Here is a 128,372-nt window from a genome sequence, read left to right as displayed (position 1 = left end):
AACTACATTTATGATTCAGACACAATCTAAAAATAAAATGATTAAAATACGTTTCCTTCATCATGGAAATAAAACTCACATTATTGCTGAGTATCTGGGACTTTTTGTCCCATCAACAAATGTGTTTCTATCATTGACTGTATACATGTATGTAGTGTGTACATGTGCATATTCCACCAAAATCTCTATTCAACAAAATAACACACATACACAAAGCAATACAAAGTAATACAACTACAATGAAAGTCCTAATAACAATGACTATAATAATATGTGAATAATAATTATTATTTTCACATAATTATAACATTAATAATAATACAATTCCTAATAAAATTCCATTGCATTTTCTTTTACAAAGTAATGGAAAAAATGTAAACATAGGCCTAATATATATATATATATATATATATATATATATATATATATATATATATATATATATATATATATATATATATATATATATATATATATATATATATATATAATGCCACACATAATTGAATGAGGTAATAGACTGTTTTTGGCAATTCTCATACACAAACTACATCGGTCTTAGAGATTATCATGTTGCCCTCAATCAAGTTGTTTTTTTCTTCGTCCCATGTTGTATGCCAGCAGGGCATGTCACGTCCTGAAAACAATTTTTTTTGCCTTCTCCCCACCCTTCTCCCGCTAGATAAGGACACCAGGTTTGTGGTTTAAATGAAATTTAGGAAACCTGTTAGAAAATCTATTCTAACTTGGTCAAACAAACGCATGTAAACACACTCATTGACAAAAGATTGGGTGCACAAATAATTAACTTTACCCATAAATACTTCAGTCTGTCACTCTGTGTCCATCCTGTCTGCATGGCGGTCTCCTTCGATTGCGCCTCTCATCTCTAATGTCACCTTCAGGCACCGATTGAACTGGACTTTTATTGCTCAATAAGTCTCACCTGAAGGCATTCTCTTCCTTTAAGCAGAACGTCCCGAAGGATAAAAACGGTTGCATGGTGACAGCTGTTTGTTTGACCTGCTCCCTCACTGTGCACCAGAGCAAGGTTTAAACTCAGCTAAATCAAAGATGACATCTTTGTGCCAAAATGGCTTTGCAAACTTCACAACACAACTTTATATCATATTAGCTGCGTTTAATTTCTGATGTTCAGAGGATTCATCCCTTTTATTCTATACAATACAGACCCACCTTTTTAATTTCCCTTTTAGTTGATTTTAACTGCTAATTTATTCCATTTGTTTTAGTATAGGCTATTTTATGTATTGATTTTCATTTTATGCATCTTATTGTCAATTTTATGTTTTTATATACATCTTATGTCTTTAATTCCGCGGTCGACCCATCATCGTAAGATTGCAGGTTCGATTCCCGCCTTGCACGCCCATGTGTCGAAATGTCCTTGGGCAAGACACTGAACCCCACCTTGCCTCTGGTGGAAGGTTGGCGCCAGTGTTCGGCAGCGGAGCCGCCATCAGTGTGTGAATGTGTGTGTGAATGTGTGTGTGCATGGGTGAATGGGACTGTGACTGTAAAGTGCTTTGGGCCTTCGTAAGAAGGTAGAAAGCGCTATATAAGTATACGCCATTTACCATTTACCATTTAATTTTAGTATCTTGTCATGATTTTAGCCCCAGTATTTCTTGTGGGGATTTTTTCCTCCAGGGCTTGCAGGCTTGGTCGGTGGTTGTTGCTGCAGTTGTCGCCCTTGCTGGGACAGCTGGAGTTTAACTTTGCAGCCTCACGGCTGTGAAGTGGGCCCCGTTGTTGTCCCAGTCTGGGTTGGCACTGTGGCGATGCTCCCATGGCCAAGCGGCTCCTGGTATGAAGAGATTCCCAAATACTGTTTCCTCACAGCAGAGCCAAGCCTTACTTGTTTGTTTATTTCTTTATTTATTTTTTGTTTTTTTATTTTTACAGTTACATTGTCATTATTTATTGTACGTGGGGGCCATGGGTCATATGTTTTAACAGAGAGGAGAAGGAAGGGTGAAGGGTGGGTTGGGTTTTTACTGTAATATTGAGTGTTTTCTGTTTTTAATGTTAAAGCGCTTCGAGCTGCGCAAATGCATGAGAAGCATCATTTCATAAATAAAGTTTGATTGGATTTGATTTACAAACTTGAGTATTAGGATTTGGTAATGCAGTGTGGATAACAGTGAGGTAAAGGAGGAACAGACAAAGATAGATGCACATTTAGAGTCATGGCTTGGTTTCTTATTGACCTCCCCGTCCACAGAGCGTACACTTTGTCCCTGAGGTCACAGGATTTATTACCTGTTTTCCATCAACACTGAGGTCACAGTCTCGGGGCAGCTGGGTCAGCAATGTGGGCTTCGTCCTAGCTCAGAGAAAGGTTTTCACTAATAATAAACTTTCTTCATTGATCCAAATGCACCCTTTAGGTTTCCACTTTCTGATTTTGAGTGTGAAACATCTCCAAAAAAAATCTATATTCTTAATAAGGTGTTTGGCCGAAGGACTACAACCTCTGCACCATAAAATCTGTTTAACAGGAAGATAGTTTGCCATATTAAAACCCTGAAGATTTCAAAGGAGCATCCGAACACACAAAGTTGTGTGCATATGTGTGTGTGTGTGTGTCTCCTTGGGCCCTTTCAGTAACAGCAGCTTGACTCCATTCAGCTTGACTTGTGATTAAACCTTCTCATGGCTGCAGCTTTCACACCTCTGTGCTCTGTGTGAGGTGATTAAAGAGCTTTCAATTTGCAGTCCAGTCCCGCTGCTCTTCTCCCTTCATTGATCTCTTTCGGGCCCTAAAAGCGAGAACCCATTCTCATGCAGAAAAGACAGGATGCCCCCATGGATGTCTCCATGTCAGCACACATTAACAGTCTTTTCCCCAACCCAAGTAGCTGCCTTGTGCTTGTAGAGTTTAATCGTGATCGTGTGACAGCTTGATTGTGTCTATCTCTAACAAAAAAAAAAAATGCATATAGAAATTTTGTATAAACTGACATCATTTTCTAGATCTGTAAACAATCTGCATTCGGCACAAATTTCAAAGTCATAAAAACTGAATATTTAAGGCAAATTTGTTGCCTAAAGCGATAGAGGCCGTTTAAAAATGTATCGAAAAAGCTGTACATTTTTTCTAATGCAGTTGAAATGCAAACATAACTCAAACACACACAGCACTGAAACACAAAAAGGCCACAAAAATGTTTATAACATTGACAGTAAAAGGTGTCAAAACATTCCCCTCTATGCACAAAAGGGTAACAAGTGGTTTAATACCAAACAGCAAAGGTCGACTTTGGTGATGCTCAGATATCAGATCGGATGGAGCAGCAGATGTCTTTTTATTGCAAGTCATTACTGCTGTCTTAGTTATTAGCATATAAATGGTTTTTGCCTGCAGAGACCTGAAAGTTGTTGTACGTGTAATTGAACCTGATGTCTTCTCTGTGATGGACGTCTTCCAGGACACACACACGCACCCATGCACGCACAGGCCAAAAAGCTGAACACATGGAGCACAAAAGCCACACATGTTCATCACTGAAGAGAACGCAAGTCTTCTGCCCCTCTATTTGATCAAATGTGAGTCAAATACTTTCTAACCTTAACACCACAACTTCAGTTTGACTGTAACTTTGATTTTTATGCAATGAACCGACAGTTTTTACACCAAAAATCACAAACTGTCACTTATTTTTTCTTATCTCCTGAGGATGTAGTCAAACCAATGTAAATACTCCTCACATACACATCAGTGCTTTAAGTTTCTTTTTTTTTAAACATCAAATTGTTATTTTTCCTCTTTAACTTGTAAAATAAATGCCTACACAGAGATAACAAGATAAGATAAGCACCACATTTAGATGAAAATTAACTGGAATTCATCTGTTATCATAAATGTGATGAAATAGTGTCAAAGATGAACAAATTAACCAACTAATTTATGTCCTCAAACCGTTTCAGACACAAATACATAATAATTTGATTATAAAAAACTGCATCCAGTGATCAATTCATACTGATTTGCAGAAATGAATGTAGTTTTCAATCTGAATGTGGCATCCAAGTCTGAAAGAAATTAAAGAGATATTTCATTTAGCTGCTGAGAGAAATTATTTTGCTTGAAGTGAGAGAAGTCTTTAAAAAAAAAGCATCTGGCTGGGAATTCTGTGAACACATTTGATCAGATGCCACTTAATATTTTACAACAAACCCTCATGAGTTTTGTAGATCAGGGAAAGTTTGAAAAGAACAGAATGCCAGGGTAAACATGACTTGTTTGACAAGACAATCTCCACAGACATGACAAAGAAGGCCAAATTCTCTCGGTTTTTGTAGTTTATTTTTGTTAAAAAACCAATAGGATTGTCTCCTGAACTATGACTAGTCCATGTATCTAAATTTAACCTAAAAAACGAGTTTTATAAATACAAAATTGTTTTTATCTGTTACATATGTGTGTTTATTCACATTTAATTGAGGTTTTGTGGTTGCCAAGCAGTTGCTTAATCAGTTTTTGCTGTTACCATGGTAACTCCAAGCTTTTGTCTGGTATGCCTCTGTGCAGTTATGCTGCTAAAGTTCCCAGCAGTGTGTTTGGGCAACAACTGATAATACATTAAAAAAAAGTTGTCAATTGTTTTGTGTTAATTTTAAAAACATGAAATCTCAAATATTTGTAGCTTAGGAGGAAAAAAAGTCAACGTTCTTCACCGGGCCCCTCTAAACCCTCACCGACAGCTTTCTTCCTGAGATGAAGACGATCCAGCAGCATGTGAGCTTTCACTCAAAGCTTTGAGGGTAATCCTGCTGGCCTTCACTGCATCAACACACACAAGACGTTTGTCACACGAAACCTTCATTTTAATGTTTGCCTTGATAGGTTCAGATGCAATTTTTGCATTACCGCGTCAACACAGATGGATGAGGCATCGCACCAAGGCTGTCACTGTGAGTCAGGAGGGACGCTTAAATTATCACTTCCAAGGCTGCGCTCTACATCAAAGAGGCACACACATACAGGCAGGATTCACACAATTATCCTTGATGCAAAAAAATTAAATAATTCCCCAAAGTGTACTAGGTCTATGGACAAATAATTAAATGCTATCAAAATTTACTCAGAAGGAAATAATGCATCTCTATTAAGGTATTTCGTTGCTTGGCAGGCTGATTTGCAAGGCCGGCTGGGAAAACTATGACCTGTATTCATGCAAATTAGATACTGGCATGGTTGCACGTAGTACACAGTGGGGAGCGCTGCCCTCGCTCAGTCATTCTCCTGCTCTAAATCTGGCCAGTACTCATCCCCACAAACCCAGTGCATCAGCCTGGAGATGGCATCTCCACAGCCTCGTTAAGCTGAGTCTGATTTCCAGACAAAAAGTTTTTTTTCTACCCCCTCAGGCATTCACTTGTCTGTATTTTTGTTGACTTGTCTTTCATCTCACTGGCTCTGAAGAACAGCAGTCAGTTCACAGATGTACCAAAATACTTTTAGACTGTGAAAGAAAAAGGGGAAAAGACGCTGTTTTGCAGGAATAGATCTTCTAAAAAAGCTCAAACAAAGATGATTTGGCTGATGGAGGATAACGTCTGATCATTGCAATCCATCACTCCAACATTGCCTTATTGTGGATGAAGAGATGAAAAAGAGATGAGAAAGCATGCAGTGTACAGTAAACGTTGATGAGGGGAGTCAGAAATTGGAAATGCAGGAGTGGCGAGGCAGACAGCAAGTAAAGAGTGATGTGTAGGCCACCGTTTCCCTCTCTGTTATTGATCTGAGGCTGTGCACGCAGGCAGCCTTGCATCTTAACATTCTTCTTCCTTTACTTTTATTAACAAAGTCTTGAGATGCATGAATCCCAAACACATCCTATGACTGCAGACTGTGAAGGCTGCAGGAAAACCGAAGCAAGCGCTGTTGTGTCATTTCTTTGCTGTCTTGTTGCATTTACACTTAAGTCAGATGTGCTGAAGTCAGAAAAAGACCAGATGGTAGACAGGAAAAGAATTGTGCTGTCAATTCTTATAAAGAACAAAATCTTTTGCATTTGTTCTGCTGCCTTATGTTGTTCTCCTGAAACAACTGGAAAAATAAAACAAACTTAGATGCATTTCTGAAAATGATGTAGGTCTTGATATTTACAGACACAGAAAGCAACAAGTTTCCTCCTATGTGGGAACACTGAAAAGGTTTCTGTGGTCCAATGACCTAAAGAGCACAAAGGCTGTGGAAACATCACAATCTTTATCTCGACCTATATCAAAGCTCAATATTTAAAGATTTGATTCACAGCAGAAATGAGCTATGTGCCCAATGATTTTTCTTCTTTCTGTTTTCATCTGTTTAATTTGTTGCTTTTCAACCCTGAAGCAGAGGATCAACAGATGGATGCAGTGATAAAGCAGGCGTTAAGTGTCCAGCTCAAAGGCACTTCTACTCAATGACTTCATCCTAGAGAAAGAAAAAACTCAAAGGGTACAGGTAGACTCATGTTTCAGCAAATATTGTTGGTCTCTGTGCTACAGGAATGAAGTTTTGACCGAACACTGAATCTGAAGCACACTTTGGATTCTCATGGTTCCTTTATCCACAGGAGTTATGACAAAGTAATAAACCTGCTCTTTTACCTTGAATCTGTGATGTTCACTTTTGATGATTTATGCTCAACCATGTAGATGTTTGATTTGACCACCTGGTTAGTAAATTATTTTCCAAATACAAAGAAAAAAAGTTTTTGATTACCCTGCAGTGACTTTTACCAAATTAAATGCACAAACTACGTTTCTGTAGAAACTATTAAAACATTTGACAAAATAGCTAATGACAGTGACACTTGTTTTTTTTTTTTTTTAATTTTGCTCTTAATTTCGGTCAGCTCTTTTAATTTCAAGAAAAACTGGCATTGAAAAAGATAAACACAACAAGAAACTCCTGTTATTCATTTTTAACACTTTTACCAGCAAATCCATTACTGATGGGCCATTTCATTGACAGTAGGGTTAAAATGTTTTTATGCACTCCAGAAAATTTCAAAAACTCTTCAATTTAAAAAAAAAACGTTATTTAATATATTTTGTCATGTTCATAGACACTGAAACATAATATATCTCACCGGCCTCACTAAACAAAAGCCGACCGTTCAGCCCTTTAAAACCTTTAGTCAGGATTGGCTACGATGGAAACCCCGCCCACTTCGAACGTGACTACAGCCAATCACGGCGCGCCGTCGGCCGTGGAGGAACGGCACAGCAGCGGCAGCGGTGGAGCTGGTGGGACGGCCCAGCCATGCTGAGCTGCTTGGCTTGTGGTCTTTACAACACTCTTGTTTGTGTGAGGGAGCCGTCGCCGGTGCTTTTCAGACGCCTGGCGCAATTCTGAGACGCTCTTTTACCGGAAACGAGGGAAAAGAAGGAGATAAGTTGTCCACGAAAGGCTGCGACAATGGTTTTCAGCAAAACGCCCGTTTGGCTCCTTTATTTACGGCTAAAGCCTCTTTGATTCGAACGATTAGCTTAGAAGCTAACTGGGAATGTTTTCCGAAACTAGCTAGTTTATGAGCGTAAAAGGGGGGCTGTTACAGACAGAAACTAAATACTAATGCTGTGTTCAGTTACCAGCTATAATATAAGCTTGTCTTTTCTTTTGATGCGGGAAACCAAAGCTAATGTTGGGTGCGATCCCGTGACCGGTTCGTCATTATTTGTTAGGGACAATAGTTCAGTGTCCAGGCAACAAGTCCGGGATACTCTGCTGCTGTAATTCATGCTATCATATGTATCGACGTTAGTTTTAATCAGAAGCAGTGTTATTGTTGGTCGTGTTGAATGTGTTCGGAAAGTGGCATTGTTCTTCTCTGAAAAAGTAGTGTCTGAATCGAGATGCCCAGATTGCGGCGCTCTGTTGTGTAGAAACGAGTTACCCGGTGGCACGGCTGGCGAGGGGACGCGGTGGATGAATATTAAAAAATCGCCCACATGCGTTGGATCAGTTCCCGGACTTGTGAACGGCATCTGAAGCAGAAGGAGGGAGACGCGCAACCCTTGCAGCTCGGGGGAAGATGGCGGAGCGTTCTCGCCGGAGGTGGTGAGACCCAAACTTCGGGGCTGCTTGGATTCATCGCCAGACGCCTGGTCTCTAACCGTTGGACACATGCAGGCCAAAAAACGCTACTTAATCCTGTTGTCCGCGGGTGCCAGTCTCATTCTGCTGTTCTGCTTTGGGGGGATCCAAGTCCCGCTGTCCAGGCGGGGTCCCGGCCGGCGTGATGACCACAGCCTCACCGGTTATCACCCTGGCGCACCGTGGCGCCGTCTCCAGGGGTACCTGAAGGTTTTCAGTACCTGGGAAAAGGACCATGACTTCCACGAAGACATATCTCCGAGACAGAAAAGGGACTCCAACTCGGGGCTTTTCACTGGAAGACGCTGCAGAATGGAGTCCTGCTTTAACTTCTCTTTGTGTGAGAGGAATGGATTTAAAGTTTACGTTTACCCCCAGCAGAAGGGAGAGAAGCTTTCTGAGAGTTACCAGAATATCTTGTCCTCAATTGAGGGGTCCAGGTTCCATACCCCAGACCCGGCAAAGGCCTGCCTATTTGTCCTGAGCTTGGACACTCTGGATCGGGACCAGCTTTCGCCTCAATATGTTCACAACTTAAAAGCAAAGATCCAGAGCCTTCCTCTGTGGAATGAAGGCAGAAACCACATCATTTTCAATTTATACTCCGGCACCTGGCCAGATTACACGGAAGATCTGGGCTTCGACATTGGCTTTGCCATGTTGGCCAAAGCCAGCATCAGCACAGAGAACTTTAGGCCCAACTTTGATGTGTCTGTTCCCCTTTTTTCTAAAGACCACCCCAGGACAGGGGGGGAAAGGGGTTTCCTGAAACACAACACAATCCCCCCTTATAGGAAGTACATGCTTGTTTTTAAAGGCAAGCGCTATCTGACTGGAATAGGCTCAGACACTAGGAATGCTTTATATCATGTACATAACTCAGAGGACGTGGTTCTTCTCACCACCTGCAAGCATGGGAAAGACTGGCAGAAGCACAAGGATGTGCGCTGTGATAAGGACAACGTAGAGTATGACAAGTAAGTCCATTCTCACTCTGGTCTGTTTCATTGTTTAGTTTTACTTCTTCAGTTGCTTTGTTTTTCTGTCTTAAAACCACTCTGTCTCCTAGCTGATTGATTAGCATTTCTTTTAATATAAATTAAACTTTAAGGCAAAAACAACCATTTTTGGGGGTTGTTGGAACAAAAAGCGGATTAAACAATAGTTTAGGTTGTGTGTTATTAGCTTGAAGTGAACTCTAGCCACATGACTGAACCAAGTCGTGCCTTGTGAGCAGGTGGAATGAGCAACCTGGCGTCTGTCTTCTGGCTCGGTCCGGTGGGATCCTACCCCCAGACTATGGCGTGTTATTTCTGATGACTGTATGGTGCTGGGTCTTAGACTGGCACTCTGTGGAGAGGATTAGTAAGGACAAAGCACTGGTGCCAGTAAGGGGAAGCCACTTTGGCTCCTGTTTGCACAGTCATTTCCCAGCTGCGTCAGCCAGGAATGTAGTGGCCCCAGTGGGTGTCCCGTCTGACCCCCTCTGCTGATTGGGTGCTGTGTCAGCATCTTCTTTTAATTCAACACAATTTGATTAAAGGGTCTATATCATGCATAATCAATTTTTATGAGCTGTTAAGTGTATTACAAGGTTAATTCCTCAGAAAAAAACACCTCAAAGCGGTATTTTCCTCCATTCATGCATCTCTGAGTATTCCTCTAAAAACCTGCACTCTGAGCACCAGCCCCTCCCAATCCTCAAAAACTAGCGGGTTCGGGTTCTCTCATTGTGACATAGAAAGAGTCTGTGCTGCCAGGACCCCCTCCCCCGCCCACTTTCTCCACGGAGCTAGCAGTGATCGGCATAAACACTTACATTTTCTATCCACATCCATCTTTGCAAAAGTTCAGGCGTTGTTTGTGTTTGTGGGTGAAACGCAGACACGCTGCTGAGGCCGGCACCCACAAGGAGTGAAAGGCGGTACCTCAGAGATCGAATCGTCTTACTTCCAGGAAGCAAAAAGGGCTGCGAAAAGAACTAATATTTCATTTAAAAACCATCATAAATATATAGAGGACAGACCAAAAGTTTGGACACACTTTCTCATTCAAATGAATGTATATCTATGTATATATGTGTGTGTGGATATAGTTTACCCTGAAAGGCTTACGAAAAGCATGATCTAGACTCTTTAAGTTAGGCCTGCACAATATACCGCAAATTTATCGTTGTCGCAATATCCAGCTCTGCAATATGCATATCGCAAAAGACAGTGAAAATCGCAATAAATCGTAAACCTTAAATGTGTTAATACAACCTTAAGGCAGCTTGAAGCATTTAACGAATCAAATAAATCCCTTTATGCATTTGACCAATCGGATGGACGCCTTCACCTTGTTGACCAATTGGATGGAGGCCTATTATGTTAGATGTTTGTCTCCTATGTCAATGAGGGTCATTTGGAGTATAATTTTTAAACTGTTGCAATGAAATGGGAATGATGTTTTGTTTATTTTATTTGTTTGTATACCGCAAATTATACCGTTGACGCAATATTAATCTTAAATATCGCATATCGCGAGCTTTCCTCATATCGTGCAGCCCTACTTTAAATGCTTATTTTCTTTGGTCAAAATTTCAACCTAAAACAGTTTTCACACAACTAATGATATACAGTAAACTTAACAATGGTGGAAGGTGGATTCTTGCATATTTTAATGAAATAACCCCCCCCCCCCAAAAAAAAAAGACATTACTTTAAAATGAAATTAAGTGTGGGTTTGATGAACTGTAGATTTATGTTGCTTCTATACCTATCCCAGAAAAATAAGATTGACGTGTGTTTGATGCACCCTCCCTTTTGTAAGCTAGTTAAGTTTTATTTACAGGACTTCTTGAGTTTTAATGTTCCTCACAGTATGACTACATTTAAGACGATGTAAGTGTTGCTCGTTAGGCTCATTTACTCTCTAAGAAAATGACATTCTCCCATTACTCTTCTGACAGAAACTCTAAATCCTGTCAGCTATACTTTGTCATATCACTGCTTCCTGCCAGCCTGCCTAAGAAAATGACTACACAGGGGGAATGGTGGCAGTGGCACCATCGCCCAAATAAAATGTTAATCTTTCTGTCAATAAGTGGCACTAGTGAAGAACTGAGCTTTATCTGGTGCTTTCCAGCTTAGCTGTATTGCACAGTAACGGCAAGCTCAGTGCTTCTCAGTTCCTGTAAGCTACACTCCTGTCAGTGTGCAGGTTGGTTTTTCCTCCCAGACCAAAGAACATTTTTACTAGAAATCGATTATTTGGTGTCAGCATTTTATCATCTGCTCATCGGGAAGCTACTTTATAAATATTCTACTTTAAGGACTTTAGAGTCGAAAAGCATGCTCACAGATTCATAGAAATTCAAAGTAAAAAAAAAAATTCTATCATGTTTTTTATTTTCACTTAAAGGTTTGATAAATACAAACCTTTAAGTGTTATACAAAAAAAAATTCATTTTGTTTCTTTACTAAATAGTTAGGGTATTGCCTAACCAGCCTTCACGGAAATAGAAAGTTCTATTCTGTCTGCTATTTCTTCAATATATCATTATTTGTGTCTTATAATATTGTGTGCCTGTGGTACTTTTTATTGTGCTTCTTCGAATACAACAGCTACCGCAGTGCAGTGTGCAAACTTTTTCTTCTCATTTTTAGTCATTTGGTTTGAGGATCAGCCTCATTGATTTCATATTTATATATTTACTTGTAAATATGCTTCTTTGTGTGGCTTTGTGTGCGGAGGTTGGCTATTACTTTTATCTGCATCCATAAGCCACACATGACACTAAACCACACTATTTGTTTTTAATATGGAAATGCTAAGTCTTAAGATTATTGTGTTGAAATGTTGGTAATATAAACAACTTCATTTGGTAACTAGCAGCTGATCAGAAGCCTTTTCTTTTTTTTTTTAATGAAGCGGCACATTATCTAAAACTTGATATGTTTTGCCCTGTTTTTAAATGAATTATGAAGCTTTTTAAAATTCACGACTTTGTCATGTTGAGCATTGGAAAACATCAACATAGCTGTGAGAAAATGTGCCCCAAAGTGATGGAATGAATGGCAGCTTGGCTTTGTGTGAATGACTACAGACAAGAAAGTCAAAAGCCTCACTGGAAAGTGTGACTAAATGATATTGTATTAGGTATTTATGATAAGCGAGCTTTGTTTTGTAAGTCAGCCTTTCTATTAGCAGGCTCCATGTTTTACCAGAACTTGTGGGTAATTGAACTTTTTTCTTCTTTGAACATGTTGAGAACGATTGGTAAAGATATGTGCAACCAGAAAGTCAAAAACATAGACTATTTCATGTTTTTTTTTAATTCAATAAAGAATTTCTTATTCATGTTTGCTGCTTTTTGGTTTAAAGCTTAACATTTTTTCTTTAGTTTTGTAGCTTCATTCACACAGTCTGTGCATCTGTGACTTTATCTGCTCTGTTGTCTTTGTGAAATTGCACCATTGCGGAACGGCTTAACATTTTGTTTGACCTCCGTCACACTTAGCAGTGTCCCATGAAGTAGTAACAGCAAAGTCAGCATTGTGTAAATTGATGCAGAGTCGATTTAGATCAGCTGACTTTCTGTGTTTTGATAAATACCAGCGATATGCCAATTCCTTTAAACCTTTATGAATCACTTAAACTGAAATAATTTTTGAAAAAGTACTTTCAAGAAAAGCTCCCCAGGTTCGGACACCATTAAAGCTCCAAGTGCCCCAACAATTGGAGGGGTGGGGAGAACCCAGAAGGCTATGGGAAGAATTCGGATTCTTCTTTTGGGGGTTGGGGAGCAGTGAGTGAATTCGGAAATATTGCAGACATTTGCATTTTGGCGATGAAGGGAGACCATAACAAGTCTGAAAGGAGTAAGCACAACCACTTTGAGTCCTGTCGTGCGTAGTAACAGTGCCCAGATGAAGAATTGTCTTTATGTATCCGAGGAAAGTGAACAACATTAGGATCATTCATCTGACTATTTACATCCCATCTGGAATTTCTACTCCCCCCCCCCCCCCTTTTTTGTTTTTTTTTACAATTTAATTCAAATTTTGTGTATGCTCAAGCAATTATTACTGTAAAAATCTCCTGCTTGCACTGCACGTCGGAGGTTCTGCTCTCTAAAGATGATGAACATCGGTCTTCCCTTAACTTAAGTATGTGAGAAAAAAATGTCTTGTTACCAAAAATATAGTGATGCTGTTTGGCTTGTAACCAGCCTTGGCTGATTAATCTGAGTCTTTACTTAATTTCTTTTATATATTTTTTTTTTTTTTTGCGTGATCTAAAAATGTTTAGCTTCTGATTTAATTCTTCAAGTGGGAAGGCTTTATCTGGACAGTTGTAATTTGATAGCCAGACTGTAGTTTTTTCCAGCTCCAAAACTTTAAGCAGAAGGGAATGCAATCCTGGCACAGAAAAGTAAGTTTGAATATCAACTGTTCAGCATACCGTTGTTCTTACAGGATGTTGGTTCACGGAAGTAAAGACTGAATACTACCCAGATCTTCATGTTTGGTTTTGTAAAGTATTAACCATAAAGGCTTGTGTGTGTTGGGTTACACTGTCCCATTGCACAGCCCTTTAGGTCAGACTGTGCAGTCTAGCTGGATGGAAGTCATTGTTTCTATAGGCCTTTGTGCTATAAATCCCTCTTATCTTCTCCCACTCACAACAAGGAAGTTATGACTGACTCAAAGCAGCTTCACACAATGACTGCTATGGAAAGACTGGCATTTTTTTTTTGGATTTATGAAGAATCAACATACCAAATATTTATTTGGTATAACTACATTTTTCATGTGTTTAAAATATCTAAAGCTTATATTTGTGGACTTTATTCGGTCAATGTTTTTTAATTTGCGTTTATAATCCAAAAATGATTTTGAAGCTCAGTGACCAGTGTTATAGATTTTTGAATACCTAGGATCTTTAGTGATGAGTTCTTGTTCATTCTCTTGATGAGGCAACCCTTTAATTTAACAGTAAATCTATTAAGCCTCACTGGCATTGTAAATTGTTAAATATTTTTTTTAGATTCTGAAATGCTAAATAGATGTGAGAAATCTTTTGAATTATGCAAGACGTACTGTTAAATGTCAACTTTTGCTTTCTTTTCGGTATAGTGGTTGCAGTAAACACAGTCTGCCCCTGTGCTGCTGTTAACAAACCTCTGGTTCCTATTATTTTGTTTCTGTCTTCTTCACGTTGTCCTCTTTTACATCAGTTCTGGGCCACTGTTTATCCTGGCAATGCAGCCAAAATATAGAAGAAAAGATTCAGCTGGAGGTAGGTCAGATGCAATTTTAACTTCAAACTTAAAGCTCTCTCACAGCTTGTTTCCAATTAAGAGACCTTGCCAAGCAAGAGAGCACGATCAGGATAAAGTGAGAGACGAGGGCAGAGTCACAGAAGAGTGGAAAACCAACTGAGAGGAAGTTAGCAGTAGAAATGGCAACACAAAGACAGAAAGTGGAGGAAGCATTAGGATGGAAACGACGGAGGTAGAGAATCAGAAAAGAGGAAAACGCATGCCAAATATCTAACAATTAGAGGTGAGTGCAATCGCTGGTTGGTTGCTGACGTGAGTCTGCCAGGTGTATTTATAGACTAGCAGAGTTTTTAATCCCCCGTATTGGCCAAAGCTCCAGGCGGAGGGCTGCTAGCCAACCTGATGCAGGCTTTACGGAGCTTTGGGGAAAATGATAATCGTTTTAGGAGGATGGTCGATCTGAGTTTCTGCACATCAGCCACTTTTGGATCTTTTCTCAATTTTATCTGCTGTGTTAACACACTTGATTTTTCTTATGCGTACAGTGAGTTTCCTACAGAATTGAACAAGTGGTTCAATTTCGCACTAAAGATGTGTCAATAAAATATGTGACATTGTTTTCAACCACTATGTATCCCAATATATTTCACCCAGACTGCACTTACTTGCATTTTGATAAAGAAAAATTAAGGTCCTATTTGTGTAATTCAGGGTACACACTGCACCATAAATTGTCTGCTTATTGAAGTATTGTTGGAGAAAGCGATGTTCTTTACAAGTATGTTTCCTTAGCTTAGGTTGTTGATTGGTTTTGTTGATTTTCTTTAAGGCCCTTTTTTGCTCTGTCAGCCTTATTAGTGCTTTGCACATCTCTAAAACAAAGAGAATGCACTTCTTTTGTGCAATGAAATTGATACTTGCAGATCTTATTTCCTTAACTATACGGTTTCTTAAATCCTTGTATTGTCTTTTAAGTCAATGTTTCTGTCATGAATCCACCAAACACTCCTGCAGTAACTTTATGCATGACTTCTGCTTTTTTTATCAAATGGAGGAAAATGGACTGTTGTTTGACCACTGCAGTATCACAATAGGCATTTCTTATGTAGAAAGCAAAAATATAAGCATAGAATGATGCTTAAAAAAACCCAACCATCATTTACAATGATGTGGAAATTTTTTCTATACTTTTAATACCAGGCATTTTTCTCTTTTATAAATTGAATACAACAATTTGTGCATTGCTCAGTCTCACCTGAACTGTCATGCTGACAAAATTAGCACATTTATGGATGAGCTGAAAACATTGTTCTTGGCTCAAACGCGAATGAACTCTGGTTTGACCCATTTGCTTAAATCTAAATAAACCAGTGAATTCATTTACACCGTAAACCAAAGAGTAGAAGTAAATCAATGAATGAATAACATCAGCATTGAATGATATGAGTAAAAAAACAGCCTACAGTGCTATTTTGAAGAAGTGAAGATCATGGTCATTGGGAAAACAGCCTTGTGTGTAATGGTAAAGAGGGGAAGTCATTTATCAATATGTGGTTGTGGATTTGGACAAAGAGCAGGGGTATTGCTTGATACCCCCTTCCCCCAACATCCAAGCTCTGGTCCTGACAATGACGTATGTCTTGTCCTTGGCGGCCATGTTCAGGTGATCTATTGGACTTGGAATGCTGAGAGTGTGAAAAGGGGAAAGGGATATCCGCCTGTCAGGCCAGCGGTGATCCACCGAGGTAACAGTATGACAGAAAGACTTCTGCCATAACTAATTAGGCTGTGAGAATGAAGGTGTTTCAAAGGGAAATCAAGTTGTGATTAAAGATGGCCTATGGCCCTAATGATAAAAGGTTAATGAGGAGATTTACTAAAGCTGCTGTTGTGTCAATAAAAACTAGATTTGGGAGAATGCAGTCTCACTCAAATCTAGTCTGTGCTTTGCTGATGTGAATAATGTAATTAGTGGACTGTGTCAAAATGATTCAGATGCCAACCTGTAAAGAGCTGCTCAAGAAGAGCTATAAAAAGAACACAGCCTTTGAATATTTAATATTTAATGGTGCTCTTATCCAAAAGCTTGTGAAGTTGTGTCCAGATTTTGGGATGTGTGTGCGACTTGATGGAAGTGTGTCATCATTAAGTAAGCCAGTATTTACATGAGCCATCACACACTTTTTGCGTCAACCAAGAAGGGCAGCTACCTGCTGAGTATGACAGATGTTTTTTTTTCTATCCATTATCCCTCATGCACAATGACACATGTTGAAAATCCTGGATGCAGAATTATTGATCTCTCTAAAAACCAATGCTGTTATGTGTTGGGGTGGGGGGTGTTAACTGATCAGTGTTTTTCGTTTGTAAAGGCATGTAGCTGCGTGCCCCATACAAGTTTGCCCATTATTTGCCCCCATGCAGCCCATATCCAGCTGCAAGGGCAGTTGTGACTGTGCTAGTACTCTTAGCTTTGGGCTCTACATTGATAGATAAAATGCTTTATATCAGAGGACTAGACTTTTACAATAGAAACACTTAACCGTTTTTGTAACTGTATGTTTTTCCATTATTTTTTTTTTAGGATTTACATTCAGTCTTTGCAAATTAGTTTTCTGTGTTTGTTCTCACTTTTTACTAATTATTTCTGTATGGAGTATTTCTGCATCTATGCACCACTGCCCTCGTCCTGCCTTTTGGATTAGAAACAGTGTCACAAATGAATTTCTAGTAACATATTAGTTTAGGAAACCTATTTACTGGTTACGTATTGCGTTTTTCCCTGTCCATTTGAATAGTGTTTCAGTGCAAAAGAGCCCTTATCCCTGCAGTTGAGTCTAAACTTTGTATTTTAATATTTTATATTGTTTAGCAATATCATTGCGTGAGCAAAATGTCACAATTTCTGCAAGTACATGCAGTTTTCCCTTTGCTCTCAGGAAATCTGCTGTATTTTACGCTTTAGCCTGCATCTTCACCGCAGCTGCCAGCCTTTAATCTTTCCCTCTTTGTCACCGTGTCAGTGAGGCTTTCCTCTCGTCTGGTCTTGTAATTGTGTGGTAATCATCTATTCTCTCTTGAGAGTTAAAATGCTGTGTTGACACATTTCATTTTTTGAGGCTTGACTTGGCTAGACACTAATTTCTACTTTGAACACCACAATGAAGCCACTTTTATTGCTTCATAAATGTTCATTTAAGGTTGCAGATTTGAAAGGCTACACTTGCCTATCTATGTGTTGCTGTTCAAGTTCAAGTGGAAAAGCTGTAGCCCAACTGCACACAAATGTATAACTACTTTGTTCAACAGCTGGAGATCAAGCCAAAATAAATTGTATCATTGACTCATTCCTTAAAAATAATTTTTAGTGATTAGTGAAAACAGTTATGACCTTTATATTTGTAAAATTCTAGTTAAATGACAAAATAAAAAATACTACATGACTATATAAAAGTATTTGTTACCATATGAATTTTTGTAAACATTTGATTTATATAATAAAAAAGTGAGACTTTAAAAAAAGATCACTCTTAAGGACACAATAATCATAAAAAACAAAAATTATTCCTCTTATGTAAGAGTTCATCTGAAACGGTCCTAATCGGATCAAATCTACTTTAGAGAAGCAAATGTGTGCACAGATTAGAATTTAGTTTTCCAGCCTATTAATTGGAGTGTACAAAAGTTTATTTTTCTGTGTAGTTCTTTTTGATTTATTAAATTAAATTTGATTTGCTGTATCTAATTTAGGAAAGGCAAAGTTTAGCTGGGTGATTTTAGACTCGTGTCGGGTTGCTGTCTAGATGACTTTTGTTAAAAACAAGTGTGTTATACACATGTAAACTTGAATATCTTTTCATTGACCCTTGGAAAAAACATCAAATGTTTCCCACATGACCTGTTAGTTGTTGTATTTCCTCTGACATGGTTTTTAAATCACTCCCACACACAAACACAAAGCCCTTCAGAAGTGACTCTGTGCAGGCATATCCCATCCTCGGCAGCCAGGCTTTATCTAAATTCTCCAGCATGATGGATATCACAGCAGATCCGAAGCAGGCTGCAAGTCCATTTGATGATGCATTGATAGCAGATTTTCCGCTGATACTCTTCTGAACTAAGATAGGCTTATCCGGTTCCCTTCTCTCCCTCTCTGCTTTTGTAATAGTAGCTTTAGCATTAAAGAGTCACTACTCTTTGATGGGCACCAGCCTGTACCACCTCAATGTTTTTTGTTTTACCACCAACCTAATGTCATTTATCCGTGTTTCCTCTCCACAAACGACCTTTTTTGATAGCTTGTTTTTTTTTTGTCTCTTTACATCTTTTTTTTGTCTTCAAATTCCACCTATTTATCACTCTGCAGTTCACCATTTTCATCTTTACCTACTGCCTCATGGCATTGCCTAGCTTTCAGTCACTATTAATGGTATACTTTTGTATTTTCCTGTTGACAGTTCAAGCTTCAGGAAAAACTTCTGACCTTGACTTGTCTCTCTTCTGTAGAAATGATTATCACAGTAGTAAAGTGTTTGCTTCTGGGCATGTCATGTAGGGGCTATTTGATCTTTTTTCCTTCAGGCTGATCTGTGTTTTTTTTCTTTTAAATTAATCTCAAGCTCTATGTTTGATTCTAATGGCAAACACTTCAGAGAATTGTGAGATCGTTGAATTATTGGGGAATCTTTTGTGCTCATTGTAGTCGCTTGAATCCCTCTAATGAAGTAGTCTGACTCAAGATGTTTGGTGGCTTGTTAGATATTTTGAATGTTGTACTATCCTGCATATAAGGAGCACATGATTTTGTTTATGTGTGAAGTTTAGGTGCAGCTGAAAGACAGACAAAAGAAAAACATTATTTTTGACGTTGCCCCGATTAAAAACATACGGGTGAAGACTGAAGATGCACAAAAGTGGAAAAATAGCAGTCTGAAACTTGGTAATCAGGTGAATTAACCTGAGGTCATGGAATGTGGGGAAGTTGTACCCCCCCCCCCCCCCCCCCCCCCGTGTGTTTGTAAATGTTTTATAAAGCTGTCGTTGAACTTATTAACAAGAGAAGATGAATGCGCCAAAGACCCCTTCAGGGTATGGTTAAAGTTTTTTTTCTTTTTCAACTAAAACATTTTTTTAAGTCACTGTAAAGCACACCGTAATAACCTTTTTTATCAGAGTATAGTACTTTAGACTTATAATTTTAGTGACGTCTTTAAAATTCTCAAGTACCTTTACAAATAGGTTTATTTTGATGTCTTCACCCTCATTTTACATTTAATGTTATTTTATCCTGAAGTCTTTTGCTGTGTTCCATTTCCTTTGTCCAAGTGTTGTTTCCTCTAACCTGCCATAAGGGTTGTTGGCCTGTGCTAATGCTTCAACAGCCTTTCTCATTTAACGTGGCTGCAGGGGGAAAAAGTCATGATTAACTATGCCATTACTCCCAAGTACTGCAGGGAAGCTCATTCATAATAGGCTCAGTCATTAATCTGTAATGTCCCACCTTTAGGCCACTAGGAGGTCTATTTTCAGCATCATAACATTAAGTAAGTTATTGTGACAATCTTTGCAAATATGCTGGCTTCTAAAATAGGTTATGAACTTACATTTATTGATGGTTAGGTTTACAGTGTGTGCTGAAAAAGGAGAACCCTCATTGATCTAACTTTTCCTTTTTGTTATTTGACGAATGATTCTGCTTATAATCTGTTTTGTCAACGGACATCGTATTCCAGTTCTTTGGGATCTTTCATTGTCTTTAATAATTTCTGAAAAGCCAAACATTTTGATGCTTCTGTATATTTTTCTGTATTTCTTTAACCATAAAATGTGGCAAGCAGAGGAGCTGGCCTGACTTGGGTGCATCCTAACAAACCTGGAATTAAGACTTGTATACATACATCTTTAGCCTGGAAAACCAACATCTGAAGTTTTCAAACTACTGAGGTTTATTTTTCCTTTCATGGCGAAATCCTTATGACTTGAGCTCGTAGTAACCCATTAGTTTGAAACAATGGAAAAACTCAGAAAAATGGACAAAACCTTAGTTTGACATGTGAAGTAAAGGGAGATTTACTTTATTAAAATGGTTTTATGATTAGTTTTTAAACTTTCAACACAAAGCTCCTCTTGGTAAATTCTACTTTTTGGAAAGGTTTTGGGAGTAATCCTACTTTATGTATCTTTGACAGTGATTCACAGCTGTTCCACTGCAATATGTTTTTGTAATCTTTTACAGTATCATCAGCATAAATAAACAAGTTTTGTGAGATTCCAAACTTGACCCAGTTTAGTTTTACATCTGAAGAAACCAGAGGCTTGAGTGGAAGTTGTAGATTTTGTAGCCTCCTAAGCATGCATATACATGTGACGATTTCTGTGGTTTTTTTTTTAACCGATTTCTTTTTTTTTCCACTTATAAAACAAACAAACGCTAGCTTATTGTAAAATAGTTTGCTAAAGTCAAACTGTGGAAGAAGTGTAGTCAAAGGTTTTTATTTTGCAGTGGTTTTCACTATTCAGATGGTCCATTCGTCTAGTCTACATAGTATGTAGATGAGGTCAGGGCTGTCCAGTCTCAGTTGTGCAAGTGTGTGGTCTCTTGCAAAGATAATTGAAGACAAACACTTTGCCTGTTTTCCTGAGTCCTTTTCAGTCTTTGACAAAGTGAGCTTCACATTTTCTTTTTACACTATTCATTCTTGTTGCTAGGAGACTAGTTGATCTTTTTTTTTTTATCTGGCTCACTTTGTATTTCTCTGTCATACTGGGCTGCTTTAACCAAAATTGACATTTGATGATAATTAATAAACAAGTGGGTTTATGTAAACTTGGCTAAAGAGTTTTTTTTATTTATTTGCTTTTTTAGATGGATACATGTGTTTTCCCATTGCAACAGTGCATTTTTGAAAATGTGAAATATGTAATTTTATTATTTGGTAGATACAATGGGAATGTTTACATTGTAACTGGACTTTTATGTTTTTGGTCATAGTTCCAGATTTAAACTGAATAAACCATAAATACTTCTTTTGCTTGTGTCACTCTGCTCCCGATTTTTGAAAATAACCCACCCTAAAGGTACTGAGCTTAAAACTGAAATGCCATTGTGACTCTGTAATTCAGCACAGTATATTTGTGAGGTTATTTTGTTTTTAAATTGGGGATTTTTCACACACCCAACAATGTTTCTTTAAGGACAATTAAAACTGTCAAGAGATCCATTTCCCAGAAAACCAATCAAAAGGTTCATACAATCTGGAGACTAATAACCCAAAACAATATATCAATTTGTAAAAGTGAATAAAACTATGTGCCTCTATTATGAAAAAGAAAATTTGTCAACAAATTCCAAAAAAGCACGATAATTTGTTAGATTCTGATCGTATTTATCTTTGGTACATCTGATTTGATTTTTGATGCTTCTTACAATTGGGCATTTTCTGTATTTCTTTAACCATAAAATGTGGTAAGCAGAGGAGCCCCGACTTGGGTGCATCTTAACAAACCTGGAAGCAATCTAAGAAGGCAATAGTTGGGACTGTTGTGTGCAGTTGACATTGATGAAAAAAAAAAACAGGCATAACGCTTGGACAAAATGAAAGAATGTTGGCTTTGCTTCGGTTAAAAGCAAGTACATAAAAATGAAAGAACTGCCTGTTGAAAATAAGGTGGCAATTTCTAACCATCATTCCCCGCACGGTTGGGAAATGTCAACAGCATGGTCGTCCTGACTGCACAGCTGGCTGAATTTGAATCCTTGGTGGATGTGACTGCTCACCACAGGCATTCTGTCTGGCTAAAGCATTTCACACAGCTCTGCAAAAGATTCCATCTTTTGTGATCTGACTTTTTGAAATTGTACAGTTATGGTGAATTAAAAAGGCACCATAGAAATACTTTCTTCTTTTTTTTTTTGACATTGCCACTCACACTGAATAGTTTAGTGCGGGGGTGCAGCCTCCCACCAGCAGCCATCTGGAGGAGAAGGGAAGAACTGAGGTATGCGAGGCGAGGAACATCTGGTCCTCTTTGAGTTTGTGATGGCATGGAGTATGATTGATTCTGAGTTTTGAACTCAGCCTGGTCTCACAGTTTGAGTTAAACCCGTGTTTTTCTAGTTTTCCAAGATGCTAGTCACACAGTTCAGGCTTGATTATTATTGGTTCTGCTTAATGGTGGATTGTGTCAAGTCTCCCATGGACTTACAGTGATAAATTAATTCACGGTATTCGAATGGGTACGCAGTTCCAAATGAGCACTTGTGATGTCGCTCTATGTAAAAACTACACGTTTAAGCATACAACAGAGCCTTTTAGATTATCATCATGTAATTCATTTTCCCCCCAAATTTTATTCAATTTGTAATAATTTTGTTTTCCTAACAAACTTGTGCATATTTGTAAAAATATTGCTTGAAAAATTAAGTTACTAAATGAAATATTTATTTCTAATTCATGTGAATTTTTAGTTACAAGTTACAGTAGTTACAGAAGTTACAGAATTTTTAGTACAAGTTTTAGTTACAGTAGTGAGTTTTCTCACTACATGTGGTTCATCTACAGTAGATGTTCCAGTCTCCATTGAGAGCTAATAAGAGGATTACTTTACTTTGAAAGGTTTTCCCTTCTACTGATCTGAGGGTATTGTTTGGTGTTGTTACTCAATGCAGAAAAAAACAATTTTTGAATCAATTTAGACGCATCAAATGATTTTAGATTATGAACTTTCTGAACTATAATAGTAAATCCTTGCTGATATAGGTTTTTACTTGCAAGTTAATTCGTTTACAGATTTTCTGTCTTTAGTCATTTTATTTTATTTTTTTTACAAATTCAACTTCTAGGCACTTGGTTTGTGTGCACAAGTTAGCCGTTTGCCTTTAAAGCGGTACTTCTTTTCTCTGCTGGTGTGCTGCAACCTAGCTCACGTGGCACACATTTGCATGTAAATTTGCTTTGATATGGAAAACACTGAAAACAAATACTTCCTTTCCTGATTAATGAAATCCAACCAAATGCTCAACAATGTTGAGCAAACATGAGCCTGGGTTCTCTCATCCTCCTGCTTTCATAAGAGTGAAAGAATTCCAAGCAGCTTCACTAATCAAGCAAGTGTTGACTGAGGAGAGTTATGGATTGAGGAAGAGCAAGACATGATGGGTTGTGGATGTGTGTGTGGATGTGTGTGTGTGGATGTGTGTGTGTGTGTGTGTGGGGGGGCTACTACATGCACTTAAGAAATACAGTTCAAAATAAAAACAGCTTGACTTTCACGTTTCTGTTCACTAATTTACTTTGTTTGTTTTTTTTAACCTCCAACATTAAAATAAACCACCAACAGTTAGGTCAGAATGCTTACAGATTGGCTTTCATTCCTTTTCTGTTCCCTTGTGTCGTTCTGCAGGTATGACTACAGAGAGATGCTGTATAACTCCACATTCTGTCTTGTACCTCGAGGTCGACGGCTGGGTTCCTTTCGCTTTTTAGAGGCTTTGCAGGTCAGTCATCCATACTGTCAATTGTCACATAAATAAAAAAAAAAAGATAAAATGCAGCTAGGAAGCTTTAAAAAAAATTTGTGTTTTTTTTTAAAAAAAATCTCTCTTTTTTGACAATTCACTTTTGTCTTTTGTCCACCTAAGTCCTCCGTTTGTGATCTTCTGGTTGTATTTCCTCATTTTTATGAGTTTTTTTAAGAATCTCTGTTTTTGGGGTTCTGACCAAGCATGTTTATACTTCAGGCTGTTTTATTTATATCAGCCTTGCTAACCGTGCCTCAGTCAGTGCTCTGGGTTAAAAATAATCACAGGAAATTGTCTAATAGGTTAATTAGAACAGCAATAATTACTTTACGTTTCAGAGAAGGGAATTGACATTGTGTCTCCAACTGAATGAAACTGTAAAGAAACCTGCTCCTCCAGGGATTTAGGAGCAAGGTGAGACGTCAAACTGAAAGCAAGTTCAATACGTCGAGTTAGGTGTTCATCTGAACACGAGTCGTTTTGTTGAGGCTGGGATGCACAGGGCTGGACTGACATTTAGAGGAATAAACTTATTTGAGTTAAGAAAGATGGTGACACGTATGTGGAAACGGAAAACAAACACATTCGTGTGCATCTTCCTTTTTGAACTAAACAAGTTTTAGCATATTTTTCTGCTCCTTTTAAACGTTTTTACTGAATTTAAAAATTAGAAAAATGTATTCTACAAACATCTATAAAATGTAGAAAACTCAATCTTGGTGCCTTGCATTTTTGTTGCCTCTTAGTTAAATGCTGAGTAATGAGAGCGTTGCTCCACTAGATTTCTGAGTGGATTGCTCTTTAAGACAAGATAAGCAGGTAAAGCATGGCGGCCTTTGAGCAGATTGCTACCTTTGCTAATGACACCAAGGAGATTAGAGGAGCACGGCAGCTCTATTTCAGTGGAATTGGTGCCTGGTCGTATGCATGTGTAGCGACCAATCAGTGACCAGGATCCTGCTTAGCCGATTAGAAAGCTGGCCGCACTGGCATGAGGCCACTAGTGCGGCAATGAAAGGACACAAACACAAACTGATGATGGATTTGTATTCATACAGAAAAACATACTCCATGCAGTGCCATGTTCTTCAGCTGCAACCAACAATCTCTATTAGCAGTACATTAAAAATGACAATAAAATGTATTTTGCTGGATAAACACATTCAGGTTCTTAAAGTGTCTAAAAAGTGTTTGCATTAGACAATTATTGAGACGTCTTTTTCAAAGAGCAGCTTTTGATTAAGTTAATTTTGTCAAAGTTAACTGTTCAACCATTTATTTATTTATTCTAACTATTTTGTGTTTTTTTTTTCATTGAAGAAGTAGAAGTTGGAATAAATGAATACTCGTTTGTAGTTTTTTCCTAAGTGGGTTAAAGTGAAGTCTAAATCTGTAAAGATTGGGAAATTAGCAAACAGAACGGTATCTTCTTTATACCAGACTCTCTAAAGCTTTATTTACGATTAGTTTGCATTTTTCAATACTGTGAATAGCTACTTTCATGTGTTTTTAGACAGAAGCTGAATTCATTCATTTCTACATGTTGTTGCGTTTGCAGGCAGCATGTGTGCCGGTGATGCTAAGTAATGGCTGGGAGCTTCCCTTCTCAGAAATTATCAACTGGAATACAGCAGCTGTGATTGGGGATGAACGGCTGCTATTACAGGTACATATTTTATATTCATCTGTGCCAGTTAAGTTGGCACAGATCATTGAAGCAGGTTTTGTATTTGTGGTAGCAGTTATCTTCTAATCCAGAATCCAAGCTTGCATCTCAACATGTAGTAAAAAGCATGTTTTTATTGGTTTATTCAAATATGAATTGCTTTAGATTGCTATATTCTTGAATGTCTGTGTGTATGAAAGCGTTGTAACTCAGTAAAATAACTGATTGCCAAGTTACAATTGTTCTTTCTTTTTTTTTAGCAAGAGAAATTATCTAACATGTCTTATCTCTGCCTCAGATTCCCTCAACTGTGCGTTCCATCCACCAGGATAAGATTCTGTCTCTGAGACAGCAGACACAGTTCCTGTGGGAAGCTTACTTCAACTCTTTGGAGAAGATCGTACTAACCACTCTGGAGGTACGCACATAAGTACAGCTGTTTGGGTTTAAAGAAGGCATACTCTGAAAGCAGCCACGTTTTGCTTTAGTAGACAGTTTCTTCTGTTTGTGAATGGATTATTTATTTCATTAAAGTACAAAAAAAAAATCTAAGGTCAAAAAACGTCATATTTACAAATTAATAACCCAGTTCCCAGAACAACATAGAATCACACAGCCTCCCTTTCTACATAACTAAAATCTCAGCCCATAACCTCAGATCTAGAGGAGTTCATTCTTCCACAGAAATTGACCTTATTTCCTATACTTCCATCTTCACTACCAAATTGCTTACAAAACGACCATATCAGCACTTTGTCCAATGATTTCAACCCATTAGACTGAAGAATGGCTGGCTTTCTAATGGCTTGAAAATGTTTTCTTAAGGTGGAAGTTCTTGTTACTAAATAGTGTTACTGATGGAGTTTTGGTGCACCTTTACTTGTTGCAATGACAATAAACCCAGTTTAGTCATTCATGACGAAGGACCAAATCCGACTTCCACCAACTAGTGGACCAAAGAGTTGAAGTTCAAAGTGATTGACTTCCTTAAAAAAACACATCAGGAGGATTTAGGAGGGATTTAAACATGTTAGTCTTACCCTAATGATTATGAAATGATCAAATGTCGGTTTCAGTTTATAAAATCAATGGTTTTTCAGTTAGTTTGCTACATAGTACTTTTTTTAAAAAGTGTTGTGATTCCAAAACCTCTTGGATTTCAGTTATACAAGGTTTATTTAAATAGATTCTTGTATTCAGTCGTTATAAATCTTTCAAATTATACATACATTCTTACGGTTTAAAAGTGTCATTTTCTTCCAGTGTTTCTTGGTTTTGTATTGAGATGAAAAATAAGTTTAGGATCTGTGATTACAGGCATTAAACGTATAAAAACGGTGGTGTAAACCAGAAGGAGGAGGAAGTGAGATGTTTACAATGTTTTGTGGTTGCATCTTGCTGCGGCTTGCCTCTTAGTGTTGCCAGTAGTGTATTCCCTAGTCTATCAGTTTTCTTCTTGGTGAGTAACAAGCTATTATGCTGCTCATAGGGCTAGAATTACAAACCAGCGAAAATGAGAAGAGAAAGGAATGAAAATTGATAAGAGGAACAACACTGGACAGGATGTGGAATGTAGACTCGTAAAGATACGCTTTTACTTCTCTTTAATACTTCTCTTTTCTAGGTCAATTTGTCAACCGCAATTTAAACCATTAGCTGCCATCTGAAGATCATTTTGCAAAGGTGTTGTGCCTGCTGTTGTGAATCAGGGCCATTAAAAGGCAGATGTGGAACGTCTGCGTCAGCAGGGTTTGGTTGCAGCTCCAAGGAGCTGTTTACACCGTCAGGATATTAACCCTGTTTCTGGAATTGGCTAGATGAAAATAATACAACAGAAGGTCAACCATGTACTGGATTCAAGTTGTCAGTTAGCTAGAATCTAATAAATCTTAAAGTCAATAAAGATTCTAAATCAAAGTATTTTTCCATTTATCTAGAAAAGTTCTGTTAAAGTCCCACTCCGATCATCTGTTGATCTATTTTAAAAGTGTTCCCAGTGGTCTTTTGAATATGGTTAAGGCATATTTAGCCAAAATCAGAAAACCCTGTCGAATCTGCAGAGCAACAGTGGTTCAATAGAAAATCACCTCTGAGTTGTGGGCAGGTCTGTTGGCACTAAGCAACCCCACCCCTTTCCCCTCCCCATTGCAGAGCAGGTAGCTAAAGTATTTTCAGCGTATTTTACTACGTCACAGATGAACTCCTTTTCAAACTGCATTTTTTTGGTCTGCTCCTGTTTCACAGCAATTTGAATAAAGAAATACTTAGATGTTAAATATAAGCTTAATTTTCTTTACATACAGTGCAGACCAAAAGTTTGGACACGCCTTCACATTCATTTGAATGAGGTGTGTCCAAACATTTGGTCTGTACTGAATGTACTCTATCATCTGAAAAATGCCACAAGAACATGTTAAAAACACAATTGTCTTAGGAGTTGGTCTTTAAAGTACATAAATCGTCCAATCTTGACGCTTTAAAATACTTATCAACTACTTACTAATAATTCTACCTTGTGTGGGTGAAAAGGTAATAATAAACAAATTCTGGTCTGACTTTAGCCGAGTGTGCCGTGGTCTGCAGCAGCAAGATCTGTTCTAGGGCCTAATTATAACTCTCACGGGTTGAGTCTCCTTAGAGCTTTGGAGTGAGAGTGGATTCTGTGGGTGTGCATGGTGTGTCATAAAGCTAAACAAATACATTTAAGAATTTCAGTAAAGGTCATACAACAAATGAAATGGTTGTTTATTTTCTCTCATATGGGCCAGAAGAGCATACGATTGTGGTTTAAACCTTAAAGGAACTGATTGGACTTTACAGCGTCCTAAGCTTGTTATACAAACAATGTTTTGATGGAGATTTTTTTATTTGATAATAAAAACCTCTTTGTCTATAAAAGAAAGATTAAAAAAAAGATGGCAGAGCTAAAAATAAAATGTCCTTCTTCACAGACTGCAGGATAAAGTAGAGTGGAATAATTGGATGATGGGAAGGATCGTCTGTCGAGATTTGGCAGTCCAACAAAAAACAGTCAAATAGAATCATCGTCATCAAGATTTGATTTAGAAAGCCTTTCAAAACAAAAAGAAATCCTAACCAAAGGGATGTACATGTAAGGAAATAATAGAATCAACTTTGGAATAAAAAATAGATTTAAAAAAATATATAGGTTCCAACAAAATTGATAAAAAGCAACAAATATAAATGAGTTTTTGAATACATAAAAAAAAAAAAGGCCTTGGACCAAACATTATCAAATGTGTTTGGTACCACATGAATTCTTGAAGTATTGCCTTGTAACTGACAGATTGATTGACGTCTGCTCCTCCCGCTTCACTAATGTAGATCATCCAGGACCGGGTTCTGCTGCACGCCTCAAGAAGTAGCCTCATGTGGAACAGCCTTCCTGGAGGACTTTTCACTTTGCCTCAATACTCTACTAATTTAGGAGACTTCCCCTTTTACTATGCTAAGCTGGGTTAGTAAGCAATGCATGCACACAGTCACACAATGCAAGACAAGCACCAATTAAAACTGCCATGTTGTAGTTATGCTTGTTTAAATGACCAAGGATTATAGGATTTCAAGAGCACTTATTCCTTCACAAGTCTAATTAGACTTGATCAGCCATGTTTGACATCATGAAAACATTCTGAATTAAACAACCCAAACCAAAGGAGCTTTAAAAAAAGGATTCCAGATTAAATATGGTCATTGTTCACCACTGTTAAGTAATGCGTGTTAAGTCCCCAAGTACCAGAGTCGGTACCGTGATGGATGTAAACAACAGCAATAAAGCATTTTGTCAGCGCTTTTTTTTTTCTTCTTCCTCCTAACAGGTACCAAGCCATACCCCAAGTTCACAGCAATCATTCACATGGTCACCCCACTGGTCTCTCAATCCCAGCCAGTGATGAAGCTGCTTGTAGCTGTGGCCAAATCCCAGTACTGTGCTCAGGTCATTAAAAATGTTACGCTGATGTGTGTGCATGCACAGAGATGGTTGTTCAAACCAGCAAGTCATCATTTCTCATGAAAACATGTTAAAAATATTAAAGAAAGAAAAAGAAATGTTTTTTTAGCTTTCACATTAAGTCATTGTGTGTTTGATGGTAATATTATTACAGATAAAACCTTTTTAGGTTAAAATTGATTTCTACATGCTTTATTTTTTTATAAATCATATTAAAATTGGATAGTAATTTGAAAAATACATGAACTTTTTTTTGTATTGATGATAAAAATTTAAGATAAGGTTCTTCCATGTGTTTGCATTGTGCAGGTGATAGTTCTGTGGAACTCTGACAAACCTCTTCCAGCCAAGCACCGCTGGCCTGTCACCTCTGCGCCCATTTCTGTCATTGAGGGAGAAAGCAAGGTAAACTTGAAAACAAAAAGGAGAGAGAGAGAAAAACAACTCTTTCAGATACTGTTTTAGTGGCCTTATTTTAGGAAATTTGACCAGAAGAATTTGCGCTATGCTTGTCGATTGGGAATTGTGCAATACACACCAATTAGCTGTTTATCTGTTTATTGGTGCTTTAAAGGAAAAGATTTGATAAAAACAGGATGTTGTTGCCGTGAAAATTAAAGTAATAGATTTTTAAATTGGCTTACTTTTTTCAAGAAATTTGTTTTTACTGTTTTGTTGGTTTTTATTTTGCCAAGGAATGCAGTGCTGCCTTACACTTGCACCCTATTCTCCTCCAGTATTTAACTTTACCAGATCCCAAGCACTGTTAACGTGTTTTATTTGGCTTTTGAAAAAGAAAGTCACCTATTAAAGAAACCGTTGCCTTTAGGTACATTATACATAAACCTAGAAAATGCCCTCAAGAACCTTTTCTTTAGTTTTGTTTTGGCTGAAATGTGCTGCAAAGTTGAGGGTACAGAGACGATGAGGAAGTGAAACACTCATTTTGTTAAGGATGCCATATTCTATTAACACTTCCTTTTCTATGCTTCTAATACAAACTAACTTGCAGACTTTTACAGCTGTGCACCAGACTAGTATGTTTCACTTGTACAATCACACAGTGTATATTCACCGAAAGATACAGAACTAAATATAAGGGATACTTACTTTCATTCAGCACCTTTTTACAATGCACTTATTTGGAAAATCTCCTCAGGTGATAAACAGCCGCTTTTTACCCTACAACACGATCCCCACTGATGCTGTGCTCAGTCTGGATGAAGACACAGTGCTGTCCACCACAGAGGTCAGTCTTGTTTTTATGTCCTCGTATCTGCTTTGTGTATTTAAAAAAAAAAAAAAAAACCTGTTTCCTGTTATAAACTGTTCTCATCTCCTGGACTCATTTCTTGTTTTCTCTGGGTTTTTTTTTCCCATCTGTATTATGTCCACCCAGGTCGACTTTGCTTTCACAGTGTGGCAGAGTTTCCCCGACCGCATTGTTGGTTACCCAGCGCGCAGCCACTTCTGGGACAGTAACAAGGAGCGGTGGGGCTACACCTCCAAGTGGACCAATGACTACTCCATGGTGCTAACTGGGGCCGCCATCTATCACAAGTACTGAGACTGCTGTCTGTTTTAATTGAACACAAATGGTCTCCCTGCACCGCCCTATCAACACTCCCCCTATGCTATCTCGCCTTTCCCTTAGGTATTACCACTACTTGTACACAACCTACCTTCCAGCCAGTCTGAGGACAATGGTGGACCAGATGTCAAACTGCGAGGACATTCTCATGAATTTTCTTGTCTCATCTGTGACTAAACTTCCACCCGTTAAAGTCACCCAAAAGAAACAATACAAGGAGACCATGATGGGACAGGTGAGGCAGAATAATGCAGAATAATGAGCAGTTTGTTGTTTCTTTTTTGTCTCTTGTTTGAACAAGGCACAGAAGAAGTAAGATTTATGAAATGTTCATAGATTTTTACCTTAAGCTTCATCTGTTGTTGAAGTTTATTGATTTTATTGATTGATTTTAGACACACTATTTCCACATAATTCCTCAATATAAAAACTACAATTGTCTTATTTCTTTTCCTGTCATTTGGTCAACAAATTTGTTTTTATTTGGTCACGTGAATGTTTTTCTGACACATTTTCCTTGATGGTAAAATCCCACAATGAGGATTGAGCAACTCTAGAGTCCTGTCAATTGGCCTCGAAATCTCACTGTACTCGATTGTGCATTGTTCATTTTTTTTTTTTTTTTTAAATCTCTTGTTTTGTGTGTCACCCCCACACCCCAACCCCAGAGCTCCCGAGCATCTCGATGGGCTGACCCGGACCATTTTGCCCAGCGCCAGACGTGCATGAACAAGTTTGCGAACTGGTTCGGCACCATGCCGCTGATACATTCTCAGATGAGGATGGACCCCGTTTTGTTTAAAGACCAGGTTTCCATTCTACGGAAGAAATACAGAGACATTGAGAGGCTATAACCTTTCCAAAGACCCCCCTCTCCGTGGACACTACCATGAAGGGCCAGAGGGGGTGGACACCTTAGGAAACCAGATGACATGCTGATCATTGAAGGCTGGAAGTCTATTAAATCTTGAGGAGGAGAGGGGTAAAGAAACTAGAACAAATATGGAGGAGACTTTATTTGTTTGTGTTCTTGGTTGTTTTTGTTTGTATCCTGTTCTCATCTCCATATTTGTATAGAGGGACTGCCGTAAATGGGACTCATGGCTCTCATACAAATAACTGGACCTTCTCCTGACCTTGTGGGTCTGTGGACTTAAACTCCAGACTGGTGGAGCCGGAAATCATAGCTTGCTGCTTTAGGATGTCAACAGAACAGAATCCAACTTCGACCTGCTGAAACTTGCGTGTGTTCTGCGCTGTACTCTATGCACAGGTTTCTGAATGTTTTCTAGCTGATGGTATATACTATTGATAATTGTGAAGAGGATAACACTATTTTGAATTGTTTTGTTATTTTTGTATGCAGTGAATGAAGGGCCGGTACAGCTCTACATGTAATGTCTTAACTAGACCCAAATGAAAGCTGGATTAGGAGATGAAGTCCTTGCGACATCCACAGTGCCTCACCATTTATCCAAAAGCATCGGGGTGTGGAAATCTTAAAAAAGAAAAACTGGCACAGATTGCCACATTGCTGTTTTTTTATTTTATTTTTGTTACTCATCTGTGATTTTCAGTGCAGCACGTTACATTCTCCCAGTCGAAAGATAAATATACTGTGGTATAAAAGCATATATATATATTATGTGCCATTCTGAACATTTTTTCTAGTAACATCATCACAAAGTCACATTTCTTTTTTTTTATTAGCATTGTGAGAGCAGATGTTTAAGACTGCTGTTTAGAAAATATTCCATATTCTGTTTTGAATAAAACCAGGACAGTTGTTTCTTTCATTTCATTTCAATTGATCTAAATAACCATACATTCACTACTTGAAATCAGCCCTTGCATTAGGTAATTAAAATCTCCAATGAGTTCTAAACAACTCTACTTAAAATAGAAATTACTGTTATTTTATTTGATACATTATTAATCAAAAAAATCCAAATTCCTTTGCTGACAATTAGGCCGATATTTCAGAATAAAAGTTGCAGAAGTGCTTATTTTGTATTTTTCATCCAAGTTGAACTTTTTTTGGTCTTTGGAAGAACATGGGAGTAAAAAATGGAGACGAAGATGCACAGAGGAGGAGGGCTGGTGTCTTAGTTGTGTTAAAGTGTTTGCAGCTTGAAAGCAAATACACACTTTTGCTAAGTAAACATGGTGCTTTAAGAGTCCAATTTTAAACATGACCTTTGTGCAATATTTAAGAGTACATTTTTCTTTTCCTTCATTACATGTATGTTACGGTGGGGCATTGGATATATTCTTTATGAATGTGCCTTCTAAGGAATTACAGTTCACAATTTTTCTTTTTTTTTTTCCAGTTTGAAGCAAATATGACCCTTTCTTTGGTTTAATTTAAAGCATTTTTGTGTGGTTGTCTTCCTTTTAGAGCATATAACACAAATGTGTATAACACTTGGATGCTCCTGAGATTTGCCATCACACCTCTTAATTATTGACATTCCGGCTTTCCCTATGTGGAGATGTTTGCCGTCTTGTGACAGTCATTGTATTGTACTGCTTTGCTACACATGCTAGACCCCAGGAGCTCTGTATGTCACAGTTAAAATAGTACATGTAGTTCTTTCTCCCACAGAATATTTATCAAGATGAGATCAAGACTGGGATTCATCAGTTTCCTTCGCACTGCTGGAACTGCTGACATGCTTTGAATTACGACAGTGGAAAAATCGTCAAAGAAAGTCACAATTTTGTAAATGAGTTTTTATAAAAACTAATTTTTTCAAAAACACAAAATAAAAGTTTTGATAAGAAATTTTCCACAGTTTGTCTGTTTTTTAAACCCTTTTTTCATAGATGAGGGGGGTGAGTGAGGTGGTTAAACCTATTAAAAAACTCAATTTTATCTGCAGGACAAAATGACAAGAATAAAGATGCTGAAATCATCAATGTTACCAACCATGACTAGTTTGGTGGAAAATGCACAAGGTTGTCATAGTAGTGTGATGAAAGATGTGACTTTTTGATAAGCCATGACTTCAAATGTTGCATTACGGCTGCAGTTTCACTTCACCCAGGAGCTTATCTTTGGCCAACAGTCTTGTTTGATTTAATGGTGGTCATTAGCTCAACTTCTCTTAATCCAATGGATGAGATAAATATTAGTTGGCATGCAAACGGGTCTGCTGTTGGATCAACTGCGATTTAAGGACGAGCTTGAGAAACGTCCCTCTCTCCCTATCACCTTTCCATCAGATATCGGAGCAGCAGGCTCATTCAAATGACCGGTGATAAACTCACGCTCGTGAAAAAGATCTTTGATTCCTCTTTTTTTTTTTTTTCATCCCACAACTCCAAAATTGCTTTCCTGTGACGTGATGCCTTGATAGTGGCAAACATCTGAGTTAAGCAGTTAAACATTTTCATTTCACAACAAATGCGTTGTCCAACTCATCTGCAGTTATGAAGAGGAAATACTTTGAACTGGTTTTTGGAGAAGTAGTATTAAGTCAAGTGCATTTTCCATCCCCTTTGAGAAACTGGAGGAGGTGAAAACCTGCAGATATGTAGGTGATCACAAGCAAAAATACTCAAAATTTACAAAAAAATGACAGAGGTGACTGTACTAAAGGACATTTAGATGCTTTAGTGGTCATAGCAAGAGGATCAGGATCTCTATGATCTAGATCTTGGGTCTGAGGTGGAGAACACTTCCTTTATTTGCAGTAATCTGCTGAAGCAGTGGCAGAATCTGACATAGGAATTTAGGGACCAAGCAAATTGTAAAGAACTCTTAAGCTAAAGAGGGAACAATCAACAATGCATGAAACTATCAGCACAATAAATGGCGCATACTTATATAGAGCCTTTCTTCCTACAAGGACAAAGCGCTTTACAGTCACAGACCCATTCACCCAGTCACACACACATTCACACACACATTCACTCACTCACACATTCACACACTGGTGGCGGCTCCCCTGCCAAACACAGGCACCCGCCAATAGATACAATAGATACTTGAATGTACATTTTCTGCAAAATAATGATTAAACAGTGCTGATTCTACTGTTAATGGCTTTCTAAATTCCAGTGCTGTAACCCTTGTGCTATCCTAGGTACTTTAACATCGGGAGTTGGGTCATCTAGACCCCACAAGACAGTGATTTGACATGACATGATTTGTGATCTTCACTGGTGTCCATGGATTACATGAAATCTTTCCACCTTTATCCACCTTTGTCATGGTAGGAATAACATGTCAATGTAAGGGTGGGGTCATCTAAGATAGCACAAGGGTTAAAGAGATTTTAAGGAATTAATTTTCATGTTTACTGTGATATTTGAAGGAAATTGCAGCTTGAAACTGACAGAATTAAATTAATGTTTTCCTTTTTCTTTAATCATGCAGACCAGTTCATTATAGTAGCTGCCCATCTGAATAAAGTTATCTTGGTTAACAGATGGGAGCACAAAGCTGTATCTCTGTGGCTCTGCATCGCTGTGTTATAATGTACCACGCTCACTATTTGCACAGAGCTCTGGAAATCTTTATGATTACAACTTGGACAAATCTGACCAAAAAAGGACTGATGACTGATTCTGAATAAGCACGTTTAAGTCAAAATTCAACATTTTAAAATCATTTGGCTTATGGATCAAGAATATTTTATTTTCAAAAATGTTCCAATGTTGAAAAATGAATTCAAGTTGGACTACAAGACGTCTTTTCTGAATATGCATTGATGTTGTCACTGAATGTATCTTTTCAGAATTTACTCGATTCTTTCCAATGTTTTTTAAAACATAAAAAAAAAAACAGATTGATATCAGTTTACACAGTGACAAAAAGCGCTTCTGCTGAATTATGAACAAGCTCCATTGGCAGCAGTTTTACTCCAACAGATGCCCGGGAGACAAATCTGCTTCGCTGCAAACCCATTTTGCAATTTGACTGTAGATGAGTCGTCTGTCAAGCCTATATTTCTCATCCCTGTTTCTGTTATGCTGTCAGAAAATTCGTTTTAGAGACTGCATGCATGTCCAGTGGATTGCATTATCAGCAAATGTCCTAAAATTTTTATATTAAAAAGGTATGGGGATCTGTGTAGTCTAACAACATGTTTTTTTGACTATCTGAGATTCACCACTCAAACAGTCAAAAGAGAGTAATGTGAATGTAATTTATGTCATAGCTGTTTCTAAATGTGTTGCCTGAAAAGAACAAGTTTTGCGTTTAGGGGACTTGCAATTGAGAAACAAGTTAAATATGCCATAGAGAAATGGAAAAAATGCTAAACATGTTTTGTTCTTTAAATAAATATCAGGCTTTCACTTTTAAATGGCTTTTATTGATTGCCTATTTCTTAGAGTTTCAGGAAAGTGATACACAGCACGTTAAACAAAAATTTCGTGCAGCATTTTGTGGTTTTATTGTCCATATTTTCCTCTATATTTTTCATTTTAAGTGAATTTGCGGATAAAGATTTGAGTTAACAACGCCCCCTTTAGCCCATTAGAGGGCATAGCAGGTTGTCGGCCTCTCTGCTTCCTTGCTAGACTCCTCCTCCGCCATTTTTGACTGTAAACATCCTGCCGATTTTAAAAGGACAGCGCTGAGCGGGAGGAAGGCGGCTGGCGCCATCTTGACTGTTTTAATGAGTACAACAGGGGAGAATTTGCTGGGAGAAATAACCTAACCTTTGGGATTTTACTCTAAAGAACACGTTTTCCGTACGTATTTCTGCAGCAAGAATATTTTCGCGTATCTCGGTGTGTTTGAATAAATGAAAGACTCATGCATTTTGGGGTATTATCGATGCGGCCTTTCCTGTATAGGCAAGCGTTAGCCATCAACTAACTACGTTAGTCGAAGAAAAGTAAGAACGGAAATCGGTTGGCGCCTTATTTCTTTTACTGACATTTTTTTTCTGTGTTTATTAGTTTACGTGTGAATATATTTGAAAGACAGTTTTGCCCAGTTTTTCATCGCATTTCCCTGTAATTTTATTGTTCTTTCTCAAGTTAGCCGTTAGCTAATTTGTTTTAACCGTCTTGATGGCGCCGACTATCTACTGGCGTTGCGTACTACTCGGCGCTCTCGAAGATTCGTGTTTTTGTGCCAATTCCATGTTGCACATGTCACATTTTTTTATCCTCTTAACGAAGTGAAACGATAAAGTCTTCCTAGTCGACCTTTGGTTAATGTACTATTTTCTTGTTAGACATGTGGTTCTGCGACGTTTGCTTCAGGGTGGAACTTCAAAGACGGCGCTTATTTTGAAACCGTTCGAATTTACTCAGGTTTCTGGCGTATTTAGAGTGTTGTACCAGGCCAAGTCTATAAACTGTAAAACTAAGTTTTGTGGCTTTTTTCTGGCTTTAACCGTGCCAGGTAATTTTTTTAAACCGAATTTTGCTGAGTGTGATAAAATATCTCAAATATTCCAAACGCAATACTATTCGTGGTGGTTTAGCGTTCGTTCTCCGATGATGGAAATTAATTTTAACGCTTGTTATATTTTGTAGTGTTAGTGTCTATTTTGGTAGTTTGTCTGTACTTTTTCCCTTTCTCGAGTCCAGTCTTTGTTCTCTTTGAACAGTGTCTGGGTTATCATAAACTGGTTTTGTGTATTTTCAGGTGAACCATACCACAGTCTGAGTGTGTGGGCCAGGTGAACAGGGGCAATGTTTTACGCCCACTTTGTCCTCAGCAAACGTGGGCCGCTGGCCAAAATCTGGCTGGCGGCCCATTGGGACAAAAAGTTGACCAAGGCCCATGTGTTTGAGTGCAACTTGGAGAGCAGCGTGGAGAGCATCATCTCACCGAAGGTAACAAAACTGAATTTCAACAATTTAAATTTAGAACAGTCTGTGGCATCAAGTACATGTGGTGCATTCTGTAAGCAAGATGTGTTTGCTCAACCACACTCAAAATATGCTATTAGAATTGCTCTTGGTGCAAATCACAAAATAAAGAAAGCCAACTCGAATACGTTTTTGATTGATCTTATCATTTTAGTAATTCTTTCATTACTGCAAAGACCAAACTTTAACTAAAGTCCGAGTTAAAGCAATCCAGTTGGCCTGTGCCGACAGCGCCACAGGGAGTTGATTGCTCACTGTTCCTGGCTCCGCTCCCTTGTCAGTGCCTAGTACAACTAACATACAGCAGGGGGGCCAACGTTTTCCTTTTCTCTTGGCCGATAGATCCGTCACGGCTTGTGCTTACACAGCACCACTATCCCGTTTTTGAGTCCAGGGGCCAGTGCTGTGGCACCCCTTTCTGAGGCGGGGTTGGCATTCGGTGCCAAGTGATGGCACCAGATTAATCGCATCCATCCTAAATAAGCCTTGCCTTCGGGTTGGATGGATTCTGGCCCAGCAGAACTGGTGTGCTGTGAAAATGCCCAAAACGTTAGCAGAAATATTGTTCTTTTTTTTTTTTTTTTTTTTTTGATTTGATTTGAAATGGTTTATTTCACGCAATTAAGTAGAAATAATACACAACAGCAATATAAACATCAGTTATACATTCATACAGTAACTAATCAAACTTAGGATAATTAGACATATTAATAAATATTGCTTGAAAGGGAGTGGAAGGAAGCAAACTTATATAATCCCACCCCGTTATACTGTAACCATTTTATTACATGATTTATCAATATCTTCTATGTTCTTCTAGCTGCCCTACTAATGGTGATGAAATGGTGCGCAAAGCAGCAGTATTTCTGTCATACAAAAACGTCTATTGCTATGATTATGGCTCGAAAACAACTCAAACACAGTTGGAAATGGGAAGATTTTATTCTAATATTTTTTAATGTACCCAAAACTGTAAGCTGTCGTGGCAATTTAGGAACCAAGGGCTGAAAGTTAAATTTTTTCAAATAGCTTCTGTTTGAATTTTTCAGGTGCTGTTGTTCAAAACACTTAGAAAAATCTAATGCTCACTAATCAACAGTTTACCTGCAGATTGAAAAATCCATTGCTATGTGGTGTGACTGCATTGATTTGTAAGTATATTTTTAAAATAAATCCATGACTACATGTCTTTGACTTTCTTTCCTTTCCCCTAAAGGTGAAAATGGCCTTGCGTACATCGGGTCACCTGCTCCTTGGGGTGGTCAGGATCTACCATAGGAAGGCAAAATACCTGCTCGCTGACTGCAATGAAGCTTTTATCAAGATTAAAATGGCTTTCAGACCAGGTAAAGGCAAACTTGATCAAAATGTTAAAGTTATGCTATTTGATTTTTTTTTTTTTTATGTAGATACCTTCTGCACGTTGAGCTTAATATTGCTATATACTTTCAGGTGTGGTGGATCTACCTGAGGAAAACAGAGAGGCTGCATACAATGCAATCACTTTACCTGAGGAGTTCCATGATTTTGACCAGCCCCTTCCTGACCTGGAGTAGGTTTACTAGATTAGAAATCACCGTTAGACCACGTCCTGTTTGTAAATATGTTCATATTAGTTAGATGTTGTGGAAACCCATTTCCTATCCATAACTAGGCTTCATGTTGGTTGAAATTAGACACATTTTCCGTATAGTTCAGTCTTTTCTATCTATCATTTTAAAGCTGTATTGTGTACAACTTTTAATGAACCCAATTGTCTCATAATATAAACAGTGTTGTTGAGTTTTGGTTAAATTTTACACTTTATATTTTCAAACAGTGACATCGATGTTGCTCAGCAGTTCACTTTGAACCAAAGCAGAGTAGAAGAAATCACCATGAGAGAAGATGTTGGGAACCTCAGCCTCCTGCAGGACACCGATTTTGGTAGGTCATATTAATATTCTGATGTGCAGATATAAATCCTGCCTTTTCGGTTTAAGAAATGTCACGCTGCAATTATGAGATTTGTTGTCTTTTTATATTTTATTATATCTAATTAATTGTGGTTCTTCTTAGGCGACTTTGGCATGGATGACCGAGAGATGATGCGCGATGCCAGTACATTTGAGGAGGACATCATCCACGGTCCCACAGCATCAAACCTTTTGCTTGAGGCTGAGCCTGGTCCAGCTAATCTCCCTGACAAATCCAACCATATGGATTATGATGACTTTGGGGATGGTTGCATGGGGAACTCAGATGGAGGAATGCTGGGTGAGTGGTCTTTTATGTTCATTTTTATGTCACTCATCTATTTTGGTCTACTAGGAGTCCGTGGGATATTTGTAGTGAGAAAAAAATATATATATCTTTCAGTTGACAAGCTACTGAGCTCAGAAGATGGAGGCGGCATCTTTGATGATCCCCCTGCTATCACAGAGAGTGTTGTGATGCCTCCAGATCCTGACAATGATGATGACGACTTTGATAACCTCCAGTCACGTAAGGCCTAAAAGCTTTGCTTGTGAAAAAGTTTTCATTGTGGCTTAAGTGGAAATGTATTTTTACACCAATAAATATTTTGTGTTTTATTCTTAAGCGAATCCAGACAGTCCAGACTCTGGTCCAGCAGAACCACTGCCAGCAATGGCCGACCAAACAGAGCAAACTACTCTGGTTCACAATGAAGAGGAGGCCTTTGCCCTTGAGCCTATTGACATCACAGGTATGTTTCATCCACTTGGCGGACAAATTGATCTAAAAAGTGTTCTTATTTAGTTGTAATGTGGTTTTGTTGGTCGCAGCTGTAGGAAGTTGGTTTTCCCTTTTAGAAAACACAACCTTTAATAAAGTTGAATGCACAACCATTTATCATAAAACATTTCAGTGTTAGTGTTCAAGCAGATACAAAGCAAATGTATATAAACTGCAAGGCACAAATGACAAAAAGCTTCATGTACATGTTCCTTATACATAGTTTAAGTGAACTTCTCACTAACGATAGAGGTTGTTAAAGGGGACTCTCTTTTTTTTCTTCCTTCCATTATATGTTATACTTTGCTGCTGACGTTTGTCAATTGTTTGCATTTCAAACAGGAAGTCAAACATTATTTTCCCCCTTAATAATCCAACCTGTTAGTTAACATTAACCCCCTTGGCTTGTGTTAAACATTGACATTAAATTTCATCTTTATAATCAGGCTTTATTAATTAAAAGAACACAACTCTCAAAACTTTAAACTATTGATCAACAATGTTGATAGATAATTATGGAGATAATTATGGAGAATGGTTTATTTCTTATTGAAGAAAATGTGAAGTGTGCTGTACCTTCACATTATATTTCGCTGCAACAGTTTAATTTAAATAAGAGTCAACATAACTTAAATTATACTCAAAATGACCCTCGTCTACATAGGAGGTGAACATCTAACATAAAAGGAGTCCATCCGATTGGTCAAATGCATAATGGGATTTATTTTTTATTTTTATATTATACTTTAAGCTGCTACAAGATTGTTTTACCACATTTAAAGGTACCCATTGATCTAAATTTTCACTGTCTTCTGCAATATGCGTATTGCACAGCTTGATATCACATAGCGATAAATTTTACAATTTATTGTGCAGGCTTAACATTACATCAACCCTACTATTGTAATTACTATTAATTTGTTGAAAAAACAAACAGTCAATAATTGTTGGATTTGTTGTTTTTGAAAAGAAAACACGGAATCTTATAATTAATCTTAGAATATATTGTTTGCTAGATTATTTGTTGTAACCACTCTCCTTTGTGATAAATTGCTTACTGTTAGAAAACTATTTCCTTTTTTAATTGGTGCCACATTTTTAGAGAACTGAGTTTCTGTAATGAGCAGCAGAGTTGATTACGTTTCCTGATTAAGGTTCCTGGTAAAATTTGCTCAATTTCTCTGCAATCTCAAAGACTTGATCCTGCTGTTGCAGTTGACTTGTTTTGAGCTTCTAGAAACTCCAGATGATGCCAGTCAGGAAGAGTCAATTGTTTTTCATTCCCATTGAACACTTGTGGGATCAGTTTGGGCTCGCCGTTTGTGGCAGAGGGACCAACACAACCATGTCTGCTGACTTGCAGCAAATGCTGGTTGAATGATGGGATGTTATTCCTTCACTGTTTTTTTTTTTTTTTAATATCCTCTTAGGTCATCCTTGTATATTTGTAGTCATAATTATCCTTCATGCTTGTCTAGATCTCAGTGTTAGAAATATCGTGAGGAACAGTGGTTCTTTTAGTTACACAATATTTGATGGGAACAAATCATTTTAATTGTAATTTTTGATTGGTTTTCATTTGATTTGTGTTACGTGTGTGTGTAGTTAAAGAGACCAAGGCAAAGCGTAAAAGGAAGCTGATTGTGGACAGCGTGAAAGAGTTGGACAGTAAGACCATCAGAGCCCAGCTGTCTGACTACTCTGACATTGTGACCACCCTGGACCTTGCACCTCCCACTAAGAAGCTCATGATGTGGAAAGAAACTGGAGGAGTGGAAAAGCTCTTCTCTCTTCCTGCTCAACCACTCTGGAATGCCAGGCTGCTCAAGGTATCAAGACTATCTCAACTATTAATATAATTTAAATCTGTGACGGATTCAACTGTCTGCATACAAACACTATCAACCAACGAGCCAGGTTACATGCCCACACAAATCGGACACTTGGGGAGTAATCCTGTTCATTGTGTTTTGAGTTCAAAGGTTTAGTAAAATGTAGTTATTTAACAATAATATTTCAAACTTTGTGTCTTTCAAAATTTCTGAGTTATTGGTAAACGTATCAACAGCTGTAGGATTAATCGTTCTAACTCGTCAGCATTATAACTTTGATAGTTTCTAGAAAATGTCAGCTATTTGGGGAGAAATCTACGTTACTTGTTAATCTGATGTTTCATTTTCTGAAAACTCTTGTTATTGAAAAAGAGATGCAATTGCTTAAACAATTTGATTCCTTAAAACAATTCAGATTATGGTCACATCCTTGGTGTGTAAGTCAACAGGCTCCATGTTATTGATTTTAAGAAGTCTCAATGCTCAGACTTTGTTTAATGTACTGGTATGGTTTAGATTTGAAATGACATTTTTATGGTTGCTTGTTTAGGTCTGTGTTTATTTTTTTAAAAAGGTCTCAGAGATTTATTCTTTTGGCCTCTTTGTATTGGCCATTTTTTATGCTCACTCCAACTTAAACCTTTTTCTTTTTGCCAGATGTTTACACGCTGCCTCACACCTCTGGTGCCAGACGAACTCAGAAAGAGGAGAAAAGGGGGTGAAGCAGACAGCCTGGATGAGTTCCTTAAAGAGCTGGAAAACCCTGAAGTTCCTAGAGAGGAGGTCATGACTCAACACAGAGATGTCATTGGTAAGTTACCTGCAGCTTATGTGGGAGTTTCAGAGTTAATTCATTTTGGATCAGGAGTGAAAACATTTATAAATTGACGTTATTGTTAATAGTTAATGTTGTCAAAGATGTAATCAATCAATAATGCTTCAATCACCCTCATTTTCTCTTAATTCAACAATTTTCACTGTCTGTCTCTCAGACCAGACCATCATGGAGGAGCCCAGCATGCTGTCAGCTTCTGCCATGGAGAGCAGCAGGGCAACACTCAGTGAAACTGTCATGCCCCCTCCATCCACCCCCCGTGCTGTCAAACACAAGAACATTGACAAAGAAGCTGCTCTTCCTGTGAGTAGCTGCAGCTCAAGACATTTATTTATTTGGCCAAAACGGCAATATTGAAGCTGGATGAGTTTGAACAGTTTTGTTATAACAATTTATAAGCATTGTCGAATTATCTGTTGGTTTTCTTTAGTCTATTCATTTGTCGACAACTAATCAATTATGAATATGTTAATGAGAAATTAAATATAATATATGGTTGTGCTGAACCTAACCTATTCCATGTTTTGATAGATGACTCCTTTAGAGCAGCAGCAAGTGGCCGACCGCTCAGACTTGTCACAGAGGCTAGACATGGCTCAGGTTGATCTCCCGCCTGAGGAGAGCAGCGTCAACCTCACCCAACTTGTCCCTGAGCTTGACCTTCTTGGCAGCAAAGGCAAAGACAAGAAAGATGAGAGCGATGAAGAGGAGGTGAGAAAAGAAAGGACAGCCTCTTAAGATGAACACTGGCCCATTTATCAGAATTCTGTCACAAAACTCTTGATTGAGCAACAGTTCAGATCTTTTTTATTAATTAGTTTATTTACTTTTATCTCTTGCCAAAAAAAGTTATATTTCTAAGAATCACATCTGTTGTGTGAGACCCGACCACCAGTTGATGCTGGCCTGTTTATTTCTCAGGAGGAAGAGGGTCAGGGTGGTGACCAGGACCAGGAAGAGAAGAGATGGAACAAAAGAACCCAGCAGATGCTGCATGGTTTACAGGTAAAAGCATTTGTATCATACTTATTTTATATTCTTGTTTGTTTTATCACCCTATTCAGTAAAATGTTTTATGAATTTAACACCCCCATTTTTTTCTTCTAGCGTGTTATGGCTAAAACAGGTGCAGACTCAGTTAGCCTGCTTGACCTGTGCCGAAATAACAACAGGAAGCAGGCGGCTGCCAAGTTTTACAGTTTCTTGGTTCTTAAGAAGCAGCAAGCCATTGAGGTCACTCAGTCTCAGCCCTACAGCGACATCATCGCCACCGCTGGACCAAGATTCAATCTTATTTAGACATTGGAAAACGCATACACTCTGCTTGCAACAAACATCCTTTTTTTATTATAATTGACTCAACTGTACCCGTTTTGTTTTTCCCATTGCCCCTTTTTTATTTTTAAAAAGATTTTACTGTACCTCAGATGGAATCATGCAGTATTGCTTTATATTGTGTGATGAAGAATGTTTGGCAAGTGTATTTATAAAAAAACACAAAAACCTTTTTCAGTCACCAATTTGTACACTTCACTTTTTAACTTAAATCTGTTGATTGCTCATTCCATGCATTTTTATTGTACCCCCTCTTTCAATTAAAAGATGTAACTTTTTAGATAAATACCTGCATTGTCACAATGAGGTCTATATTGACTGCAAATATCCCAAAAAGGTACTTATTACTCAGAAATGTAACCTTACCTATTTTTTTTCCCATGTTGCACTTGGTGGTTAACAATCAAAAAGCAAATTCTTCAATAAATCATAGAATCTTGCCTGGCATTAAAGACATGTTTCAGATGTATAATTCTCAAAAGTAATTGATTTCAAGTTTTATGTAAAAATGTTTTTTTGTTTTTGTTTTCGTATCTTTATACATTTATGCTTAGATGCCTTTTTTTTTTTGCATTATGTAACAGTTATATGTACTTGTTAAGGTCACTATCACACCTTTTTAGTCTTTGGGTAACTTCTAGTTGTGATACATCTGTAAAGATTTGAAATAAAGTGTTTTAAGTACATGCTTATGACATTCATTTAAACTACTTCAGGTTGTAAATATATATATATATATATATATATATATATATACACACACACACACACACACACACACTCTTACAATCAAATCGAAAAGTACGTGTCGTAAGTTTAAAGTCTTTGAGAAAAAGTCTCCGGTTCGTTTGTTTCGGCGGCTCAACAAACGGAACCTTTCTTTGCTGTATTTGTACGGACTGTTAATGTGTTGCATTCTTACCGGAAAGGTCCGTCTCTGAATGTTCCCCTCCCTTTCGGCGTGAGCGGCTCATGGCTTCCCGTAAAGAACTCAGCTCGGTATCAAGTTCTGGAATGGCTTCCACCGGCGGCACGCTGGACTCTCCAGTCAAGCAGGTCCAGATCGAGGGATTGGTACGTTTTAGGAGAGTTTTTAATTGTGCTTTGAAAATTAAAGATGGAGCGCAATTTAAAGCCTTAACGGAACACCGAGTTTTCGGAGAAAATACCTTACTTTGTTGTTTTCATTTCTTTTTTCGACGAATATTTATTAGTGTTTTTCACGATAGATTGTTATACACATTACTGAATTTCCAAGATTACTTTTAAACAGCTTTAAAACGGACTTAATCAAACGGGTAGCCACAGCAAAGGCTAGCCGTACTAACTAACTATGAGCTACACGAGCGTTAACTTAATAAATTGCATTCATTCAGGGATGCTCTCTGTATTATTATCACTACCCCCTCACCAAAAAAAAAAAATATACGCCACACAGAGCTGTAATGTTTTTCTCCAGAAAGAGAAATTGCTTTGTTTTGTGATTTATTTATTTTCTTTGTTTGATAAATGTTAAATAATTTAAGCGGCAACAGCAGGCCCAAGAGAGGACACACATGTCATCATCATCATGTGATGTTTGTTTTCACATTTTATTGTAAACACGGCTACATATGGCGTAAATAACTATGAGCACATTGAGTTAACTATACACTATACACCGTGAGTGCAGCACACATAATGTAAAAGCTGTTTTAAAAAAAAAAATATTTAAGTTAATTTTTTACATAACAGCCTCTGACAGATACTGAAAAACCATCTCTTTGCATAGGTTTCCAGGTAAATGGGGAATAACCACATCTTATAACTAGTTTAAGATTTAAAGTACAGTACACTTAAAAAAAAACATGCTTACCGTTTTAGCTCCTGCCTCTGTTGCTCATTCAGTATTGATCATGGTTTTTACTTTACTTTGAATGATGATGTGCTACCAGTGATTATCCTCAAACAGGTTTCTTAATATTTATTTGCCCTCATTGTAGTACCCCTGTCCAAACAGCAGAGGACAAAATTGCTTCATTTGCTCCACATTTTCCCCCAATGACCCAAAATGCACTGGTTAAAGAACTATTAATTAATGAACTTTATTTTATTTTATTCATTTATTTAGGGAGTGTCAAAGGAGCGTGACTTTTAGGTTGAGAGCTGTTTTCCTGCTTTTTATCTGTCCGTGTTATTAAAACTGCTCTAGGGTCTCTGGCATTAATTTAAATTTAAAATATTTCACTTTAAAGTCTAGTGTTAGGACCACAGAGATTTCCCTCATTCCTTTCCTAGTCTTATCAACCAAAGAAATGCTGCACTTGAATCTGTTTGGATGTGTGACCTGATATTTATTGAGGTGCTTGACAGAGACAGACAGAGAGGTGTTTGTTTCAGGTAGAGTTATGAAACACATTTTCCCTAAATGCACTTGGATGTAACAGTTGCTGCTTTGTTGCATCATGGAGTGTTTGTGAGGTTGCCCGTAGACAGAATTAGTGCTGCTGTGTAGCAGCTTCATTGTAATATTATTATTATATAAATTTGCTGTCGGGTTGGTTTCACTCGTTTGTGTCGCAACACAAGTGGAATTCAATAAATAATAGTTGAAAATCTACCAGTTTAAGGCCCAGAAAAACACATATCTACACCTCCTCCTGACATTACAGAGTTGATCCGTCTCCTCAGTCACCTCTCATCAATTCATGCATGAGAGAGGTGATTTGGCAGGTGATGGAATGAAGGAAGCAGTAAATAATAAAGACACGCAAGTTGTTGCCTTCTGTTGAGAAAAGTTACAAGACTCTGTGGTAATTCACTGCAATTTTTACAAACTGTAATCAAGTGTGCTTAGATTTGCACAAGGAACAGCGAATGCTGGGAACTTGTGGTTGCCAGGAATATTTAAATAAATAAAATGGTGCCTTGGTGTTTTAAGTTGATCACACCAGTTTTATCAATAAAAAATCATTTGGCATACTTTTTTCTTGCCTTTCTTTGGTTCCTTAAAAAGTTATTTTTGTTAAGGCATGTGGCTTCCATTAAAAAATCACATTTGCCTCAAACAGCAAAAATAAAAAGTCGATCTGTAGCTGACTTTGGTATTGGATAATCCACAAGTTAACATTTTAACTCTCTATTTTCCATTCCAAAAAAGAGGAAAAAATTATCTTTTGAAACAATATTGCATTTAACAGCTTCACTTTCATTGGGAAGCGTATCTAAGCATCACAGGAACCTTAAAATGAATGACTGTAATATTTCTTCCTTCTTGACAGTTTTTTCAGGATAAAGATTGTTGCACTACTCCCAAGGTTTCACAATAGCTCAAAGCTTCAAACTGCCCACTATTAAGAAAGCATTCATTTCTGTAAACTAGATAAAAATGGTAGGAACTCAGAAATAGGGTAAATTTAAATTTTGATGGTATTTATGGAGTGTTTCTTCCTTGTTGAGGCATTAAAACATATTTCCTCGGATTCATTGGGGCAGAGGCAGCTCATCAGATTTCTGTTTCGTGCTTTGTTTTTACTTTTCAGTGATAATCCTGAGTTGCCGGCAGATTTAAAGATTTCTTTTCCCAATTTTGTCGTACTGTTTCATGCTTGTGATTTGTCCAAAAATGGCTACAATTTCATCAAGTCCATGAAGAAAAGTTGGCAAACTAAATATAAAGAACCCTTGCTGTGCTTTCTATCTATGGCTTAACTCACCAAAGGGGACTTATGCCACACAATGTTTCTATTGTCAGGTAGTTTACAGCCAAGCATAGACTATTTCTGCACTCGAATGGTGAGAAAAGAAAACTCATTAAAGGATTGTCTCTTTGCTGTACTCTCTCATAACTTGAGCCCTGTTGTGTCGGGAATATCAGCCCCTTTGTGTGACTGGAAGAAGATTTATGAAAAGAATTAAAGGCAGCCAACGGGGGATTTGGACCGCAATTGATCTAGCACAATTCAATTTTAAGCTCGTTGATTTATGATACGCTTTTTCACATATCAATCTGGAGTCTCTCCACATGAGGTGAGCTTGCTAGGCTAGCCGCTGGTGAGCTAAATCAATAAATTTGGATTTGGGGGCGTGAGTAGTGGGAGGTAAAAGATAACACTGGAGAAAGTTGGACTTAAATATGAGTGCATGCATGTCAGGACAAAATAAAAGCTTTCTAGGCTTGATTTTATAATGCCTCATGACATTTACTGACCACCAGGAAGGTGGACGCACAAAGGTACAGTAGACTCCAGCATGTCTTCCTTTTGTTTTTAGTACGCCTCGTCTTTTTCACTCCTTGTGCAGATTAAAAAATTTGTATGAAACATTCGACAGTCCTACATTTTTTATTTTTAAACAATTGCCACCTTCACCGTCGAGTCATTTGTCAAGACGGTTTATCTGTAGTGTAAACAGGGAGTCATTGATAAATATAACATGAACTCATTAGGCTATGCTGGAGGTTATCAGGAGTGGCATCATGATACAAAGAAAATAAGGATGATCATGTTTTATTTCAGGTTTATACTTCAAGAGGAATGATGGGACAAAAAATACAACAAAGATCTGAAAGGGAGTGAGAAATTGTGAAAGCCGCACATTTAAAAAAGTAACCGACTAAAGCCAGATCCTTTCACCTGGTAATCGCCGTGCTCTTTTGAATGTTTTTCTTTTTTTAAAAGATTTTTTTTATTAATTTCTCCATTTTGATATATATGGAGCATCAAGCATATGTAGCAGCATTTTTTTCATCTGCTCCTGATTTCAAGCTAATTATTCTTAATATATGTCCTCCATCTTAAAAAAAAAAAACATCCCACAAAAACCTGTTTAAAAACACCAAAAGCACAATTTCCATTGGAGTGGGTCTTTAAATCGTTTGGGATTTAACAATCAAACAACGTGTTAGCTCCTCTTGTTTCGAAATTCTGAGATGAAATATAATTACATAAACCAAAATGAGCCCCTGTGTGATTGTCAGTAAACAATGCCTTGAAGGTGAAAAACTCTTTCAGGTCAAAGAGTAAGCAGTATTTTCCTTTCTGTTTTTGGGTCAGTGAGGCCGATGTTGAGGTCTGTCAGTGTCACATCTTTCTCTCATGTGATTTTCTTTTGTCTCTTGTCACTGTTTCCTCTTCACACCCTCACAGATGCTCCTCATACTCCCCTTTCCCAGCATTTCTTCGGGTTTCCTTTTCGCTTTGGCTCCGTTCACCTCCTTGCCCAGCAGCACTCCGCATCCCCACTGAATTCTTACTCGTGCGTGCTTTCACTCTTTCTCCCCCCACTTTCCACCTGTCTTTGCCCCTAAAGACCTATCGCTCAGCTCAGGCCCCTTTGGTAAGAAAAAGGCAGACGGGTGGGGAAATACATTTGTTTGTCTTCCCTCTCTACCCCATATTGTCTCTTATTTGCCTGCCCCAAGCTCCTTACTTGTTGCATGACGATTTGAGCACCGACGTGAAATAAATCACTTCTCTTGTCGTGTAGTATGGGTATGCATGTGCTCATGGGCAGCGAAGCGCAGACTGCTTCATAGTGGCGTTGGGCGTTTTGATTCTTTATTTTTTTGTGAGCGTGGTTGCAGGACCGCCACCCAGCTGCTGTGTAGATGTGTGTGTGTGTGTGTGTGTGTATTATTAATGCCTCTGGCTATGATCTGCCCACACCGTTATCAGCGTGATTTATGCTCTCCCTGTCTCCACTATGCTTTTCAGTTTTTTTACTTCTTCCACTTGTTCTTTTTCATTTAGACACTCAAAATTGCTCTGTACTTTCATATGCGCCATTATTAATATCAATTTTTAAAAATTTGGAGACATGAGTCTCTATTTTTTAAACTTGTCTTTTTGGTACTATTTTTATCTCTCTGTGAAATCAGATGCAAACCCTGACACATAAAGAGTCTATAGATGAGACAGTCAGGCGTGGGACAGCAGAAACGAGTTCAAATGCTCCCCCCTCCCACTGCGTAAGTGTAGCATTTTCCCAAAAAGACTGTCTCTTCGTGCTGAAGTGTAAATTGGTGAATGGTGCTGAATACTAACCGGCCTTTTTGTACGCACTCGAAAGGAGCGATAATGGAGCTTGCAGGTGGTGCTTCCCACTCCACCACTCAGTCACAGTCTGATTGCCTCAGTAACGTGGCCCAGAATTCCTTCCTGATATAACGAGTCTTTTTGGCAGCTTTGTGCTTGAATTAGGGGTTTAGGGCCCTTGTACAGAGTGATGGATGAGGAATTATTTTACTGCTTTTATTATGTGTATGTAAAGTATAATTGAGGCGAGAATTAATTAGCTGTGATCAAGTTTTCTATGAGGCACATTTTTTTTCAGCCCTTTTGCTCATCAGATGAAACATTTTGACAGCGTCCTGCCACCAGCTGCAGCTCTGACCACATAGTCCCACCACCAGAAAATAGTCAATACTTAACCAGGAACTTCTCCCGATTGCTCTTACTACCAAGATTGACGTTTGTAGACGTGTGACTAGTTAAAGCGTCCAGTCATGAGTAGATTTTACAAAGGCATCAAGGATTGGTGGAGTTGCTTTCTTTTAAAGGATTTTAAAGCTTTAAAGTTCTACTTCTTTTTAGCTATGGAAGCGATTCTGTAGCATAATTAAAAATAAAAGTCAAAACCAGAAATGCTTTTTCATTTACAAAATGAAGCTGCATTTTTTTTGACTCAAAATTAAAATGAAAAAGCAATCCTTGAAAAAGCTTTTTCATTTCTACTTAAAAAACGCTTATTCTGTGTCATAATTAAAATGAAAATGCAAAGAGAGGATTGCATTTTTCATTTTAACATCCACCCTGAGAACATTGTCGGATTATTCAATTCGAATAAGCAGGAGGCCGGGCGATGCCGTCAGTGCTAGCTCCGTATGTCCGGCTACTAAATAAAAAACAACCTGGAAATCACATGGCACAATTTTTTTACATTTATTTGTTTGCTACTTCTGCATATTTGAACACCTAGAATCCTGACCCTCAAAGAGCGATTTCCTCCATCCTCTGAAAGAAGCCACAAGAACACGTTGAAAACACTATTCATTGGATTGGGTCTTTAAATAATTCAGTAGATTTTTTTCAATTTATCTATAACTGCACAATAGATATTCTGGATAACCATTTACAAGCATTTAGGAGTGTTTTTTTTCTTCTTCTTCAGGCCCTGCAGATGTATTATTACTGTAATGTTTTTAGAGTTTCTGCACTCCCTATTCATGGTCAATATTTTCCTTTTTTATTTAACAAGCACGTTGATGCTGTTTCAAAGCCCAAAGTGGAGATTAGCAATGATTTTTTTGAACAGAATCCATCCTCACATTCAGTGCTAAAATGGGATTTATACAAAAACAGTATGTGTGATTGATTGCATAGTTATATACTTCGATTATTTTGATGGATTAAACATGTGTAGCCTCTTGCATTTTGTATAACCATGGTGTACTGTACAATATTGCATTTAAAAAGTCAACAACACAAACAGTTATAAAAAGCTATTTTAGCCATCTATCTTTGGTAATATTAATGCATACTAGTCTTCCATCAATCTACAAGATTGTAAAATGTTGCTCAGCAAATGTATGGAGTTTGTAAGGTTTATCTTTTAGTTGTTTTTTTGCTTTTCTGCCATTCTATCTGTAATTCTGCTTTTCCTGTATTAATTTAGCATCAGATGCCAGCAATGTTCATCATTTTTGTTCTCTAGCATCCAGAATCAATATTCAGCTCATTGATTTTAGTTTTAAGGTGTGTAAGATGTGAATTACAACCTTTTTTTAAATTGATTTTTTCCCCCTTCTTATCAAAAAACTATTAAATGGATCTGAATTTTAAATGCATAACGACTGAATACCTGTTTATTATGAGGCACCATAATTCACATTCATATTGACAGAATTCTATAAAAAATATTTTATAGGCAGCAAAAAAATTAAATGTACTCTAATGGATTAAAAAGCATCTCTGTAGTAACCTTTGCCCAGAATTATAATAAAAAGATTAGATGCAGAGATCCAGCTGAGCCTCCTGACATAACCATAGCTAAGATTAAATAGAGCCAAAATAAATGCACAATAAACACACAAACTTGAGAAAATAAAAGCCCTCATGAGGAGCAGTAATTGGAACGGAGGGTACAGCTTCTTCTCCCCCTCCGCTTCTTTTGCCGTTGCAGTAATTTATTGCTATGATGCTCCTCTTTTCTGCTTTCACAGGTGGTGATGAAAATAATTAAGCACTACCAGGAAGAGGGCCAGGGCAGCGAAGTGGTTCAGGGCGTCCTGCTGGGTCTGGTGGTAGACGACCGGCTGGAGATCACCAACTGCTTCCCCTTCCCCCAGCACACTGAAGACGATGCAGACTTCGACGAAGGTAACCAATCCCTTCAAGTCTCAAACGGAAAATCAACTTACCTAGAAAATACGACATCACAGCACAAAACGGTTGACTGAGCTCTGGGAAATAGTTACTAAAAGGAAGATATTTCAGATATATCTTTACTGAGATATGGATGCTGTCATTACTACTTGTCACTTAGATTATACAGCATGTCATCATAACATGGAAATATTGATAATTAGGTTTGTAATTAGCTCCGGTTTCTTGAGTCGATACTGCAGATGGTGCTGGAAAATAAACATGAAATCTTTTAGAGAAAAATGAAGTGCTATAATTTTATACTATCGTGTTGAGGGACAGCTGAGATAAATGTATCTTCTGTCTCATTTAACACTTTAGGAGATGGCCGAAAAGAAGTAACACAAAATGCAAATGAATAGATGATTCTATCAAATGTCTTCTAAACCCTTAGAGCCCGACGCTGTGACCTTTATGGCTCCATCAGTCAATAAAAGTGACATTTTTCAGTCATTCCCTCACAGATCACTGTGAGTGTTGCACAGCTCCAGGCAGACATGCTTGTGAAAGCAGGATAGAATGGGTGATGCAAGTGCGCGTTTCTTTTTAAGATATGCTGAGATTCAATAGTAAGTTAGACTCTAAGATACGGAATATGAACAATCAAATTCAATGTTTTACATATTTTCCTCACCGGGGTTGCATCATAGCAAAAAGGGGTGATTGTTTAAACTGTAGACATATACACACAACAGCTCAAAGTGGAAAGATAATCTGATATATGTATATGTGTGTGCGTATATATATATATATATATATATATATATATATATATATATATATATATATATATATATATATATATATATATATATAATTCATTTTCTGCTGGTGACGTCGCACTCACAGTTCACTTACATAGTCAAGGAGTTCAACTCAAAAAATGGTTAAAAGGATAAAAAAAAAGGATAAAAGTGAAGTGAGAGTTTTGTCGAGACCTCCTGAAAGACCGCATGAAGCATAAAGAAAGACGCAACCCCCCCTTATAATGAATATGTTTGTGCTCACACACTCAGTTGCCATGGATACACATTTTTAAATACAGTTTGGTGTGAAGCCTGACTTTGTTGGGGGCTTACTTCAGTCTCTGCTCATATATCTTGATGCAGCATGGTTGTTGGTTTTTCTTCTCTGCGGCTGTGGTTAGCATTTGAGGCAGGAAGGCTTCCACAAATGACATTAGAGCGCAGCAGCTGTTGGGAAGAACGGCAGGCTGCTCTGCATGTTTCTGTGTTGTTCTTTACAATAACGTTTGGATGCCAGATGCAAACATGAAACTCTTGGCCAGATGTTCTAACGAGAAAACATTACAGACCAAAACAAAAAAGCCCCGATCGTCCTGCTGACTGGGTCAGGAGTACTTTAGGAGTTCCACCTACCGCGTTGCCTTAATGTGAGTTTTTCAGTTCCAGCCGTTTTCAAGTAGTAAATAGTTTCAAATGGTGGAGGTTCACAAATTCTTCTTCTTTGACTCTTTGCTGTGTGGAAAAAGAAATTATACAGTTAAATGGTTGTTTGGCAGAGGTTTTTACGGAGGATGTCCTTCCAGACACCACCCTGTATTTGCCTCCTTGCACATTTTGACGGAGGAATATGGGAGAAAGATGACAGATGCAGCAAGGAAAGGTGGACACAACACCACGGTTTTAACAGGCTTCCCATGCTAATGAGCAACTGTCAAAACGTCATCAGAAAGAAGGCGGCGACGGTAGCTAAAGGTCATTAGTGTCTTATTGTCGAGTGTTGTTGCTGACTTTTGCTGGGCCTGAGTTGTTCACCTGTCTTTGTGTTTTGCTAACTAGTCCCTTGCTGTGAACTCGGACATATTTACAAAATAGCATAGAATTCCTCCGGACGGGGATTTTGATACCACTCCAGACTGTCAGGGTTTTCTGTCAGGACTCAAAACTAGAAACGTTCATTTGTGTTGTTTTTTGTGTTGACTGATGGGAGGCGATACACAATGAGTGTGCAACCCCCCCCCCCCCCCCCCCCCCCCCCACACACACACACACACACACACTTCCCTGTGCCCTCCAAAAGATGCTAATGCTACACTCAAAGGCGTGGAAAGACAATTACCGGGAGAATTAATCTGTTGACGAAACATGACATGGAAAATGGATTTTCTGTCTGCACATTTGGTCTTTTTGTTTCTGTACTCGAGTCGGAGTTGTCCACCCACGCACGCACACTCACACAGCGCTGACCTGCCAGGCCACTCAACTCCCTCTGCCACCTCTGATGTGTAGTAACTAATTGTCGGGGTCTCGCCTGCTTCTGCTAATGCTAAAGTGGGCTGACTTGGCCTGCTGTAGACCTCAATTAGAAAACAAAGCGGGTTCAGACTTTTATGAAGTCCCACAGAAGTGTTTATTGCCAAAGTTTCAATTACAACTCTGAGGATTGCATTACAGTTCGAAAACAGTTTGAAAGTGGCTTAGAAATCTTGCCTTAATTTAATAACAAAATATGATAATAGAAACGAATAAAATAATTTGGCAGCAGCAGTTCTTCTAATGACGTAGTTTTGGGTTATAGGAAAAAACGAACAAAGTTCGATTGAGAAGTTCACTAGAAAGCTGTACACAGTGCATGAGAATGTAGCTCCAAATGTCTAGATGTCCTTTAAAAGCCACATTACTGAGCCCCAGCCTGAGCATTGAGATGTAATGGCTGAACTTTCCTGTCTTTGCTAGGCGCTGCCGCTGAGGAAAGCTCCTGTTCTTTCTCTGACCTTCCGGTCCCACAGCTCCCCAGCTCCTTTGTTTTTGGGCTTCATATTGATTTCAGAGTTAACTTCGCTTATTAACAACCTCATAACGATGTTTCAAAGGATAAACACAGCATAACTGTGTGTTTTGTTCTTGCATTTGTGTATGCTTGATCAACAAACAGATTTAATTAGAGATTCTCAGACAGTAATACACAAAGAAAGCCCAAACCGGGATTATGCAATCGGTGATTAGCTTATCTGTAGCAGCAGATATGACTGTAGTGTCGCAACAAGTAAATGATTGCATTTCTTTTTGGACAAAACCTCTTATTATATCTGATTTGATTAAAGTCCCACTCTGATCAGCTTTTGATCTATCTTCAAAGAGTTCCCAGTGGTCGTAATATAAGAATTTTGCAGGTTTTAGCCGAAATAAAAAAAAAAAGCCTGTGTTGTTATCTAGGACATAGTTTCTGCAGAGTGGCAGTAGTTCATAAAAAATTCCCCTCTAGTTCACCTCTAGTTGTGGGTGGGACTGCGCAGAGCAAGCCCACCCCCACTTCCCATCACCCACCTGTTTACACTCTCTCCTGCCAGCTTACAGCCCCTCAAAACCCTAACTTAGCATTAGCGGTGCAACAAAAATGGCGAGGAATATTGGAGCTATCCAGCCGTACAGTTGTGACCTGAATGTCGGCTCAGACAGAAAAACAAAGATGTACATAAACCCTGTCGTCCACAAGTGGATGCATCTGGGTATTTTCTACGTAACAAATACAATTGTTTTCCAATTGCATTTTTTTGTTTGTTTCTGAATTAAAACAATTTTAATAAACAAATATTCCTCCATAAAAAAAAAAGCCACAACATGATGTTAAAAACTAAATTTTCATGGGTCTTTTATAGAGATTTTACTTTTAAGTTTAAATCACTATACTCACCGGTACGTGAAATCTGATATGTAGCAGAAAAACAAATTTGGCTTTGAATTAAAATGATAAAAACATGAGTAAATATTGAAATTACATGGTGAATCTGTGAATTCAATTTAAATCAATTCAGTCTTATGGCAGTGACCTTTTATATGCTTTTAGTTTGGGGTCTGCCTACATCTTTGCAGACTGTCGCTCAGCGATCCAAAAAGATTAGGTGGTTCCTTGGTGTTTGAACTCATAAAGAAATGATAAGCACAGCCTCATTGTCTGTGTGGGATGTTAAGGTAGTAATATTTTGTCACAAATGTACTCCTCATTAATCTAAACAATATCACTCTTTATGAAAATCTCTGCCATACAAAGTCAACGGTAGCAGCAGTCATTCAGTTTTAGCCACTGCCGAAGCCTCTTCTCCTATCACATTGACTAAGCTCATAATAAAACATTAAAGTTACAAGGGAGGTGATGGCGGCGTCCAAAAAAAATCATAGTGCCTCCATAGTTTTTTCTTGCTTTGTCTGTGCTCTGCATGAATCTGCATTAGCTCGATAAACAATGTGAAAGTTGTCTTCTGCGGGCCGTTTTCCACACACGTGTTTCTGCTGGGAGTGCATGTGCGATGCTGCGTCTTCATCAACAGGTGCCAGTGTGGAGCTGCGCTTGACTAACAGTCTGTGGCAGCAACTGTGACCAAATGATGGAGAAAGAGAGTAATTGAGTGCACACGGCAAAATCAGAAAGAAGAAGAAAGAACCTTGGCTGAACCCCCCCCTCTCCAACAACCCTCTTATCTCCTGTGCCCTTGCACACACTGTCCTTTTATCATTGACTTAATGTATGGTGAGATGTGTAGAACTACAGACAGTGATTCTCAAGACATTTGTGCAATAGAGGCACATGAGTAGCATGTTAATAATGTATGCTAGCTTTCTGCCTTTGTTGTGATATCAGGCTTAATGCGGAACAAAGAAGTAGTATCCTGCCACAGAGAGATTATTAGGGATGGATGCTTACGCAAAATCTACAAAAAGCCTCGTAAGGTAGGCTACAAGGCTCCATGTGCCGATGTGATTATCCTCTCCACTGATGTATGATTTATATAGCTTTTCCTTTTTGTCTCTTGAGTGATTCATAAAGCTGTGCAACAGTTACAAGTTAAATGCATCTTTTTTGTGCAACCAAGTTCCTTGTAGCCTTCAGCTTCCTGTTTCAGCGCATCAATCCTTTTGGCTCTTTTTTTTTTTATGGTTGTCCCAAACCTCCACCTTCTGTCAACACGTAGTGGCAATTTATTGAAATGTCTCTAAAGCTCAAGTGTTGAGAGTGTGCGTGGGTGTTTATGTTCTCTCGTGTCAAATTGTGCGTTGCGCCGTGCACCTGTCTCGTAAATAGATTTAGAGAGATTTTTGTTCGACCCAGTTTTACTGAAATGTGAACAAGCCGGAGAGGTTATTTGTGACACGTGGAACCTGACGGTCAGAATGGAAAACTTTCTTATCGCAATTAACAACAACTGTTCGATCAAATCACAGTGATTATACGGGGGGCCGATACATTTCCACTTTAAAGCTTTCGTGGGATGCAATTAGCCAGCTATCCATAGCGTGCTGTCTGTCCACTAGCAATTTTCCTGCTTGGCTTTTCATAATAACAACTGAGCTGTGAGTTGCAGGCGCTTCACTCAGAAGCAAGTGGGAAAATTGTAGTGTCTGAACATGGACACAGTTAGGATGGACTTAAGTTCTGACAAAGGGCAAATAACCCACGTTTCTTCCTTTTTCCCCCTCACCTTATAAAACACTCAAAGCCGATGTTCTCACATTTTAAGCATCTGGCGTTATGCATTAACTACGGTAAACCAAAATGTGATCTTCCTCCCTTCATCTTCTAAAAAAAAAAACACCTCTCTGTCTTGTTTTCTTCATAGTTTTTAAGCAGATGCTGCAGCTGTCCACCTTTCCATAAAATTATTCTGCAATTTCTGATTTCTCAGCTGCTCCAAAATGCACCATTTAGCCTCTTTCGTCTGCCTCCCTTGCTTCATACTTTCTGTCTGGTGCAGAGGTGCTGCAAAGCCCTTGTCCAGCTTTTCCTTATCCTTCTTTGTGGGCATGATGACAAAGGGAGCTGTAAGGTTGGTGAGGCAAACGAGATTTTATGGCGTTTGTTTCACCAATTACACAAGTTCAGTAATTAGAAATATATTTGTCTTTCTGGCTTGACAACACGTGGTTGTTTTTCCCGTTACCAAAAGAAAACATTGGGCTTGGCGTGTCGGTAGCAAACAGACTTACTTATGACTTCTGTCCTAACGAGACACATCATTAAAAGGAGCCTGGAAGGGTTCTCGTCTTGCATAAATGACCTGGACTCATTACCGGGATTAATTGTTTGATTGATGCACCTTTTTGCCATTTTTGTTTTTGTCTCTCCTGCTCTTTTTAAAATGCAAATTAAACCAATTAGCAATGTAACTTTATAGTGGATTTAACATCAGAGAGCAAAGAGAAAGGAAAATGTCTCCCCTCTTCAGTTTGTTCTGAGGAAAGTTTTAAAATAAATGAAATGATTGAAACTAAATTTACAAAAAAAAATCGAAATAAATTTAATTGGAAAGATTGTTTTAAATAGGAATTAGTATAATTGTACTGCAACAAACGAAAACATTTAGATGATTAGTCTTACCTGATCACATAGTTTTGCATATTTAAAATCCCTTTAACGTAACTTTTCATCTTATTTAATGACCCACTCCATACATCTTTTGATCTTTTTTCAAAGTGTTCCCAGTAATCTTTTAATTATGAATATGCTGTTTCTAGCTAAAATAAAAAATAAAACATTGTTTGTATTCTTGGACATAACTACTGTAGGGCCACAGTAGTTCGGTTTAGAAATTGCTGCCGAATTTTGGGTAGGACTGTTGGTAAGGAGCAACCCCGCCCCCTTACCCTTTCTGTTGCTGGGAGCTTTTGGCCTTGCCAGTGTATTTTTGATGTAACGATTTGAATAAAGAAATACAATTTTAAGCTTACTTTTCTTTATATATGTCCTCTATCATGAGAAAAATTCCACAAAAACTTAAAAACACCAAAACACGATTGATCAGTGTCTTTAATGTTAAAACATTTTTATGATTTTGTGTGCAGCCTTATAGAGGTTTTTACAAAATCTAATATTTATCTTTATCTATCTAAATCTTTATGAATAATTTTAGTTCAATTTGTAGTGCTCTTGTTTAAAATGACATTCTTTTTTTGGATTTACTGGGAAAGATACATTTGACATAAAGTCATTTTTTGCTCTCAGACTCATGAATGGCATCACATAAATCACGTTTGTTTGCTTTAGCTGAGAAAATGTCATTTTTCTATCCTCTTGCAGCATTTTCACTGCATTTGTTTCCATTAAAACACAGATTGTTGCATCACAGAGAAAGTTGCACACATGAAAGAGCAGCTGATAAGATCTTCCCGAACTAAGCTAATGCAAATAAGAGTTTTAAATCAGATAAAATAAGGAGGGTTTGCAGGTCTGGAGCAAAATCTGAATCCTGCAGGCTTTGTTACCTTGCAGCACTGCAGCAATGCGAAGGGTCTGGGTGCAGATAATGACGCCGTGCACTGGCAACAAGTTTAAAGCAGATACTCTTCCACACTGGGAAATCTTATTGGCAATTGTTTACAGATAATGATGCTTTTTGTTTTGGTGTCTTTTTTTAAACCAAAAAAAAAAAACAGTTAGCTATTGTGGTAAATACGCCCCCGTTTTGGGGGGTTAGAATCACCTGTTAAATTGACATTCGTCACCACGATTATCTACACCCGCAAATGAAAAGAAAAAAGCTTAATCTTGAACTGCCACATAGGTAAATTGGTAAAAGAAAATACAAATGAAACGAATTATGGGCAATTATTTCAATATTTCTCTTCACTCCGTTTTTGTTCTTTAACTGACGTTTGGGGGCAGACACGTTCATGGTGGGTTAATTGAAGTCATGAGGATTAAAACCACCTCTGTCATGATCCTTCCACTTTTCTGTTAAACTACTTTTCAGTATGCACTGAGGCATATTTCCATGTGTGTTTTCATGCATTGTCTAAAAGTTAGTCTCACCCTATGCTTATAAGGTCTACCTTGGGGGTTAGCCTTTCAATAGATCGCTCTACCTGCTTTAAATGGGAAATTGATTGCCTCTGGGGCTTTTTTTTTCTTCTTTTCCTGATCATGGCTATTTAGAAAACCACTTGGCAGCCCACCTTTAACAGAAATGCATACATAGTAAGGATACACCTTTATATTTTAGCTTAGAAGCATCCTTTCCAGCTTTTCTCAGAGCTGTATGAAATGTTTTCCGCTCATTTCTCTTCTTTATTGCCACGTGCATTTGATTATGCATGTGGCAGGAGGTCATTACTTCCATCTGCTGCTCAACCAGGTGGGTTATGTGAACTACAGGTAGGTTGATGGGGAGAGAAATGATGCAAATATGGTGGGGGGGAAAATACATTGAATTAAAAAAAAAGTTAGGATTTATGGAAGAAGAATGTTTAGGGTGGAGATTGGGTTGTTTTGAAAAAGTAACATGAAATGAAAGAAAGATTGTCAAATTCTATAAGGCTTTCAGATTCATGGGTAATAGATGGACTGAAAGCACGAATAATTGTAAATGTAGAGCAGCAGTCACAAGAATGAATCGTGCATATGAATTACAGTCATAAAAATAGAGAAGAAAAAAAACAAATGATTTTCCACTGATGAATAAGTAGCTAAACACAAGTAGAAGACCAGAAGATTAATAGTTCCTTTAATTACCCTGTTCTTGATAAACCAGCTGCTCTTTTTAGTATCACTGACTAAAACATTTTCTGCTCGTGCATATTTTCAGACGTTACTTAACATTGTCAAGGGAAAAGATTAAGAGGCTCTAACAGAAGCCCCCCCCAAAAAACTGAAATACATTCTTCTGTGCTTCTCTGTGGGTGTGTGTTAATCACAGGTGGACCTGCGTCTGCTTATGTGAATGCAAACCTCCTCTGCACAGGTGTGGCCACATGGGGCCCAGTGAAGACAAATGAAGTGGGTGTTGCTGCAATTAATTGCTCATGCATAGATTACCAACATCTATAAATATATGAACTGAAATGCTGAATCTGTGGGGAACTGAGGGAAAATAAATAACATTTTCAGGATGAAGTGTAGGGTTAAATATGAATTATTAAAAAGAAGCAAGGCCATTCTTCAAATGATGTATTCCTTTTTTTTTTGTTTTGCCAATCTTTGCATTTTATTGATGGTATATTGAGGCTTTTTTGTAATAAAAGTACTTTAACTTGTAATAAAAATGATTGAAAGCAATACATTTGAAACATTCTAAATGTACTGAAGATGTTTTTTAGTACTTGTTACAGCCCACGTGGAGTAATCTTGTTCAGAACTGCCTGGATGTTGCTTAGGAAATGTTTCAAGTAGTTGCTATTAATGCATTTAGCTACAGATTGGAGGTTTTTTTTGTACACCATTTTTTGGCCATCTAAATCTATAGCAAGGGTTTTTATAAATTTAAGCCCAATAAAGCCTAAAAGTACCAACTAAAATTCAGTTGAATAGGAGTAAAAGCAACATTTTTAAACTTCTTATAACCTAAAATGCACATTACAGCAACGTCTTACCTATTTATCTTAACTACCGGTAAGTTAAATAGTTTAATAGTTATCAAACTTATAAGGAAAGTAATTCATAGTTTTATTTCCTCTATTTGATTGGTACAGAGGTGATATGAGTTCTGCTCCAACACTATTCCCACCATAAAAACAGATCTCTGTGACAAGCAACACTATCAAACCTGCATATGGTGAACTTACCAGCATGTTATGCACGCCATGCATCTGCCTCTCTATGCTCTCAGTCTCTCAGGTGCATCACCGGGTGTTTGTGCGTCTGTTTTTGTCGTGGCTCCTGTGTGTGTCTGTTTATTGCACGTACCTGCACTTGTAAGAGAGGCATCTCTCTCCGCAGGGCTTGCTTAACTAAGATTAATTGCACCTAATCCAGTGTGCCAGGTGGAACACGGACCGTGCTGGGTGTACTCAGGCAAACACAGAAGCTCGCTTGCAAAGAGGTGCACACATCCCATTATAGCATAGGTTTCTGTAAATTAGCCTCACACCTCTGCTGACGCTCAAACCAGAACTGGATAGCACCATTTAGTTTTTAGACAAGTTGAGCATTTATCACCCCTTCCTTCCTCTGACAGGTGAACACGTGCAGGGGCAAAATACTGTGACAGAGGAATGGGCGAGCTCCACCCTAATATCAGCAGCAGTTACCCCCCAAAGATTGTAGAAAACATGTTACTTTTCTTTGCAGAGGAAGAGAGAAATTGAACCTTTTTTTGGGCCGTTTACCTAATATTCCTTCTGAATTCCCCTTTAACCATCATCAGTTAGTCATAACAAACACCCTTTTTGTTATAAAACGACGATTAGCCTGGTTGACGCTTAAAACTTTTCAGATCTGAGAGTTTTTTTGTGTTGTCTTGGTTTACTAGTGTCCTCTTTTAAACCTCTCGGCTGAGATGTACCTTGAGTTTGTTAAAGCGGAAAAAAAAGATTGTAACTTCTCTAAAATGTATAGAAAAGTGACCAAGACTGACTCATTCTTGCACTCTGTCCTCTCCTGTTACTAACCCCTTGGCCATTGGTGGTTGTGTCATACATCTTTCTCTGACCAATGTGTTTTCTTAAAAAACAGCCATTTTTTTGCCCCTTGTTCTGCCTTTGACTTGTTTTTCTCTCTTTTTTTTACCCAGCAATGTCCTCCCTTAGGTTGATATTTTTTCACCTTTCTGACTGTCTGGAATCTATCTTAGTTGTCTCTTCACAGTGAGGTGCATGGGCTTGAGTCAACTCAAAGCTTATTCACCTTTTCAGAGAATGGGTTTTGTTTCCCGAGACTCGGGGAACTGCCGCAGAGACACTCCAGTCTGTTGAATACTTTTCCAATGTATATTTTAAAAAACACTAGTGCATTTGTAATCCCCGCAAGCAGTTGCATCACAAGATAAGAGTTTATCTCATATCACTCATATTTTGTTGTCTTCAGGCTCTGGTTGTGCTTAAGACGACATGGTCTACATAACAATCCACTTCATATACTTCTATCTGGCTTTGATTCTTTTAAGCCTTTTATACACACAATAAAAGCATGATCAGCTTGCGTGCAGTGAATCCTCTCAGCCTGTTCTACCTCATGTGACAGAAATGTAAACATTTAATTAGTCTGTTTTCTTGTGCTTCAGTAAATGGAAAAACAAATTGACAAAAGCCTTGAAAGAACATTGGGATATACCTTGGCTGCATAATGTCCTTAATTTAGGGGGAAAACCTTATTACAACAGTTTGTGAACAATTCAGTTTAGTTTTGCTGGAAGCCAATATGGTGTTTGCTTAAGAACAGCAGGGAAGAGAGAAAGAACCAAATAGACAAAGTTTGTTTGTTTGTTTTCTCTTCACTTAACAGGCATAATGTGTTTTGACAGTGGAATCTCTGTGTAATTGTGTCGAGCTTTACCCTTTCACACCTGAGCATTAGCATCCGTGTTGACGTTCTTTGAGTTATCGTAGCTCTTAGACCGTACACGCAGCTGACGTAATTCCAGCGGATTCTAAAGCGGAGAAAAAACAAACAAGCTCCCTCTAGACCTAGGACTTCTCTGCGTCTGTAGATTGAACCTGTCTGCCCCTGCTGCATGTGTGAACGCAGATTTAAAGGGTTAACTCAACAACCTGTAGAATGAATCAGAAATTCATAGCAATTTATTCACAAGACGATACTTAGATAGAGTTATTGTAGTTTAGCTTCGGTTCAGTAGTTTTTCTTGTCTTTTCTACCTAATGAATAGTTTAAATTTAGAGGCGTAAACCTTTTAAAAGCCCTCCATTACCTTAATACAGAGGACATTTGTGTCTGGTTTAAACGCAAACATATTTATTTTTATGCTTGGGATTCAAATCATTCTCAATTGAAAGTGTGGCTGTTTGATATGTGATCATCCAACCCTTTGTCTTATTGGTTGGGATCCAACAGCTGCCATGCTTGGTTAACCTTCCCAACAGCCCATTTTTGGGAAGATTTCAGTTAAATCATAGCGATAACAATGACTCAGAGAAACGGGCTTCAAATCAGCTCATTACAGCCCAGTGAATAAAGTGGGCGCTTACTACATACAGGAGTTGATGTTAATCCACATATTACGATTATTTCTAAAACAAATAGGTGTCCAGGAGTTCAGAACTTTAAATAAACACAAGTAATTTCAAAATAGAAAGAGAAAAAAAAGAAAAGTTTGTTGATACAAATGACATTGAAGACTAGAGCTTAGAAAATTTGAACAACCAACACATTTGAAGCCTTGTTCATTAATTTAAACACCTTTTTGTCCATTATTGGATCTGTGTTGAGTGCATTTATGAAGCATTCTGGCTGCCTTTCTTTCTGAGTTACAGCGCTCTTAGAATGCAGTCTGAAGTAAAGGCAGCATCCCAGCTGTGCTGAATGAGTGGGTCAAGAGTTTAGACTCATTAAATTAGGTGTGGTGTGCTGAGTCCTAAGGGTAAAATGAAATAGTTAGAACAGCTGTGGCTGTACAGCGTTCTTCACTTAGCAAAAGGACTGTTGGAATAAGCTGTCCTTAAACTGTGATGCTTCCAAACATTAGTTTTGTTTTACTTGTGGTACTAAAGTTTTTATTGGATTGTGGCAGGTGATTTTCCATCACTCGTGAACTTCACAGATCCATCCAAAAGTTCCCTTTTTAAAGTAATTTTTAGAAAATGTTAATACTTTTCATAAAATTAGATCTTTTTAATTGTGATGTAAAAGATCAATGTATAACAAAATATCTAATTTATTAGATCTTTGCTAATTTTATTATATAGAAAAGTACAATTGTTTAAAATCAGAAAAATAAAATGTATGCCAATCCACATTCAAGCATGGCTGGTGGAACATTTTTAACACCTAGATTAAAGGAAAATTAGAACATACAGTATCCGTGTGGATTAAAATAGATTATTGATTATTGCAGCCTTTGCTGCCCACTAATTTGTTTAATGCTGTATATGTATGTGTAGTTAAATAAAAGCACTCTGAGGGCTGGAAAAATCTACAAAAACAGGCAAATAGACTAGCTCTATAAAGTGCAAGTGAACTGATAAATGTTACAGCTTTTACACGATTTCTATAAATCTCTCATCTTATGCAATGTAAAATTACAATTTTTGTTTTTCTGTAATGGGTTTAACTACAAGCATGGGACTAAAATGGGAGGTACAACAATTATTTTTCCAAAAAGTCTGAGATTGAAGCTATAATTGGAAAAAATATATTTCAGCATTTGAAGTTAGGTTAGGATATTAAAATTAACCCCTTTAAACTGGAGATATCGCTGGTGACAAATTTATTACACATGCTCTTTGAGGCATTCAGCATCAGCTAAATAAGACTGTAGAAAGCGGCTTTTCATATCAGCTTTGAATCGATACCCAAGAACGGAACTAACGTAAATTGTTGCATAACGGCACATAGCCGCTTTTCTCCGCGATAGAATTAGCTGATGTATGAGGATTGCATAACCCCTTCACTACTAAAGTGTTTCATATCAGCACAAGGCTGCTTTTCTCTGCTTCAGAAATGTTTCTTAGTTTGGTTGGGACTGTTGGCGGGAGTAAGCCTGCGCTCATTTCCCATCACACTCTTTCTCACTAGCTCACAGCTCTCACAACCCCTTGCTAACATTAGCGGTTCAACAAAAATGACGACTAATATCGAAGCTATCCAGCTGTACAGTGTAGATCCAGAGGCCAGCTCGTACGAGGAAAACAAAGATCTTAATGGATCTATTGGTCTGGAAGTGGATGCAGCGGAGCAGGGAGCTGATTGTAGTTTTTATGCAATAACTACAAATGTAATTTTTTTTTGTCTTCCCCCTGATTCACCTCGATTTGAATAAAGTAATACTCAGAAATGCTGTTTTAATTTTAATTTTCTTTACATTTGTCCATGATTGTGAGAAAGATTCTACAAGAACATGAGTGGGGCTTTACATTTTTCAACAAAAAAGATTGATGAATCAATAGGTACATAGATGCATGGATAGATGTTAAGGTATTTGTACACTTGTTATAGATGAAATATGTTCTGTAATTCAGAGAACCATTTATTTTACTTGGGAAATGGAAAATCTTATCTGGGAGTTGTTTCCAACTCCTGAACCTGACAAACCTTGAGGGTGTACTCGTGTTGGTCTCGTGTGTACTCTTGTACCGGTAAGTCACCATTCCTGGCTCATGAAGTCGCATTTTCCTACATGGTATTTTTTCTGATCTAATCTGGTACCGTTCATCTGTTGCTAGCCATTTCTGCATATAGAGTGTATTGCTGGGGTGTGGGTGTGCAAGCATTTCTTTAAGACTGCATCTGTTGAATGATTGGACGCCCCACTTTGTGCATCTTCACACTCGAACACAAAATGCATGCTAAAACGGGCTTCACTGCCCGCACAGAGAAGCGGTGGCCTGCAGCACGCAGGGTCCACTGCAGTTAACCCCCAGTGTCAGTGAGCATTAGAGTATGGACTATCTGTCTGCTTCATGTCAGACAAACACACAAATGCTCTCGCAGTGCCTTGTGTTGATCGCAACTGTTGATTTTTACTGCGAAAAGGTGAGGAGTTTTGCTCCTGGCTTATAAACAACCTCCATTCTGCATGACACACACCTATTTGGCGTTAGATGTTTAGCATGCGCTGCACAGCATTTGTAGGCTTCACACCTCCTACTTTTCTTTTTTTTCTTTGCTTTCTCTTTTTTTTGTTCCCAAGTGTTATTCACACATGCAAAAATGTGTGAAAAAACGCACACAAAAACATTTTATCCATATATCCTCCTCCTTCCTCTCTGGATCCTGTAAGCCTTACTTAATTCTTGCCTTCACACAATCTCCCTTAAACACACATTCACTTTGTCTCTGTCAGATGTCTCTGCTCTGTTCACTGTCTCACACACACACACACACACACACACACACACACAATCCGGGAGCACTAAGGGAATGGGCAGACTCATTCCCATCTGGCCCTCAAGACCTCGGCTGATTGATGTGAGAGGCAGCAGGGTGGCATAAATGAGAGAGGAATAGCAAAAGGTGGGCACGCTCCCACCTCCACACCCTGACGATATCGTTAAATTGACTGTTCCCAGGCTAATGTTGCCATTGTGGACATATCAGCTGCCCTAGTAATGCGGGCGATGATGGATGCAGCGATCAAAAAGTAGTGCTGCTTGTTGTGTTCCTGTCATTTTATAACCTTTATATGGTATATTATGTATTGACTGATCATTCCTCTTTTTCTCTAATAGACACATGTATGGACAATGTAACTGTAATGTAAAACTTTTCATTTTGTGTACGCATTTTCTCCTCATGTCTGGATTTTGTAGTTTTGACGAGGGATTTCCTGAGCCAATGATGTCATCAGAAATTGGGCCCAATCACATAGTGACAGACTTGATCGAAGTCGGATGTTGCAAACTGTTTAGGGAACGGATATTCAATTTATTCTCATTAATATTATCAGCGCTGTGTTTTTCAAGTTCATTTTTACAGATAAATATTAGAATTCTTAATGAACAGATCACGACATTTAATTGCTGTAAACCGCAGCAGAATGCAGCACCAGTTTGAGCAGGAGGCGTACAAAAACAATTTGGTAAAGTTAGTGAGATATTTACAGATTTGGACTCAACAACTTTTGAAAAAAATATAAAACTGACAGCAAGTGTCCCTATTGGTTTGTCTTAACACAAACAAAGGCAGCCAAAAAGAAAAATGTATTTTTTATTTTTAATCACAATTAAAGGAGAAACGGTTGCCAAGTGACTGTCAAAAAAAAGAATAATCTTGGGGGAAAATGGTGACTAAGAAAAAAAAAAAAACAAATATCAATGTCTTAAAAACAACCAAAACTTGTTACATTGATATGAGATCCTCATGAATACTCTTCATCATATTCATGCTACAACTATGGTTTTGGAAGAAAATCATTTTTAAGAACATTTAATGGGGATTTGAATCAAAAAAATGATAAAAATGTTCTAAAGATACTAAAGCTACGGGCACCAAACATTCACACATGACTAATTTTCAGCTGTTTTCACTGCTTAAAAGTTAACTATTTTTTCTAGTTGAAAGTTGCACCATTTTGACTTGGTTGTTCAAGCTATTTCACAAAAATGCACTCTTTTAAGTGTTAAATTATATGTATGATAATTTTCGGGGCAAATCCAGATTTGTTTATTTTGCATTTGTTCATTTTTTATACAAATATATTGTGAAAGTATTGTTTGAGGACTTGGTCTCAGCAGATTCTCAAAATCAAATGTTTCAGAATTGGATTAGGTCAAAACAAACTGGACAACCTTCCTTTTTTATCTAGTTTTGTCTCATTATTTACTTCAAAAACAAGTTTAGTTGATGAAAAAAATACATTAATGTATTTATCTTTCACATTGTTGTTTTTACTTTTTTGCTGAGACTTTTTAAAAACCATCTTTAAAATGATTGTTATCGCTAAGTAAAAAATTCTATGTTTTAATGTTATATTTCATTACAGATGTTGTGATGTCTTGCGGCTACAATACATCAGCAGCTTACACGACTCTCATAAGCCCAGAGATTGCTCTCCTCCTTTTTATACCTCACACCTGCAATTCATGTTATATGAAGAAACAAGGCACTGATCCTGTGGCATTTACAAGGCTCTTTGCTTTGTATTAGATCTTAGGTGGATGAGCTGGCTGCCTGCCACTGGCCTGTAGCTTTCCTCAGTTTCTCAATCTCAGTTTCTCTATCAGGCTGAAAGATTGTCTGCATGTCGTCTGACCCCCTAGTGCAGCCTTTAGTTGTTTGCTTTAAAGTCCTCCTGTCTGTTTCTTGTGAAGGCCGAGTATCTCTCACATAGTTGGACTACAGCTCAGTCAGTGCAGATTTAGGACTGTGAAGTATTCCTAAGTTATTTCACCAGATGGCCTTTGCTCGATACCATCCGCTGACTCACTGACACGGTGTTTGGATGTGATAACCGACTGGAAAAGTATTTTCCAGTTTCATTTTCTCAGAGTGTTGTGTGCAATGGTTAGCGCTGCTTTCTCAGGTTCTAGGCTGAAATAAGCTGCAGGGATGAAGTTTTGGAAATTGTTCTATTTTTCAAATTCAGATCTAGTCACACATTTAGTTCTGTGTAGGGATGGGTACCGTGCCCCGGTATTGAACCAGCCCCGGGGCCACGTTCTTCAAGACCGCAGTATCGTTAAGATGATCTGACCTGAACGGTTCTGCTATCGGTACTGGAGAAGTTACTTTTTCTTTTTTTTGTGTCCCACAAGATATGAGCGTTATCTGCCATATTTAACTCACCAAGTCAGTCAATTTTCCGTTAATTAATGATGATATTAATTTCGGTATTCTCGTTGAAGCGGAGAGCTCTGTCTATTTGTGTGCAAGGGGGCTGTTGTTCAGACAGCACGCGCCGCGCGCGCACACACAAGACAAGGCAGCGCGCACACACAGCCTCATAGGGGACACGTGAGCGACCCTAGACTAAGAACACCCGTTTCTGCGTAAAATTAATGAAGTTTGCGTCAAGGAGTCCCTACCATACTGTCACCTTGCTGTTACGATGACCGTATGTTGCGCTGTCTGTGTAAAACACGCTGAGAGGCGGGGCTTAGATTCACCGCTCATGATTCCAGACCCCTGACACACTATCAGCTGCTTCCTAATACTTAATAATAATTAATGACCAACGATAGTTGTCATCCGTAAAATTAATATAATTTATTGGGTTTACTGGATTTAAACAAAAATAAATAAATAGAAAGGAGGCTGCATCAAAGTGAATTTGTTTCCATCATCTCACTCAATCCTAACTCTGGTGTTTGACAGACAGAAAAGTCTATTCAAGGTTGTGGAAAATGGACAAAAGATCAAAGGAAACATCACGCTCATAAAGAATAAAAATAATTAGATTAAATAAATATCCTGTCTGGAACATTCTCATGTATAAAGTAAAATGTTTTGTTAAAAAAAACAGTGTTGTTGCATAATGAGGAAATAAAACACTTTATGTTCTTAATTTGTTATTTATTTTATTTTTTTCCGTCCTCAAAAAGTATCGATAAGAGTACCGTTAAAATACCGGATCGATAAGCAGTATCGATAAGAGTAGTAGTACCGTTAAAACCTTAACGATACCCATCCCTAGTTCTGTGGCCATATAGTTGCTTGGACAACAAAGCATAGCTTTGCCTTTTATTTAATGTTATTCTAAATTTTCTGACCAGTAGTGGTGTCGCCTCTGCTCTGACACGTATTGAGTTTCCACCTTATACGGCTAATAGCTTAATTAGTATTGATTCTAACAGAGCTCCCATCAAAGGCAACACTGTCAAGAAATGTTTAACTTCTTTACTAAGAAGAATGAGGACATCAGTATGAACCCAGGATTGTTGAAGTAAATAACAGGTTTTTTAAATGATGAATGCATGGCTGTTTTGTTTCTTTTCTGGTTAGTTTTCAGATATTTTGGAGTAAAACTGGATTTTTTTTATTTTATTTTAGAATTTTCTAATGGCTCATCTTTGCTTGTCAACACTCCAGACTTTTACTAATTCTTCTGTCTTTCTGTCTGGGTTCACATCTGTGGTTTCAAATGAGACTTTTGCAAACAAATCTCAGTGCTTTTCACTTGAAAACCTGTAAGACAACCAGAAGATTTGCGAGGAATCTTGTCTGTAGTGTCTCTTAAATAAAGCATTAAGTGAGCGTTAAGTGTTTCTTAATGTACTCGAGTTCAGCAGGTTAGAGAGAAGTATGGCCTAAAGACGGTGGGTTAAGCATCTTACTGCTCACTTAGATTTGATCATGTAAATCGATAGAGGCTGAAGGAGAAGGGATGGCTGCTGCGCATTCTTTTTTTTACATCAATAGTTTTGACGTTTCTGGTTCTCGGCATCAGTGACATTGTTTTTTCCTTAATAGTTAGCAAAACAAAACCTTTTAATCAGGAAATCTTCTTGTAAATTCAACTAAAACACGATCGAACTATTGTGGTGTGCAATCCGTCTGAAGCCATCTGCCAGAAACAGCTCTGTGCTTGAAGGATTGCTGCAGAAGTGAACCTTTGTAAAGTTTTCTAAACAAAGTATTGAAGTATTGAACACACATTAGGGTTATAAAAGATGAGATGAGGCAGAGGAGATGGCTTATCGTTTTTCTGCTGTTGTTGACAATTCTTCAGCTCTCATTCGGCGTACACGGGAGCTTGTGCCGAGTTTCCTTCCTAATGACAGGGTAACGGGGCAGGTTTACGCGTCGGCGGCGTTTCATAGGTGAGGACTCATTCTGAGAAAACGGGTGCACAGATGTATGAAGTTGTTCCGCTGCAGATTGTCCTTCATTGAGCTCCAAGGGTCTTTTATTCTGCTCATTTGCTGTACGTACTTGTAAATGTTCGAAATCCTAATGACTATTTTTGTCCAGCCAGAAAATGTAGGATCTCAGGTTTGTGTGTTTCTTTTCACTTGACTCCTGACACCATCCTCTTCTCCGGTTTGTCTCCAAATTACATCCTCGCTTTCCTTTCTGCACCATATCTTCCTCAATTTCTCTGCCCTTTTCTCACCCCCCCCCCCCCCTGCCCATTTGCCGCGCTTACTTTTGTCTCTTGACCATGTCAATCACAAAATAAAAGGGCGAGATTAAAAGGATAGATAGTTTCATCTGGTCCACCTCTGCTCGACAGCCTGTGAATAGGGCCCCTGTGCCCGGCTGTCCTCCATTGCTTATGATGGTGAATTTCAGATCCATGTTCTCGTTGGGGCGTATGGTTATTTTTGTTTAGTTTTTAGTTTCTGTGCGTTTTTCATCAAGGCACAGAAAACATGTTTACAAAAAATGTGCGTTTTAGCTTCAGGATGTGTTAAATTAATGCAAAAAACAAAAAAAACACAACCTCAAGGAGTCACATGCCTGGTTGCAGATTCTTCTTTTGCTCTAAGCCACTTTAGACACAGCGTGAGCTCTGTAAGGTCACATTTCTCCAAGTGATCAAATAGAATGATAATCTGTTTTCAATTATATTGCTTCCTGCTTTACATAGCATCGCCTTGAGGGTCACATTCATGCCATTAGAAATAGACAAAGGGGAAACATCACCTTTGTAACGAAGGAGAGATTATCGTTTCGGTTCTGGCTCACCTTTATTTCTCTTCCCACCCTTTTTTTTGTCAGGTGCTGATCTTTCATTTCGTCCTTTTAACACCCCCCTCTCCTTATCTCCACCTACTGTCCTAGCTTTTCCCCCCAAAATATTTTACCTATTGCTTTCCACTGTCTGTTTTTCAGTCTTCCACTTTGTTCTTGTTAACAGCCCCAGCAGGAAAGAGATGGGCTCTTCAGACTGGGTCTAGGGGGCCACAGCTGCCCAATCACAACCTGATTTATCAACGTCCTCCAGCTAGCCTACATAGACATACTGCTTTGCTCACTTGCGCTGGATGTTACTTACAGCCGATGAGGCAGGGTGTATTTCTAGCTGCGCGTCCTTAGGAGCTGTCTGCTGTAATGAAATGGCTCTCCCTGTAATGGATCTAGCCTTCTCCAGAAGCTGAAGCCGACCCGTGTATCTGTCCAGCTGTTTTATCCTCACTGAGATATAGTTACTGACACAGAAGATGACAGTTGATCCCAGCTGATGCGCGTTTTTGACAACTTTGTTACAACCATCTGATAACAAAATATCGAACTTTTTGTTTGTTTGTCTCAGTTGCAGAGCAAATTTGTCCTTCACGCTCCAAATACTCATTTGCTTGTAGATTTGTAACGTCCTTATCCCCCATGTTCCTCCTCTGTTCACACACCATGTCCAGTTCCAGATGGCCATTAGATGTTCACGCGTCCAAAAAAAGTGCTGATTATAGTGAAGCTCATCTTGGAGATACATTTTTTTTTTCTTCAGTTGTTTCATTTCCCTGAGTTTCCATGCCTTACCCTCCGCTTGTGCCTTTGTCTCTGCCTATAGTCCAGTACCAGATGGAGATGATGCGTTCTCTGCGTCACGTCAACATCGACCATCTGCATGTGGGCTGGTACCAGTCCACCTACTATGGCTCGTTTGTCAGCAGAGCTCTACTGGACTCCCAGTTCAGCTACCAGCATGCCATTGAGGAATCGGTTGTTCTCATCTATGGTGAGTAGAAACAGGAAATAGTTCTGATCAAAAATGCACATCAATTTCTGAATAAATGTAATCATCGTGCAAGACATCCTCCAAGAATTTATTTTATTCAGATGTGTTTATATATGTATATAGAAGTGAATAAACGTGAAGTTAAAAAAGTTTGCAAGTATTAAAAGGTTACTTTTATTAAAAGATGGTATTATTAATCAAGTTGTTCACAGATGGACAGTATGCAGGTAGAAACTTAAGATTAATTTTTTTCTAAAAGCCAAAGTTGTACATGTCTGCTCTGGCTGTACATTTACCCTTTGAAATGCCTGCACCACCAAAGAATTAAGCACATTTTGAAAACATTTATTTTTTTTAAAAGTTGTGTGTTTTACCAACTCAAGGCAAAAAGCAACAAAAAATATTATTTTTATTGATTTTTCTTATCTTGGCTGACTTTTACAAGGGTTAACAATCTTCTCTGTCAATGAATGCATTTAATAATAGTTAATTATGACGATTAATTCTTCATTTCCAGACATTGAGCATAAATTAAATAAACCTTCAAATTACATTTACAACCTGTTTTTTATTCCTGAATGTCTGGCAGTTGAAGATTTGAAGACATTCCCAAAGCGACCCTTTTGCAGCAGAATAAACCACAAAGCTGCATAAAAATGATTGTTTTGGCAAGCAGAATGAAAAACAGTCTAATTCCGAGCAGAGGGATGGTTTGAGTCAGATGTTTATACAGAGATAAATCAGTATTGTAATGAAGTACTTTTCAAACATACTGGGGAGCGGAGGGTCTGTTAATAAAGGCTTTGATGCAAATCTGCATCTTATGTCTTTAAAATCAAAACATGGGAAAGGTTTGATCGCCCGTTGGCATCTGAGTGAGGCTCCAGCAGCTCTCAACTTTATTTGGGCTGGAATAGTACCTTTTTTAGCCCCTTTCACACAGAAAATCATTTTTTCTCTCACTTTTTGTCATTTCTACTGACACAAAAAAATGGCCTATCTGACTTTTTCAGTTTTGTATGAACTTCAAATAAATTCAAAAGGTTTGTAAGTGTGTATTTGGGACGTGACGGATCTGTTCTTAAAGGTTAATTCAACAGAGTTTGCAAAAGTGTAACACAAAATTCCAATAGTCACAAACCTGTTTGACAAGATTCACACAAGAAATGGAAATTCAAACGGATTTTGAGTGTGACTTCTTTATCATACACTTGCAAATTTGAGGATAATCTCAAACGATTTACCAAATAAGTACAGATTACAAATGAAATCACCATCATGACCTTTATTTAACCAGATTAGGACCCTCTTAGACCAGCATGGCCTTGTGCCCATGCAGAACATGTAAAAAAAAAAACCTGTTAAACCATAAAAGACAGACAAGTGCAAATACAATAAATAATATGAAAATAAAGTTATTTGTTGTCAAATGCTTTTGAAGTTTTGAGAGGATTCATCTGCCTCCAGAGATTTAGAATAAATTTCAAAATTTTTGTCCTATGCTTTTTTTCCCCCCATTCAAAAGCATAAATTGTATAATTAACATAACTTAATTAATGCATAATGTTAAACATCAACAAATATTTCCATGTAATGTTTTTTTTGGTAGATGGACAGCAGAACATGCGGTTCTTAGAGCATAGCAAAATAATAAAACCTGTAACATGGATTTTGTCTTACAGCTCATGAAAGGAAAATGACTGGAGACGTAGCACGTACCATAATAGATAAAAGAAAATCTCTCTTTTTTTAAAATATATATATATATATTAAAAGAAAATCATCCTAAAATCCACGATCCATCATAAACTATGCTATGAGAAGTGGAAAAATCCTCTATAAGTTATAAAGCGTCTGCAATCTGCGTGTATTCAAAGGATTGTGGATTTGCTATTTTTCCTCTTAGGTGACTTGTTTGGGGTTTTAAAGTCCTTTAACACAGGTTTGTGATTCTTATCAAATTCTAAGAAATTTCTGGTTTCAAATGGGATATTATTTGCACACCGATGGATACACATTTGTAGATCCCCACATACACATTTTCAAATCGCATAAAGGTATTTTTTGTTATCATAGTTAAACCTTTATACACTCTTGTCATGTAAGTAGTAAAGCAAGCACTGTTTGAACAGACCTGACAGGATGCCGAAGCCCACCGTTTATCACAGCAGGGGCATCCGTCAGTCATCTGATTCTGTGATCCTGGCTTCCGGTGTGTGGTTTAGCACTGTATCACCTGTCTTTGTTCCGGGGGAAATTGCTACAGGGGAATAGCAGCAATTCTACAAACACATCATTTTTTTATAGTTGATTCAGCTCTACCAATGTATGAAAACACCAACTGATGTCTGCCATTTTACTGCTACTACTGTCAATTTCCTTTTCTTTAGCTGACTTGTGAAAAGGCGTTTTTCTTGTCTTCAGCGGAAGCCATGAAGCAGTGATCACAGATGCAAAGAAACATATTTATTTGATGATATTGCGTCACTGATCCTTAGATTGCGCAAACGTATCACCACAGTGCAGAACAAATGGCGCCCTTTGATCAAAACGCCAGATTGAATAATTGTCTACAGTTTAAAAGCAAAAAGGAAGACTTACCCAAGGATTGAACCAGATTACTTTAAAAGGTACTTATCCATAACGGGAAAAATAAATATTTTATTTAAAAGTAAGAAAAGGCTTCAAACATTGCAGCATTTCCATAACTGTTAGTATGAAGAAACTGCATCTCTTGTCTTTTCTGAAACTTTTCTTTCTCCAGATTGTACAAACTGATGATGGATCATTTTCAGGAACATAACTTTGATCTTCTCCTGCCAGCTCCTCTAAAAACCTTGTAGTCGGGTGGTTTTCTCATTCTAAACCAGGCCTCCTGTTAATGTCAATCAATAATTCAGCACTTAAAGGATCAAAGCACCCCAAAGGAATTTACATTATCTGTTTAAAGTCAAAGGGGAAGAAATACATTGATTTCTTCTTTGTTTTCTTTGTCATCGGCTCACCGGTCATTTCATGCCGATGAAAGGATCAATCATTCGGACGACTGGTGGGTAAATGGCTCCTGTGCAGTGAGCTTGGAAGCAAAGTGGGTAGTTAAGCTAACTGGTTAATTGCGTTCCCCGTAGCAATTGTTTCTACAGGGGAGGCAAACAGTTGAAGGTTATAGGTTAGAATAGACACACATCTTACTAGAGCTGCTAAGTCAGGAACATTGAGTGCATCTGATGGGGCTTTGTGCCTCATTAGTAAGAAGCTTTATAATAACAGTTTACCCCTGTTTGGAAATATTAAGTAGAAGTGAATATTGCATGGGTGTTGACCATTTGAACTTTCTGATACCTCTGTGTGCTGCTCCAGCAAAATACGCATTTACTTTTTTGCATTCATTTTTTGGGCTTTCTTGGTATTTTGCGTGTTGAATAAAATAAATACTTGTTGGAGGAAACAAAATATATACTAATTGCTTCCTTAGTACCACTAAAAAAGAAGAAATTGCATAAAAATCCCAGTCTAGTATATTCTGCATTTCTATGCAGAGCATGGTTTCTGTGGGCTTAGGAGAGCTGTCCTGATCAGGACTTTCTTCCCTCTTGGCGGCGATGAGCCGTGACTCTCGGCTAACTGTCAGTTTTGTTTGGGGCCAGCTAATCTGTAAGTAAATGACCAGGCAATCGGAAAGGGAATTGTTGGCACCAAAACTTCATCTGGGCTGTCAGTCCTTTGGATTCAAAAGATTTATTCGGAAGGCAACGGAAAACGTTGAAAGCTTTGGTGAAATCTTTTTAAATAAATACAATAAATCAGAACAAGTGGAATGTGCCACAATACAAGTTGGACCACAAAACATCTTATCTTATGTTTTTCTATCACTGATGTCGCCATGGGTTCTTATAGCTTAACTGTTAGCCCCCAAAATTTCTTAGTCATTTTTTTTGTTTAGGAATAAATTTAAGATTCATAGCAGAGGATGGCAAACAGTTGCTCTTAAGGCTCCACCATTAAATAAAAAATAAAAAAAAAACATTTTTTTTAAACAGGAAAATCGTGTCTGATATTTTCTGTTTGTTTAATCATTAGCATCTTTAGAACTCTCAGCCCATTTCTCTTTACCTCCCATGAGTGCTGTTAGAGCATGCAGGCATTATTATGTGAAGGAAAAAAAAACAAGGAAACAAGATTTGTTAGCTGCATAAAAGTAAACAATTCACTTTTTTTCTTGATTTCAGATCCCATCAAGACAGCCCAAGGCTCCCTGTCTCTCAAAGCCTACAGGCTTACCCCCAAACTCATGGAGATCTGCAAAGAGAAAGATTTTACACCAGAGGGGTGAGTGGTTTTTTACAAGAGTACACAAAAACACTCCTGCTGCTGCTCTTTGGATTAAGTGTAGCAACCATCAAATATTCCTTTCATCTATTTGTTTAAAACCATCGGCCCCTCATTGCCCATACTTGCAGTTAAATTTTCCCCTTTTCCCTGGTTTAATTCTGTTTATTTGGGGAATGCAAACACAGCCTGGTGCATCCCCAGGGGAGGCATTTAGTGGCAGTTGGAGATGGACGCTGATGATGATGATCATCATCATGATTTATCAGCTCACTCCTCCTTGCCCGTCAAATAAATGTTCCATGTTTACGCTTTTTGTGACCCCTAAGGCTTATCGTAATTGCTTTTAAATTGCAGCTAAAAACAAATGTAATGAGGGAACTATTTCCCATGCAGTTCATTGCGCCACTAGAGCACTAACTCACTCATGCAAAAAGCATATGTATAAGGATGCCACAAATGCTCGGGCTAATACAAGCATGTCAGTGGAACATGGAAGTCCCAGAAGCTTTGAGTTGCAGTCAATTCCAAGCAGCCTACTATTGGAAGTGTATTTGGTACTATTTAATTTCCACCCCTCTGTATTTTTTCACCCGTGTGAGTCCCTTTCCAGCCAGTCTGTTATTGACCCTTAGTGTTGGGCCTGGACTCAGGATTACTTTAGTTTCTGCAGCTTTTCATTAGTTCCTATGATTTATTATAGCTCCAATCTGCCACTTTCATTGTTCCCAACAAGCCTCAACTGAAATGGGACAGCCCAGGGCCAGAACGGGTAATATTAGTTCTATTATTACAAATTCAGCTTTATTCATTTTTATTTTTTTCTATTTACCAAAAATTCATACCCTTTTTTCTTTTCTTTTTATCCCCAAAAGAAAAAAAGGAACAGTTCTTCTTCAGCTTCAAGCATTTGATGTTGAAAGGTTGAACATACTGTGGTCCACATTGAGTGAGAAATGTAGATAAAAGTGCGCTGATTGGAAGCAGCCCCTTTTGAACTTTCCTCCAACTCCATGATTGCCGTTCAATAACTTCAAGGGGTTATTATTTTGGTAATGCATTTTATAGTTCATTAAATAGATATTTTTCCCCAAATTCTGACAAACACTACTCATTTTATTGATTTCTCCCGATGTTCTGCTATAATTCATGCTCACTTGTCTTCTCTACTCAACGCCCGAGGCAGCTTTGCCAGCCTTTGTGCCTCAATCTTATCTTAAAGTTTGCCTGAGGGAATCTTGCACTCAGAATCCTTAACATGATCAAATGATACACTTCCTGTCCATATATCAAACAAACACGCATTATGTAAACATCTTTGTTGCTGGAACAATGCACATATTAGAGTAACTCACTGAATATTGATCCTGGGGATGAGATTTTAATACTTTACCTCTATTTTGTAGAACATGCTGCAAAAAAATCAACAAATTGCAAACTCAACAAAAACAATCCATGTGTATTGTAGGTCCTCATCATTGTTAGTAAAATTCACTCTACAGTGAAAAATAAAATCAGTTTATAGAGGGTTAGATATAAGATAAAACCTTAACTAAGGATCCTTTCCTGCTAAATGTCCTTGAAAACGTATGCAACCCCCCATTCTTAAGTATACTCTGTTATGAAAAGTGATGTCTGTTTTTTTAGAAAGACCAACTGATGACAACTGTGTTTTTGGTGTTCTTGTGGTATTTTTGTCATGATGGAGGACATCTATAAAGAAAATTAAAACTGCATTTCTGAGTATTTTTTTATTTAAATCCTTGGGAATCAGGCACAGACACAAAAAACGCTGTTTGAAAAAGTTTTAGTTGCATAGAAAATACACTGGGCGGGCCACAAGCTTCCTGCCCTTCTGATGCATCCACTGGCAGACGACTAGATCCATGTACATCTTTATTTTCCTCGTCTGAGTTGGCATCTGGCTCAAAACTGTATGACTGGATTGCTCCGATATTTCTCTGCATTTTTGTTGCACTGGTAATTTTAGATTGGGAGTGTGAGGAGCTGCAAGCTTGCAGGAGAGCGTGTTAACAGAGAGCTCAGTTATAGGTGACAGGAAGTGGGGGCGGGGTTGGTCCACGCTAAAAGAACAACTCAGAGGTGAATTTCTAATAAACTCTTGCAGCTCTGCAGAAACATTCCTAGAAAATGACACAGGTTTTTTGATTTTGGCTTAAAACGGCATAATCATAATTCAAAGACCACCGGGAATGCTTTTACAATAGATCAAAAGATGATTGGAGTGGGACTTTAACTGTTGCACCACTCTGCCTGTGTTTTTCTGAACTTTACTTTCATCTTTTTTTTAATTGATTTAACCTAATTTCTTTCATTTTCACCACTGACACTCATGTGTTCTCATTCTAGCTGCTTCATTTAAGCCATCTGTCCTCTTGGAAAGAAACAACTCATTTTCTGTTTTTGAAGGGAACACGTCCTCTGAAAGTGGACTGTTATGTTGAGCTGTCTAACCAGATTTTTCCAGTGTTGATGGAGAAGAATGAAAGATCCATTAAAATACATTAACCGACAGATAAACAGAATCCAGGATCTGAATTCATAATCTGTTAGTGCTGGGTGACCCATGTTAGGATCACAACCATCAGCTTCATTTTCCTTTTCTCTCTGTGTTTACAGCTTGAAGAAGGCCAGCATTGGCTTTGAGAACATGTTTGAGGAGGTGCCCATCGTCATCAAAAACTCCCACCTCATCAACGTGCTGATGTGGGAGCTGGAAGACAAGTCCACCGTTGCAGACAAGCACGAACTGCTCAACCTCTCCAGCAGGTCAGACATAACCTCGTGCACCATTTTACCCAATTAATTTATCTTTGTAGATGAATTTAAATCAGTACATGATACTTTCCTCATCAGGAGGATTTTTGGAAGTTTCTTATTTTTTACTTGATTCTGTCACCTACTGATTTTTAAGCAGCTGTGATGATTCACATAAAGTAAAAAGGCTCCCATTTTAAAAAAAAAAGAAGAAAAGAAGACAACATTCATATTTTTAGAAGGTCTTTTGTCAGATTCACTCAACTTTCTCCATAAACGCAGATACATGATCTCATTACAGTTTTCTTGAAAGCAAAACTCAGAAAAACATAACAGACAGCATACCAGGAAAAGAATTTTAATCTGCTGCATCAACCGCACAAATTTAAGTCCTGATTCTCGCATACTTTAAGTGAAGGCTACACTTTTGTGCATTTTTTGAAAATACAAAATAAAGTCTCCTTTGATATGTTCTTTCCCCCCAAAATCTAGATTCTTTTTTAGACCATTTCCTTCCTGTCCTACATACATTTCCATCGGTGGTGCCTGAAGTCATTTCCTCCAATATTTCCATGGGTCTATACTTCAGTAGACAACCAATGGTCCAAGAAAAGAAAAATGCTTTCATATACTGAGTTGTCTAAGCTAAAGGTCAGGCTAATTCCTTAAAAGAAAAGAAAAAAGAAAGAAATTGTGGTGCCTTGAAATATTTGCAGAATGCTTAGAAAACATTCCTACAACTGACGAAATTTTATTTTAATCAGTAATTAGAAAATTTCCAAACATGGGATGTTCATGGAAAAACTAAAATATTGTTACAATTTATTACTCGTAGTTACTACAAGATTGCATAAAAATGGCTGTTTACCTGCTTGAAATCCACATCATGGTGAGTCTGGAAGCCCTGCTGGCTGCCTTCACTGGTGCGACTTAAAGCTACTGCTGAATTAAAATTGATTTGACATTAGGGAACTGTTGGGCATTAATCTCTGTCTTCTGCAAAGTTCTTAAAGCCACCTGATGAGAACAGAGACAGAAAAAATGATTGATGCCTGCAGCTTTATCCCTACCTCTGTCTTTTTCCTATTTTATAAACACAAAACAAAAACTATGAAAAATCACTCATGTACACATGCTCATGCAGTACACTGATAATGCATGCTTTTTTAATTTAATTCAGCTAACAAAACTAAGAGGTACTGGATCCAAATTCTGTCTATGAAAAGTAATTTCTCACAAAAGCTGTTTTGGATCTCCTGTGTTTGCCTATTTGTCATTTAATGCAGAGCTGACCAGCACTAATGTGCAGCGTCTGGGTCACATTCAGATCACTTTTGCCACATTTAATATGCGCCTGATGGTATCCACGAGGCCAAGGTCAGAATCGGCGGATCTGCAGTGCCATAGAAACAACTGCAACTAGCTGGATAAAATAAACTCTGCTGTCTCAGTTAATGAAGGAATGTGTCAGTTAGTGCCACGCGCTGGGCTTTTATATTAGCTTTAAATGGATTTAGAGGAAAATGTAGTTTGGTTGTAGAAATAATTCCTATAAAGTCTTGCTTCTGCAGACGACACTCGTGGCACCTATAAATGCTTTAAGCAAACATTTAAATGTCACACGTGCTTTTTATTTTCAGAAACGTGTTCACAAATAGGATATCCTGTCAAACTGCTGCGCATGATAGGAACAAAGATCAGCCCTGCACATCATCTCAAACTGAGGCTCTTTAAGTCGTGCATTTAAATCTCAGATGCTCTCAGCATCAGCCTCTGGAGCATTTATCAGCAATCATTTATGGAGATAAACTGCTGCAAGTGGAGCAACAGCAGTGGAGCTGCTAATCAAAAAGCTTCCCAGGGGCAGGTGTGAGAAATTAGCACAATAAGCACAGAAAATGCTGATTTAGACACGGAGGTGCCGGTTCTTTTCATCTACATTCTTCTATGTATGTAAACCGTTACTTAAATGAAAAGCACAAGAGAGCAGCTTCCTAGGATGTATGGCTAACCAAGCTGAGCACCAACAAAGTCATTTATTATGAGTTGTCAGATAGACTTGCTTATCTTTGATGTTATTCATTTTTCCGGTATGACTGCTATGAAGTTGAAACATAGCTTTTGATACTGCTCAAATGGGGGTGTATCATAATTGTCTTCCCCTCGGCCCGACTGACACGACTGCCCCTGCAGTGTCTTGCCAGATGAAATTGTTTCCTGAAGTTGTCAGATAGCTGCACGGCTCCGTCCTTGAAAGGAATTGTAATGTCCGTCTTTCTGCATCTTCTGCTGACAGCCCCACCCTTTTCCTGCACACTTCCACTCTTTCACAAAAAGAAAAAAAAGTCAACGATAATGGGTTTTATTCACTGTTTTTCCTTTTGTCTCATTTTCCAATCTGCAGCCCCATTTGTCAATGTCATCTATGTGAAAAGGCTCAGTGAGTGCAGTTTCACTCCACCAAGCAGAGTTGTTCTTACCACAGATGATGATGTTGATCAAGGTGATGGATTGCATGAATGGAAAATTAGCTATGTAGCCTTTTCAACCCAACCAACAGCCTTCAAGTGTCTCTGCGGCATTACCAGCTAGAGTGTCCTCATCAAAGACCGCTTACAGATTCAGAAACAAATTTTTAAAATTGCAATTAAAAAAAAAAAAGGAATTATGGGTATCATAAAAATGGTGTTCCAACTAATCATATCCAGCTTCTTTATCACATTTTGCACAAAACTAATGAAGTTATGTCAGTTGGCTGATTCAAAGCTTCCTAGGCAGTTTCTTTGATTTCACTGGACTGGGTTAAAATTTCAAACGTTGATGTTTATGCTGTGCTGCATTTCACAACCAGAAACTAAACGAATCTGCATTTAAACCCCAATTAATCCATGAGAACATAGTCGTAATATTGTCTATCTGTGCTTTTAAAAGCAATGTTTCATCTTTTCTCTTATTTACTTTTTATTCGCTATCTGACACAAATAGTTCACAGCTTTTGCCCAGATTTTTAGTTTTCTTTACAAATTGCCAAAATCTTACAATTTATAGCTTTAGCACGTTTTCTAAAATAAAATCCCTTTGTATTGACTTACCATATTTGTTTACTTACTTGTGTACTTATGGTTGATCGCCCTGCTAATTTTTACTTTAGACCCAAGTATGTTGTTAGCTTGTTTCATGTTTCATTGCTTAAATGAATATATAGTTGTTCTCTTGTTTATCCTGGGAGTTATGGTCTAAAAATAACACGCGGTAGTCGAAATCCGTGAACTAGTCAGTTTTATTTTTGCACATATTGCTGATGTTTTAAGGCTGTAAGACTCTAGAATACACACTTGATACACTTTTCTCAGACAGACATTAATATTGACCATTTCTTAGTAGAACTCTCAAAGTTTTATCCTTTGTAAAAAAAAAGTTCAGTATTATATGATTCAAAAAAATAAATCTTTTAGAGATTAAAGATTCATCTAAATGTTGCAAACTGAACGCATTCTGTACATGACACAGGAGATTGCATGACAATGCTCTACAGCCAATCAGGACGCATTATAGCGAGGGACCACTGTATTTCTAACTGCTTAACAAGCAAAAACCAGCAATTTAATGGATTAGGTTTTTGGAAAGAAACATTTCTAATTAGAAAAATGTCCAATTTGTCAGGTAGCACAACTCCAGGTGGCATTTATAGTTTTATCACTGTAAGCATTTATTTATTTATTGTGGAAACATGCAGGGTGAACTAGTTGGAGAAAAGTCCCAGGAGGGATCTTTGATAGAAGGGTGTCTGCCAGAGCGAAGGAGGTTTACAAAACTGCAGTGAGAGCAGCTATGTTGCATGGAGTGGAGAAAGCGGCACTGACAAAAACAGAGGAAGCAGAGCTGGAAGTGGAGAAGTTAAAGATGCTGAGATGTTCATTGGGAATGACAATGATGGACAGGCAGTAAATTAGAGGGACAGCACAGGTAGGACAGTTTAGAGACTGGGAGAGTTAGGTTAGACTGATGCTTTGGTCAGGTGTAAAGAAGAGATGAAAGGTCAATCAGGAGTAGAAGTTAGGGATGGGGCTACCAGACGGGAGGAAGACCTGAAAAAAGACACGACAGATGAGAAGATGACAAAGATCAAAAGGAGATGGAGACAATTTTCTGTGGCGATCCAGTGGTAGAAGCCAAAATATTCTGTTTTATTCCATTTTAGTTCTATTTACTGAGTCAATATTTGAGAAGTTGCAGTAATTCTAAAGCTCCCAGTTTGCATCCGCTATGCTTTCTTTACAGTGACTCCATGAGCAGCTTTCATCAGAAAAACTGAAGATGATCAGCTAATTTAAAAAACAAGGAAAGTGTAATCAGAGTAGTTGGTGATGTAAACAATGTGTTTAACTTTCCAAACCCACCCCAATGGAAATTGAGTATTGGGTGTTTTTAAGACATTCTTGTGGCATTTTTTGATGATGGAGAATATATAAAGGAAGCTGATCTTAAAATTGCATTTCTGAGTATTTCTTTATTCAAATCCTAGTGAATCAGGAACTGACAAGAAAAATGATTTTTAAAGAAAACTTGTTGGTGTGATGTAGAGCAGTGTTTTTCAACCTTTTTTGAGCCACGGCACACTTTAACCTTGACAAAAATCCCGCGGCACACCAGCATCCCAAAAAAAAAAAAAAAGCAGAAACTCATAGTCTGTTTTGATCTACAGCCCCCCCCCCCCCCCCCCCCCCCGGCAATCTGACTTGCATTTTTGTGATAATTGTGGCAGAAAAAGCAGGAAGTTGCAGATGTTTTTCTAAAAGATGTAATAAAAGTTAAGTTACATACAAGCTGTATGTTCGTTGTGTTTTCAAGACGCTGTCCCTTTAAGCCAATGCATCATGGGAGATGTAGTGTGAAAACTGCGAGAAAACGGCAGAAAGACTCGCGTCTCTGAGCTTCATGGTTTTGTTCACTTGTTCCACGGTCTGATACCGGATTCTGTGGAAAGCTACACCGCTAAAGACGAGCTTTAGCTGGTGTTTTTGTCGGAACTGACTGAGTTATGAGCTAATTTGGAACAAGGAAGTGGAGACTTTAACCACTTCTGATTGGTCAGACTGATGACATGTGATTAAGCCTTCAAGAATGATTGGTGGAGTCGTGGAGACAGTAAAAGCTGCGGGACTTTTCCTTACACAGTTATAGCTGCAGCTATTTCGCGTTACCGTCATTCTTATCAAAATGTCTTTAATAGAATCAAATAAACACAAAGAAAAAAGTATTTTATGATCGTTTATATTCCTAACTACTCAGTGTTTTATCAGGACCTGTTTGGATGAACAAAGAGCTGATTTCCTGGAGATGGGAAATGTTTTTAGATCAGTTAATGAGGGCAATTTCCCACGGCACACTTGACCATCTCCCACGGCACACTAGTGTGCCGCGGCACACTGGTTGAAAAACACTGATGTAGAGGCTACTACATCAAGCCACTAGCTCCCTGCCCCACTCCATTCTGATGTTAGGTTGGGGTTGTGAGGGGCTGTAAGTTAGCAGGAGAGCATGTAAACAGATATGACGTGAAGTAGGGGCGGGCTTAATGAGCTACAACAGTCCCGCCCACAAGTCAGATGTGGAGTTCTAATGAACTACTGCCGCTCTGCAGAAACTATCCTAGAAAACAGTACAGGTATTTTTGATTTTAGCAAAAAATGGTATAACCATGATTAAAAGACCTCTGAGAAGGCTTTTGCAATAGATCAAAAGATGATTAGAGATGGTCTTTCAGTCGATTTTCGACAAATATGCACCTTTGAAATAGATCTTTCAAAGGCTGTTATAGATTCTTGTTTTAAAGTATTGTTATGTATTGTTTTAAGATTTAAATAGAAAAATTACCGGTATGGAAATCCATTGGGGTTTCCCCGCGTAGGTTGGGCTGCACGGTGGCGCATTGGTTAGCGCTCTTGCCTGCTGAGGGACCTTTCTGCGAGGAGTTTGCATGTTCTCCCTGTGCATGCGTAGGTTTTCTCCGGGGACTGCGCCTTCGTCCCACCGTCCAAAAAACAGGCTTCATAGGTTATTTGGTCACTCCAAATTGTCCATAGGTGTGAATGTGAGTGTGCATGGGTGTGTGATACGTGTGACCCTGCGATAGACTGGCCTTCGCCCTTAAGTAGCTGGGATAGGCTTCGGCAGCCCCGTCACCCTGAAAGGGATAAACGGAAGAAGATGAATGAATGAAAATGAATTACCGGTGTTGAGGATTGCGGTTTGCAGTGTTTCAGCCGTTTCCACATAAATCTTTCTCCTAAGGGAAAATTTCCTGCAAATCTTTTTATCATATCTGTGTTTCAGCCAAGATTATGCACCGTTAGGCACAGATATGCAGAGGATTCTGTGTCCTTTTAGAAACAAATTATTCAGCTATAGAGGCAAGCCAGCAATCCTTTTTGCGCCCCAGTCAATCAGTTAAAAAGACTTCATCAGAATAAAACGTTCCATCTAAGAAGGGAAGTCATTTTCTTGGCAGGTTTGTTAAGCAGCCGCCCTCTGAACCTCCAGTTTACTGAATGTCAGCCAGTTTTAGTGTTTTTGTTTTTTCTTTTTGCATGTCGACACCGCCTGTTCTCTCCTGCACATAAGAGTATGTAAAAAGCAATCCTACAGTAAAATAAAAAGGCTACCATTGAAGCTGACCTTAAAGCAGACTTGGTAATGATAGGAAATCCCTAGGTAGACTTTGATTTCTAATGCAATATTGATTGCAAAGTTTGCAGACCCTTTGAAATAATTAAAGTCTTTGGAGCTTGCAGACAGTTGCCCTACAGTGTGGAATGTATTATACAGTGTGCAGTTTTTACACTCCTATTTATCTGATAGCAATCAATGTTTTAAGCAATCTTTTCAAGAAATAATGAAGAGTAGCTTGTTCGTAAACACAGCCACCCAAAATAGTAGAAAAGATAGCTAATTTCCAATATCAGCAAATGCTGATTGTGCCAAGTACATAAATTCTCTTTCTCTTGAATACAGAAACAGAAACGTTGATTCTCAGTTGGTCCCTGCTTTCATTAGATGCAGTTTCTCCAGATCTCATCAATTTTACAACTAGCGCAGTCTTGACTATGCCTACCTCACACTAAAAATTAATCAACTTTTCCTATTTTTCCTGCATCAATATTATTACCACTCTGCTGCTTTATGGTCTGTGTTTGTCCACAGGTTTCTGTATTGCCAAAGAAGCAGAAAAACTCCCAGCTTTACTAGCGACAAGTAAAGTGAACTGTAACTGAATAAAAACTAGCCGTGCAACAATTAATCGACTTACTTGATTAATCAATTTATATTCCAACTAGATTAAGGCGTCTGAGGGTAGTTGTTAATCAAATTTACCTATACCATTATAGCAGTGTTTTTCAACCTTTTTTGAGCCACGGCACACTTTAACCTTGACAAAAATCCCGCGGCACACCAGCATCCAAAAATTAAAAAAAAATAAAATAAATAAAAGGGAAAAGCTCATATTGATCTACAGCCCCTCTGCAATCTCACATGCATTTTTTTGATAATCATTGTGGCAGAAAAAGCTGGAAGCTGCAGTTGTTTTTTCTAAAAGATGTAATAAAAGTTAAGTTAAAATATTCAAAAACTGTTTGATGTGTGTTCGTTCTTGTCTTAAGACGTTAAGAGGAGAGACTCATTGTGCGCTGAGACGCTGTCAATTTAACCCAATGCATCATGGGAGATGTAGTACAAAAATCCGCCGACCGCAGACAGACAGGCGTCTCTGAGCTTCATTGTTTTGTTCACTTGTTCCACGGTCTGACTCTGGGTTTTGTGGGAAGCTACACCGCTAAAGACGAGCTTTAGCTGGTATTTTTGTTGGAACTGAGATACTTTATGAGCAGAATCAGAACAAGGAAGTGAAGACTTTAACCACTTCTGATTGGTCAGACTGATGACATGTGATTAAGAATCCAAGAATGATTGGTGGAGACAGTTAAAGGGGCGGGACTTTTCCTAAAACAGAGCTTAAGCTGTGGCTAAATTGTGGTACCGTCATTCGTTCAAAATGTATTTAATAGAATCAAATAAACACAATGAAAAAAGTATTTTACGATCTTTCATATTCCTAACTATTCAGTGTTTTATCAGGGCCAGTTTGGATGAACACAGAGCTGATTTCCTGGAGATGGTAAACGTTTTTAGATCAGTTAATGAGGACAATTTCCCACGGCACACCTGACCATCTCCCACGGCACACTAGTGTGCCGCGGCACACTGGTTGAAAAACACTGCATTATAGAATTGTTTCAAAATAAAATAACTCGATTATATCCAGATTGGAAAACAACATTTGGAATGAGACATGGTAGGTTTATTTTACAATGACCAAGTGCATCACAACACAAGTGGTGGCAGCAAAAAAGATCACGCCGTCATTGAAGTCCACTGTGTGGAAACATGTTATCAAATCAGATTGTTCAAAATGAACCAATGTCAACTATGAATCATATCAACAACCACAAATTATGATATGAATCCAATCATTGTTAAAATGAATCGTTACACCCCTAACAAAAACCCAATTTGCGCAAAAACGAACAAAGTCTAGACTACCATCTTTCCCAACACAAATTCACACAATGAACAAATTGCAGCAGAACTGACATGTTTTGTTGGCTCTTTCTAAAATAATGTCCCTCAGCTTGTATTTTGCATGCACTTCACGCCAATTAGCTACCATATTGCTTTGACCAAAAGCTTCTGAATGAGCTTTCGTCAATGAGAATCAATCTTGACACCATCAGTAGTACACACGTTTTTCTCTGATTTTCGGTCCTGGGCCATCAGTTTTCATGTTCCCAAGTGACAAACTGATCAAACCTCCAGGAAACACTACAAGCTCTGGAAACTGGTTTTCTTTAGGAAGAATTTACCGACGATCTGCCGTTTTTTATTGGGGGTTCAAAAGTAAATGGGGAAAACTTAAAGTAGGCTAACCCTTTACTAAAATCAATTATTCATTTACTTTGAGAGTGTGGAATTGTGTAGTACAAGGGCAACAAGCAGGCGATAATTAAATCATATAAATTAACACACCCTTTATGCAGGTGCATGCCTTTAATGTGGATCACGTCACACACTGTTAACATGCAAGAACGCCACCACTATAAATTCTCATTAGGTGTTTAAATAAATATGTGCTAGGCTTTTGCGTGGCATTTGAGTGTTGCTGTGTTTATTTGTTAATAAAAAAGACTTGGCGTTTTAAGGAAACTAATGGGTAAAATGAAGCGCCAATTATTGCCCATCACCGTTGTCATCACTCCTTTGTGCTGATTGGACAAGTGAAGGTTCTGTTATTTCACTGACTTCCTGACCTTTACTTTCTATGTTTAGGAACACAGCAACTCAAATTCTCTGGTCTGAGTGAAACTCTGTTAGAAATATTTTTCCTGGCTTACTGTTTCAGCCTAACTGCTGTGTGTTAACAGCTACAGATGATCATGAGACTTTCATTGTACGCTGTACTATTATGTTTGTATTTCTTTTTCTAAAAGGTCCTAGAATAAAAGAATACTATTTTGTTGCATTCATACCAGCAAATTTAAAGCTAATTCCACAAAACTGCAAAACTACTACTACTACTGACAAAGCTGATTATTTGATCATCAATTTTGAGTTTCTTTTAACTTATTTAGATCATGGTTCTAATCCTACTTGGGTAGCATTATTTTGAAGTAGCTTTACTCTTCGTTACATTTTTGGGCTAGTTAAGTCATCTGCGATGGTAATGGCACATACCGTGAGGGTGAAATTACATACTTTTTTTGTTTTTGAAACTATGTTCTATAACCTACATACTAGGCACTGTCCTTTTTAGTTTAGTTGCAGATAAAGTAACATGGTTACAGTGGAAATAAACTAGCTCACTTTGCAGTCTTCGTGTTTCATTCCAGTCACATTACAAACTTGTCCGTGCAAACAGCAATTATGCACACTGACAGAACACACAGAACAATAGCAGGTATTTGTTTTACTGCTGGAGACAAAGCAATATTGTGTGCATGTGCATGTGTTTCTTTATATATACATACCCTTATGTCTCTCAGCAGATAACAGTTGAGTATGAGCAATAAAATGACTTTTACCTTAAAGAAAGACTTCAGTCTCTTCAGGTGTTCCTGAGCAATAGTTGATGTTTGTGTTAAAGTGTAAAGTGTATTGAAAAGAGTCAACCCAAAGAACCTTTAGTTTAGTTTTGTTTTCTTGTGTCTGCAAAGCCACAGTAGCCTGATTTTTAAGATACATATGTGAGCAATCATTTTATCTCAACATATACACAGACCAGATCAAGCAGCTCACATCTGAAGAATTAGTGGCTGACGAGTAGAGTGTAAATAAACGTCTAAATAAGAAAGTGCTTTATTAGGATTTCGGCTTTAATGAGAACAGATGAGAGTGGAGTGAAGGCACATGTTAACTGCTAACAGTGGTTAAAATGAGGTAAACCGACTGCAGGTGTTTAACATCTAGTTACCATGTTGGAAATATTTCATAGTGAAAGATAAAAATGAAATGTGGCATGTTAAATGCTTGTGAAAAGACAATGTCATGGTGTCCAATCCTTACTGAAACAATGTAGAAATCCATCAAAAATAACACTTGGAAAAAGGCAGGACTGCATTCTTGCTTAGACAGAAATTGGGTGAAGTGTTCTGTCTTTTGTGTGGGCTGGAGCGTTTGAAGTAAAAGGAAAAAAAGCGACTAGGATTACAAGAAAGGTAACACATTTAAAAAGAAACTCCAGCAGTGTATTTGATTAGGGAATTTAAATCTTGAGTGTCAAACACCTGTCGCACTAAGGCTCAAAACAGACTTCTCTCATTTGATAAGTTTCATCAGTTCTTTTGACACTAATTTCAGCAGTCGAGTGACTCTGCTGTCCTGAAGATATTTAAAATTCACACGACAGACTCAACACATTGAGTATCTAAAGACCCTATTAGAGCAGCACCATTCACTGTTCTTCTTTCAGAGCAGTATCATTATTCCATTGAAACATTTTGGCCTTGCAAGAGCTCCCTTGTTATCTTGAAAATGTCGAAATGGTCTTTTTAGTTGCAAATTGGCAATGCAGAGCTGGTGAATCTGCCAACAAATATAGCACATTGATTCACTGAAAAATATTCTTTGGCGAGACACAGAATCTCAGGTTGCTTATGCTTTTAACAGTTAGTGTGCAAGTGTGTGCGTTCTTGCGTGGTGCTTATTTTTATTTTCTTTTTCTGACTTTTAACACACTTGGATAAAATTGTTGGAACTTGTGTGATACTAAAAGAAAAACTCTCAATAGTCTCTAAAGCAACCTGAAGGTGAGAAAGAAGTAAACTTTACTGAAACCCAACAAAAGACAAAATACAAAGACTGGTATTGTTTTATATTTGTGATTTTACAGTCAATAATTCATTATGGTTTTAGGTTGGTTTCAGAATGATATCCTATGAAAAATCATTGCTGAAAAATCTGACCATAGGGTTAATCTTAGGTGTGTCCTTTTGTCTATAAACATGAAATACATAACTAAACTCGGATAACGGTCACTTTTCTGTTCCAAAGAAAATTTAGGACAAGCATGTGAAAGGATTTAAAGCCTCTCCTGGAAGTTTGAATTTGATTTTACTACAGCTGCATGTGTTGTTTCAAAGTTTAGGGACTTCAAGACTGTAGCCACCCTCACTGGATGTGAATGTACGACAAAAACTGATGACAGATTTGAGGGATAGATCATTTGAATGGTAACCAAATAGCACAGAATAACTTTCAAAAAAATTAAAAGTCCCAAGGTTAAGGTGCCACATCACACCATCCATCACATTTTAAACCAAAATGGACTTCATGGAGCCAACCAAGGACACCACAGCTCTTTCAATAGGTCTTTTAGATCGATGAGACATTTGAGGTTTTTTCACTCTTCTCAGATACAAAAATAAAGCATACCAAGAAAAGGGTCCATCCCTGCTGTGAAACATGGAAGAGTTTAGGTAATGTTCTGGGAATGCTTTGCCACATCTCTCACAGGGAATCTGAATCTGTGCAAAGTACAATGAAAACCTCAAGACGATAAAGACAGTATGGGGCAAAAATAGAGCTGCAAGTTATGGGTCCTCCAACAGAGTAATGGCCCAGTGCAAAAATGGCTAAAAACATCCAAGAATGAGTGAGAACTGAACATTGCCCTTCTAAGAGCCCTGATCTAAATCTTTTTGAACATCTTCAGAAGGAGGTGGAACATGGCATCTAGAAAAGACCTCATTCAAACTACAGCAGTTGCAGACAGGAACAATTGCCTCAAAAGGTTGTCCAACGTAAAAAAAACTGAAGTTGTTTTCTGTAGTTAAAGCAAGTATTTTTTTTTTTTGGCGAACAACTAAAAAGCAATGTCATTGATCGATTTCATTATATTCTTTTTAATAACTAATGCTTTTGTCATTTGAGTATCCAAGCAATATTTTAGATATTTTCTTTCGTCAATAGACAGGCACCAACATGTGTGTTCTCATTTGTACTTTACAGACTTGTACTTCTGTAAAATCCTTCGTCATCAGAGCAGAAGAGCCTTTTATTGATATGACAGATCTATAGACTTGAAGCTGTCTAACAAACGGGGAAGGTCATCTGGATTATTGATCCCTTTGGTCAGTCCCCAACTGTCACTTGTCAAAGCTCTGGCCCACACGTTGCCCCTCATTATAATAAAAATGATGTGCATGATAATAAGATGCCAACCTGAGACAAGGTTCCTACATGCTTTAGCACAGTTGTTTCTTAGCGTCACATAACTGTGTAATCAGTAAGGATTAAAACAAAAGTTTTCAAGAAATACTTAACCTTCTTGTTGTTTTGTACTTTTGTTGACCAAACAAAAACTTTTTGAATGACATGAAAACATACTTTTTCTTTGCAGCAATCACTTGGAGAAGAGCCTTCAGCTGCTCATGGACAGAGTGGATGACATGAGCCAGGAAATTGTCAAATACAACACCTACAGTCGCAACCTGAGTAAGCAGCAGCAGCAGAAGCATCAGGTAAATCTTGCATGCACACTCATAGGCACACGGGCTTTCAGGAACCAAAGTGCCCACACCTCCTACACGATGAGCCAGAGCAGAAACCACATCAGCTTATCAGCATGTGTGTTCACTCCTTACACACAAACACACATGCATGGGCATTCACAAGCAAACACAGCTACAGCCACTCTCTCAGCAGGAAAAAAAACAGCAGCTATATTTCTGGAAGAGATGGACATGACCGGTTGTGGCTATAATCACAGCAGGCAAGCGGCAGAGGAAGTAGGTAACACAAACACAATCACGTACACACTCTGAGCTTGAACATTTAAGCACATGCATCTCAGTAGCAACAACCACCTCAGTAGCATCAACCACTGTCACCATAAAATGTTAAATACATATTTGTCGTTACGCTAAAGCCTTAAAAGTCATGGGGATAGAAGCTCTCTTGAGAATCACCATTTTTAAAATGGACTACAGCCAAACTACACTTAAATAAATAAATAAAAATGCACCTAAAACTCTTTTTGTCTTGTTTTGGTAAATTGTCATCCAGCGCGTCTTCACTCACTTTCATACCGGTGACATTTGGATGTCATTGAGGAAAGCAGCAGGACACAAGTGAGATGCTGCAAGTTAGTTGCTTATGCTGTTCAGAGTTGGTAGCTTAATTAATGCGAAGCACCAGGACAACCAGTAGGAAAGTTTAGTCCTTCTTGACGATTAAAACGTTTTCGAATAAAAGCACAAGAAAATTCAAATTTTGGAAAGTACACAAGTGAAAGCCATTGATTACCAAGTTACCAAGACTCAAGTCATTTGCTGGTACACAACGTGCTAAATTTCCAATCTAACTGTGAACGTTCAGCCTGCAAAGAGAATGTGTTAGTTCTATTAAAGCAATAATGTCCAGACAATTTTTTTCATGTTTTATGAGAAAATGCACCACTTTGAACTTATAAAATTTTTTAAAAATGGTTGTTGAAGCCTAAGACTTTAAGGTTAAAGAACACCCTACACTCTAGGCTGTGCTCTCTATAAAAGATTGACTTTTATGTTCAGTTTACAGTTCAAAACCCCCCATGGAATAAATAAAAAAAATTCTAAAGTTGCTTCAGCAACTTTTTTCACAGTTACTGTCATAGTTTCTTGTTGAATAAACATTGTAGAGAGTAGCTGATGCCTTAGATTTCAACGGTAAAAAATGGATTTAAAATGGTTGAATGTCTGATTATAGTGTAAAAATCAGATTAAATAAGCTTTGCTTTACGTTTTTCCTAATAATCAAAGCCAGATATATAAGGTTTGCACATTCATAGCTTTTATTTAGGTTAAGGATGTAAGATATGCAGATAGTTCACTAGTTTATCTTCTGGCAACAAGAGACGCTCACTTACTAACCAGTCAGTCCACCATGGGCATCTCTGAACTGTGAGTTCCTGCAGAAAACATACTTGCAAAGAGGGAATATCTGAGCTCCACACTGAGGAACTGCAGCTGGGATTTGAACCAAAAATCCTCTGGCTGGAAGGCAACAGCTATAACTCCACATCTCATGTCAACACGCTGCAGGTTTAAAATAATTCCAGACCTTGCAACCCTGATACTACAAGTGGGTGGGATATCAGTCATAGTTTGGTCCATAAAGGTTAATTTCAATCCCTGTTGGACCTTTCTGTTAAAAATATCTGAAAGTCGCACTCAAAATGATTCCAGTCCTGAAAGAAAGGGGGGGAAAAAGCGGACTGGCTAAAGGTGAAACCTCAGGCTAACAGGGACAGCTTTTCAGAGTTGAAAATCCTCTGCAGTGAAATTGCTGCAGGATTTAACAATAGAAACTACATTAACTCAAAAATGAGAACTTCTCGGAAACGAGTAAATCCCCGAAACCAAAACCACCAGTGTGAGCGAGAAAAGACACAGGTGACTGATATTAAACCTATATTGAACCTATAATATCTATCATTTAAGTGACTTTTTTTTTTACTGCAGTAAGGTTACTGATGTATTTCTACCCCAAATTAGCTAAATGTACCAATTTTTTAACCGATGCAGTTTATTTTTCAGCTAAGAAACATACTTCATACTTAAAGTGAAGAAAAACAGGTTGAGACATAGAAATACTTTAGGACACATGCACAAAAACCAGATGCACAAGAGCTCAAGTCTTGAGTTATATTTCTTTGCTAACAAGAAATGCAGCTGCATCACAGCTAAATGCAGGCAAAACAGTCATGGATTCACAGGTTCATTTCAAGTGCAACTATTCAAAGACGCACACCAGCGACATGCTTAGAAACACCAAAAATACCAGAAGAAAACATTTCCACACACACGAAGAGAGCTTCTTACAGAATCTACACCCTTAGCTGGAAGCGTCAGGAAACACCAGGAAGAAATGGAGACACAAACAGCACAAGGTGTCTGATGTCCAAACACACACCTACGTTTCAATAGTTGCATCATTTGCTAAAAATTGGCCAAAGAGAGGAAATATCTGAAGTATTCTTGGTGCTCAGACTGAGTCATCATCATCATTTCATCTAAAAGTGGACAAAGGCAGAGCCAGGCTCATATGCAGCAAACAGGGGAAAAAAGCACCATACATCAGCATACGCAGCACTCCATATGCAAGGGGAAAAAAACGAAAATACACACCTACATATGTATCATCCCCAGGCCATGCACCCACATTTTCAGACCATTATGATCCATCATCCTCTCTGTGCTGAGCTTCTCATCATCACAGCCTCCAAGCCTTACCCCCAACACACACACACGTACACACACACACGGTATACAGAACCCCTTTAATGGCGTCAGCTTTTTTCATGTTTCACACAATTCTCCATCATGAACAAATTGTGCACACTGAGAAAAAGAAAGTGAGCCTCTATTAAACCTTTCAGACATCTACAGTGCGTGCCCCTGGTAATCTTGTGCTATTGACCCTGCTGCTTCCAGGACAAATGGAACCTTATTAATCATCATAGAAAGTTGCAAAAAGCTATTGAGGATCCCATTTTTCTTTTAGAGAGCTCTGGAATTTAGCAAATTTCCAGACACAATCCCCAGTCAAGAGAGATTACGTTACATATACGTGGAGTCTTAGTCATCAGTGTGGGACATACATATTTAAAAAAAAATATACAAAGTTATTACTGTACTAGCATATTTATTGGGATTAACAAAGTCCACTACAGCTTGCCCAAGGTCCTTTTGTGTCTTTTTTAAATTTATATTATACTCATTATGTATACAGTTTTTTGGCAAAACTTAAATCGATTGTCTTTTTTTCTGTGTTGAAATGAGGAAAAACAAATGACTAAATCTGTGTTGAACAAGATACTTCCTCCTCATAAGATATTCATGGATGGCATTAATTCATAATATCTTTTGCTGGGGAATTGGTAAACAAACTTGAAACCATTCCTTATTATAATTTGATGTTGCACAGGTCTTTGCATTTAGATATATTCAGAAATGTTTTTGCTAAAAGAAAAAAAAATGTTGCTTTTGTTTAGAAAGGAGGGAAAGCATCCTCAGTAAAAACTCACATGTTGTCTGGGTTGGTGTGACAAAAGGAAGGTCAGAGAATGAGTGGAGGGCACATTAATGGTTTGATGAAAAGGCTGTTGAAGGCGCAGTGTGAAAACAGAAAAGCACGGAAATTGATTTTTTTTCCTCCTTCTTCTTTTTTTAAAAGAAAGAACTGAGCCAGAGGGGTCCAATGGATAATTAGAACTAATCTGAGATGAAGATGGTTTCAGTAAAACGCCAGTGCAACAAGCGACATGATACTATCAATTACCATGCAGATAGTAAAAATGTTCCCATGAGAACCAACGAATTGTAAATAAAAGGGAATAACAAAGCTTGAAAATCTGTGCATAAAGAACACATTATATGCACAGTTCCACAGTAAGTTCACAAAAAAAGGGAATTACATGTACTGTCAGCTGTATCTAATCTATTAGATAATGTCCATCCTTTCATGAGAGTAGGTCCAGCTGCTTTCATCTTTAGATGCATGCTCCTATTAGCTTATAATGATCCTTGTCCAGTTCGGGTGACTATTTGTGTCTGATCCATGACGATCCTTAAACTTTTATGTAATGACAAAAAACATACCAAGTTCCAGTGTTCAATATAGAAGGTTACAGTGAGATAGTTTTGCACGATCTTTGTCCCACCTAAAAAGATGAGAGAGGTCTGAAATGTTCAACTTAGGCTGCCTGTCTTGATGCCCAAATCGGATTTTCTGACTATAAACGATTTTTTTGCCGACCTGCTTACATCATCTTTTAAAAGTGACCCATATCCGATTTTTGCATTCACACTATACAATGCTGAAACTTTCAAACGTAGACGTTCTGAGGAGCATTTCCGCCTTCCGCTGACCTCCTTCTGACTTTTGTATGACTGCGATTGTCATGGAGGCAAGGCAGCTACGGAAGGAGGCGTTGCCTTGGTCGCTCCTGAGGGGATGCACGGGAGAGGAAAAAGAAGGGCTATTCGGCCGGCTTTTGTGCTCCCGCTGAGTTTTGAACGAGGAAGTGTTTGCAGATGATGTGCTGTACAGTTTGATCCAAGCAAAGAAACAAACAGCTTCTAGCCTGTTCCAGAGCCGGTGTCCCAGAAATAACAAAGCCTGAGGCTGAAAGGTAACACGGAGGTGTTACCTTTCAGGAGGCAATGACGTACGACTCACATTTACTGGGGAATATCCGATTTGTCTGCTTACATGGCACACGCAAATGCATGTTTCCGATTAATTTCCACATATGAATGAGGCCTGTATCCGATCTGAGAAAATTGGAGTCCATGCCCTTTTTTTTCTGCTTACACGTTCACCGGTCATATCCGATCTGTGCCACATGAGAGGAAAAAAATCGGACTTGGGTCACTTGAACCATGCAGCATAAATGCGGCCATAGACACACAAATCTGCTGTGAGAGATGGAATGTAAAAAAAAGACTCAAGGAAAACACATTGTTTATTTGTGTAATAGGACGGAAAGAAAGTGTTTTCCTCAAACAAACACAAAATACTTCTGTCCATCACAGATCTGTTTCTTCTTCTTTAAGATCTTCTGTTTTCCACTTGTTACCTGCATTAATGTCACCGGTTCGAACTGGTTATCTGAATAAAAGGCGTCTGTCCACACCCTTAAACAACTTCTCCACCATGACCAAGACCAAAGAGCTGTCAAAAGACACCAGCGACACAATTGTTCACCTAAACAAGACTTGAATGAACCAATCCACATTAACTAAGCAGCTTGATGAGAAGAGACCAACTTTTTGGAGCAATACCGTAATTAGAAAATGACAGAAATGCAAAGTCACTGACAATCTACCTCTAACTGGAGCTCCATGCAAGATCTCACCTGGTGGGGTACAAATGATCTTAAGATCGGTGAGCAAACAGTCCAGAACTTCAGGGGGAAACTGGCCAATGACCTAAAGAGAGTTGGGACCACAGTAACAAACACCTGATGTCATTAAAATGCTGCAGTGCTCCAAAGATCTCTCTGCTTAAACCAGTATCTACTCAGGTTTTCCAGAAACCATCTGGAGCATCTAGAGGAGGATTTGGAGAATGTCATGTGATCAGTTGATGCCAAAATCGATCTCCTTGGTATAAACGTCACTCACCCAGATTGGAGGGGAAAGAATGTTGAGTTAGAAGATCAAAGAGTCCCTCCACTGTGAAGCATGGGGGTGGAAACATCATGCTTTGGGGCTGTCTTTCTGCAAGGGGAAGGGACGACTGATCTTTATTAAGGAAAGGATGAATATACCCATGTATTTTGAGATTTCGGGCTAAAGCTCAACAACGATCCAAAATATTGCCCAGGCAACAAAGGAGTGGCCACGTAAAAAGCATTTCAAGGCTCCTGAGTGACCCAACTAGTCTCTGAACTTTAATCCATTAGAGGATCTGAGGGAGTTGAAAGTCTGTGTTTGGTTATCAACATTTTTTTGTGAAGATCTGCATGGAAGAATTGACCAAAACAGCAAATCTGGTGAAGACCTACAGGAAACGTGTGACGTGGACAACCAGGGTTGCATTAGAGTATTGAAGTGAACATTTTTTATTTACCAAATAATTATTTTTCTGCACCGTAATACAAATAAGTTTTTTTATAAATCAAACAATGTGATTGCCTGGGTTATTTCTATATTACATTCTGTCTCTCTTTGCAAAAGTGTGTCTATGATGAACACTAAAGACCTCTTTCATCTTGTTAAACGGGGCAACCTGCTAAGAAAGTTTTTTGTTGAAATATGATCTTTTATGGAGACCTTAGTCTCAAATATAAATCATAAACTGCATGTGAAGTTTAACGGTAGGGTTTAGAGTTTGTGGTTGGAAAAAGTTTGAATGCAGTTTGAATGAGATGAAGCACTTTAAATGGGAAGGTAGGGTGAAATGGAGGAACACTGCCTCTGCTCTGCTGACTTAGATACTTTGGCTAGGAATGCACCTTCACTTAACTTTGACTTTAACTTCCAAAGTGTAACTTTTTTATTTCTTTGTACATTTTATGCCAATAATTTTGGATGTCGAGTGAGAAACAAGCTCAGAGGTTTCACACATTATCATTCTGGTTTTGTGCAGACATGCTGTGACTGTACATGACAGAAAAAAAACACATTAAACACCTTTATTTTCTCTTCTTCTTGTTGGTGTCTTATACTGATGCACAATGCGGGGTTTGAATGAGTGCTCTGAACTTGCTCCCACACCAGCTCCTTATGTGCCGCATCCTTGCTTGAACCAGAATATGTCAGCCTCTCCTCCATCTTGCCAAATTAACAAGGATCTCCAGAGACATGGCACCTCCCTGATTTACCGACTCTCAGCCCACCACACATCCTTCCCGCTCACACTCAGAACTCCTCTCCCAGTCTACCCCATATCTGCTTTCATCTCTACATCTCACTTCTTTACTTTGTGTTCTCTGCATTTCTCTTAACTACAAGCTCTCTGCTTTGCATTTTCCTGCTCCTGCCTTCCTTGCCTCCAACTTTATTCAACTTCTTTTTTATTACGCCCACTGTCTCGTGTCATTGTTAGTCTTTTTATTACAATCTTATTCTGTCTGGTCTACTCATCCTCCACTCTCCGTGTTATTTGTCTGGGCCTGTTCTCTCCTGTCCCGTATTTACTCCACTAATGCCAACCTTTTCCGGGTTGTTCCCTGCAGTACCTCCAGAGGCGGCAGCAGGAGAACGCCCAGCGACAGAGCCGAGGAGAGGCCCCGCTGCCTGAGGAGGACATGAGCAAATTGTTCAAGCCCCCTCAGCCGCCTCCACGCATGGACTCGCTGCTTATTGCAGGTACGCGCACACAATGTCTGCACACTTCCAGCTTCTGTCATCAACCCCCGAAACACCCCCTCCCCCCTTCTCCCCTCCCCAAATCCCATCAGCCGCCTCTGCTTCCCTCACTGGAGCTCAGGTTCTGTTTTGCAATTATCTCTGCCATTATCTTGAAATTACATTAATTTAAAGTTTATTGACTCAATCTCCAACTCCACCGCCCCTTTGCCTGCCGTTTCCCGCTGTTCGTCTCCACCTTCTGCAACGTTCCGATCTTGCTGTTTACTCCGCTTCCCGCTAATTCAGTGTTTTGCTGCTGCTGTTTTTTTTCTCCTTCCACCTCCGCTTGTTTCAATGTGTACAGCTGCACATATATGGATGTGTATGTATATATATACTCATGTTTCTGTGTGTGTCTTTGTGTGGCGATTCTCCAACAGGGCAAATTAATAACTACTGCCAGAATGTGAAGGAATTCACCTCGCAGAACCTCGGGAAGCTTTTCATGGCAGAAGCCCTCCAAGGCCAGAACTAGAGGGGAGGCAGACAACTGAGCAGATGGGAAGAGGATGACTGAGATGCACAAACGCTGAGGCCTCAACTGCAAAATCACTCTTTGTTTGTGACATTTTTTATTTTGTTTTTTTTGGGTTTGATTCTGCTAAAATTCAACTTCAATAAGAATAAATTTGACATCCATTGATTCCAATAAAAGTTTAGCATCTCTGCTTGTTCTCCGCCTCTTTGTGAGTTCTTCTGTGGAACGCTGGTGCACAGTCAGGGGGGGTGACTTCTTTCTGCCACACAATATTTTTGTTGATTATTAATCTGGGTAAATTAGAGCTTGCTTTAATATGATTTAATTGTAGAGTGACATAATTTCTACAATAATTGCTGCATGCTTTTTCTTTCACGGTTTAAATTTCAAGTAGTTGGAGTCAATTAGCGCTTACAGATTTAGAATATCCTGTTCTGGTTCACAAGGGAAGCGTGTGAGAGAAGGATCCTAACGTGGTAGTTTAAAATCATAACCGTTTCCTAATTTTGTTTTTCTTTTCTTTCTTTTAAAGTACAACGACATAAACAATTATCTGAAACACCAGGCTGCAATCAAAGCGCATTTGTTACCACTCATCAAACATTTAATCAGAAATAACATGCAAGATGATGGAAAACCATATTTTCAGTAACACATCTAATGATAGCTTTACAATGATGATCGTTGCTAATGAAAATGAATCTAAAACATGTTTGAAATGCCATTCACCAATAAAATGTGTTGAAATTATTATACATACCAATATGAATGAGAGATTAAATGTAAAACATAAAGACTGAAGATTTTCTGCAATAGAGTTTACTGCTTTAAAGTAAAAAATTGTCAACTTCTCAATGTTTGTTTATTTTAACATTTCAATATTAATCCTTGTGCTATCCTAGGCTCTTTAACGTTGGGAGTTGGGTCATCTAGACCCCACTAGACAGTACGCTGAACCTTTTTTCTTCAATGATTTGTGATCTTCACTGGTGTCCATGGATTACATGAAATCTTTCCATCTTTATCCACCTTTGTCATGGTAGGGAGAACATGTCAATGTAAGGGTGGGGTCATCTAAGATAGCACCAGGGTTAACTGAAGCCCTGGCTCCCCAAATGCTAATGACTGAATAGTAAATAAAGTGAAAACTGCTTTAAGCGTTTGATCCCTGTACTAAATAAAGAATATTGAGGTTAGGAGCTTTGCGACAATAATTCGACAGGTCAGCTAAGTACAAAACTGGCTCAATAATCGAGATGTTTCACCTCTGTTTCTGTGTGCTTGTTGTTGACCAGGGAGAACAGCAACACCCTGTCAGAGCTATTGAATTTCATTGATTTGAACAGGCCTCTGCCTCCTCTGGGCCACCAACCTGCTTCAAAAAGTGCTACGTCTACCTAAATGTTAAATTCATGACAGGACTGTAAATCAGGCGACGCTGTTGGATTGAAATAAATTTCTGGAATGAGTTCCAACAAAACAACGTTATTGATCTTCGAAAAGGACATTCTGGTTGTCCTATGCCCTTTAGACCTGAGAAAGTGTCGCTTCAGACAAACTTTTGTTCATCCTGGACTTTTCTTGTATGGATGTTGCATCCAGCTCATGTTTATCAGTACGCTGTCAGTCAATTGTCTTTCTTCACACAAGTTGCACTTTTTAAAAGTGAATGTGAGCTGTTTATATATTAAAACTTAATATACAGACTTTTTTGTTTGGCAGGAGTGTTTGCTTAATCCAGCAACACAAAGATTGACACCTCTTCTTCCCTTAATAAAGGATCCAGCTGTGTGTTGTTCAATAATGAGTCCAGTGGAAGCAGATCACTTCATGTTCTTGTTTATTTTTTATTTTTTTTGTGAGAATTAAAAACTTAAACTGTTATTTAATTCAGGAGAGAACATAACCTGTAATTGCAAGTCAACCAACATGACGGAGGCTTATAAGAGAAGCGACACATGAGCCGGAAATCATTCCTCATATTTCTCTGACGTGCTGGCTTCATAAAAAATATTAATTTGCAAAAGAGTGATCAGTTGACGTCCATTAATTAAAGGTATCTGAGGCTTTGATAGGCTCACCGTTACCTTTTTTTTTTTTTTTTTTTTGGCGTAGCTTTTCTTTCCATTTGTGTCTAAACTAGGTGAGTGAGATCTTGATGGCCGCTGCCTTTGTTTGAGGTGTATAAGCCTGGAATTTCCACTAAAGCTTGAATGCACAGTGTGAGGCCTCAGAGGCTGGATTCACCCCTGCTGGGCAACGGTGGCGAAGCTTCAGATGATATTTAAAGTGACACTGTTTTGATTGGAGCAGAAAGCACTTTGGAGTGGATTGTGTAGTCAAGGGCTCGGGGGCAAATGGGGTGGAGGTGGAGTGGGGTCAAACTGATGGTGTGCTAGCAGTCACTCCAAATGAGCAGAAATCATGACATTCCAGCAAATATGTTACTGTTTGAACAAAGAGCAATGATAAAGGTAAAATTAAGCTTATTGTTTTAAGATTGGCTTTTACATTTCAAATGCATTTTTTCTATTGTTTGTCTCAATTTGTTAAAACCATTGTGGGGTATTGATGTAGTTAAAAAGATAAAGTTATCGCAGCACATTCAAACGTTTCCAGTTCTTTTTTAGTTTTGAAATTCACTTAAAAGGTTTTTGGCAAGATCAGAAAAAGCATTTTTAGACAGAAGTCATAATTTAAGTGTCTTGGAGAAGAGCCGCTAAAGTTTTTGCCTTTTTTTTATTTTATTTCCCTGTCAAGTGTCTGACATTTGGATCTCTAGACTTCAAAGAGTCCCATAGAAAAATCAAGATCTTTTGGAAGTAGATATCTGGCTGGAGGTAAACTTGCAGTGATCTGAACCTTCCAGCTTAATGTTAAGATTTGAACAAAAACCAATTATAAAAGTGGAGCAACCTAGAGAGAAGTATGATGACAAGGTTTTTCAACATTGTGGCTGCAGATATTTTACTGATACTCGTAGATTCTAGAGGATGAATAGATTTGCATTGTAATCCCATCAAGATTCCTATGTCAGACATTAAGAAGACATTTATGCACATTTAAAAACCAAGCATAGAATAAATAAAGCTGCATGTTACATTGTTTACATAAAAGTTGCTGAATCAGTGACAACAGAAAACTTGAATATTTGTCAACCTCCTGATTTAGCAGATTGACAAAGCCATGGAGCAAGTTCTGTTCATGAGGCTGTTGAGGCTGAGGCTTATGAAACCTTCACTGTTGTATTTCTGTTTGTAAAAATTAAACTGCATTCACCGCTACCTGGTATACTTTTTTTTTTCCTGAAAATAAATACTTTTATGGCCAATAACGAATTTGTTGAGTGTATAAATATATATTACACTTGAGAATTCTCTGTGAAATCCATAACTGCCAATGTAATACAAATTTGACTTATTCTGATAAATGTGAAGACAACCATCCAGGGCAGTCCACAACCCCTGTTTCTCCCTTGACCTATCATGGTCTGAGTACGCCGAGGATTGGCTTATTGGTTCTTCCATGAAGATAAGTTCTAATCTGATGGAAGTCAGATGTAAAAGGAGGGAGGAAACATGTTAGTACAGTCGTGGTGTTCTTGAATGTGGGCATCTAGACCATGTTTACTTGATTAACATTACAACCATAAGGTTAGCTTCTCCTCCACATCAAAAGGAGCCAGTTGAGGTGGCTCGGGCATCTAGTCCGGATGCCTCCTGGACGCCTCACTGGAAAGGTGTTCCGGGCATGTCCCACTGGGCGGAGGCCCCGGGGAAGACCCAGGACACGCTGGAGAGACTACGTCTACGTAATCAATAATTGCGACTACGTCTCTCGGCTGGGCATATCTGCTTAGACTGCTGCCCCCGCGACCCGGTCCCGGATAAGTGGAGGAAGATGGATGGATGGATGGGTTAGCTTAGGGTCTCTGCTCTGTACCTGACCGAGTACCTCGTCTCTGCTCCTGCTCCTACACCTGGCTGTGGTTCCTGTCTCTGGCTCGACTCGCGCCTTTGACTGTCCCCACAACCACGGCTGGATGAAGCTCGTCTGCTGGACTTTTATATATGTAGTTGTAGATTTTGATAAGTTAATTCTTCTCTAAGATTTCTGGTAAATCACCTGTCCGTCCTGGGGGAGGATCCCTCCTTTATGTGGGCACCCCTGAGGTTTCTTCGTTTTTTCCGGAATCCGTTTTTTTGGGAGTTTTTCCTTACCGCGAAGGGGGGTCTAAGGGCAGGGATGCCAGTATAGCTTAGTCAGTTTGTTAGTTCATTTTAGTATTTTTCTATTGAACTCTTTGTATTCGTGATCCTTTTGATTTCATGTTTTACTTCGAAGCCCATCGAGACGACTGTTGTTGTGATTTTGGGCTATACAAATAAAATTGAATTTAATTGAATTGAATTGAAAAAAACAAACAGGAAAGTCATGTCAGGTTAGCCTAAAGTTTAATGTAAAACTTTTAATTCCTTCATTTTCATGCAAAATCCTCTTGACAAAGGTTTAAATCCCAACCTCATCTGGATGTCTTGGCTTCTGGAGGTTCTTCTTTGACAGTGCAGTGTAGTGATTGGCACAGGTGCTGCAGCAAATGTCACTTTAGTTAAGCTGACATCACTGACAGGGGTCTCCAGGGTCAGAGGGATGTAGAATATGTCAAAGCAATGAAGACTGCTTTGACATGACTTGTCCACTGATAATAAAAAAATCATTTAGTCTCTATTACAAGTGGAAATTAAGTCAACACAACTTTAGAGGAAATGTAAGGTCGTTTCCACAAATTTTTTTGTAGCCACTCAAGGCGGATAGAGAAATATTTTTAGAGAAGAATACTCTATGAATAAATATTATTGCAAATCAAAGGTAAACGACTTTTAAAAGATTGTGAGAACTGTTATGGGAGATTTATCATTCCTTTGCTCCAAATTGACTAAAAGAAATGGTGTTAGCAAAATTTTTGAAGAAGCAACTGCTGCTGGATTTTTGTCGAAGCCAGGGATCTAACGTTTTCCAGATCAGAGATTCAAACCTGTCTTTTCCTCCTTTTGCTTTACATCTGTAAAATAGTGCAGGGAGGATTTCAGGTCATTTTGCTAGAACTTGGACTTTCAAATTGGCAATAAGCTGCTCCCTCATGTGTGGAAAAGTCTTCGTTTCTTCTGAAACAAATCTGAACAAAGGCCAAAAATGCAGCAAAAACTGTTTAAAAAAGTATGTTGCATTGAAACAAATATAATCTTAAAGTTAAGATTTTAACAAAATATAAAAAACAAGATATGCAAATATACTAAAGACAGACTTCCGACAAGCTTCCACTGAAAAATTGCCATAGATTGAATCTTAGTTTAAATTTCTTAATGTAGCCCTCCTCAGTCAGCATCTCAGAGACATGGGCTGCAAAAGGTGTTTGTACTAATGCTAGTTTGTTTCCATACCAAATCCCCCTGGGCTGCCGCCGCACAGCTCTCCCTGAAACAGCAGCAGTCACAGCATTGAAGAGCATGTCAGCTTTCTGCTGTCCATTCACAATTCATGAACTGGGTATTCAGCAGGAGGGCCATGCGAAGAATTCTATGCGGTCAGTGCTGTCTTCATACGTCATAGGAGGTTAATGCATCCGGACATGAGACATTCCCGTTCCTTGTGCTATGGGAGTTGCTAACACCCCTGTGCTGCAACACATCTAAATTAAATCAAATCTAATAATATCTTCCAAATTCAGATTCTGTATATTTTTTTTTTCTATATTTGAAAAAGTCTAAGTTTAAATTATGACGTGTATGGTAATATGAAAGGAGTTTGGATGTTCTCCTTGTGCTTGTTTGGGTTTTCTCCAGGCACTGCTGCTTCCTCCCATAGTCTAAAAACACGCTTCATAGGTTGAATGGTTACTCTGAAGTGTCTCTAGGTGTGACTGTGAGTGTGGCCCTGAGACAGACTGGCGACCTGTCCAAGGTGTAACCCACCGTCACACAAAAGTAGACCCCGTGACCACGAAAGGGATTTAGCGGAAAAGCAGAAAATGGATGGATGGATGATTTGAAAAAAAAAAATCTGGATTGCACCTCTGGAACATTCTGTAAATAGGTGAATTTAGCACTGGACTTCAAGCCAGGAAGTTGCTGGTTCAAGATCAGATTTATTCACAGTTTGGTTGAGTCAGGAAGGACTTCTGCTATTTAGTCCCTGTCTAAAATCACTCGTTGACTTTAGGGAGCAGCTGAAAGAAAATATTCTTAGCTAACATTAAAAGAATTCAATGAATTTATTTAACTTTTGTGTATCTCTGAAAATGGTGTTGAGGTGTATTTTCATGCCAGTCCATTTGTTCTCTCTCATGAATTTAGTTGGAGAAAGTTCCTTTGCTCCATTGCACTGTTTGGTCTGATATTTCATCTGTTTGGAGGAAACAGGTGCAAAAACCCATAGCAGCAGCTGCATTTTCTACCTCCCACAACATCCTGCAAAGCTGACCGTGAGACGGCCAACGTCTAACATCTAAAGCAAAACTCAGTGCTGACGCTGAGCTTGTGGTCTGCTCAGGCAATGCAATTATTTCATTTTCTTTTCCAGTGTCCCCCCCCAAAGTTTTCTATGATTTCACTTTTATTCTCAGTATGTGCAGATTAACCATACTTTGAACTGAACATGGGAAGCGAATGAGGGCTTTAGCTATGTAAACAGCCAGTGGTGTTGGAGGCAAAAATAGGAGATGATGCTTAATTTGGATTATGGGATTTGTCTCTGCACCTCCAGATTCCAGAGGAGGAGGCTGGGAGATGTCAGGGGGATATAAGTTTGGTCTCATTTAATCAGTGCGCGCGGCCCGCGCGGCCCTGACCCCAGCAGTAATTTATTACCGCTCAAACACAAACACAAGCTCTTTCACGGTGCCTGCCACCGCCCTGTCATTGGTGATGGAGAGAATCAGCTGGCTGAATATAATGAAACCCGTTATTTCCCTGTCAACTGTGAATACTTTTTCTTCCTCCTTTCTCTCTCTCTCTGTTTCTCTCCATTTTCCCCCCTGCCCAGATATTGCTATGGCAACAGTGGATCCTGTATTGAGTAGCTGTTGAGGATGTAAAGTAGTTCCCGTGGAAAAATAATCTTGCAAATCCCCAAAACAAGAGCAGATGCAGTTGTAGGAGAGGTGTGGGCTTGGGATTTTAGCACTTAAGGGATTATTTACACAAACTCCACACAACCATCATCGAAGCATGTTTTTTTTTACACACCAGTGCTCTTCAGCACCTGTCACTTAGGCAAGTCTTTATTTGGCTTATCTCTTTTATTTCTTCATGGTCAATAGATCTTCATCTTTGATTGGCAACTGTATAGATTGAGCACAGCGTTGGAGTTGCAATTTGTCTCTGCCTCCCACCCAATTTGACGGCTGTCACCCAGCAGTGCCACAAATCCCACAGGCCATTATGAGGCTGGTTTAATCCCTGGAACAGCAGCAACAGGAGCCTTTCAAGGAGGGTTTCTGAGCATGATACCCTGTCTGTCACATGCAACCGCAAGCTTCAGGCAAGGTTACAGTGCTCCGTTGTGATCCCACTCCATCACCAATGTCTTACCCCTATCCCCTATCCTTAAGCCACTGAGACAAATGTACTGGATGTCTTCCTGTGCAAGATCAAGCACATGTCCCATGCAATCTTTGATCACCTCTTTACCACTGGTACTTGGAGTAATCCCTGGTTGTTGCACGTGGCAAATAGAGTTGTTTTTTTCTGACTTAATTTTGCATGTCCTTGTGGTTTGGTTGACAAAACTGCCTTTTGGCACATTTATTCAGTGTTTAACATTCAGCTGTGTTTTCTGATTATGTAAATTCCCATCTTGTAATTTCTCTTGGGCCGTTCTAGTCCACTCTCAATTTGACGTATGGATTTTAGTGTGTCAAATTATGCATTATATTGCTGTGAAAAGTGATTGTGTTCTGGAAAATGCAATGTAATATACCACAGCTTTACACAACTGTTGGGGTCCCATAAGTGGGAGTCTAAAAGTAATGAGCTCGGCTTTGCATGCAGTTATTGGCGATGTGAGTGAGAAGGAGCTAGAGCAAATGCTTCACAGAAAGTCAAGAAACATAATCAACAACTTTTACCTTTGAGCTCAATATCATTGGACCTACATGCATGAGGAAGCTGCTGCTCTGAGTTGTTTGAACAGATCCACATCCACCTGGAAAACACAAACCACTGGTCTGACGACAGTGATGTCTGTATCTTAGCCAGCAGAGAAAGGATGGTTTGAGTGAGAAGAAAAGAAACAACTTTTGTTCAAAAAGACAAACTTTCCCTCAACAGACATGGCGCACTGAGGAACATACAGTGGCTCCGAAATGCAAATCACACCAACAAATCACTCAATGCAAAAACATAATTAAGATCACAACAATTAAAACTAAAAGTTATTTCGTATGAAGCCCTACTGGACATACTCCGTACTAATTGAAAAACTTTTGTTAGTATGCGGACATTGAAGATGCATTTGAAACAACAAAATGTCAAAAGCGAAATGTCATCATTTAATCAATAATTACGGGTTTTTATTGTGTTTTATTTTTTAAAATTTCATTTTGATTTAACTTAATTTTTGTTTTCATCTGCTTTGTGTGATCTGTTGGTGTCATTTGCACTTCAGGGCTGCCGTAGGTACAGTCATCCATACACTTACAACCATCTCTTGATACATCAGCCGGTTTTACCCAGAGGAACAGACCAGGCTGTGCAATGCCGACTACTGCCCCCAATCACCCCACCCGAAACCACCCAGACTTTTTGTTGGCCTATTAATCTCCAAACCAATAGAATGAAGTGTCAGGTCTTAAAGGCCTTCTTCCTGGGAGCATATAAACCAGCACTCTTACCACTAAATTTCAGAATTGAGAAAACCTCTTGGAGAAGACGAGAAACATCTTCAATAAAAGATAAACCAAGTGCAGTTGCCTGCTTTTTTTTCAATATTTACTGCTTTGATTGAATCAACCTGCATGAAGAAGAGTCCATACAAAAATCCTTAAACATTTGCACAGCTGCTGCATGCTTTGATTTCAGAATTTTACATAATTGCATTTAAAAAACAGAATTTTTTAGGACATTTCTCTATCCTCAAATTGCAATGAATCTTTATTTACCTTTTTTGGTTTGCAGCTCTACTATTGTAGAGTCAGTGCATTTCAAATAAGTGAACTTCAGCTTTGTTGAAGCTTCCAGTTTGGTTTGTGGGGAAGTGATAGCCCTCAAGCTTCTTAAATCTCCCTTTGAAAGAAATAACTGCTGTCACAGCCATATGTTTTTTTTTTTAAAGGGAAGCAATGTGCAGCTGGCAGTGGTTGGTCCGGAGGGCTTCCTGTAAAAAAGAAAGTAGGACAAATATTCTGCTAACCTTCAGACCACAGAGGAATTTAATTTAAAGCAAAAAATGGGGACCTGCACTCAAGCAAGGAACGCATGAAGTGCTAAAAAAAAATACTAAACATCAGTTTTTCTTTTTAATTAAAATTCCTTCAAAGCCTAAAGATGCCTACGGTTTTATTTTATTAGAACGTGATAATTAACCCAACTGCCCAAGGCCTGCTGTTGACAGAACTGACAAGCTAAACTCTAAAGTGTAATAATTAGAACTTTCATTCACATGAATAAATAACAGGAAAAAAAAACCTAGAGATATTGAGAGTGGAGGAGATGCAATGTATCATTTTAAATGTTAATCATTTGTAAGATGCTGCTTTGCAGAGGCAGGAGAAGATACTAGATTACATTGGGCATCATTTAGGTAAGGGATAATGACCGACGAAGTGTGCTTTATCCGAAATGAATGCACGTTGTGGAAGCCTGAACCGCCTGACGCAAAGTATATGCGAAGTGCGTTAATTTCTGACAATGCACATTTCGAAGGCCATTATCCCATTTATACAATGGTCACTTACAAAAGAGATAAATATTAAATCAGTTTTTAGCACTTTATGCGCGTTATTTTTTTTCGGTTTAGATTTCTTTTTTCACAAAAAGCGGACTAGGCTCAGCCGGCTGAGTTGGCGCTGACCTCGACTGCAGCGGGCAAGGATTGTCACGATTTGTTGAATAAAGCATCAGTTCAGAGAGAAAGTTCACCTCTTACCGCTTGTTTTTGTCCAGATGATGACGGTAAAGTTTGTTTTAAAGAAGCCGGCGTGGTGATATAGAACATTTAATCTATGTGATCATTAAGCTATGTGACAGGAACTTCTGTTTTAGGCGTGCATTACCTCTGTAGATTATCAGTTTTTAATCCACACCCAGCAGCCAATCAGATTCAAGTATTCACTTGGACCATGGTATGAACATGCGCATATAAAAACACGGATGCTGCTTATTTTTTTACTCAGTTTTCAATAAATTGTCAAAATAACATTTTCACTAAATTATTTTCAAGTCATCTTAAACTATATGCAGAACCAAAGGTGGCAGAAATGTCTTCCTTTCCAGTTGCTGCAATAAGATAAATAGGTTTTTAACCATTTTGCCAAGCATCAATGATTTATATAGTTACTGAGCATCTAAAATTAGAATTTAGAAATCATGCAGTAAGTAGGCGTGTTCTCCACTAGTTTCATGCAGACTGGTCGGTCTCAGACCAGACTGACTAACAGCACAACAGAGCAGAGTTCCTGCTCATTTTCTCTAGCAAATGTTAAATTTTTGGAGCCCATCTACATCTATGAACTCTGCTACCAGGTTTGATAAATCATGCAACTTGTGCTCTGGTGGTGGACATACCATGTCAACCATGCAGCCGAGGTGTCTCAGCATGCTGATGAACATTATAAGTGCGATCACTCTTACCTGACAGTGAGGAGGAGCAAATCCCAGCTGACACCCATCTGTGTTGAGTTTGTATGTTCATTCCACTTGTGCCTCTCTACTCCAAAAAGTTGTGTCCCCCTAGCTTTGTGTGTGTGATTGTGTGGACCTCCAACAAACTTGTAACCTGTCCAGGGTATACTCTGCCTTCACCCAACAGTGGCCCGGTTAGGCTCAGGTAACCCTGAAAGGGATGCAGCAGGTCAAATAAACATCTGAGTTCTTTTGAATAATCTTTTCAACTTGATTTAATTTGATTGAAACCCCTTGCTTAACAGGATTTAAATTTTTAAAAGAGTTGAGAAAAATTATTGAAGTTAAAACTAAACCAAAAGAAGTTTAAATGACGTTCAAGTCTATATCAGAATGAAACACCAGTACATTGGTGAAACAAGATATTTTAATTTATAATGAAAAAAGGTTATGTTAACAAAACAAATCATGTTTAACCTGACTTAAACTTTCATGGCAGCCGTCTAACTCATGTTTTTATGTTGAAAGGTTATGTTTTGTTTTACAGTGCAGGGTTCAAATTAATGAAACTGTGTAATCAGATGTTTTTCACTTTGCTGTTTTATTTCCTCAATAAGAAATCAATCCACTGATGATTCCTTCTGTTATATCTTTAAGATTTTTTTCCCTCACATTATTGCTCCCCTGTTTAATAAAAAGTTTTTAAATCAGACCTGTGAGGATCCGCTCCGAGGTCTAAGAGAACGACAGAGGCAAATTTGATTCAAAGTTGAAAGCCTGAAAGGGATAGAGTTAAAACTAGCACTTTAATGGCAATTTTGAGATAATAATTTTTTAAAGGTAGGTTAATAAAGGGAAATGTACAATTCAACATATTTTAATTTGTCTATTACAGTGTTGTATATTGATTTTTTATTTTATATTTTTATTTTTTTACAAATAAGCATTACTGCTGTTTAATGTAAAACTTTGATCAAGAAAAACTATTTACTTGATTAGGTTTAAGTTCGTCTCCTCGTTTATGTGAAGAAATAAGAGTCCACTCAATCTTAGTTGTTGCTTATAACTTATAACACTGGGATTGCTTTGAAAATAGATCAAAAGATGAATGGAGAGGGACTTTAAAGCATTATCTTTCCTGAGACACTTAATTTGATGCTTACATTGCCAGGCAGTTTTTCCTCAATTCTCACAGTTCTTTTAGAGAATGATCATGTTCTGACATGTTTGCTCTAAGATGTAGTGTGGAATGGTGACCATAAATATATACAAGTGTGTGGTTTTTCATGCAAGTCAGCTGACAGTTCCTCCACTCCCAAGAGCAGTTCTACACCTTGTTTTTGTCCCTTGGGGATTTTCCCTCCAGAACTCAAACATTTACATTCTGTGGAGCATTTTGTGGAGACACGACTGCAGAAAAAACCCAGTGAATGAAAAAAAAAAAAAAATTAGAGGCAGTCAACGCGACCCCCATGTTTGGAACAAATAAAAGGCTTCTGACATACTGGTATCGTCTGTGACTTTTAAACTTCATGCACAGTGTTTCACCGGTGAGTTTATCTTTTACAAATTGAATGGTCACCAGCAAAAACATCACCAGCATTCATGTTTTTATCTACTGGGGTGGACCCTACATTGGTATCAGTCAATCCTCGTTCATGGGCCCACAGCTTGTTTAGAATGCAGCTGCTCGCCTCCTAACCACAACCTCAAGGCATCAGCACATAACTCCTCTCCTACACTCCCTCCACTAGCCATATGTACTTGGACTAGGCAATAAAATAAAATATCTTGTACCCTGAAAGATACTTTAATTCTTGGACTTTGACAGGCCGAGCAGGGAAAATCGTTGGGTGTTGTTGCAGCATTTAGCAAAGGCAGGTTGTCTCGGCGATCATCCTGTCCAAAGTGCTGTTCCAATAAACGTTTCACTGTGAAGTCTTGCTGTTACAAAAACACCAAAGTTGTTGTTTTATTCCCAAACAATATTAATACCAGGCAGCAGTGGATGGAGTGAGTGTCATCCAGCCAGAAACACAACTGAGGAGGTTGTGTTTGTTTGTGCTCCTTCACAAATGGCTGCTTTGAGGACAAAAGTCATCACAGAGCTGGATTTGTCTCAAATCTGCCTTAAAGTGTTTTCTGCTAAACAATCAGTGACTCTCAATGTTTCTGTGTTGAAATAAAGTGTGCTTTATTTGAATTTCCTTCTTAATTTAGAGCAGGACAAACATTGATAAACGAAATATCCTAATGGTGAAAATTAACTGTAAGCAATGCTTCAATACACACATGGAGAGTTGCTGTTTGCATAAAGCCATAGGAGGTGATTTTTAGTTGTTTTATACAATCATAGATAAACTAAACACACAAACTGTCTTATCCATCCTGATCCAGTCTGATCCAGATGTAAGCAATAGTTGCAGTTATTCTTGCAGTACCACGTAAAAAGTGGAGCAACAGAATTTGTATGCAAATGTAGTTTTTACAAAACCTGATTAGTTGAACTTGACATTTAACTCCAGACCAATTCATAGCTGCTTCTACTTGTGTGTTTACAAATTTATACCCATTGTTTTGGGCATAAAAATGGCTTTTGACATGATTTTTATGTTTAAAGTCCCACTACAACCATCTTCTGATCTATTTTCAAAGAGTTCCCATTGGTCTTTTAACAAAAATGGTAAGAAATATCAGAGATTTAGTTTCGAGCCAGATGCCAGCTCGGATGAGGAACACTACAAGTGAATGCACCAGAATGGTTAGGAGCCGGGAGCTTGTGGCCCGCCGATTATAGCGTCTTCATCACTGCTGCAAGCTTTTTTAAAGAGCATCTTTCCTTCTCCTAGTGATTCACATTGATTTGCATTAAGAAACAGTCAGAAATGTAATTTAAAGCTGAATTTTTGTCCTCCATCATGAGTAAAATGCCAGAAGAACATGTTGAAAACACACAAAATATGATTTTCATTGAAGTGTGTCTTTAAGATAATTAATAGGATGTCATTTGATGGAACCTGGTCAGGAGGAGGAGCGTATTTACAGGAACCATGTGGGAAAGAGGTAGTGAGTTCTGACTCACAGGAATTTAGAGGAGATTATGCTCTGAAATTTTCCTAAAATGCACCAATATAGCTTCTGGAATTAATTTGAACTCCGCGAGCTTCAGGCTTTCTGCACAGAAGTTGAAATATGTGCCAGTGAGTGATGAGTGCCCTCATCTCTCTACTGACAAACCATTAAATAAACACATATATGAAATGTCATCCAGTCATTTTCCAGCAGGTACAGAGAAAAACACCAACAACAGCAGCTTGTTTTCTGAAGTTTCTGATGGAGTTGAGGTTTCACTGCATCCTCTTCAGCCCCAGAGAGATGCTTTTGCCCTCTTGTTCACCGTTTGACTCAGATGTTAACATTTTTTATATTCCAGGATGTAAATATTTGCATTCCCTTTGCCTCCTCGAACATACAGTCTGTTTCACATGATAAAAACTAAAAAAAAAAGTTGAAATCTTTCTTCCTCATGCAAACAAAAAGCACAGTAATGATAATAAAAAATATATATTTTTAAATGACCTTGTGTCACATTAAGATATGTCTTTTTCTTCTTCTGCTGTTAGTTTTTTGACTGATTCTGCACCGTGAAATACAAATGCATCAATGATGATAAATTTATTTATTTCAGTTAAACTCTAGGGCCACATAACAGCTTATTCTTGTTAGTTCTGGTGTCCTTTAAAAAAGCCTCATGATTGCAACGCAAAATACAAACATTTCTGTCATCTAATGGGAACTTTTTGTTTTGAACTAATAGCCAGAGATGTTTTTAAAGACATCCATAATGTCATCTCTCCATGCCCTAAATCGACCAGCACACCAGGTACCTGTGGTACCTTTGCAGCTCATTTGTCAGATTGTATTCTACGAGACATGTATCGGAAGCCTTTTGGTTCACAATTATTTTTAATAATGTATACTTCCATCTCCACAACTGAACTATTTATAGTGAAAGGTGACTGAGGCATGAAAGCACAGGATTCCAGTTATATCTAGATGCTGATACTCAGCTCGGTGGGAGCTACAATGAGATTCGAAACCCTTATAGTCTACTTGACTGCAACACCTATAGGTCTCGGGGTCATGTGTATGAACAATGCATATACTACATCCCACACACACTGTGGGATGCAGATAATAGAAGGACATTGTGGTGAGGATGTTCATACTCCTCACATATGGTTGTTTTGAGCAGGTCAAGGCTGGAATGATAAAGTAGGAATAAAAAAACTGAGCAATTGGAGCAAAAGAATCCCCTTGACTGAGCTTGTTTTCTATATTAAATAAAAATGACTGTTTAAACAGACCTATTTCATCAACCACGCCATAAGTAAATCATAAGTCAGTGAGTGTACACTTATAATTGATAATCGCTCTCATTGTTTTAAATTGCAGTAAAGAAAACACAATAAAAACTGGCATTTGAGTGTTTGTTCTTTCTGATTTTCAAAGGAGCAGCAGTTTTGTTGTTAGGTGTTTCCTAGCTTAGTATTAGTTTAGGAAAGATAATATGTGTTCATTCTTAATGGGCTATTGCTCATCTGAGGATCTATTTTTCTTCAGTTAAGACTTTTACATAATTAGATATTTATAAGCAACTGTATGTCTGTGCCATATAGCCCTGTAGGGCTGAAGCTGAAATGTAGACTGCCAGAGGTTTTCTGTCTTTTTTGTAACTTTCATCATATTTGTTGGAGGCAGGCAAACCAGGTGCTAGCTGTTGAAATGGTGTAACGGTTCTGCTCTCAATGTGCAGGGTAGTAATGATGAGTATGAAGTCTGACGTTCTGCCTGGAATCCTGGAAAAGTCGGGACAGGTTTCTATTTCAAGAAATATCAGTAGATTTATTTTGACCTAGGTGTATCCTTATACAAATTCAATGTTTATAGTTAAAACCTGAGTCTGCTTTGAGTTGGGTATCGCAAACATCCTATACAATCACATTTTTTAAAGATTGTATTTACTGTTTTTCCACAGTAAATATATTTCACAAAAAAAGTATTTTTTTGTATCTCATCCTTTAGTTTGGAATGCAGATTTGCACATTTGAATTATCCATCCTTCCAACCATCGTGCAAACCTGCTGACTCCGTTTGTGGGTCACAGGTTTGTTAAAGTCTTTACTAGCTACTGTTAGACGAAGGCGGGGTACACTCAGGGCAGTCTGCCATTTGAATGATCCATACATTGAATTATCTAACAATAAATGAATAAACCCCAGAGCCCAGACGCTGATGGTGGTTGAGGTCCAGTCCATGACAAAGCATTGGTCCAGGTGCACGACAGGGTAAAGGGGTTGCAGCAAGACTGTCTAGATTGTAGAAAGATAAACCTCCATGAATTTAAAAGCAAAGATATAATTATGATTGGCTGATAAAAAAAAAGGTGGGAAATTTAGCTATTGGTTTAAGTGAAGACTTAATTAATTAGTGGCGTGCAGAGTGAATAACATAAAGACCCAGCTTACGTGGAAGTGAGGTAAATCTTCTGCATTGAAAAACGTAAAAAAATAAATAGATTTGGAGTCGCTGAATGAGTCTTATTTTGCAAACGGAAATGCTATTTTACAGCCACTGTATAAAAAATGTTTTAGTGTGTCATGATGTCAAGCAAACTGCTGTGATGGTTTGAATACAAACGTATCTGAGGAGTGGCAGCTGCCTTTGACCTTTTACCAGCCTGATCCACATGAGGAGTTTCTGCAAATTAAATTTGCTTTAAAAGAAACTAGTTTCCTCCTTCCCCTCATGTTTGTACTTGCATTTTACTATAACCGATGTTGATGGCGAGGCCCTGAACCTTGTCATTCTCTATTTTTATTTATCTCCTTTGAGGAAGGCAGTGAATTCAATCACATTATTTTGGCACAATGGTTCCCTTGCCACCTGTGACCTGAACCGCACAAAACAAAGTACATGACAAATGATGTGTAAATCAGACCCCAGCAACACTAATACACATCTGCCAAAAGCGCGGTCGGTCGTGGATCTGCCACTGAGACGACTGCACGCACTTCAGTCAGCAAAGCAGGCTGTGATGAACATCCAGGGTCGCACAGTTACTCCTTCTCACAATGTTTTAATTCAATTTCTTCCAAACCACCTGAGGGATGATGCTGCATCATTCTCATGCTTGTTGAACTGTTACCGGCTGAGTGAGATGGCATGTGCTATTATAGTTGCCTTTTTTTTAAAGGGCATTATAGCCTCCAGGTAAGTGATTTTGAGAAACTCAGCTTTGGACTCTTCAAACCTTTCTGCTAGAGAGGCATGGCCAAGGACAAGCGGTTGTAAATTTTTGTAAAGTGTCAGCATTTTCCAGATCACTTACCTTTGGCTCCGTTGAATTAAATTCAAACACAATTTTCTAGGCTGAAAATTTTCATTCTAGGTGTGACTTTTACCTCCAAAGCCTTTGAGGAATATAAGAGCGTTCACATTTCTCAATGTTAATTTGACCTGCAACTTGATGTCCATTCTGAGTAAATAGAAGGCTCTGAATATTTCACTCAATTTAAACGGATGGTTTGACATTATACACAAAAAGGGGAGGATGTTTTATGTTAAGGCAAACATTCTCTGCTCAGATGCCCATGTACAACTACAAAACTACTTTGGAAAATCTAAATAGATACATTTAAACTGCTAAAACATACCATTGTAAATGTAAGATTAGGAAGTGATCAAATATTGGATTTTAAAATATTACGTGGAAAATATGCAAGGTTTTTGACTAAAAGGCAGAAGGATTTTTGAAAAAGCATGATGAGCATAAAACTGTGATATCAGAGAGGAGATATGCAGACGTAGGACTGCAAAAATTGAAATCTTGGATGTGATATTAATATATGAGGCACATCTTAAACAAAAAGGAAATACAAGACACACAAGTTCATCTGTATTTTGATCATCTCTAGATTAAAAAATGTAATTGCTTTTGTTAAGGGCATGATTTCAATGAAGAATATCTTCTTGAAACAGAACAGGCATTCTCTTTTAAGAAAGATACATCGGAGCCAAGTGTGCATCACTTTTGGCTCCATCTGAGGTGAGAAAGGAAATATGACACTGACATCATAAAATGATTGTCTGGATTATGGTCTCTGCCATTCATAATGAAAAGTTAAAAAAAGTCACTGTACACTGTAAGTAGAAAGCACATTTTTGCCTTATATACTTCTATTTTTCTTGCATCTGTGGAAAGTATCTGCTGGCCATTAAGACTGTTGGGAAAAAAATCTTGAAACCCTTAATTGTCCTTTGAAAAACCTTTTTTACTCTAAAGTTTTTAACTTTTGAGAGTTTTGTAAGGATTGGTGCTTTTTTTGGTTACGTTTTTTGTTTTGTTTCCTGTGGTTGGATCCTTCTCAACCACAAATCCCTAAAAGGTGGAAAAGCAAATTACACATATTCTGATAAAAAAAAGTTTAGACAGTTCACCCCTGTTGGAAATAAAGAAGAGAGATTTGGTTTCATCCTGGTGCGCAAAGTTCCATTTGAGTGGGGTTACTTTGTATATGGTACTGCATTCCTACCAGCTCTGGAAAAGGGATCTTTGGTCATTTGGTCAATAGTAAGTTATCTGATTTGCCTTTGTTTTCGTGTATTTGAATGTCTAATGTAAAAGTTATCTTTTTTTGGATATCTTTAAAAAGAAATTGCTTTAGTTCTGGAAAAAAGAAGTGTTTAAAATTGAACCCAACGACGGAATTAAGGTCTTTTTATCACCATTAAACTAGAAAATAACATGTAACGGAGTGACGTCTTTATGACTTTATGAGGAAGATTATTTTTTATACAGTAGTAGATGATAAAGCCAAGAGTAAAACTTCCTGTGTTTGTACAGAGTGGTTGTTCGTGGTGAAACAAAAGCTACACTTTATGAAAATGTTCTAAAATCTAAAATAAAATAAAAAATAAAAATAAAAATAAACTTATATATGAAAAAGCTTGTAAATGCGAATTAAGACAAAACAAAAGAATAGATATGATGGCGTTCCTAACTAATATAATGGAGGGTTAATGGATATATAATAGAATATAATGGATGGAGGGTTAACAGATGAACAGAAAGCAGCTGTGATCATTGGAAACTAAAATCTTATGTGACGTGACAGGATGGAAACAGAAAACCTGAAAACAGAACACAACCTCAACAAAAGAGAACTTCATTTAAATAACACAAAACAAGAAAAAAAGATCATTAAAAAAGCACCATTCCACACATTTTCTGTCTGCAAGAAACTTAAGCCAAAGAGGTTAAATAACAAGCTGAAAATGTTCATGCCAGCAAAATGATGGCATGAACATCCCCCTAGTTTCTCCCCCTCTCCCTAGCTGGAACACAGTACCTGACTGAGAGATTTAGCTGTCATTGGGAAGTGTGGTGGCCTATGATTTGTTTTCTTCACTTTAGCTGCTCACCAACATTTAAAGGGAAAAAAAAGTCTTGAACCTTGCTGCATTTTGTGCAATAGAAAATTGGATGGCAGGAGTGTGGCTGAAAATCTGTTGTGTTTATTGACTAATATGAGTGATACTGATCTCAAAGCAGTTATTTCTCTCTACTGCGCTGTCTTTTGGCAGCCTGAATGAATCCAAGCTCGGGCCAGATTCTATTCTTTTACTGCCAAGCAAGCGGGTGATGTGTGATATGTCAGACTGGACTCAGCATCTTGGTGCTGTTTTCAGATAAAGGGGTCAGGCTCAACCTCACACCCATCGCCAGCTCACCCTGCCATTTAGTAGTCTGTTTCCTGTCAGTCTGTTCCCAGGGAACAACAGGTCGATCCCTCACCTTTATGCCTTCCGGTGTCCTCCACAATGCTGCCTATCCTTTAAGCAAACCCCTTCTGTCACAGTTTCTCAGTAAGGAGTGGCCTTGTGGTAATGCAAGAAATTTCAAACTCCCTGATTTTGTCAACTTCAGAGCTGGCAATCAAAACAACAGCAGCCGTATAACTGTATCTTCATTGACTGCTGCACAACATACGACTGCAATAAAGTATTTGAGAAATATAAAAGAAAATGTATTATTAACGTGTGATTTTAGCATGAAAGATTTCCATGACAGACCAAAGATATTTAGTGTTGTCTTTCCCCATCTTAATTAGCATTGTCAGCACACCTTGCACTTTAGACCTACAGCTCTCGCCAGAAACGTTGGGACGTCAAAACTTTTGGCTCCTGGCTATTTTTTTTCTCTGAGCACTTGAGGGACACTCCGGCACTAAAGATATCAAGTGATAAAGGGATTCAGGTGTCATTTCCTATTCTTGTGGCAAATATTTCTGAAGACGTGCTAGAGAGGGAGAGGTCAACAGGGCATTTTTTCCCTTTATAAGTTCTTCACAAAGTCTCAGTTGAGGCTGGGTCAGGACTTCAGGGACGCTGTGCAGTAATCATAGTCTCTTCTTCTTCAGGGATGCCTGTGGTACTGTACTCAGAGTGAACTTTTGCATTGTCTTTTTAAAAAATGTATACATGTCAAAGTCTTAGATATTGTGCTCCTGGCAAAAAAGGAAAAAAAAAAACCTTAGCAATGTGTTTCTGACATAAAATACATTAAAATGACATCTGCAGAGGATGATAATGCAGTCCATGACTCTTGCGGGATCTGGATTTAAGGCTTGAATTTAAAGTAAGATTAAAAAATGAAGCCACTCTGTGAGTCTAAAAAAGAAATAAAATCAAATAAACAAATGAACATTGAACAAAAGTCCCAAACTTCATGTCTTAAGTCGAGTCTAAGGTTTTTTTAATGCTTTTTTATTTTTAAAGAATAGATTTGCATATATTTGAAACACAATATAATATAATAAACACACATAAAGTTTAGCCTCAAATACAAAAGGGGTTTATACAAATATATATCTTGTCTGTCTGAAGATTCATACTTTAACAGTAAAATCTGTCCATCACAAAAGGCTTTCAGCTCTCAACTGTCCATTGCTAGACAGGACAAATTATATTAAAAAAAAAAAATTATAGAAAAAAAAATGCTAAAGTCAAGTCTCATATCTCTGCATGGAAGACTCAAGTGTGACTCAAGTCCAAGTCTCCATTTCTGCTGGCAACTAAAAAGTCTTGCTTGTTAGGACGTCTTGTCATCATGAGACAAAGTAATTTCTGCTCTATTTCATTGAACAGTAAAGACTGTTAAACCGTTTTAATTCCTTGTTTATTTACACTGTTCCGGTCTCCTGAGGACCATGAAGACCAACTGAGAAATTAGATGTAGAAAATCTGGCAGAAAGAAGGACAAGGTTGACAATTTAAAGAAGGTAATTTTGGAGTTGTGATCACACAGAAAGAGCTCAGGTGAACGCAGATGGACTCAGACCGGAACGCAGCTTATATGGATGTGCAACAGTGAAACTGAAGGCAAAAATTCTGTTCTGAAGACGAGCAAAAACTATTTGCATACAAGCAAGGATCAAATCTTGGTGCACAAAAACAAGTGAATTCTCCATAGATAGAAAACCAAGCTCTTGATTAAAAATTGTTAAAAAAAAAGAGTGTCATTAAGCAAATCTAAGAGTCAAAGTCATAAACCAAACTTTGCCGTTTACACATAAGATATGTAGTTTAGATGTAAAAATCTGTTATTGTTACTTCTTTCTAATGAATATTATTTTTTGGATTTCATCTTTTTTACATGTAAATGAAATAAAAATGTGTAAAATAATTCATAAAACTGAGTGCACATTTAAGTAAAATATATGTATTAATACATTTATGTGGCAATGTATCACTTGTTAAAACCTCTAAATTTACTCTTTCATTTATTATTTCCATTGTATATTATCTCTTTGTAAGTTCTCCCTCCATCTTTATAGACCATGATCCCTGAAAGCAGAATGGGATGCATTTCAAACAAAAGATGAAGCTAATGAATAAAATGTTAACTATTGTAATTTATTATTGCTATTTATAAAACCCATAAAGCTTTTTTTAATGTCTTTTATCTGAGGCATATTTTCCTAAGGCAACAAATGTTAAATGCAGGCGATTGTACATGATGTGAAGAAATCCTTGCCCCTCACCTTGGTGCCTTCAGGGTGGGTCAGCAGGGGAAAACTCCTAATTTGTTTGTCCCGGTGTCCTTGGTCGTGACCTTACAAAGAGACCATGAATTTCATTACATGCTTCTTACATTTTACGTGACACTGACAGTTTGCTGTTTGTTCCCTGAAGAAGTTTTCTATCAGTATCACTCACAGGCTGGTAAATCCATCAAGTTTCAAGCCCATCTCCCAGATGAAAAATATTACTTTGGGTCCTGCTTTGAGATTCAGTGGGCTCAGTCAGAATTCAGTCAGATGTAACACTTTTGAAAATGCATTTTAGTGTTTTGTTTTTTGTTCAGCCATCTCTGGCAGACACAAACATATAAACACTGGATCCTAGCTCTATTAAGGTGTTTACAAATTCAGAATACATTTCTAAGCATTATCTCAGTTCATCTCATGGATGTTACTAATTGATGCTGCAGTCAGTTCATTATTTTTGTCTCTCATGGTCGCTCACATGTCTGATTCCTTCCTCCACCCTGCATTTCATCAGTCAAACCAAAAATAAAGCTTCTAAAGTCAGGAAACCTCACACATGTGAGCCACCAGTTGATGGTTTTTCAAATGCACTTTATAATTTTTATGAGCTTGTGCTTAAGAGATTTGAAGCGAAGCTCAAAGATGTATTCGAAAAACAAGCAGAAAAAAACTTGATCAAAGGTATAAGCTCACATTTTCCAATTCCTGCAAACCTATTTCACTTTTACTCAGGCATAAATAGATTGCCAAGGTAACGCAGACTTATGATCTTAATACGGATAAATATCCTTCACCTCTAAGTCTAGAAAAACAAATATGAGGGAAAATCTTCAGTGGAAATTATGTTAAGCAGACCCCCCTCACTCTCACATCCACACTCCAATAAAAAAACAGTAACATAGATAATTATTTAGACTTAGTGTTGAAGCACATTTCAACATGTTTTGTATTCTGACACCTAGAATGAACTCTAAATGAAGAAAAGTCCAAAAATGTAATCTATTGTTTGTGGTATGGCCACCATAAATGATACATTAAAATACCAACAGTGCCACTGGCAATACTCCAATAAACAATACGAGACTGTGTGTCTGTGATAAAACGCAGACGAACAAATAAAAGATAAAAAAGGAAAATTAATGAAAGAAAATCCCCTTTCTCATTTGAGCACACTCCCTAAGGAGGAAGTGGCAGAATGTGATACTTCAGCTAAGTAACATAATCAAAGATCCTCTTTTTAACTTTGATATAATGACCCTCCCTCACCGCTGCCCTCACCCTCAACCTGTCCACATGACAGGGCAGGAGGGAAAATTAAAATACATTAGTGCACCATCCAGACACTGTTAGACTACCTTTAATAGCTTCAGATGTCTGCTAATGACTCTTTATTTCCAGCCTGGAGCTGAGCCCGCCTTACATTTTTTTAATTCTGGGTTCAAGCTTAACTGCAGAGGGTAAATGCTGATCTACGATCGCATTCAAACTTGCAGAACACAGCTCTGCTCTCACACTTTACTCAGTAAATATTCCCACATCTAAAGAAATTAACAGAAAATCTTATTTGGTTAAGAAGCACAAACTGTAATAGTTTTGCAGGGTTTTTTATTTTTGCATGGTTCGTGTTATCTCTATGTTAGTTTATTTATAAATCATTTGCATATTGTGTACATTTTCCATGCAACCTATTTTGCATAAGATCCATTTTCTTTACCCATCTCATCTTGTCAGGATTGAGGGAGTCTGCTGGAGCCTTTCCCAGCTGTCATCTGGAGACAGGCGGAGCATGCATTAGGAACATACAACCACATACACGCATTCCTTCCTAAGGGCAACTTAGAATGATCAGCAACCCAACATGGATGTTTTTTTGGACTGCAGCAGGAGGACATGAACAGAGCCCACGCATGCACACATACAAACTCTAAATAGAAAAGTGAGGATTTGAACTGGGACCTTATGAGGCCACAGTACAAAAACACAAATACAGAATTTTTAAATATTGGTTTAGACATATAGTTTTGGATAGATTTGCATTCATTCACAAATATGGGTTTCATTAAAAGTAGGGAAGAAGGTGGAGCAAAAGCATTTTCTTAGCTGACAAACTGGCATCTCCTTATTTAATGTGTTTATCTCACTGGGGTTTACTCATGGTCTGTCTTGTAAAACACACATTTAAAAAAACACAAATATTTGGTTTAGGTAAAACAAATGTAAGGAATCAAGAGCAACATACATAATATTGAGTGCTGTATGTATTTCTGTTGTAACAGGACTCACCAACATGCCTCCTTATAGAAAGCAGTCAAAACCATGCATTATTTTTTAAATCAAGCATAAGTTGGATGTAACATATTAAGTCCAACGGTTTCACTGTGTTTGCACTGGATTTTATTCTGTCCCTTTCAGACCTTGATGGCAACACTTTGGCTTTAAAGGCATGCATGTCTGCATATAGGAAACAACTCAGCAGGGACAGCGCACTAGACAATAACTGTGTGCTAGTGTGAGTTTGGTGTAATAATGAGGGGCAGCAATGATTCACCGGTACTGTTTTTTAGCCAAACTCAAGTCAGTACTATATGACAACAGAATTGTGCTTTTTTGACATATAGGTGGTTTTAGCCAAGTCAGCATTTAGCAACCAGAAGGGCTTTTTTAAGAAAATATGTTGAATAAAAAAGTACTTCAGGTAATAATGGGATGCAGTTTTCCACATAAAAACGCTGAATTGTCACAACTTGGAAGACACAGTTGATTAATTTTTGTCAACTGAGCCGTGTAAAATTCTTAAATAAATTGTTTATGATACATAATCTTTGGGACAGAGTCAAATCAAATGTGAATAATGGGGACTTTTGAATTATATTTTGCATCACAAAGTGCTTCAGAAAAATCCATCCCACAAAAAACTAACAAAGTCATGTGCACAAAGAAATATTGCAATTTCAGAATCACACACACAAGACATTAATTAAAAAGTAGTCATAATGAGAAATAACCCATTAAACACAGTCAAACTGGAGGAAACACTACAGTTAAAAAAGACACCAGTACAAATTAATTATGTTAAACTGTTAATAATATAGCAAAAATTAAATAAACAAACTACAAAATGCAAACATTCTACAATGCAATTTTTGCATGGCCAGTCCACCCTGTTCCACTGATCTTAGAAGCATAGCAGGATGGGGCCTGGTTGTTCCTTGAATGGGAGACCACCTGGGACCACCAGGTACTGTAATTTACTGCAATCACTTGCAGCCACTTCCAGTGTTTTTATCTGGGTAAACAGAGGGTGAGGTCAGGAAGGGTTGCTGCCATAAAACTGAAGCCAAATCACATGCATGGATTGCAGGTTGATTTGCTGTGGCTACCTCTGAAGGGAAGGAAAAAAGGAAAGGAAAAACAGTTCTTGAATACAATTACTGCTGAGATGATGAACCCATTAAGTACCTAAAAAAATTAGAATAAAGATAAATTAAAATTTCATATTAGAAGCATAAAATGAACGAATGAACAAAATCTAAAAACAATAAATGTGAATTTCCTTTTAATTAAAATTACAGACTAAAAGGTTGGTCTATAGCTTCTTTTTAAAATGATTTCCACTGTGGTCCTTAGATCCTCATGGAGGCTGTTCCACAGACGAGGCTTGCAGTGTTGTAATGAGGTCTTGTGGTAGGTTTCTATTCTGACTCTTGAAACTATAATCAGACCATCTGAGGGCTGTGGGAGGTTCATTTGGTGAAAGCAATACAGTTCAAAAAGAAAAATACTTACAAACCAATTAAATAATCTTGGAAATAGGTCTAAAGCTTACTTGGAGCAAAACTTGAGCCCCTTCATGATTTTATTTTCAGATACCGGTATATGAAAATAAATTCTTCAGTGTTTTTTTTCCTTTCAAGGTGATGCTAAATTAAGTGGAGTCCTGGATTTACATGTACATTGAAATTTAGTGACATATGGCATGAAGGGGTTAAAATGGTATTATGTGCTGCTTCTTTTTTGTACCGTCAAAAGGTCTACTTTTAAGTTACGCTGTATAATTAAAATTGTCACATGCTTTTTGTCTTTTTACTATTACTAGAAGAAATAGAGTTGCAATGATCATTTCTGGATGTAAAAAATGCCTGAATGTTTATCTTTGTGGTGCCCCTGCAGAGAAAAGATCTGACTTGTGAGATATTTTTAAGAGGATAAAATGCAGTCTTTGCTAAGTTGTTTGTGTGCTTCAAAGCTGGGATTTGCACTTTGCATCAAGATTCCTGACTTTGTCCCTTACATTTATAAAGTCATTGAGCAACTTTATTCT

At 38.1% G+C, this 128,372-nt stretch overlaps 3 protein-coding genes across 4 annotated transcripts; all 3 read left to right on the top strand.

Annotated features, from left to right (window-relative positions):
• Positions 1-7,231: 7,231 nt before the first annotated feature.
• Positions 7,232-33,916, top strand: LOC101164181 (exostosin-1a). Its single transcript, XM_004077767.4, has 11 exons — positions 7,232-9,093; positions 23,784-23,877; positions 25,460-25,567; positions 25,866-25,985; positions 28,913-29,045; positions 29,407-29,525; positions 29,850-29,945; positions 30,700-30,789; positions 30,940-31,100; positions 31,195-31,366; positions 31,800-33,916. The coding sequence occupies exons 1-11, from the start codon at positions 8,147-8,149 to the stop codon at positions 31,983-31,985; spliced, it is 2,226 nt and encodes a 741-aa protein (XP_004077815.1). The 5' UTR covers positions 7,232-8,146; the 3' UTR covers positions 31,986-33,916.
• A 2,792-nt stretch (positions 33,917-36,708) lies between these two features.
• Positions 36,709-45,392, top strand: rad21 (RAD21 cohesin complex component). 2 transcript variants are annotated; one of them, XM_023963804.1, is made up of 14 exons: positions 36,709-36,980; positions 37,742-37,932; positions 39,185-39,314; positions 39,421-39,520; positions 39,788-39,894; positions 40,027-40,224; positions 40,327-40,452; positions 40,550-40,675; positions 42,310-42,533; positions 43,194-43,347; positions 43,529-43,674; positions 43,903-44,082; positions 44,293-44,376; positions 44,479-45,392. In XM_023963804.1, the coding sequence occupies exons 2-14, from the start codon at positions 37,789-37,791 to the stop codon at positions 44,668-44,670; spliced, it is 1,911 nt and encodes a 636-aa protein (XP_023819572.1). In that variant the 5' UTR covers positions 36,709-36,980; positions 37,742-37,788; the 3' UTR covers positions 44,671-45,392.
• Positions 45,393-45,631: 239 nt separating this feature from the next.
• eif3h (eukaryotic translation initiation factor 3 subunit H) lies at positions 45,632-102,298 on the top strand. The gene is made up of 8 exons (XM_004077766.4): positions 45,632-45,780; positions 52,907-53,063; positions 73,900-74,067; positions 78,297-78,396; positions 81,037-81,186; positions 94,127-94,247; positions 101,450-101,582; positions 102,005-102,298. The coding sequence occupies exons 1-8, from the start codon at positions 45,679-45,681 to the stop codon at positions 102,097-102,099; spliced, it is 1,026 nt and encodes a 341-aa protein (XP_004077814.4). The 5' UTR covers positions 45,632-45,678; the 3' UTR covers positions 102,100-102,298.
• Positions 102,299-128,372: the final 26,074 nt, after the last annotated feature.

This window comes from Oryzias latipes, chromosome 16 (genome assembly GCF_002234675.1).
Source record: "Oryzias latipes chromosome 16, ASM223467v1".
NCBI classification, from domain to species: domain Eukaryota; kingdom Metazoa; phylum Chordata; class Actinopteri; order Beloniformes; family Adrianichthyidae; genus Oryzias; species Oryzias latipes.
This window is presented reverse-complemented; position numbering and strand designations above follow the sequence as displayed.

Bases quoted from the DNA above. Each gene is read 5' to 3' on its own strand.
- eif3h (XM_004077766.4), top strand. From the start codon at position 45,679: ATGGCTTCCCGTAAAGAACTCAGCTCGGTATCAAGTTCTGGAATGGCT. The intron at 74,068-78,296 runs GTGAGTAGAAAC...TCTTGATTTCAG, and splicing joins ATCGGTTGTTCTCATCTATG to ATCCCATCAAGACAGCCCAA. The intron at 81,187-94,126 runs GTCAGACATAAC...TTTTCTTTGCAG, and splicing joins CTGCTCAACCTCTCCAGCAG to CAATCACTTGGAGAAGAGCC.
- LOC101164181 (XM_004077767.4), top strand. From the start codon at position 8,147: ATGCAGGCCAAAAAACGCTACTTAATCCTGTTGTCCGCGGGTGCCAGT. The intron at 23,878-25,459 runs GTCAGTCATCCA...TTGCGTTTGCAG, and splicing joins GCTTTTTAGAGGCTTTGCAG to GCAGCATGTGTGCCGGTGAT. The intron at 31,101-31,194 runs GTACTGAGACTG...CCTTTCCCTTAG, and splicing joins GGGGCCGCCATCTATCACAA to GTATTACCACTACTTGTACA.
- rad21 (XM_023963804.1), top strand. From the start codon at position 37,789: ATGTTTTACGCCCACTTTGTCCTCAGCAAACGTGGGCCGCTGGCCAAA. The intron at 40,225-40,326 runs GTGAGTGGTCTT...TATATCTTTCAG, and splicing joins CTCAGATGGAGGAATGCTGG to TTGACAAGCTACTGAGCTCA. The intron at 40,453-40,549 runs GTAAGGCCTAAA...TTTATTCTTAAG, and splicing joins CTTTGATAACCTCCAGTCAC to CGAATCCAGACAGTCCAGAC.